The sequence below is a fragment of the Acomys minous genome, assembly GCF_964271855.1.
Source record: "Acomys minous genome assembly, chromosome: 14".
NCBI lineage: Eukaryota > Metazoa > Chordata > Mammalia > Rodentia > Muridae > Acomys > Acomys minous.
In genome coordinates this window covers 38,921,277-39,062,548 of record NC_140496.1, presented here as the reverse complement: position 1 = coordinate 39,062,548, position 141,272 = coordinate 38,921,277, and the positions used below count along the sequence as shown (strand labels likewise).

The window sequence follows — 141,272 nt, the reverse complement described above, 5'->3', positions numbered from 1 at the left end:
AAAAAATGGCTTTTTGAGAGATGGTATCTCTGTGTAGCCTTGGCTGTCCTGGACTCGCTTTGTACACCAGGCTAGCCTTGAACTCATAGCAATGGCCTGCCTCTGCCTCCCTGAGGGCTGGGATTAAAGGTGTGTGCCCGCCACCACTCAGCAGGCTCCCATGTCTTTAGTTGAAGGGAGTCACATGGCCCAGCCTACAGTGGTGGAAGTGAGGGGTGACTGCCCAAAGCACAGTGCCTTCTGCCTCTGCCTCACGTGCAGGCACACTCTAGGTGATGCCCTGCCTGCTGCAGGCCCTGCACGGCCCCCTCATTTGCTTTGTAGTCCCTGCTGGATTGTTTTCTTCTTTTGCAAATCTTAGTGTCTTTTCATCATACAACCCCAGCAAATAAGCCGTTGGCCAGTGTGGGCAGGCCCATCCTCCCACGTTCTCACACTGCCGTTGGCAAGGAGGTGGGTGTCCACAGTATGCAGTGATGCAGAAGGCCACGAGCTCAGTGTTTCCTCCCTGCCTTCTAACACATGCTGACTCGGGGCACTAGATTGACCTGGAACCAGGCATGGATGCTGCTGGCTGAAGACAAGTGGGGAGTGGGTATAGAGATGGCGGAGCAGACAGCATGCTTTAAACAGTCTGCAAGCGTCCCATGCTAACAGCTGGCTGCATCAGATACGGGGGTTAGGAATTGAGGGACACAACTTCCAGATAAACTAGAAGAGGCAGTTAAGCTAATGAAGGACCACTTTGCTGATCTGCAAACTGTAATTAATAACCACTCGTTGTCTATTTAGAAGTTCAGCATGACTCAGTCTCAGGGGACAGCGTCCTACACAGTGACACTCTAAGCATTGTCCAACAGCTGCCCAGATGTTGCTCAAATCCCTTGATGCTACAAGGAAGGTAGATAGCACTTGTTGCTCTGCACATTTTTTGTTTGTTTGTTTGTTTGTTTTTGAGAAATCATTTAGGAGATGATGCTTGCTGTCTGAGCCTTCATCTTTCCTTAAATTGCACAGTGGCAAATACAGCCCTTCCAGGTTTTAACCAGCAACCCAACTCAGCTTTTTCATGGTAGTTGTGGTGGCCTTGCTTGTCCTATGGTAAATTTTGGAACCACATCTGTGTGTGGACAAACATCAGTGGGACTTGGAGCTGGCCTTGTCTGGGTCCTGGGATACACAGTGACTTGGGTGGCTTTCCTGGGACCACATAAGCTGGAGGGGGAAGGTCCAGGCTTGCCTCCTTGGGCACTTAAACTGGATGAAAGCAAGGCTCAGCTGAGCTTTGCGGCTGGGAGGCTTCTTGCTTGTGGAAACATCGGAAGTCTGAACAAAGCACGGCAAGGCCCAGCTCTCCAGGGAGCGAGGAGGAACAGCCATTGCGGAGCCAAAGGCAGAAGGTGGAGTCTGAGTGCTAAGTGCCCTCACCTACCTGAGATTCTCTTGTCCCGTTGCCAGCTGCACTCTGTGAGGCTCTTACTGTCCCCATTATACAGACAAGAACACTGAGGCTGGTTTGATGAGTGAGAACCGAGCATCTGTGACAGCAAGAACAGAGGGGCTCTTAACAGAAGTCAGCAGAGAAAACGCGGTCCCGAGGCATCTCAGCCAGGATCCACCTGGTCCTCTCTTTCCCTGCCCTGTTCCTTAAAGATTGGGTCCAAGGCCAGGTGTGGTGGCTCAGTCTTGTCGTTCCAGCCCTCGCCGGAAGGCTGAGACAAAAGGAACAAGAGTAAGAGGCGAGCCTGGGCCACAGAACTGGAGCCCGCTTTACCCCAACCCCTCAACACAAACACAGGCACACAATAGCTGCAAAGGCCCCGCCTCTGCAAGCTGTGAACTGTAAGCAGAACTTCTCCCTTCCCACAAGCTGCTTTTCCTCAGTGTTTTGTCACAGCAATCGAGACGCACGCTAGGCCAGTGAGTGTCCGTCTGGTCACGGGCCCAGTTGACTCTAGGTCCTGCTAAGCTGACAGCCAAGATTTACCACCGTTTACCCATTGTAGTTGGTTTGAATGTCAAGCCACAAATTAGAATCACCTGATACCTGAAGACCTGTCCGGCTTGCTTTAATGCTGAGGGATGATGCCCCTTCCCCATGTTGTGCATGTGTGGGGGCCCTTCTGGTAGCAGTCCAGACAAAAGGCAAGGCAGAAGGAGAGCACTGTGCTGCCCTTGCTAGCTGGGCCTCCCTCTCTTGCCCTGGGGCTGACTTGCCCCTTTGCTGCTGCTGCCACCACCCGTGGCACCATCAGAGCCACCGGTTCCAGGCTTCCCTCATGGACTACGGGCGAGCGGCTCTCCAGGAAATGCCCAGGTTTTGGACAGCATGAGACTGCTGAGGCACACAGTCTTGTGTCCCGAGCAACTAACTGATTGTTGGCCTCCCCAGTGAGAGACAGCCACTGTGGGACTCAAACCTCCCTGCTAGTGGCTGGCACCTTCCAACAGGCGACCTGGGTATAAAGAAGTCCGAAGGCAGCGCTGCCTGCTTTTACATTTTAAGAGTGTGCCACACCGTCACCACCGCTCCTGCGACTGTTTTCCTTTGCTGACATCAGAACTCAGACTGAAGGCCAGCAGCTCTCCAGGAATCCTCCAAGCTTTCAGCACCAGATTGCCACCATCGAAGGCAACCCGGCTTGTGGGTTGGGCAACTGTCATGTTCTTAGCCTTACCAGGGTGCATATGGTTGTTGGACTGTCCAGACCCAGTTCATGTAAGCCAAACTAAGAGATCCCTTTTTATTACGTATAAATGGAATTTAATGTATACATGACATCAAAAATAAAATATATGTTATATATGTTTGTCTCTGTCTCTCTGTCATTCTGTCTCTCTTACACACACACACACACACACACACACACACACACACACACACACACACTTCTTTTCATCTAGGGAGCCTTGCCTAAAATAGTAGGGACATCAAATGCCTCTGCTACCTGTTCCTACAACTGCGAAATGGGGCTGTCAAGTTCAAGAGAGACAGAGATTGTAGCAGCCACAGGGCTTCAAGGACTTCAAGTCCACTCCCCTAGGTCTTATTGTGTGGAACTTCAAGACAACCGCACAGGTGTGGCCTCTGACAGGAAGTTGTCCTGTGGTACCAGACTTGAGCAGGCCTCAGCTCCCTTTTCTAGACATGCTCCTGCTAGCAGAGATTTTTTTTTTTAATCACACTTGTGTATATATGCATATATACCTGCACATGAGCCACAGCACACATGTGGAAGTCAGAGGACAACTTACAGGCGTTGGTTCTTTCCTTCTGTCATGTGAGTCCTGGGGAATATTCTCAGGGTTCAAGCTTGGAAACCAGCACCTTTGCCCTCTGAGCTATCTTGATGGTCGTTTGCAGCGGGGGGGGGGGGGGGGGGGGGACGGACGACCAGGTCTCACTATGGTACCCAGGCGGGCCTGGAATGTGCCGCTCTTTCGCTTTAGGCTTCCTTGTGATAGGACGACGAGCTCGCACCACCACAGCCAGCTGCAGAGGTTCTGCTGTGTTGGTGTGTGATGAGCCCCCAGAGGGTTAAAACACTGCCTAGAAATGTAGATAGATAAGTAGAACTCTTTGCTAAGGTCTTAGAGAAGGCGGATGCCGAAGGGTGTGGTGCCTGGATGCTCATGTGATAACAGATAGTGAAATGGCTGTTGTTTTACAATCACAAACAGGAAAAAAACTCAACTGCCTAAACAAGCTAACTACGGTCTGGTGCTCCTTGACCTGGGTGCTAAAATCGCTAAAATCGCCTGAGCTCGGTGCCTATTCCTCACGCTCATTAGGGCTGTTTCCTTACTTCTTCTTGGACAAGCTTCCTGGGAGCTCCAGCCTCGCCTTGCCACGCCAAGGTCAGCAGAAGGAAGCATCCTTCAGCAATTGGTCTAAAGGAGCCCCAAGACCGCCTCTCCTTGGTTCTGACTAAGTCACTCGCTCGCTTCAAAAAAATCGTTCATTATGGCCAGAAGTGTGCAGTGAAAGGCAGTTCTGGGTTAGACACACTGCCTCAGTACTTGAGGCTGCGTCACATACAACGAAGTAAGATGCTGTCTTTGCACGAGAACACATAAAATGCTGGGAGCCCACCCACACAACTGATGTCACCTGCTGGAGCCTACGAAGTTGGGGTTCCCTTCTCTATACTCATGGCAGCCTCCTCCCTGTATCTGCATTCCACCCCCACCCCCACCCCCACCCCCACCCCCATCCCCCATCCTAAAAGACACCCAGTCCTTAGTCTTTCTCCTTCAGGCAAAAGGAAAGAGGCACTGCCTGTGTTATCGCATTAATCTCTTTGACATCTTTTGTCACCTATCTGGGGAACAAGCAACTCCTTTGATCGCAGCAAAAGGAGAGAGCGTTTAAAACACAGCCCAGGAAGATTCTCCTGGCAGAGGCTGCCAAGGCAGTCACTGGCGGGCTCTGGATGGAAACAGGATTTTGCAACTGCAGCCTGGCTTGCCTTTCTGAGCTCTGTCACAGAGAACAAGTCTCTCACCCGCCAGCCCTGTGGCTCAGGGATGGGTTCTGGCCAGAGGGATCACCATAATGACCGGCATCCATCGAAGGCTGCATCCAGTGGGAACAGGCCTGGGAGTTGGAGTTCTCCTGCGTGCACCAGACACCCACCCTCCCTGACCCTTAGTGTCCCTCCCTCTCTGGGCCTCGGTGTCCATTCTGTAGCAGGTCTTGGGAAAGGACTGTCCTCAGGGCCTCTGTCAAGGTTTCCTTCGCCGTTGCCACCCACCTGACCAGTAGTTACAGGGATCACCTTTCCAAACAAATGCACGCAATATGTTAGTGATGCGCTTGCATTCCCACTACAGACAAAACAACGTCGGCACAGTAGGAAAAACCATGAAAATAAACACACTGCCACTGGTTCTCAACCTCCCTGACCCTCTAATACAGTTCCTCATGCTGTGGTGACCCCTCCCCCCCAACCATAAACTTATTCTCATTTCTACTTCATAACTGCAATTTTGCTGCTGTTATGAATCACCTGTGTCTTAGACAACCCCTGTGAAAGGGTCATTTGACCCCCAGAAGGGTCATGACCCATAGGTTGAGAACCACTGCTCTAGATCTTTCCATAGATGAGAAGCAGCAGAAGTTTCCACTCTCTGGAAGGCTGTGCCTGACACGCACCAAGTGCCATGTTTGAGCACCACCACCACCACCACCCCCCCCCCAAGACAGCAGAATGAAACAGCAAGAACAAAAACCAAACAGACTGAAATCTGGCCAAGTTTGAGGAGGTCTTGGAAGCTTTTTTCCTGGTGCACTCTGGGTGCATGGCTCCCTCAGGGCGCAGGGTATTTAAGGACTAGCCACCACTGCACTGGAGCAGCCTGGAGGAGAGGAGCTACAGGTCCTCCTGGTGCTAGCATCCGGGAGTGCACCTGAAGGGTAGAAAGTAGCAAGTCTAAGACCTAAGAGCTCACCTGGTGGCAGGGGGAGTTCCCCAGGCCTTCTTTGGCCTTAGGCCCGCCCTCCTGTCTCTGACTCTGAGGTGTCATTACTTAGGGACAGAGGGAGGGGAGGAGCCAGAGAAGCCATGCTACCCTGGTGGTGGGCTCCATGGTGGTGTGTCTATTGCAGAATCTCAGCCTTGTCCCGGTGTTGTGCCTCAGCTCATTTGAAGAGAAGCTTCTGGCTTTCAGAAGGTTGGAACTATGCACCGAACATCACACACAAATCCCAGAGCTTTCTGTCAGAATGACAAATGCCATCTGCTTCGCTTTGCCTTGCTGGGAAGTTGTTGGAAGCGTCTTTCCTGCCCATCTCTGGCCTCTTCCTTAACCTACAGATGCTGTCAAACTCTGGACACCGTGGCCGGAGTTCAGTCCTCATGCAGAGGATCTAGTGTCTCTGCAGATGTGCTGTGCCAATGGATCACCCCCAAACTGTAGTTCACTCAAGAATAAAGGGCACCAGCCCCTCCCCATCCTGACAGTCCTTTGAGGGAACCCCACTTTGCAGACAGCCCTTACAGCTTAGAGCTTACAGCTGCCTATTAGCTCTTCTGAAACAATGCTACAGATCCCTGGCTTTAAAACAACAGTGTAGGGCGTGTTCACATATCACCTGTGGCTTAGCGAGCAGGGGAATAAGGAGTCAGTATGTGTAACTGAAGCAGTGTAGCATGCGCTGTGGTGATTTGAAGGAGATGCCTCTAATCTCGAGCGTTTGAACAGTTGGCCCCCAGCTTCCAGGAGGCTTAGGAGGTGTGTTCATGGTGGAGGAACTATGTCACTGGGGACTAGCTTTGACATTTCAAAGGCCACAGTTTGCCCTCTGCGTTGTGCTCTCGGTTTGGTTTAGGAGGTAAGCTCTCAGGAGCATGGTGCTCCACTCACCGTGCCTGCCTGTTGCCACACTTCCCCACCACAAAGGTGATGATGGGCCCTTATCCCTCTGGAGCCGCTGGCCTAGATGGTTCCCTCGGCTGAGGCTTCCTGCTCATCGAACCAGCCAGCCATCTGCCTCATCACCACACAGCCCTGAGACACCTTGGATGAATGGACAGGGCAGGAGCATCAGGTTCAAACTCCAGCTCTGGTCACCAGGGTGCCCTGTACCTCTGTCATTAGCTTTCCTGATTCTGTAAGAAATGCTTCAGATAACCAGTTTACAAAGAGGACATGATGGCGCTTAGCTGTAACCTATCATTCAGGAGACAGAGGAAGAGGGACCCTCCAGCCTAGGGGCCAGCCTCAGTGACAAAGCAAGGTTGTGTTCAAGAGGGAAAAATAAACCAAAAAAAAAAAGAAAAAAAGAAAAAAAAAAAAGAAAAAAAAGAAAAAGAAAAAGAAAAGAGAAAGAAACAACAACAACAGCAGCAGCAGCAACAAAAGAAAAGGTTTGCAGTGAAACTTTTTTTTTTCCCCTTAAAAACACAAAGATGTTTTTGTTTCCATCTCAGGTGTGGGATATGCGGCTGCTGCACACTGACCACAGCAGCTGACTGTGGTTTGCCTCACGCTCTGGCAGGGGTGTGATTTTGCCAGCTGCAGATAGTTTACATTTGAAATTCTGGGGACTCTTGAGAGAGTATATAATAATGCTAGAGGCCTGAGAAGGATGGCAGCACCTGCCGCCGGCCTCATTGCTGCTTGCTGTTTGCTCCTGCTGCTGTTGCTGGATTGCTGGCTGGTGGTTGTTGGATTGCTGGTTGCTGGTTGCTGGTTGCTGGTTTCTGATTGCTGGTTGCTGGTTGCTGGCTGCTGGCTGCTGGCTGCTGGTTGCTGGTTGCTGGTTGCTGATTGCTGGTTGCTGGTTGGAGATATCCTGACAATTAATATCAAGTTCACCCCAAGGAACTCAATGTCCCTAATCAACAGGAAGTAGTCTAAAAATATTGACACCCCTTTCCCCTCTAACCTTCTTTCTCTCCTACCTAGTGAAGGGTCGGAAGGGATAGGGATGGTGCACGGAGGTGGATAAAAGAACACAATCAAGTAGCTCACAAGTCCTTAGACCACCCCCACCACCTTTTAAAAGTTCTACCATCTCCCAACTGTGCTGGGGACCACAGGGACTTATCTAACCCAGATCGTATTTCCTGTATCCATCCATGCACACAGAGGATAGTTAAGTGCATAAAACCTAAAGGCAAATCTTGGCAAACTGTCACTGTACAGACATTCCTCAGACACATCTCCCAAGACTAAGGGTCAGAACATCCCCAACATCCTCTGCTCTGAGACCCCCCCTCAATGTCTCTCTCCCCCCATGAAAATCTCCTCACTTACTGGAAGGGAAAACCACAACCTGGACCTCTATTGTTATCCTCTCCTCATTATTAGAATTTGACTTTCTATGTCCGCTTGCCTGGGTCATGGAATGCCCAGAGAGCTAATAAAGCTGTGTCTCCGAGGGTCATTTTAGAAGAAACAGCACTTTTGTGGATCACGTAAAGAAGGTGATGATGTCATCCAGTCTTGATAGGGCTGGTATGGAAGGCTGGATTGGCCTCTCTCTGCCTGACTACTAAGCAGGGGTGTCGCCTTCCCCAGCCTTGAGTGTCTCTTGTTTTTCAGGCCTCCAGGGACTATGGGACTTCTTAACCGCCATAAGCTTGTGAGTCAGAAACCTTTGGATAAATCTCTTTGTAGAACTGTGTTCCTGCGCCCCCTTCTTTTGAGGGTCACCTGCTGCCCCTACTGCATTGTGCAGCTGAGTCTCACTGAGCAGCTGCCTCTCAAATGTTTCACTTGTCCTCTTGACTTCCCATTGCCTGGGGGGTGACAAAGACTGTGTGTGTCTTGAGATGTGAGTCTTGTCCACTGTGATTCATCACAGTGCCTGTTCGTATGGCCGTGGAATATCCTAGTGACCAATAGGGAGCTCTTTACTTGGCTCTTGGCTGGGAATGGTATCCAGGTGATCTCTAGGTGGGACATGGCTAACAACAGTCCTGCTGGGCAGTTCCGGCTGGTCTCCTGAGGAACGCCTCAACTTTCCTTACAGTCTGTCCCTCCAGTGGGATTTTGGGCCTTGCTCACAGTTTATGTTCATCCTTAGGACTAGACAGGATAAATAGAGTGGCCTAGCAAGTGAAGAAGAGTCCCCTCATCCCTTCTTTCCATTTCTTAGTTCAGCAGACAGTGTCTCAGGTGTAGCCCTGGGAGGTCAGGTGTGCCTTCCTGAGAGCACAAACTCCTTCTCCTCAGCATGGTAGGCAGAGAGACGGGGACCCCAGCGCCCTTGGATTCACCCGGCGCACCCCAACAAACATGGGGTGGGGGTGGGGGCAGTGATAGAGGCAACACAGCAACCTTTTTTTCTAGCGTTGTCTCTTCTGAAAGTGTCGCCAATGCTGGCTTTTCCCTTGGTCTCTTTCAGCACAGAGCACTGAGTTTTGATCGCCCTCTGCTGGTCATATGACAAACAGCTGGCTCAAGCCTGGCATCTCCCTCCAGAAGAGCCCCAGGAACAAAGCTGGTGCTTAATGCTAATTTAGAACGATAGTGTTATTTACACGTATGAGATTGTCAGAGAACTAGCTTAACTAATGCAACATGACAGTGCTATGGCAGGTACGCGGAGCAGACAGCTCTCACGAGTACCAAGTAGAAGACTGTTAGTGCAGCCCAGCCTTTGTGAGGAGAAATTAAATAGGATGATTAAAATCATTGCAAGTGTGGATGTCTCTCATAAACAGATGACTTTGGCCAAGGTAAAAGTAAAATAAGAGACATTGAAAAAGAGTCTAAAGAAGTGTTTAGAAACCCAGAAACGCCACTGTTAGAGATCAATGGAAGGGCACACCAGTGCAGAAAGAGGTACACAGTTTAAACCTCTGTTGGAGGAAAGTGTGCCATAGTAAGGGGTGCTAAACTATGGTGAGCCATGAACACTAGAGTGCAAGAAGGTTGTGCCCTATAGAGAAGTGCTACTTATGAACAGCTGCACTTTACAAAGTCGATCACAGAACTGTATGCTCAAGAACCATTGCTGTTCAAGCCTGTGGTTATACTGTGTGTGTGTGTGTGTGTGTGTGTGTCCAGATCCAGTGTGACTACCAGCCAATCCACTCCTGGAATTGTCGAAGATTTTTCCCAGTCAGATTAACGTGTGTGTGTGTGTGTGTGTGTGTGTGTGTGTGTGTGTGTGTGTCCAGACCCAGTGGATTACCAGCCAATCCACTCCTGGAATTGTCAGATTAATGTGTGTGTGTGTGTATATGTGTGTGTGTGTGTATGTGTGTGTGTGTGTGTGTGTGTGTGTGTGTGTGTGTGTATTTGTTTGTTTTTTGCTGGAAATATCTACATACACCAAACACAAGTTCTTCAGCCCACTGGCTTCACCGAGCCAGTCGCTAGCGATGGCTTTTTATCACTGGTGCTTGACAGCTAGGTTTAGGCCGGAGCACTGACCTTCTGTTCCTTTCACTCTCTGGGGCTCCACACTGGCTCCTTTGCACCCTTGGAGACATGAGGCTCCGTCTAAGGGGGCTTCTCCAGCCACCTGGCTGAGGGACGCCATCCTGCCAGAGTTTCTGCTTGCTCTGTGAATGGCTGTCTGCCATGCCAGCATTAGGAAAGGCACCGGGGCCTATCTCAGCCACTGCTGCCCCATTCTCAGGCTCCAAGACATAAAAGTGCCTTGGATCCTCCTGTTCTGAGAAGACAATGTGTGCACAGGAGCATGGATAGCAAGTGGGCCTGTGTGGCTCTGATAGAGACTGGTGTCCGTGGGGAAGGACATTTGTTTCTCGAATTGTGGGGCATGGCTAGCTAGGCTAAGACCTTCTTCAGAGGACACACTGCAGGGTCGGTTAAGCATTGGCCAGCCCAGATCAATTCCTCCCTGACTGGAATCAGCTGAAGTCAGGCACTACAGCTTGAATAGTGGTTCCCAATGGGACACTGAGGGCCCATGTGATCAAAGTCAGAGCAGGCACAAGGTCTTGGAGACAGTAACCAGGCTTGAGACATGTGCTCAGGAATGGACAGTAAGTATGCAACAAATTCTGTGGCTTGCTTGGGCCAGACGGATGGATAAGGATAATGTGGGCCAGACCCAGATGGCTTAGGATAGCACTGGCAGGAGGGGACCACATAATGGAGACTCTTACACGTTGAGCAGAGGTTGTCAATCCCCAGAAGCCATCATCACAGATGAGGCTTATCAATGAAGGCCTGCCATCTGCCTCAGGGCAGGGCCAGTTGGGCATAATGAGGGCGGCAGGTGTCACTATGTTGATCCTTAAGAGTTACCTTCTAGCCGGGCAGTGGTGGTGCAAGCCTTTAATCCCAGCACTCAGGAGGAAGAGGCAGGTGGATCCATGTGAGTTCGAGGCCAGCCTGGTCTACAATGCGAGTCCAGGACAGCCAAGGATACACAGAGAAACCCTGTCTTGAAAAACAAACAAACAAACAAACAAACAACAACAACAAAAGAATTACTGTCTAACTAGAGCAAGGGGTCCTGATTTTCCACTTGGAGCTATAGTTATATAGGAAGTTTCTTTCACAAATAAATTTGCATAAATAAAACAGACTGCTAAAAGGAAAAACAGCACACAGAGAGTGACAAGACCTGCAGGCCCAAATGGAAAGGCTGAGGGCAACAGTGGGTCAGTGCAGCCCAGCTCTTGTCCAGGCCATTTCCAACAGGGACAGGACTGCTGGACATGCTGAGTCAGCAGAGGGAACTGGCCCTGGTCTAGCAGCTCCAAGTCGGAGAATCAAAGGAGCTTAGAGTTGGGGAGTATCGCTGAGGGCCCAACCGCAATGGACCCCCGAAGCCAGGCATCCACCTCAACCCTGCACCTTCCAAATCAAGCTAGGTGACCCCCCAGGGGCATCTAGAATTTGAAGCCAGAATTCCTCCATCTGCCTTGCCTGTCGCAGCATGTCACCATGCTATGGGCAGCCGAGATCTGGTTCAGACACCATGCAATGTGCTCGAGTGTTGTCTCCATCTGGAAACAGATGAGTGGAAGGGCCGTGAAAGGCCCTTCTGGGTGAAGGGTCGGGGGACACCCAGCCTCCAGCCTCCAGCATGAGATCCTGTGGTCCAAAGTGCCCAAGCCTCACTTCCTGCTCTACTGGATGGGAGTCATGTGACCCTGGGAAAGTCAGGTAAACACCTCAAGGTGTTTCTTCTCCGCTATAAAAGGGATGAGTGTGTGGCCTGGACAGGGTGGGGCTGGAGGTGCCAGAGGAAAAGCCTGGCACATAGCATTCATGGACACAGGATGAAATGGGGATGCCCATCTCCACCCAAAGGGGATGCTACCCCAGGCCCTGGGGCTAAATATCCAGAGCCAGCTCCTGGGCATGGCTGTGAGCCTCCGTGCTGCTGCTGTGTTTTGACTCATTGATAAGTGCTTGAGAGAAACTTTTTTTTTTCCGAGACAGAGTTTCTCTGTGTAGCCTTGGCCATCCTGGACTCACTTTGTAGACCAGGCTGGCCTCGAACTCACAGCGGTCCACCTGCCTCTGCTTGCCGAGTGCTGGGATTAAAGGCGTGTGCCACCATGCCCGGCTTTTGAGAGAAACAAATTAAAGAAGGAAAACTTGGCTTTGGCTCAGGGTTCTGGGTGGCCAGAGTCTACGTGTCTCTTGGAGTGAGATAGAGCATCCATTGCATCCTGTCACCATGGATGTTGTCTGGCAGGCCCCTCTCCTGGCACTTCTGGTCTGTGGCATTCCAGCTCTATTTCTGGGCTGTGGTGAGGGTTCCGTGGTATAGAGGGTGTGGTAGGGCAAAGTTGTCCCCCTCATCCTCTTCTGTGCCCCTCCTTGGGAGCCATGTTGAGAAAGAGAGTCCCAGTTGCCAGGACTCCTGACATCAGGGGGCGTAGGCTACCTCTGTGGTGCCATACTGGGCCACCCACCAGGAAGCCCCCTGGAGGAGTCGCCTGGAAGCTCAAGGGTTTCTTCCAGCCATCCAAGAAACGAGTAGGTCTCTGACTCCATGTGCTGGGAGGAGGTGGCCAATGTGGCCATTGTCACAGGACTTTTGAGCTACCACAGTGGCCGAGAAAACAGCGTGAGCAGCAGACACTACAGTGGACTGTCCTCCGAGCGTGGTGGCCTTTACTATGTTCATCAGAGCATCGGTAACTACTAGCAACAGCCTCTTGAGATCTGGCCCGTGATTGGACCCTAGGTTCCAGCCACTCCTCCCTGTGCCTCCCTCCCAGATGGATGTAATTCTTCCCAGGGTCATGTGTGCTCTGTGGGCTCCGAAGGGGCCAGAGGATATAGACCGTGGAAGGTTGAGAGAAGGAGGAGTCCATCTATACAGCCATAGGAAAGTCATCAATCTGTGCTGCAGCAAGGCTTTGCCATGGTGCCATCGCTTTGCGGCGGGGGGTGGGGGGGTGGGGGGGGTCACACACAGACACCCTATAAGTAACCCCTCACCTGCGCTCTGTAAGTAAACTCAATAAAGTCATCGGGCTCACCAAATTGAACTTTGGTGGGATCAAACTTTGGTCTCTCGGTGGCGCTCTAAGTGCTGTGACAGATGTTGGTTCGAATTTCTCCGAATGAGAAGTTCAGAGGTCCAGAAGCTGCCTTTGGCATCCATCCCTTCTCGGGTAAGCAGGACAAGTCCTACCCTGCACCCGATGTGGGACTGGTCCTTCTCAGGAGCACCTTCATGTAGGGGATGAAGGTACACACTGATCGCCCTCCCACCTCCTCATATCCGTGCATCTGCATAAATTTACTCATACTCCCCGAACGGGTGACCCATGCATAGTTTTGAGATGCACACTTTCTTGTTTATTTCCTTTATGGCCCCAAGGACATCTCCCTTCAGAGAGGACTTGAACCCTGCCTCTCTGCTTGAGCTATTTTGGAGCGAAATATGCTTGTTCAGCCCTCGGGTGTGGGCAGGCGCTAGTTTGCAGTCCAAAGTCTCAGAGGTTTCTTATCTCGCTCATGTCATAGTTGCCATTGGCTGCAGGGCGTCATAGGGTCCATTTTCTGTTGAGAAGCTTGATACAAGTGGACTGCATAATTCATAAGAGCACAGAGGCGGCTTACTCAGCTCTTGGTTCTGGAGGTCCAAAGTCAAGGGCTGTGTCTGATAAGGATAGACAGGCGATCACAGGGCAAGGCTCAACAGATAGGTTCCTCGGATGAGGTCACCAGTGCAATTGCAGGGGCTTGGCCTCATGCTCCCAATGCTGACACCTCCAGATACCATATTTGAATATAAAGTGTCTATCCGCCCCCCCTCCTTCCTCCTTGTCTTCAGACATACACCCCAAGCTGGCCTGGAACTTGATACACAGCCCAGGCTAAAGTGCAATTTACTACACATCTCAGGCTGACCTGGGACCCACAGTCCTCCTGCCTTGGCAGTGTGCACCACCACTTCCGGCTTACTTTCTGCCCTCTCAATATTCGACAATTAGAGTTCAAAGGGAGTTTTGGTGGGGATATTCAAACCGTGGCAGAAGTTTTGGTCAGTCTTGAACCTTGCAATGAGAATCTAGTTCTTTGGTCACTCGCTTTCCCCCCCTACAATGTCCTATTTAGCTCTCTCTAGAGGGCACTGTATTCTTTGTTGTATTTTATTGAGTTTATTTTAGTCTTGAAGAAATAGCCTACAGAATCACCACGACAGACACAGCTTTTATTTCTCCACCGAATGCCTTAATTCCCCATAAAACCAGCTTCTCAAGAAGCCCAGTATTTCCCACTGGCAGTGTCTTCCTGGAAAAGCCGCTTGAGGGAAGGCACTCTTGAAAGACCTTCACGGGACCATTACGGTAGTTGCCACAAGGGGTCGCTGTTGAACAAGATTTGGGTGCAGTTTCGTGGCCCATCTTGGAAGACCTAACTCTTCCTACACCACAAACCAACCCAAGTGGTGTCTTGGTCTCTTGGTTCACTAACCCTGACTTCAGCAGCTAGTTAAGTCTCCACACCAGACAGTACCATCAGCTCAGGTCATTAGTCCAGACCGTTTCCACCATGAAGTCCAAGGTTATCTTTTCCTGACAGCAGGTTTTCATCAAGAGCACCCCAATTTATCAGAGAGGTTCCAGGAGCAGTGACTGTCAAAAGGGGAGCTGTTAAGGATTCCTTTACTTCCCAAAGCCCATTCCTTATCACATTCACTTCCTTCTCTGTGTACAAGGCCTGGGGAAGCTGTTGAAGGCACAGATGCCTTATGGGTAAAAATCCGCCCTGGGCACTGTGGCTGGGCATCCCTACCATCAATTCAGTTACTAACACCACCAGGGCCACAGTGCCTTAGGCAGTGTGTGTGTGTGTGTGTGTGTGTGTGTGTGTGTGTGTGTGTGTGTATATGGCTTGTGATTCTCCTGCCTCAGCCTCCCCTACTTGAACTCCCACACCCGACTCCCCAACATCCTTATAACTTCAAAGAATCATACAATCTCCACCCTGGGGGTGGATTAGAGGAGAGGCTTCTCCTGAGGAGCACTAGATGGCTTGTTTCACTGAGTGGGTGATGCTAAGGGGAGGAGCTAGGACTTTGGGGCTAATGGGTGGAAACGTTTGCAGCAGCTGATGCTGGGGTGACAGGAGCAAAGGGAAGGTCCGGGGCAGCAGGAGGGCGCAAGCTTTGAGGAAGTGTGTTGCATGTTCACTCCGCAGATTTCTCCCCTGGCTGACTACAAAAACAGGTACTTCCTTTTCCTCTCTCTTCGCCCTCTCTTCTCTTTTCTTCTTCTCCTCCTCTTCCCTCCCTCCCTCCCTTCCTCCCTCTCTTGGAGACTGAACCAGAAGAGTCTCACAGACCTCTTTATTTGGAGACGGTCTCACCACATTGCCAGAGTTGGCCTCGAACTCGTTCTGTGTGGTAGGCAAGTCCTTCCCACCACGGGATGTTAAGGCCCATAGTATTTGCAAAGTCTTGACAGCTAAGCTTGTGGGCTTAGGTTGGAGAGAACGTAGCACTTAAAGGACACAAGATGGCTCTTCCGGGGGTCTCAGGAGCCCCTCTGCTCATCAGACACCACCGTAAAAAAGGGGCTTGTCCAAAGCTGCTCAGCAAAGCCCACCTGCAACGGGTCCTCACCTTAAAAAAAAAAAAAAAGACACCAAGCAGCCAGCCAGCGATGGAGAGCTAGTACAGCGATGGATGCCAGGGCACCTGTCAGGCCGGCTCAGGACAGATACTCCCGCACCGTGAGCTCCTTCAGGGTGAAGCCCCTGTGCGTGGGCCTCCGAAGCTGCGTGTCATCCAGCCTGCCCTGCAGCGACGCGAAGTCCTTGCCCAGCGCATAGGCCAGGCGCACCATGGCGTCCAGCAGCGGCGCGTAGTAGCGGTGGCTCTCGCGCGCCCACAGGCGTTGCAGCGCGCGCTCGCCGACCGCAAAGGCCTCGTCCGGCCGCTCCAGGTCGCGCAGGCACACGAGCGTGGCGCAGAGCGCGGGCACGGCGGCCGTGGGGCAGTGCGCCGTCAGCTTCTCCTGCAGCGGCACCACGCGGCCGAGCAGGTCGAGCGCGCGCGCGTACTGGCCGGCGCGCAGGCAGCCGAAGGCCTCGCGCAGCTCGGGCCGCGTGAGGAAGTCGGCGAACTCGCGCGAGCGGCGCACGGCGCGCACGGCGTACAGCAGCCGCAGGTACTCGCGGAGCTCCAGGCGCCGCTCGCTGATGGTCTCGGCCGACAGGTTCCCGGTCAGGCGCTTCCGCGGGAAGGCCACGTCTTCCAGCTCCGGCCCGAAGCGCTTCAGCAGGGCCTTCTGCAGCCTCTCGAAGTCCGAGTAGCGCCGTTCCACCACCGCCTTGTCGCTGTCGAAGCTCCCGGTCTGGATCACCACGACCTGATACATCTGCAGGCAGAGCGCAGGGGCTAGGCTCAGCACACCTGAATGCAAGCCGCGAGTGTGCATGGGTGTGTGCATGCGCGCCCCCACGAGCTGCCTGTAACCGGAACCCAGGACCTTTGCACAAGTCTGGCAATCGCTCAACCACTGAGCTACAGCCTCAGCCCAGGCCATCTGTTTTTGAGACAAAAACTAGCTGTGTAGACGAGCCTTAGCCTCCCAAGTACTGAGATTGCTGGTGTGCCCTGCTTGGCAGCAGTGTCTGCCTGTCTGTCTCTGTCTCTCTCCCTCCGCCCCACTCCCCCCATGAAACTGTCCCCCATGCCATTCTGAAAGTCACATTTTATACAAGGTAATAATGTTAGATTTTACATTTTCTTTATGAACATTTTACTTGTATTTGGTGTGTGTGTGTGTGTGCGCGCGTGCGTGCGTGCGTGCGTGCGTGCGTGCGCGTGTGTGTGTGTAGATCAGACACTTGTGGGAGTAGGTTCTCAGTTTCCACCATGTGGGTTCTGGGTGTCGAACTCAGGTGGACAGGCTTGGCTGTAAGTGCTTTCACAGGCTGAGCCATCTGGCTGGCCCTTTGCCATTTTCACGAATACATGTATATCAGACTTTGAGGTTCGTTACCCCGCCTCCCACACCACGTTCCTGCTTCCCTGCTGTACTAGCTTAGCCATCAGTAAAAGGATAAAGGTAGTTCATGGCAAATGTTGCTTCTTAAGAGTAGCAGTGCTTAGAAGCATCTTGGAGGAAAAAGCACAGGAACTTGCTGGTGTCTCTCTTGGCTTTTTACAGTGCTCTGCCTGCATGTACACGTGCAGGCCAGAAGAGGGCATTAGATCACATTATAGATGGTTGTGAGCCACCATGTGATTGCTGGGAATTGAACTCAGGACCTTTGGAGGAGCAGTCAGTGCTCTTAACCTCTGAGCCATCTCTCCAGCCCCATCTCTTGGCTTTTTAATCATTAAAAAACCAGAAAAAATTGGGAAGTGTGGGTTGGAGTCGGGAGAGCCTATGTGGAACACCTGGGCATTCATTTCAGGCAGAGCACATTTAGGCATAGTAGTCTTACATTGTAATTTAACCTCTTCGAACGTCAGTTTTCCCATCCTTAACTTGAGGGTGGGAATAGTTCCTGTTTTTTAAATGAGGATTAAGTGGGTGAATGAACTCATTGATAGGAGGAAGAGCTGTGCCCAGCATGCACTGGTGGCTACTGTTACTGTACTACCAATGAGGTCCCGGGGAGGAGGCGTGGTGAAGCGTCCTGGTCCCAGGGAGGTGGGGATGGTTGGTGTGACTCTTCTACTGTCCTACGACAGGCTGATGGCCCAGGCTCACAAAGATGACAGCTCCCAGCAGGGAATTTCTCACAGCCAGAACTAGCAGCTAGAATTTAGTAACAGAGCTGAGTATTCTTTTGTGTTTACTTTTGTAATTGTTTTTTCTTGGTGTCAGGTGAAACTGATCTTTCATTGAAATGTTTTGTTTTTTTTTTAAAAAAGCAAGTCAAATAAAAACCAAGAAAATATTAATGATTGGCGGGCATATTAGAATCAGTGGATGCAGGTGATAAACAGCTGGCGTCGTGGGATCAGGAGGAACGTGGCTCCCACATCTCGAATCTTCATGGAGCTGGGCAAGTGGTACCCTGAAACCTCCAGCTCTCTGGAAGACTGTGGATTAGTGTGTCATGGCATGGGTAGAAGGTTGAGGCCTCCCTAGACCTTCCCAGGACATGCAGAAGGGGATTTAAGGGGCTCTGTCACCTCTCAGCTCTGCTTACCACAAACTTGGAGACTCTCCTCTCCTCGATGCGGGCTGAGGCGATCTCGAAGAGCAACCTGACGTGTCTCCAGCGGCTCTTCTCCTTCTGCCATTGTTCTTGTAGCTCCCTCGTGGTCATGCTGGAGTTGGAGCTGGGGCCGTCTTCGGCTTCTGGAGGGACAGTGCCTTTAAGGAATCTGCAATTGGCTGTGCCCTCTGGGCAAGGACTGCCCTCCCCCTCTCACTGTTGGGGCATCAGCCAGAGCCCTGGGAATCTACCTAGTGTGTTGACCTCAAAAAATCCCAACACTCAGCCGGGCTCGGTGCACACCTGTAATCCCAGCACTCTGGGAGGCAGAAGCAGGTGAATGTCTGTGAGTTCGAGGCCAGCCTGGTCTACAAAGCAAGTCCATAACAGCCAGAGCTACACAGAGAAACCCTGTCTCAAATAACAACAACCACCACCCAGCACCACCAAACTAGCACTCTGACTGCTTATTATGAAGAGCAGTATCGGGGTGTTGTGTCTCCCACTTCTGGCCTGCTGATGGACCATTTTGTAACCACTTGCTCCTGACAAACAGGGACCCACCCGTGTACTCCCCAGGTGACCGTGGAGCCCCTTAGTGCATATCAGCATGGGGGAGGAAGCCCTGAGGAGGTCATGTTTCAGCCCTTGCTATAATGACAGTTTCATCCCAGGGTGCACCTGTGATTCTCTGTTTTAAACTCAGACCTCCTGTTTCCTTGCCTGGAAACCAACAGTTTGTTTGCTTTTGTTTTAAGATAGGGCTTTCTCTGGGCAGCTCTGACTAGAACTCTGTAGACCAGGCTGGCCTCAAACTCACAGAGATCCACCTGTCTCTGCCTCCCGACTGCTGGGATTAAAGGTGTGTGCTACCACTGCCCAGCTTCCCACAGTGTTTCTTAAGCCCCGCTTGAGCCCCACGCCTTTCTAAGAATCTGCTTAGTTTTTCTCCAACACAGTTGCATAAAGAACTGTGCATTTAATGCAAGAGGCAAAAGCCTGTAAAAGCCTTATCTTGTACGACCTGACTCACCTGTCACTCCCCCACCCCCACCCCCACCCCCACCCCCACCCCTTCCTCTTGATACTAGAGTAAGTGCCTCCCATTTTGTTCCAGTGGACTTTTCGTGGCACTTCTAATTATTTTTCACCAATGTCTTTCAACTGAGCTTGAAGGCTAGGAGAGTGATCAGTTTTAGTTTTCATGCACACCCCATCTTAAATGAGTGTAAAGAGAGATTATTCCAGGAGATGGCACTATAGCAGATATTGTTAATGCCAGGCCAGGACCCATTGGCAGCCACTGCTCTGGAACATGCTATTGGCTTCCTGAGGGAAGTACCTGTATCTCAGGACCCTGGGGCCTTTCTAGGACCACAGCAACATGCTCAGGTGTCTCCCTCATCATTTGCAAAAAGGGACGTTGGAAATCTCTGGTTTCTTTGTCCCTTGGATGCACAATTCAGGTGTGTTCTTTACACCTTCCCATGGACCCCCATCCAGACTGAGTCCCAGTCACCTTCCCCAGTCATGTGATCATCCACCCCCTACACAGGATGCAGCTTTTGTCCCCAATTGCCGATCTGCCTTCAAGGATCTTATCCCACATAAAGAGGCTTCACCAAATCCTTGTCTTGGGGCTGCTTAGGTGACCCCACTTAAGATAGCTGCCTGACTTTTGAACTGTGCAGCCACTGAAGTGCTTCAAACATCTTTGCTCTGACTTCCACCCCCGTCACTGAACCTCAAGTTTACCTAAGTGTTCTTCCGGTCCTGGGCACGGGAGGCCTGGGCCTGAGGGTGGTGCTTCTTGTCTGTTCCTTGTTGTACATTGCTTTATGGGTCCTGTCCAGCCAGGGCTCCCAGGATGCTCTGGGCTTGCCATGCTCCAAGGCTACTAGAGGTGTAAGAGAGAAAAGTGAGAGGCAACTCGTGCCGGGGTTCCTGAAGTTCCTGAAGTTCCTGGGGTTCATGTGACTCTAGTTGTAATCCATGCTGGCGGGCAGGGGAGGAATGACACTGGTCCCCTTGCTGGGTCCTCTGCTGCCCACCCAGCCAGATCAAACCGAGCCTCCCCCTGTGATGGACAGACAGATCCTGAGTTAGGGTTGTGATCTGTGTAGTATTTAGTTGCTGTGTAGTATTTAGACACTGTGTAGTATTTAGTTTCACATGATGTACTGTCAAGTGACAGCAATAACCCTGGGGGTTACCTAGGAGAAAGATACTGGCTAGTCCAGAGGAATGTTCCGCCACTCAGTTTTATACTTCAGTGCAAACCCCGCCCCCCCCCCCCGATCTATCCACCTTTAGTCAAATATTTAATATTCCCAGGTCATCTCATCTGGTTCTTCACACTTCCTTTTTAATAGAACTCCCACAAAACTTTGACATTCCTGCTAAATAAGAGATAAGGAAACGGGTCAAGCCGAAGGTCTCTGGTTGGTGAGTGTACAAAAGAGCCAAGTGGGAGTGTCTCTAAGACACACTGGCCGTGGATGCATCTTTGCTTGCCCCCAATCTGATCCTCCTCCTCTGCAGAGACAGTTTCTATTTTCACTTTGCGGTGAGGAACTGAGACACAGAGGCTGAGAGCCAGGCCTGGGGTGGGGGCTGGGACACAAGCCCATGTTGGCTGACTCCAGAACCTGCTCTGACAAGAAGTGGACAAGAGGCAGACAGCAGGCCAGCAGGCCTCTGGGCTCTGGTCTGTGCACGTAAGTAAATGGACACCTTGGTAGCTGTCGGTTCACCCAGCGTCTCTATGCCTCAGAGTCTTATATAAAATGAGTACAATATCGGAATCCACCTTCACAGACTGGTGACATGCATGAGATGTTTGAGAAGCAGTAGTGAAATCAATAACCCTAGAAATGGATGCTTTGTACAGGTAGCTACAAATAAAGACACTCTCTCGGAGGAACAAATGGCAGGGCATCCTTGTAGGCACACATGTTAGGTTTTCTTTTAATCGCTGACAAGGATACCTGGCATAAGCAACTGAAGGGAGAAAGGGTTTATCTTGCTCAGTCCCAGCTCTCAGCTCATCATGGTGGGAGGGTATGGGCCACGCACAGCAGCTCACCTCCAGGGGGCCAGGAAGCAGAGAGGAGAGAAGAAGGGGAGAGGAAGAGAAAGGGGAGAGAATGCATCTGCATTAAGAGAGGCTTTTCCTATGTCCCTCTTGCTTTTTTCCGTGTGTGTGTGTGTGTGTGTGTGTGTGTGTGTGTGTGTGTGTGTGTTTGTGGGTATGCATGCATGCTCCATGTGTGTGCATGCCCTACAGCGCATGAAGAGTTGTGGAGGTCATGGGGCAGCTTACAGGAGTATGTGTCCTCCTTCTACTACACAAGCCCTGGGGCTGGAACTTGGGTCATCAGTCTCAGTGGCAAATGCCTTTACCAGTCGTAGTGGCTTGAATAGGTTTGGACCCCATAGACTGTGTGTCTGAACGCTTGGCCACAGGCGTGGTGTTATTAGGAGGCGTGGCCTTGTTAAAGGAAGCACGTCACTGTGGAGGCGGGGCTTTGAGGTCTTATATGCTCAAACTACACCCAGTGTGAATCACATCCAGTCCCCCTCCTGGCTACCTAAGGGTCAAGAGGTAGAACTCTAGGCTCCGCCAGCACCATGTCTGCCTGCATGCTGCCATGCTTCCCGCCATGAATGAACCTCTGAAACTGGAAGCCAGCCCCAGTTAAATGTTTGCCTTGGTTGTGGTGTCTCTTCACGACAGTGGAAATCCTAACTGAACCACATTTTCCTCTTTTCCTCCTAGCCTTCGGGATGGTGCTACATAGGTACGTTCAGGGCAAAGCCTTCCTCCTTACTTAGTCATCTATGGAAACACCCCACAGACACACCCAGCTCCCACGCTAGTGTAAATCCAGTTACGTTGGCAAGATTAACCACCACAGGACAGGAACTCAAAGGGGGTGCAATGGTGTCATTCTCGCCCCCTCTCAGGACTTTCGTTGGCTTGGCCTAGGGGAGCTGGTGGGTCTTGAGCCTGTGCCTCGGGTTTGGGGGAGGGAAGGCTGTTCTTGATCCGGCAGGATGAAGGGACCCTAGGCTGTTTTCTGAGTGGCATCTAAGTAGTGTTCCAATAAGCGCCATCAGGGACCCTCCATCAAGCCTCACATTTACGGATGGGCCAACTGAGGCACAGAACAAGGATTTGGCTGGTCCAGTGTGGTTTATGCTCAAATACTCAATGGCTTGTGTGCCTTGCTAAGCTCTCTCAGCCCTCAGCCCCGTGGAGGAGTCAGGAGACATGGCCTCCATCCTGACGGAGTGTGGTCCTTGGGCAAGTTGCTATTACCTTCTGTTTTCCATTTTTCCCTTTCCTTCTGGGAAGGGTGGCTACCAGCCTTATCCCACTGTTAAATGATGATGCGACGGGTCCCTCATGTTCTGCTGAGTCAGTGGTTCTCAGCCTTCCTAAGGCTGCAACCCTTTAATACAGTTCCTCACGTTGTAGTGAGCCCCTCAACCATGAAATTATTTCGCTGCTACTCCATAACTCTAATTTCGCTACTGTTATGGACGGTAATATAAACATCTGATATCCAGGACACCTGATGTGTGAACGCTAGAGGGGTCGCGACCCGCAGGTTGAGAACCACTGTGCTCAGCGCTAAAGCAAGATTTATTGTCCTATTTAACAGATTACAGGTGTGTGCCACAGTGTGCCTGACTTCTCCAACAGGGACTTCGTGTTTTCTGTAGGTACTCTGTGAAGTGAGTGGAGGCATGTGGAAGTAGCCTTAGTGGTCCAGGCCTTTCCAGATCTCTTTTCTTGATCTGGGTAGCTTGTGCCATGCCAGAAGCGGGGACTTCTTCCACAGGCTCTAGGAAGACCTCAGAAATGTGCCTGTGCTGTGCGCCTGTGCTGCGTGCTCCACTAAAGACCTGGAAAGAGCTGTCATGAAACAGGACCTTAGAATAAAACACAAAGCCACAGGCAAAGCTGTTCCTGGATGTCTTCTCATATAGGACAGCCCGGGAGTCACACATTTAGAGGCAAGTAGAAAAAAAAAAAGGGATATGTTGACTGCTCTCCAACCATAGCCAAGCCTCAGTTTCTCCATGTGAGAAAGGAGAAGTTAGTCCTGTTGCCAAGCTCCTGGGGGACGGAGGGTTCTGAGGGTGCTGCCCTCTTACCTCTCCACGCCCACAGTGGTAGAGATTTTACCCATCACAAGAGAGGACTGCGGATGTTGGTACTGACGGCTTGGGGACCTGCACTTGGCCCAGAGGACAGAACGGTGTCCCAGCCTCCCACCCCCACCCCCAGTTCCTATGCATGGCTCCCGTTCTCTTCATCTTCTGGGGGTCTCGGCTCCTGTTCTCTACTTCAAGGGCTCCTGCACTCTTCAGTCCTCCTCCTGGGTACACAGGGCCACTTGCAGAGCCTAGACCATCTTTCTCAGGGGTCATAGATCAACGAGTGTCTAGGAGGATACAGTAAAAGCCCCTCCCCCTTCCCAGGAGAACTGCGAGGCACCCATTCAAAAAGGAGGGGGAAGAAAATACCCAGAGTGGCAGCCCTCTCTGCGGGAGTTTCAGGTTAAGTTGAAGCCCCTTTCTTTCTTGGGCAGTTTTCCCCGAGGTCTTCATTGGAGGGTCAGCCAAGGGCTCCGCCCCACCCTGCCTGCTCTGCTAGGGAAGGGTGAGCAGAGCCCGGGGTGGGGGTGGGGTGGGGGGATGGGGGCTCCTGGTGCTTCCCCGTGAAGTTTGCCACAGGAAGCGCCCCTCCCCCAAAATGTCGGTGTGCATCAGAATCCCCATTGGGATGGGGGGAGAGGAAGCAGTTGGGGGCTTTAACAAAAGCAGCCTGCTACCTCACAACACCCAGATAGGGCTAGGGTGGGTTCTGGATTCTATACCCCGTTGCAAGGTCCTCAGTTCCACTCTTTGAGGAACACAGGTCTAGCCTTGTTCCTGTGAACTGGAATGGTGCCGGGGTTAGAGGTTGGAGATGGGTATCTGCCCCTGGTTTCTAAGGCAAGCCTTATAGATAGAGGCTCCTCACAGCCTTGATCCTTCCCGCCCCTTCCCCGGGGAGTTCCCAGAGGGTCTCTCGAGGAGGTCAGTGGGTAGAAGCCAGCTGAGCTTGGGGTCAAACACTGACTGACCTGGGATCTTCAGGCTTTGGGGGGCTCCAGAGGTCCAGGAGAGTCACATGTCCCACTCCGGTCTCTTTCGCAAGGTCCAACAAGACGGCAGAGCGCTTGCTGCTCTTCTGGTTCTCTGTTTGAAAACAGGAAGTAGGCTGAATAACCTCCTTCAGAGGCCCCAGCTTATTGGCTGCTGAAAAATGTCTGTGCAACCCCATAGACAGATGCATGTAGTCCATCAGGCAGGCAGGCCATCTACAAGAGAGCAGTTTAACCCCACTTCCTAACAGCCCTCAGCACCTTGATACCTATTAGACACCTGAACAATCTCTGGCATTCGGAGAGTCAGTCTCAAAGTCCTTCATCTTAGTCCTTTTCCGTGGCAATGACAGAAGACCACAGGCTGAAACAATTACACACCAAGAGTTTCTTTAGCTTGTAGTTCTGGATCTGAGACATCCAAGAGCACAGTGGCAGTGTCTAGGAGGGCTCACCTGCCACGTGGGACACGACACGGCACAAGGTGGACAGGCAAGAGGGAGCCTACCTTATATACCCCAGGTTCACAGTTATGGTAAGAATCCCTCATGAGCCAGTCACCCCTCAGAAGGTTCCACCTCCGAAACCCATGGTGCTGGGGAATCACAGTCCAACACAAGGACTTGGAGACACATCCTTTGAATAGTTATCGTACTCGCTATGAGCTAGGCACAACAGGAGACCTCCGTGCTCTATTCACAGACTGGAGAACTGAGTCCAAGCTCCGCTTGGAACACGGAGCTGGTGGGATGCAGAGCCTGTGCTTAGACACGGAAGGGGATTGGGTGGCCTCCGGGTTCCCATTCAGATCTAAGCTATGTCCACGATTAGTGACAGAAAGTTCCAGGGAAGATAGGTCACAGCACAGGGATGTCACTCATGGTCACCAGTGTGTGTGGCCTTAGGGGAAAGAGGGTGGAGAGGCGCAAAAGTTAGAACCTTTCTGTCCATCTCCGAAAGGCCTGTCGTGTGTCGTCTGAGCCGTACTCTTCTCTCCTCGGCACTCATGGCTGCGGTCTTCCTGTCCCTCCCTGTTCACGAACTTGACACCCAAGAGTAGATCCTTGACACCTGCGTTTCATTTTACTAACCTTTGAGTTTTATACACATCAACCCATGTACACTACTTGCGTCGCTTGGTGTCTCGTCTCTCTCCTTCAGTATTTATGTGTGTAGGAGTTAGTGGTTGTACGTGTATACGTGCATGCGTGTGTGCGCACGCACAGACACATGTGTGTTAGTTGCTGAGTTTTAAATCTCCCTCTTGTCCCATTGTTACCTTATTGAGCTTGTCGCTGCTTTTCATTTCTGAAGCTGTGGTGTTCGTTTGCCCTGTTTCCAGAGTACCGCCATGGTTGCTGCTGCTGGTTCAATTCTTAGGCATTTAGCCAAGTCCGTGTGACTGTCTGAGGGGACACTGCTGGGTCTTTGAGGAAGAGAGCCTCCAACTGCCCTGGACTACACCAGGCCACTGCCCGGGTGGCCATCTTGCATTACCCCAGCTGTGAATCTGCTAGGCTGTACCTACTCTGCCCCTGACATGGCCAACACTTCTTGTAGCTATTCTACAGTGTGGGCAGTGGTGTCAGCGCATAGCATAGCTTACGTTGGCTCTCCCAAAGACTCATCACGGTGGACAGCTTCTCAGGCTTATTTCCCACCTCTTTCTTCCCTGTTTGACTCCATTGCTTGTCTTTTTATCAAATTCCTTTAATGGCTGCCGATAGGCCATGCATGTTCCTTTGGGCACGCGTGCCTCTTAATATCCTTTCCCTCCGGAGGCTTCCATTTGCACTTAATGGATCGTGTGATGAATAGATATTGTCAACCACGCTCAACTAAATCAATCTTGCTTTTCATTGTCACTGAGGTCTCACCCTTATTTGCATCTGCTTCAACCCCAATAGGCCCTCAGCAAGCTTACGAGGAGTCAAGATGCTCTGACCATTCTGTGATGTCATGCTGAAGGTGTGAGGGCTGGCAACTGATGCTGTACTAAAATCTTCACAGTTTGCTTTTCTTCTCAGGACTCCCTGCTGCATCTGTTTACCTATTGGTTTTGTTTATGGGATGTCACCCAAAATCCTGCCTCTGCGCCAACATACTGTCATAACAAGAGCACCCATATCTACAAGATTTTGTTTCAGGCAAGGACTTGAGAGAATACTGGCACGGTGTGCCTCTGGCCTGCTAGTCTTGCCTGCAAGGGCCATTGTATCTCAGTTGCCTCTGCCTCCCATTGCCTGCCAGAAGGCCCAGTAAGGTTAAGGAGACAAGATGTTGCAAAGAGGCGTGGTCCTCTGCCCCTCCTCTTCCTGCTGTGCAGCTTTCTAGTTTCTTGCTCTGGCTCTGCCCAGGCTTGAAATCTGTGAGATGTCAGAGCAGGCTCTCTGAGCTCATCACAGCAACTAGCAACCACGGGGGAATAATGTGACAGTCTCTGCTTCCTTTTTTGGGGCTAGGGCCCATTTTTTGGAAACCACCTGATGTGGAGGTGCACCCAGATTCTGTCAGAGGAACACAACTGGGCCAGTGTGACCAGGAGACTTTGTCACCTACTGTGTGTTGCCTGTCTTCTGTAGCCCAGAGCCTGGTCAGGGAGGGAAACAGACAGAGGCTATGTCTTGTCCACTTGGGCAGCCGTAGTGGAATGCCCTATACTATGTGGTCTAACCAACAAAGTTTGTGTCCTACAGTTTGGGGGGCTGGGACATTTAAGACCATGGAGATGGTAGAGTCAGTGTTTGGTGAGAGCCTGTTTCCTGGTTTGTGGATGGCTAACTTTTTTGTTATGACTGGCCATGGTCAGCAGAGGGCTAGAGAATTCTCAGGGCTCTCTCTTTCTCTCTCTCTCTCTCTCTCTCTCTCTCTCTCTCTCTCTCTCTCTCATTTTTTGAGACAAGGTTTCTCTGTGTAGCCTTGGCTGTCCTGGACTCACTTTGTAGACCAGGCTGGCCTGGAACTCACAGAGATCCACCTGCTTCTGCTTCCCTAGTGTGGGATTACAGATGCACACCACTGGGCCCAGAAGGGGTCTCCTTTTTAAGGGACATGGCCCTATAAGGTCTTTACCTCATGAGGTAGTCACCTTCCAATGTTCCTCCCCTCAGGGCTGCACATTAGGTGCAGAAGTCTGAGAGGACATATTTGGTCTGAAACAGAGAAGATAATGGTGGGCCAGAAAAGAACAGTGGGCATCGCTTGTGGTAATAGTAAGGTCAGAAGAGGGGAAGGGTTCACTATGGAGTCAGGAAGGGGAAACGCTGGCACCTTAGGGTCAGATGCCCTCTCAGGAGAGTGTCCCGAGAGTGTCTGTCCTGCTCTGACCCATTGGTGATGTCCCATGACATTCAGAGCCAATCCAAACTCCGTCCTCTCTCCTGCCACTTGTCTCCCCATCCCAACTTCACTGCTCTGTTCCCAGCATCCTTTGCCACCCTCAGCACAGCCATGCTGGAGGGTGCTGGAGCGTGGTGGAGATGCGAAGCCTTGCCTGCCCAGGAGTGTCCTTTCTGGGAAATACCCTTCTTTAGGTTCTTTCCAAGTGGGCTCTTCCGCTTCCTGTCTGTCTTCTTCCTGTTGCTTCTACAGGCAGCCTGCTCTTGACCCCGTGCCATCTACCACCGCTGGTGTACCGGCTTGCTTACTGTCTTAAACACCACAGTGACGAGGAGCTGTGTCTGTCTCGGCAGTCTGTCCCCAGCACCCAGCACCCAGCACCGTGCCCACCACACCTAGTAGGGTGCTCAGCAGGTCACTGCTGTGTGGCGGAGGACTTGAGCAAGCGAAGGAATGGTGAGGGAATGCAGTAAAGGAATTAGGCTGCAGCTCCAGCTCAGGCCTGACTCAGTGTCCACCTGCGTCAGCCACCGCCCCTCTCTGAATGGCAAGGAGATTAAACCGGCCCTTTTTATGTGCAAACACTCTGCATTGATTCATACTTCAGCACCAGAAATTACCGCTTACTCAATTCCCCAATGCCTCAAAAGCAGTGAATGAAGAAATAGATACATACATTGCTGCTCACCACCACCTCGGACCTCAAGCGCGCTTGAGACTACAATCCTGAAAACTCTCTTTTGAGAAATGAAAAGGAACTGATGACTGGAGGATCTCTCCAGATCTTCCAAAGAAACCTGAGCTGGAGAGGCATTCTGCAAGTGATCCAAAACCTGGTAATGTAGCCGCTTTCATCTTTTTTTTTTTTTCCCTAGCTGCGCAGGCACGATGAGCCATTTTAAAGATTTCAAAGGTTGTTAATTCTGCAGGACTTTAAATGAGGGCTGCAGACCAAGTGTGCTGCTGACTGCTTTTGTGGCTGCATTGAGACACAACAGGAAAGACTGGGGTGCTGGCCTCATTTCTGCATGACAGGCTTAAAGAGCTGAGTCTCCTGGTCTCCCCTCAACCCCAGGATGATGGTCAGACTTCAGATCTATGTCAGGATTTTCTGTGAAGTGGAAGCAACCGAGCTTTTCTCATCAGGCCTGCTTCGTGGTGAAGGCGGGATGAGAGCTTGAGGACGAGCAGGAGCCAGGCAACACCAGGGCGCTCTGCTATTTTTTTCCCAGGCCACGCAGATGGCAGAGGCACCATCTCCTGAGGAAAACTGTTCAAGGTGGAAGCTGAGGAACCATTGTTTCTTTTCTTCTCCATTCTTCTTGTGTGTGTGTGTGTGTGTGTGTGTGTGTGTGTGTGTGTGTGTGTGTGTGTTTGAAACAGGGCCCTTGGCTGTCTGTCTCACAGAGATCTGCCTGCCTCTGCCTCCCGAGTGCTGGGATTAAAGGCGTGCACCACCATGCCTGGAGAGGAATCCTTTTCTCAAACACTCTCTTGGGTAATGGGATATTTATTTTTTCAAACGAAGATGATTCTAGAAGCATTGTGGACCAATGAGGAAGGAGGAGCCTTAACGAGGAGTCAGGGGAAAGCTAGGGTAGCAGAGCTGGCTTATATTTATTAAGAGTCTGATGATCCCTGTTGCCATAACAAAATAGCACAAATCATATGGTTTTTGTTGTTGTTTTTGTTTTTTCAAGACAGGGTCTCTCTGTGTATCCTTGGCTGTCCTGGACTCACATTGTAGACCAGGCTGGCCTCGAACTCACAAGGATCCACCTGCCTCTGCCTCCCGAGTGCTGGGATTAAAGGCATGTGCCACCACCGCCTGGCTCATATGGTTTATTAGTGACAGGTATGTATTTCCTGTGGTTCTGGAGCCTGGGAAGTCTAAGGTCAAGACTCCTGCAGACTGGGAATGAGCCTGGGGCCCACTGTAGATGCCTGTGCCACATTGTTTTCTTGCCATCAACGAATCCCCCCAAGTCTCCTTCATAGGGGAACTAATCCATTCATGAGGCTCTGACCTCAAGACAGAATCACCTCCTCAGCCTCCTAATCACTGAGGGGTTAGGACTTGAATGTGCACAACTAAGGAGGAGAGGGGCTGGAGAGATGGTTCAATGGTTCAAAGCACTGGCTGCTCGTTTAGAGGACTCAGGTTCAATTCCCAGCATCCACATGGCGGCTCACAACTGTCCATAACTGGAGTTTGAGGGGATCCATTACACCAGGCATACATGTGGTGCACATTATCTGTGCATGCAGGCAAAATACCCATACACATGAAATAAGATAAAATAAAATAGAATAATATATCTTAAAACAAAAAGCTGAGGAGAGTTCAGACATTCAGACTGGGGTCACAGGCGTTCAGCAAAACCTTCCTACGTTCACTGTTCAGGGATGTGTTAGGACAGGAGACGGGATGCTGACAAGATGCTGGTTCTGATTCTGAGGTGGGAATGGAGTGAGGATAGAGGCCATCCAGGCTTACGGCAGGTTTAAGTACCAGACTGAACTTGTCCACCTTTCAATAAGTCACTCACTCAACAACAAGTTTGGGTCACGCCTGTGCCAGAGGCAGAGGTCAGCAATGACCATTGGGTGCCTTGATCCTCTAGAACCCTCAGCCAGGTAGGAAAGGAGGCCATGCTGGGGACACAATTTGGAATAGAAGCCTGTCAAGCTGGTGGTGTGCATCTTAGGCACAGCCGCTCCTCACAGCTTAGAGCACCAGGAGCGTCCCATGGGGGCTGTGGCCACTGAAAGATAGGTAAGGCCTTGGTAAAAAGTGCCGAGAAGGATAACGACTTCACCAGAAGCACCTGGTCTGGGTCACTAACCCGAAGTAGGAAGTCAGTAGCCTCTGGGAACCTCTGTTTCTTCATCTTAAGAGTGAGAGCCAGAGCCAGAGACCACAAAGGATGCGTCTCCAGCAATCATCTGGCTGCTCCTGTTCCATCCTAGTAGACAAAACTGCTAGGGGAGGCCTTGCTCTCACCAAATCTTCTCCGGAAACACTTTCATAGACACCCACAAATGTGCTTTGTCCATCTTCTGGATGGTCTGTCTCACTTCAGTCAAGTGGACCAGCCACATTAGTCATCACAAGGGGAGAGAGAGAAAGAGAGAGAGAGAGAGAGAGAGAGAGAGAGAGAGAGAGAGAGAGAGAGAGAGAGAGAGAGAGAGAGAGCGCACTAGGGGTCACATGGCCGTTATAGACCCTGTGAGTGTGTTCTGTTTGAGCATGGTAAATGTCCTTATTTGAAGAGTGATATGATTTGACTTTTTATAAGAGACTCTCTAAGGCTCCTCTATTAACGAAACGCTGCTGGAGGAATGGAGAACAGCCAGCGGTGCTCGTGTAAGCCAGGTGAGTGAAGGCGGTCTGGATCCAGGCAGCCATGGCAGCTCTCATTGTGCCATGCTATTCTTGGGGAGATGTGAGCACACATCTCCTCGTTTGGATAGAGAAGTGATGACAGACTGAAGTAGCGACACCATCAAAGGTCATTTTGGTGAGCCAATAAGTTTATGGGGTTACTTATAGGAATACGGGTAGGGGTTACTTACAGCATCAGAAATAACTCAAACACAGGATGGCTACAACACCAAAAGCCCACTCCAGCATGATGTCATGAAAGCTGGAGACATGGGGTGTACTGCACATATTCCAGGCAGCTCAGCTGGTCTAAGAGTGTCTCATGGGTCCTTAGTGCTTATATGAGCTTAGGGAGGGAGTGTACTTAGTTTTGGGCACTTCCTGAAGCCTAGGAGTTGTTTACTTCTTGAACCTTAAGGAATTTCCCCCTCAGAACTTCCTGAGTCTGTTTTATTTTATTTCAAGACAGGCTTTGCTGTGTAGTTGTGGCTGTCCTGGAATACCCTCTATAGACCAGGCTGGCCTCCAACTCAGAGCTCCGCCTGCCTCTGCTTCCTAAATTTGGAGAATAAAGGCGTGTGCCACAACAGGTGAACTTCCTGAGTCTTAAGAGCTTCCTTGAAGGGTTGGGCGTGTTGGTGCATGCCTTTAATCCCAGCACTAGGGAGGCAGAGGCAGGAGGATTGCTGTGAGTTCAAGGACAGCCTGGTCTACAAAGCTACACAGAGAAACCCTGTCTTGAAAAAAAAGGGGGGGGGTGCTGGAGGGATGGCTCAGAGGTTAAGAGCACTGGCTGCTCTCTTCCGAAGGTCCTGAGTTCAGTTCACAGGAACCACATGGTGGCTCACAACCATCTATAATGAGATCTGGTGCTCTCTTCTGGTGTACATGCAGGCAGAACACTGTATATATATGATAAATAAATACATCTTAAAAAAAGAAAAGCTTCCCTGAAGGGATGGTACGTTTGACTTCTCTTTAGAGCACTCCTAGTCTTTAGGACAGTCTCTCCCAGCTGAAATGTGTCAACCCAGGGGCAATTGCTCTGTAGCAGCTCTGGTAAGAAGTGGCTGCATTCTGGAGACACTTTGAGGGGACAGCCCTTAGTTAGGGTTACTATTGCTGTGATGAGACACCATGATGAAAAGCAACTTGGTTTGGAAAGGGTTTATTTCACTCACAGTTCCATATAATAGTTCATTATCAAAAGCAGTGAGGGCCGGAACTCAAGCAGGGCAGGAACCTGAAGGCAGTAGCTGATGCAGAGGCCGTTGAGGGGTGCTGCTTACTGGCTTGCTCACCATGGCTTGCTTATCCTTCCTTCCTTTCTTTCTTTCTTTCTTTCTTTCTTTCTTTCTTTCTTGAATAGGGTTTCTCTGTATAACAGCTCTGGCTGTCCTGGAACTTGCTCTGTAAAGCAGGCTGGCCTCGAACTCACGGAGATCCACCTGCCTCTGCCTCCCAAGTGCTGGGATTAAAGGCCTGTGCCACCACCACCTGGCCTCATCCTGCTTTCTTATAGAACCTAGGATCACCCGCCCCCCCCCCCAGGCATGGCACCACCCACAATAAGCTGGGCCTTCCCACACTGATCATTAATTAAGAAAATATCCTAGCCTTGCACGGTGGTGCATGCATAAAAAAATCCTAGAACTCGGGAGGCAGAGGCAGGGGGATCTCTGAGTTCAAGGTCACCTGATCTACAAAGTGAGTCCAGGATAGCCAGGGCTATGCAGAGAAACTCTGTCTCGAAAAACCGGAAAAAGAAAGAAAGAAAGAAAGGAAGGAAGGAAGAGAGAGAAAAAAAGAAGAGAAGAGAAAGAAAGAAAGAAACTATCCTATAGCCAGGTCTTATGGAGGCATTTTCTCAATTGAGGTCCTTTCCTTTCAGATAACTCTAGCTTATGTCAAGTTGACATAAAATTAGCCAATGCAATAGCCACATTATGCTCCTGAGTTTGTGTCGGGGAATCCTGTTGCTAAGGTCAAAATCCAGCATGACCCAGAAGCCTTGAGTTCAGTGCAAAATGGAGGAATCCTTTGTTGATGAGGCTTCCTAGTCTCTGCTTGGTGAAGTTACAGGTCTAACAAACACCCTTTCTCCCAATATGAAGCCATTCAGCAAGCACTTGGGAGTCCTAGAATGACTCTCTCCAGGTAAGGAGGCGTGTCAGTACCTTAGCTCTGCAGCCAGCCTTTGCTCACTTCAGATATCAGAGTTCTTTATAACCCTCATTCACCCTGAATAAAATCGATCTGCCTTCCCAAAGCTAATCCCAGAGAGTTTTATTTCTGTTAGAGCTCATGAGCTGCTGAACCCCCAGTTCACTGCTTCTGCGCCCTTGTTCCTGAGGACCAGTAGGAACAAGAGAGACAGAGACAGAGAGAGAGAGAGAGAGAGAGAGAGAGAGAGAGAGAGAGAGAGAGAGAGAGAGAAACAGAGAGAGAACATCACAGGTTGGATGTAGTATGAATGCACATGAGTCAGGTTGAGTTTTCTAGGCTCTGCTTGTCTGTCAGTGTCATGATTTGAGTGTAAAATGCCCCACAGGCTCACACTTTAAATGCTGGCTCCAGCTGCTGGTGCTATTTGCTAAAGCACTGGAGCAGGCTTTATGCTCGGCCCTGGGGCTCCTGCAACTCTTCTATCCAGAACAGCTGTGAACAGTCTTCACCACACACTCCTGCCATGAACTAGGCTTCCACCATGTTTTCCCGTCATGGTAGACAATTTCCCCTCTGACACTGTGAGCCCCCCCCCCAAAAGAAACGTTTTCCTCTCTTGCGTCTTTCAGATAATACGGTCATGGTAACACCAAAAAGCAACCAACACAGTCGCTTCCTAAGGACGTCTGCTATTGTTGGAAATGTAGGTCAGTGGGTGGAGTGCAGGCCAAGCATGCCAAAGGCACTGGGTTCAATCCCCAGCACCTTCTCAACAAGGGAAACTGGGCCAGAGAAGGCACACAGGCCTGTAATCCTAGGTCGTCAAGCTCAGCATCAGCCTGGTCCACCGGGGCTACACTGGTCTTTGTCTGGAAACAATGTGAGAAAAGCTAGGGCCGATGAGCTGGCTCACTGGGTAAAAGTACTTGCTGCCAAGAGTGACAACCTAAGTTCGATCCTCAAGAACCCACATAGCAAAAAGAGAACCGACTCCTGCAAGTTGTCCTGTGATCCCCAGTCATGTATCAAGGCATATGTGCACACCCACCCGCAGACAAGAAATAAATATGAGTTTAACATTAAAACAAACAACCAGTCCCCATGCTAAGAAGTCTGTTATTGCTGCCCACTTTGGCTCTCATCAGTGGGCTCTGAGCACCCTGTAGACAGCACTGAGCACCGCCGGGGACTTCTCCCTGCAGAGGAACTTTTCTTTCTTTCTTTCTTTCTTTCTTTCTTTCTTCCTTTTTTTTTTTTTTTGAGCTGAGCTTGGTCATAAACTTTAATTGGAAAGCTGATATTAAGTATGTGTCTTTATTATATTTTGTTTTTTAAAAATATATTTTATTAATTTATTCATATTACATCTAAATTGTTATCCCATCCCTTGTATCCTCCCATTCCTCCCTCCCTCCCATTTTCCCCTTACTTCTCCTGTGACTGAGGGAGACCTCTTCCCCCTTTATATGCTCATAGGGTATCAAGTCTCTTCTTGGTAGCCTGCTATCCTTCCTCTGCGAGCCACCAGGCCTCCCTATCCAGGGGGCCAAAGTCAGACCCCACTCTCCACTCAACTGTGGAGAATGTCCTGTCCATTGGCTAGATCTGGGTAGAGGTTTGAAGTTTACTGCACGCATTGTCCTTGGCTGGTGCTATAGTTTGAACAGGACCCCTGGGCCCAGATCCGCCTATCATAATGTTCTTCTTGTAGGTTCCTAGGACCCTCTGGATCCTTCTATTTCCCCATTCTCCCATGCTTCTCTCACCTAGAGTCCCAATAGGATGTCTTTCAAATGCAACAGCTGCCACCTCAGCTGGCTGGGGACCACCTGCACAGGCACTTAGCCAGAAGCCGTGTGAGGCAGTGGTTAGAGCACAGCCTTTGATGCCTGAGGCCTGGGGCACATCCCGATCATCCTTTCACTGTGCAGACAGGTTAATGAACCTCTGCGTGCTTCTCTTTCTTCATCTGTAAGTTGGGGACGAGAATAGGAGTCTGCAGGCGGGGTTAAGGGAGCTCCGGTGAACAGAGTCCAGCACAGACTGAGTGAGTGTCAGGTTCAAAAGAAACTCCAGACAAGTGGTTAGCTGAGGTGCCTATTAGCATACCAAAGCGCATCCTGGCCTCCGGGCCCACCTGGTTCCCAAGCCTCTTCTCCGCTCACCCCCTACCCTACACCTCTCCAGCTCACAGGCTTCCCACCCCACCAACTTCTCACTCCCCCCATATAGCCTTGGCACTTTGGCCATGCTACCTCTTGGTCCCCCCCCCCCCCCCAGTTGTTTCTTTCTCTTCCTCTCCGGCTCTGGACCCTCCCTCCATCCCCTCCACAGTCCTGTCTGCTGGCCATGTTCAAGCTAGGACTTTCTCTTTCTGCTCTGGACTCTTCCGGATGCCTCTGGCTGTGCTCTCCCTCTGCAATAAAAACCTTCCCCTCAACCATACCTTGGAGCAGTCACGTCCTCACTTTACACACAGTTCCCATGTCAACGTCAATTAGTCCCTCTCTCTCTCTCTCTCTTTTAAATTGAGACTTCACAGTCACGTGTATAAAAAATAACATTAAGAATAAGAAGTTATAAAAATCAAATGACTGCAACGGAAACCAAACAATGCTATGGAATTCTGATTAGGATGATGGCAGAGCCCAGCCCAGGAGGCTTATTGTGTGGGAGGCAAGTGTTACTACACTGTGACCTTTCTCCTCAGCTTGCATGGGACTGACAGCTAAGGGGAAAAGAGGAACTTTAAATGCCCTAACAAATCTCCACCCAGCACAGCTGTCAGGGAAGACTGTAGCTGATTAAAGGCTTACAGATCCCTGGGACGGTGCGAGGGTTCATTCTGACACCTTGAGCTTTCCTAGCTCTTGGTCCCAGGACTCTGTGGTTCCCTTCTGATTGAATCGTGGCCGAGAAATCGGGCCACACAAGGACAGGACACAGTCAGTCCCACAGGCCAGCCTCACCGATGCCCCAGAGGCCAACCGGGAGGGGTGTGGCCACCCTGCCAAGCCTGCCAGAGCGGGCGGGGTCTCCGGTTTGGGTGGGTGGGACGATGGGCGGGGCGAGATCACTGAAGGAGACCTAGTGCCTCCTGGGAGTCACCACCAGGCGGGCGGAGGAACCCTGTGCTGCAGCTGGCGGTGAGTGCTTGCTCGCCTCCGTTTCTGTGGTCTGCGGCTGCTCGAGGGTGGGTGGATATGTGGAAAGGAGGGTTTTCTGGGGGGCAGACCGAGGGTTCCCGGGACGCTGTTAGCTAGCTCTGGAGCTGGCCTGGCTGCGCTTCTGGAGGGGACTCTTGTTTCTTCTGGAAGCATCAGCACAATAGATAGGCTGTAAAAGGAATGGGGGCGTCAAGGGGAGCCATGGCAGGCTGTGGTCAGTGACGAGCTGGGCTAGGGCACCACGAAGTCCCCAGGGTCCTTTGACGTCTGAGGGGGCGGGGGAGATTGCGATTTCGGGGTTGCTGGGGCAATGGAGGGAAAACTCGCAGAGGAAGAAAATCCTGGTTTTGGGTCTTAGTGGGAGCTCTTCCTGGCTCAGTTGCCTCTTCTCTGTGGCCTTCAGTTTCTCTGCCTTTAGTCTTCAGAGATAACTGTGGGTTTTGTTTGTTTGTTTGTTTGTTTTTTGTTTTGTTTTGTTTGTGTTTTTTCTTTATTGAGACAGAGTTTCTCTGTGTAGCCTTGGCTGTCTTGGATTCACTTTGTAGACCAGGCTGGCCTTGAACTCACAGCGACCCGCCTGCCTCTGCCTGTCCAAGTGCTGAGATTGAAGGCGTGTGCCACCACCTTCTGGCCAGAGATAACTGTCTAACATCAGCTGCTCCTGCGTGTTTTTATTCATTTGTGAGCATGGAAGTTGGGGTCAAACCCTATTCCTGCCTGGAGAGACCCACACCCACCTGCCCAATGCCTGCCCTGCATTCAGCCTTCGGGCTGGGTTCTCACTTCTCAAGCTAGCTCCCAAGGCTCTGGGTAGCTCCGTAGCTGGCTGAACCTCTGGCTCCTGTGTCTTCTTCAGAACCTGTAGGGTCCTGGCCTGTGGTGAGGATGTTGGCTTTTCTGTGAACTGTGATCTCCCCCAGGATCCCTGTCCTGCCCCATCGTCCACCTGTGCCCTTCTAGTGAGAAAGACCAAAGGGACAGCTCCATTGCCTCTGTTCTGTTCAGTCTGTTGTGAGGCTATTGGGACCCCTGGTTTCCTGGTCATCTGATGCCAGTTGGCCTCCACATGCAGTTCCAAGCTGGCACTGGCTCCATCTTTGCCCCTTCTCCCTCCCGGGTCAGCACTGCAGGGTGGTGTAGTGAGCAGCAGCCTAGTGCTAAAAAGGTGGCCTCTGTGCCAGTTTGGCCAAAGTCTGGGCCGTGGAACTTCTACTCGCTGGTCCCTCAGCCAGCTACCTCGCCAAGCAGTGTGGAATAAACACATCCTTACGCACTGAGACCTCGTCTGTGCCCTGAGTGATGCTCAGGGTTATGGGGAGAGGATCTTCAGCAGTACATCCTACTAACACACGCAGTCTCGGGTGACAGAAGGGGGGTGGTGATGAAGGCTGGGACAGAGCTTGGGGACTACAGTTTCACATAGCATAGGGAGGGCCCTCTGAGATAGTAACCACTGAGCAAGGAGGTCTTAAGGAGGTGATGGGCAAGTCATGTGACCATCTGGGGCCCAGAGAATGCCCTGTGAGCCGAAAGCTTACGCAAACACAGGAACTTGACAGACCAGAGGAAGCCTTTCTTTTTCTAAGAGTGAGGAGCAAGCCAGGGGCACAGCAGTATGGGAAGGAGTAGGATGGGGTTGGGGTTGGGGTGGGAAGGTGGGGTGGAGGAGGGGGGGGACTAAGAGGAAAGAGGTGAGAGCTGAGGTCTCTTGTATTGGGCTTAAGGTTGCTATAAGAGCTTTTAGCTTGACTGTGATGGGCCCCGCTGGTGGGCTGTGACCAGATAAGGCTCCTCATCTGGCTTAGGGGTCTGGGAGGCTCATCTAGTTGTGAGGCTGAGATTGGCCTACGGGGGTAGGGGTGGGGGGTGGGGTTCATGGTAGATGAGGGAACTATGAGGGCGCTATAGAGCTTACATCGCAGTATATAGAGAGAGAACCTTCGGCTTTCAAACTTGGGCTCTGTGGAAGGTCAGGTGGATGGTCCCGGCTGCATGAGAGAGGCAGAGTCAAGGATGGCTGTCGGGGTGTGGGGCTGCCTTTACCTGAGAGAGGAGCTGTTAGGAGGGAGATCCAGTGATTGGTTCTGTGTGTGTCTGCGTTTGGAGATACTGGTAGGCACCACATGGTGTTGACTTAGTGTCCAGATTTGGCAGGAGCATTTCAGGTGTTGTTATCACACAGTTGGGAATTAAGCCCGTGGCCAGGACGCGGCAGTGATTCATTCAGTTCCGGGGCGAGGGTAGTGTGTGACTAGAAACCAGCTTTGGTGGGGTGGGGGTGGGGTGGGGGCAGAATAGATAGAAAGAAAGGCTCCTAAGTGGGGAGGAAGATCAGAGAAATCCTTCATGGCCTCGAGAGACGTGCCCCAAGGTGGAGGGCGAACGGGTAGAACAAACGCCCTTGACAAAACAGAACAACAGAAGCCATGTTTGCGTTCTCGCTGGCAGTGGGTTGGGACTGGGAGGAGAAGGGGCGGGCGTGGGGATGGCAGTTCAGCCCCAGATGAAGACAGAAGTGAAGGATGAATTAGTCTGTTTGTTCCCTGATGGGAACTGGTCCCTGGGGATTGACTCGGGTGGGAGGAAGAGGATGGTTTTGGGTGCCCCAGGGAAAGCTTGGCCAGCCAGGACCAGGGCAGCTCTACACTCCTCCGCATGCGGCTCTGTCTTCCTCTCCCATCTGCTGGAGGCCTGGGGCACTGCAAGGAGATTTCCACTCTTGAACAAGGTCCTCAGTTGGGAATGTCAGGAAAACTTGGGTACCTGTGAGCCTGGAAAGAAGGAGGTGCTATGGCATGGGGGTGAGTGGGTGGGATTAGGGGTGAGAGGGGCCTTTGTAGGTACCCTTGACCCTTTTTGGGTTTCACCTTGCAGAGCCTAAGAGCAACTCCAAGGTTGCACTAGCTAGACATAGATCTAGATAGATATGGCAGGAAGACTGAGCAGTGTGTTTAGCCTAGAGAGGGCAAATCTGACCAGAACACACGAACAGGATTCTTTTTTATTTTATTTTATTTTATGTATATGAATGCTCTGCCATCATGTACACCTGTATGTCAGAAGAGGGCATCAGATCACATTATAGATGCTTGTAAGCCACTGTGTGGTTGCTGGGAATTGAACTCATGACCTCTGGAAGAGAAGACAGTGACAGTGCTCTTAACTGCTGAGCCATCTCTCCAGCCCGCATGAGCAGGATTCTAGGACTAACTAATGAAGAACTTCCTCAGCTGGTCAGGAGGATGGTATCAAGCTCAGATTTTCTTTTCCAGCTGCTTAAGATGAGATAGGAAAATGGCTTACTCAGAGGCAGGAGGCTGGCCGAATTGGTCGTTGGGGATATGCCTTGTTTTGTGGTCTGCAGGAGACTGGCAAAGTGGGACTTTCCAGCTGTGGGTGGGAGGCAGAGGACCAAACCACACGGCTTTCCTGCCTCACCCTGCCTGTGTCCACCCAACTGATGAGGTCATTGTCTGGGTGTGAATGGTTTGGGTATCCGGCAGGCTCTTGGCATATCCGAGCGAGAAGGGCTTCTGTTCCCTCGCAGTTCTTCATAGCTGGGTAAACAGATTGATTGGAGACATCTCACGTTGCCAGGGTCTTTGAGTGAAAGCCAGTGTAGACGTACCAACTTTTGTGCCAAGAGCTAGCAAGTTGTGGGTGCTGGTCTGCCAGCTCAGGCTTCCTGCTCAGGCTTTGGGGATTTCCCCCTAGGGCCAGTCAGCTGGATCAGGGACTGCCTGTGCAGTGCCTCTGGGCTTTATTTTTATTTTTTTATTTTTTGGCTCCTGTGCTTTGCAGAAGAAGGAAGCATTAAGTGTCACACACCCAGCAACTTGGAGGTAAAGTGAGCTGGGCCATCTCATCTCAGCATTTTTCACCCTCCATAACTTCCTGGCTGCACCTCAAGCTTAGGGCCAGTGTGCTGACCTTGCCTCTGTGCTGTTGTCTGACTAGGAAAGGCCAGTGGTTAGTTTCGTCAGCCCCAGGCTTTTAACCTGCATGTTAGTAATGTGGTGCTGAGTTAGAAGATCGCCCCCAGAGCATTCTAGCTCCAGACCTCCTTGGATGGGCTCGGAGTTAACATCTCCAAGGCCTCAGTGAGCCCAGTACTGGGCAAGCTTAGGAGTATGAGAATGAGGGAGACCCAGCCTGCCTGTGGGCCTGCCATAGAGGTAAGACACTGCTGTCTAAAGGAAAGACCTGGGCTCCCCAGGCCATTTCCAGCTGCCCCTCTCCTCTCCAGGAGCATCTTAGAAAGTCCCAGATTTTGAAAGGAAGCCTTTGTTCTGCTTCCTCGTGCCTGTACTCTTTCACTTTTGTTTTCTCTGGGCGCAGCCCCAGCCCTTGTTTTGGACAGTGGCTACTGCAAACTGGCCCACTGAGATTTTCTCTGCTGCTCAGGGGTCTCCATGACTGAAACTCGTGATGGCCCCTTCTGAAGTCTGAGCTCAGCACTAGCTGCTGAGAGTGACAACCAGGCAGTATGCAAAGGCCTTTGGCCAGGGGTGTGTGTGTGTGTGTGTGTGTGTGTGTGTGTGTGTGTGTGCGCGCGCGCGCATATGTGTATGTTGCTGTCAGGGGCCACTATACCAGTGGGCTCCCAAACAACTCTGTATGCTCCCTGTGGGCCCGTGGAAATACCAAAGAGAAGCGACAAAGATTTGCATCAGGCAAGGAGTCCCACTGCTTGGGTTTAAACCCCAGCCCTGTCTTTCCCAGCTATGACAAGTACCTACAAAATCCTTTGCCCGTGTGCCTCAGTTTCCCTCTTGGTAGCTGGGGCTAGCCACAGAACCTGCTTTCTAGCAGTTGGGGGAGAAATGAGATCTCCAGTAAGGGGTGTAGGGTGTACTTACTTAAGGGATCCAGTGGTTCCAAAGCCGTGTGACTGGGTGTGGCCGCTGGAAGAGCCTGTCACCCTGCCTTGGAGGGAGATGTTCTCCAGGAGACTGCTTCTCTTGCCAGCTCTGCCTTGTGAAACTTCCTGAGGTGGAAAGCAAACATGGGTATGGGGGCCCAGGGCCTTGAGGATTTAAATGCCTGGCTGCTTTAAACTCTTGAGAACTGCAGCTATCTTGATATCCCAGGGCCACATTTTGCGGGGCACTTAGACTGGAGAATGCCTGAGCATGTCTAAGTATGGCCCGGTAGGACTCACCATAGGTTGCTCCTACAGCCCAGCCTGGCTTCTAGAGAAGTCGTTTCCTGACCTCTGAGCTCCACAGCCTGGCTTCTCAAGCAACTGTTTCCTGACCTCTGACCTCCTCAGCCTGACTCCTAGAGAAATTGTTTCCTGACCTCTGACCTCCCCTGCTCTCTTACAGGTCGTATGACATGTGCTCCCAGGAAGACTTCCAGGCACAGAGGAGCCAGCTGGTGGCACTGTTGGTCTCAGGGTCCTTGGAGGGCTTCGAAAGCATCTTGGACTGGCTGCTGTCCTGGGATGTGCTGTCCTGGGAGGACTACGAGGGCCTCAGCCTCCCTGGCCAACCTCTCTCTCATTCTGCCAGGCGCCTGCTGGACACAGTGTGTAACAAGGGCGCTTGGGGCTGCCAGAAGCTCCTTGAAGCTATCCAGGAGGCCCAGTCCAACAGCCACACCTTTGAACTGCATGAGTCCTGGGACCCTCACTCCCTTCATCCAACCAGAGACCTGCAGAGTCACAGGCCAGCCATTGTCCGGAGACTCTACAACCATGTAGAAGCCGTGCTGGAGCTGGCAAGGGAGGGTGGACTCCTGAGCCAGTATGAATGTGATGAAATCAGGCTGCCAATCTTCACGTCCTCCCAGAGGGTAAGCTGTGACCTGTGATAGCGGAATCCACAGCAGCAGGCTGCCTAGTCACAATGACTGCGGCACTTGCGGAGTTAGCCCCATGGGATAACACGGGTCAGTGGGGTTTCCCAGGCAGAGTTGGCCAGGCAGGACAGAGAGGTTCTGTGGCTTGTGCCAGCAAATCGCTTTTGATGGGGATGGCTGTGGTATGTGACAGCTCAGGGCTTGGTCTCAGCAGCCAGAATGATGCGGTTCAAGGCCAGTTGTGTGTGACTGGATGTTTCTGTATAGAAGCGCTCTCTCTCTCTCTCTCTCTCTCTCTCTCTCTCTCTTTCTCTCTCTCTCCCCACCCCCCACCCCCCTCTCTTCCTCTCTCTCCTTGTTTGCAGTGTTGAAGCCTTTTTGCTCTATCCCTGTCTTACCCTCTTGTAGGTACTTTCTAATCCTATTTTATTTTCTTTGAGTTTCCTTAACGCCTCTCCCTCCATTCCAAACCCCTGACCCTAAGTAGGAGAGAAAGAAGGTTAGAAGGGACAGGGGACATAGACCTCTTTAGACTTAGTTCCAGCTGGTTGTCCGGGTTTGGGTTGTTGGGTTCTTTGGGGGCAATACCAATCTCAGTTGTCAGGATATCTAGTAGCCCAGCAACAGCAAACGACAAATGCAACAGGATGAACAAGCGGCCTTCCTCCTCCTCCTCTTCCTCCAAGCCTCTTCCTCTCTCTGGGCTCTAGTATTTATACTCCCCCAGAGTCCTCAGAATCCCACTAACTCCAACTGGCAAAACCCATGCCCTTCTCCAAGCTACACAAGGCAATTATAAGATGTGGCGGAAACCAAGGCAGTCCCATATCCTACACCTGGAATTAAAACAAAAAATATTTACATATCATAACTGAGTTTATAAAGACACCAAAACTTTCCTCTACATTTCTTCCTTTTTAGTCTTTAAAAAAAAAACAAACGACTTTTCCCCCCCTCTAATATGAAAGAGTCTTGTTGTTGCTTTCCTAAATGGAGACTATCAATGAACCAAATACTTTTGTACTCAATAGTCTCTTCTACATCCCAGTAACTCTCCGTTGCTTTTGTCTGGAACGGCTCATAATTTTTTGCTGCTGAGCCTTGAGCTAGGACTCCAAAGCTGCTTCCTTATGGCCAAGAGGTCACCCCCTGTGTCCCTCTTGGGCCTTCATTCACTAGTTGATGATCTCTTTTACCACAGCATCCACAAACCCCAAGAAGCTTAGGCATTCTTGCAGAGAACCCAGTGCTGGCAGAAAGTACCATACTTCTCAGAGTTTACACACTGGCCTTTTTTTTTTTTTTTTTTTTTAAGCTCTGAGTCTTTTAGTGGCTTTGTCACAATTTCTTTTCGAATGACCGAATTTACCACAATCGAAGCACTGAACATTTTGATATCTACAGCTTTTAGTGGCTGCTGGGGAAGCTAATAGTGGTAACCTCTAAACTGGAGGCTACTCCCTGGCAGCTCAATTTGCTCAAGATTAACCCTTTCTCTTGAACCGGGCTGTTTCTCTTTAACCCTTTCGCCCTGTATGGCTTTCTGCTCTTTCTGGCTTTCTGCTCTTTCTGGCTTCCCAACCTGCTCAGAGGCCGAGGGAACTTGACAACAAAAGTGCATGGAGCAGGGCAGGTGGCACTTTTGGGACCCTCTGGCTCTCAGTTCCCAGACCTGAACCTTCTTGTTCTCCCTGTTCCAGCCATGCTGTTCACTTCCCAAGCGCTCCCATCTCTACCGCAAACTCCCTACTTGCACAGCCAGCTCTGTAATCCTTTCAAAAACAAGATAATTGAGCGGCACTTCCGGTTTTCCTATTTCATGCATTTTTTTTTTTTTTTGTTTCTTGTACCCCTCCATATCCACTCATGAGTTTTCCAACTGTTCAACCATTCTTCCAAACTTTCTTGAAATGAAATACAGGAAGAGGACTAAACAAAACCCGAAAAATCCCCTCTGGAAGCAGAGTAGGAGAGAACCCAGTGGCAGCAGCTGCAGGAAACCTTTGGCTCATATCCTCAGACAGTACATTCCTTCCTTCCTACCCTGCCGTCTCCTCTAAGGGATTAGAAACCAGATCTTCCATTATTCCAAGCCCTATGTCTGTGTGCCACTGGGTAGACTCTAGTTTTTAAACTTTTATTTTATTTGGGGTTCCTTATCACCTCCTCCTCCCTTCTCCCTTCCAACACCCCAACACCAGGTAGAAGAAAAAGATGGTTAGTGGGGAGATGGGGGGCATAGTTCTCTTTTGCTACTTCACGCTGGTTAGGGTTCTTGGGGGGGCAAAGTCCAATCTTCATTTCAGGAGATCCCCAACTTCTCATCAAACTGCATCAACAGCAACCAGGAGCAGCAGGGGGCAGCACCAGCAGCCGCCTTCTTTCTGTCTCAGAGCCCACAACTCTCCTCTCTCTTGTCTCTGGCTTTCTTCCTTCCTTCCTTTCTTTCTTTCTTTCTTTCTTTCTTTCTTTCTTATTCCCTCTCCAGAGTCTTCAGAATTAAATTATCTGCAGCTGACCCTCTCAGAGCTCGCACGAGGCAAAGAGTCTGCTGCTGTGGGCAATCTGAATCAGCCCCATAGCCCACACCTGGGATTAAAACAAAAACGTGTTTACATGACATAACTGAGCTTTTAAAGACAGCAAACCTTTCCACTAGACCCTCTGGCCTTCATTTCTCCCACCCCAGTCTGCAGGATGCTGTTATTCCGATGTTCCAGGTTTTGGGAAGAGCTCTCTGATAACTCATGTGTCAGTCAGAGATGTGCCTGGAAAGCCCTGTTGTCATCACCCCTGCTTGCTGTCATTTCTGCTGAGTGGCTCTCTGTGCTCACAGACTTTTTATTGCTGTCTGCTTTAAATCAACAGCTCAGTGGAGAATAATTCTGCACTACATTAAATCTGAATTTAGTAGCATAGCCACTCTGTGCCAATATAGTTTAAATGCCCACCTAGGATTTCAGATATGAAATTGTTTTAGAATGGGGGAGCTAACTGCCCCTGAAATGCAGTGGCTTAACAGAAACTGCAAGGACAGAAAAGCGTCGCTGAGTATTTCTGAAACTTCTATTTTCCTGAACATGGTGGTCCACAGGCTGTCTGTAAAGCATGGGAAATAATAACATTCCACTTTACAGTTTCGGGAAATTAGCAGTGGGCTTTGACCTTTACTTATCCAGAATCTAAGAGGTTTACCGTATGCCAGGTTCTATGCTAAAGTGTACAGTGGTGAGAGCTTTGCTTGTGATCGATGTTTGGTCAGTACTTGTTGATGAAATAAATAGGCGTATGTTTTGGTGTGAGGATGGGAGGGTCAGACTTCACGTGAGTTTGGGTAAGCATAGGATGAGATAGTTGCAGTGAGAATCTCTGTTTTCAGTGTTGCTTTCAAGCTGCTCAAAGTGGTTAAGTCTTTACAGAACATGCATGACTTGGGCCTTCTCATTACTGCACGTGGGGCCTGAAGGTATGCCCCAGTGTACCCTTCAAAAGCACATGATTTGTTGTCCCTCCTTGGTGACCCCTGTGACTGGTTGTGGGGATAAAAATCAGTTCACCTAGAAGTTACCAGACTGTAGCTCATCACCTTTGATCTAGTTAGAGTTCAGCAATATGTCACCAGAGGGATTCTCTGAAGGATTTGAATAAGGCAGCTTAGATGCTTAGGCCCCAGAGGAGATGGGAGAATTAGTAACAAAAGTAATTAATGCCAAAGTAGGTAGACTGTCTAAGAAAAGATAATGGGATAACTCTCGGGCCAAAGACACAATCAATGGGTGTCTGTAGGTGCCCAGGAAGAAACAGAAAGGAGAGCGTGGTCTAACCCAGATCTATGGGATGCAGCAGGACAGAGCAGGCTTTAGCCTACTGGAAGGAACAAAGGCAGGATTTCAGTGAGCAAAGACTCCATCCCAAGAAAGAACTAAATGGCCCAGATGCCTTTAATCCTAGCACTCTGAGTTTCAGGCCAGCTAAGGCTACGTAGTTAGATCCTGTGTCAAAAGAAAGAAAGGAGAGAAGGAAGGAAGGAAAGAAGGAAGGAAGGAAGGAAGGACTGCAAAGTGGACTGCAAAAACCAACACTGAAGATGGCGGAGTGAGCTGAGAGATGGTGCAGTGGAAAGGACAGTGGGTAGCAGATCTGAGAGTTTTGAGGGGACAAATGGGCCCCAGGGCCTGAAGTTAACTGATTAGAACTGACTTTTCCTTAGTTCCCTTCAGCTCTGGCTTTCTGGGATCTCTGGCTTTCTTTCTCTCAGTGGCTCAATTTCTGGCTCAGTGGAGATGGCATTTATGGTATATCCAGCTAGTGTGTCTCTAGCATTAATGTGTAATTTCTTTTTAAAAATATATTTTATTTATTTATTTTATGCACATGAGTGTTCTAGCTGCATGTACACCTGCATGTCAGAAGAGGCCATTAGAGGATAGAGATGGTTGTGAGCCACCATGTGGTTGCTGGGAATTGAACTCAGGACCTCTGGAAGAGCAGACAGTGCTCTTAACCTCTGAGCCATCTCTCCAGCCCCAATGTTTAATTTCTTTATAGAGGTGGCTATCGTTGCTTGAAGGTTGGGAACTGAACACATGTTGTGGAACGAAGCAGAGTGCACGTTAAAGGGCTTCCTTTGCCCCTGCTTCCAGGGAAGGGTGCACGCTAGGTGCTGGGCAGCCTTTTCTCTAGTGGCAGTTAAGCCCTGCTACATCCTTCCAACAGTGAGGGGTGTGCTTGTTGAGAACACATGGCCCATTTGGGAAAGGATAGCTAGGAACAGAATCCCGGTCTGGTCTGTTTCTCCGCAAGGCGTGTGCACTTCCCTGTATGTCCTAAGATGTGAGAGCTTTGTGTAATTTTGCTCAGTTGGGGATAACAGTTGTTGGGAAACCTCAGGCTGGTAACACCAACTGTGATGCCAGCTGTCGTCTGTGTGACTCATGCAGATGCCAAAGCCAGCGGGGCTGAGGTTTCAGCCTGTGCTCTGACTTGCTTGCTCCTGTCATAGTACCAACTTAAGACAGTTTTAGATAGGGAAATGTACTATGCCTACAAAACAGTGTATGGGTCTCATATGTCTAGGGTAAGAACTTCCCCACATCCAGGTGAAGAAACAGCAGTATTGGTACCCTGTCCTTCGGGTGTGACCGGTAGAGGCAACCAAAGATCTGACACGTTGGTTAATCATTCCTTTGCTTTCTCGATGGTTTCTGTGTCTTTTGCAAGAAATTTCCAATTCGTATATTTTATTTAAAAGAAAAACAAACAAAGTAGCCAGCTAAACATAATTGTGTAGGGAAACAGCAGCATTGCCTTTTCTTCTTAGATGGACGCTCCCAGGTCTGGGGATGTGGCCTAACTTCTCCTTCCTTGGGCGTCTATCGGGGACCTTCCAGTAGGTCAGTGAAAAGATCATTGATGAGCTTGGGGGAAATCCCGGTCTTGTGACATTGCTGACTCCCAGCGCAAAGCTTTAAACTTTCAAGTTGCCTTCCCACTAATTTCTGATCTCCCATATTTGACACCCTCTTTGGGCATAGGCAAGCCTGGGGTGTCTGTATTATTATTAAAAAGAGAGGTTTTGAAGCCTGAAAACTGTGAAATCTGTCTACTGCGCCCTCTACCGTAGATGGTCAGAAAATGGTAGTGTTTACACCTGTAGAACTTTTCCTCTTGGGTTTACCGAGTTCCTCAAATAGAAAGCTTCTTGCCTGTGGTAAAGGTCTGATGGTAGAGGTCTGGGAACCTGGAGGATGAGTGGTCTGGGTAGTGGCAAGGTAGCCTTGGCATTCATTTTGCACATAGTCATTTAAACCCTGGCTTTGAGGTGTGGCAACCACTTTTTAGCCGTGGCTGGGTTCTCCCAGTCCTGGGGTCCTCTCTTATCCTTTCAGAATGCAGATCTCCAGACTGCATGGCAGATAGGGGTAGTGAGTGGCTAGTTAGGGTTTGGAGTGGGGAAGAAAGCCTGGTGATCTATGTCATAAGTTCTTTGACTTGTTCCTTGTCTTCATTGTCTCTCTGTGTTACAGACGTATTTGATGCTGCCATGCCAGAGTTGTTGGCAAACTGTAGGGTGCACACAATGTGCTTTTTAACAGCAACTTTCAGGTCTTAGGACTTAGCTTTCAGGAGCCTTCCACCATCCGTGTATCCACCCACCCATCCACCCGCCCATCCATCCATCCATCCATCTATCTGTCCACCCATCCATCCACCCATACACCCATGTATTACATCCATCCATCCATCCATCCATCCATCCACCCACCCATGTATCCCACCCATCCATCCATCCATTGAGTCCTTTCCTCTGTCATCGGGATTAACTCAGTGAACAAGATAGAAAACCTTGTTGTGGAGATGTTCACACCTCACCTGGGGACAAACCATAGCAGAAGGAAGAAAATCACCGAGTTCGGAAGGTGCCCCATGCAGTGGAAGAATTAGTAAAGGAGTGGAGTCCATCTGTTGAGAGTTGCCAGGGTGTGAAGTAGTGACTTGACCTTCAGGTAGGGTTGTTAGAGAAGGTAGAACCTGAGAGAAGACTTAAGGTGGGTGAGAGAATTATCCAGCTGCCAGTTGAGGTTAGCACTCTAGGCAGAGATGCAGTTAAAACAAAGTCTTGAAGTAGGAACATACTGAGCACGTTCATTTTTGTTTTGTTTATTTTGTTTTTCTAGACAGAGTTTCTCTGTGTAGCCCTGGCTGTCCTGGACTCACTTTGCAGACCAGGCTGGCCTCGAACTCATTTTGCCTGCCTCTGCCTCCCAAATGTTGGGATTAAAGGTGTGCACCACTGCGCCTGGCTAGCATGGTCACTAAATGAAAGAGAGGCCAGTGCTAAGTGGGGCATTCAAGGGGAAGAGGGCATTCAAGTCCAGATGAGATGCAGTCTGGGTTCACGTGGTCTCAGGCAAGGATGCTTGTCTAGTTTGGATCGTGAGAGCTTACCGTTGGACTTGGCCTCTACTAGTAGAAGGCCATAGCTGGGAGGTTTGTGCTAGGGCTGTGTGGGCTGACTAACATGTGAGGAACTCGCCTCTGACTATGAAGCAAGCACTCTCCTCTGACTATGGTGCTAGGGATGGGCTGTAGGCAGGGACAGTGTACAGATTGGCAGTTATGCAGTTTCTAGGTGAGCCACAGTGTGCCTTGGAGCAGGACAGCAGTAGGGTTCAGGTATTTACAGGGCTCCGTAGCTTGCACACATCAGCTCCTTGGGTGACTGCTGAGCACTGCTACCACAGCTGGACCACACCTGGACTCTAAATGTACCAGCTGTGGAAGACTTAACAGGAAAGAAAAAAAAAAAGGCAACACATTTCACTATTTTTTATGTTGACGGCGTGTTGAAATGGCAATATTTTGGATGTCGTGTCTAAGCGTGATCTGTGACTAAATTCACCTCTTACTTGTCACCGAAGAATGTGGCAGTTAGAAGACGTCAGTGCACATCTAACTGGCTTGTATGCTTTGGACTCTGTTTCTGTTGGACAACTTGATTCTGGTACTTTGAAGGTGGAGCCCACAGGATGTGTTGATGAAGTGCGGAGAAGGGACTGCAAGGTGACTTCAGGCATTGGGCTGAACAGCTAGAAGAATGGAGGAGACTTGAGCAGAGATGAGGAAAGGTGTGTGCGTGCGTGCGTGCATGCGTGCGTGCGTGCGTGCGTGCATGCGTGCGTATGACACATTTAAGTGGAGGAAGAAAATGAGCAGTTGAGTGTTCAGGTCCCAGACTCAGGGGACAGCTTAGGGTGGAGGGAAAGTGGGTTCTGCCTAGAGAGAGAGAGAGTTTCCGCATTCAGGCCACGGGACGTGGTGCGGCCCCTGCCTTCCAAGAGTCTATAGCTTCCCAAATCAGTTTTTGTTCTTGTACATTGGTGGGTCTATGTATTTATTTAGTTTGTCTCGTTTTCCTCACGTTTAGCTACTCATTCTTTCAGTGGGTTTTGAGAGGGAGCCAGGTTGTGTGTGTGTTTGTTTCACCATCCACGCCTGCGTCATCTTTGTTTGCTAAACGCAGACGGTAGCGCAGTTGCTTTTCTGGGCTCTCATTGTGATAGAAGAAGGCTCTGTAGAAATGGTATTATTGTTGGTGTTTCAGATGTTTTTGGAGTTTTAGAACACTTGCATAAACAATGGCTACCTTGGCAACCCGACCCATGTCTAATGACAGCAATCATTTATATTTCATAAACGCATGGCCTGAAGGTAATTTTATACAACGGTTCAAGTTTCCATTTGTGGCATTGTGTCAATACTCAAAAGGTTTCAGGCTTAAGGGCATCTGGATCTGGGGTCTTCAGATTAGGAATGTTCAGCATTTAGTGGAAACCTTCCAACATCGCGCCTCCTCCATCAGCCTTCTTGGGAAAAGTAACGGCCTTTTCTTCATCTGTAGGCAAGGAGGCTGCTTGATCTTGCCACAGTGAAGGCGAATGGGCTGGCTGCCTTCCTTCTCCAGCACACCAAGGCATCGTCAACTTCACCGTGCCTGCCTTATGAGGGTATGTATGTGTCCCTTAACCAGAAAACAAGAGGAAGTCAACACAGACTCCTGTTTAAAGAGCAAAGCACACGGCAGTTAGCATCTGCGGATTGCTGCATAACTTCCCCCAGACTCCGTTCCCCCCATTTGAAGCCTAGCAGCTACCTGACTCATTCCACGGTAGCGAAGGTCCAAGGTACCACAGCCTAGTGGCTTTCCCCCTTTCGCTGTTCCCTAGACTACTCGGTGATCACTGGAGCCACGGTATGTGGGGAGTGCCAGCTGTGAGTTCAGCTCGCTGCATCCCACACCAGGCACAGATGGGGCTGGGATCTCTTGATCTGTAAAACCTGGTTTCTCACAATCTGGAATTCATAACCAGGCAGACTTAGGGAATGCAGTCTCACCCATGTTTATACTCACCTGGTGAGTAGCGAGAGAGGCCTGGCTGAGACATCCCAGGCAGCCTGCTATGTACTTTATGGGCATTCTCTGCCATTTACCAACAGTCCTGAGAAGTGAGCATTGCAACGTTCCATTTTACAGATGGGAAAACTGAGGCTTGAATGGCAAGGAACAGGAAGATGGGTCTGACTGTAGTGTCTTTCTATGCTTGGGAGAAGAAATCATCCATTGCAGAGAGGATACAAGCCTGGTCCTCTCCCAGTCTTGTTCCCTGGTGACTGAGAAGGAAGCCAGTGTGGACTGAAGGTCCATGAACTCTGTGCCCAGAGCTAACAGATGGGATTATCATTCTGGCCCTGCCCTCTGTGCAGAAGCAAGCCTGTGGGCTTGATGGATGGAGGCCTGTGTTTGGTACTCAGGTGTATACTATTTCATATGAGAACAGGAGATGGACCTCACTGTATAAAAGCCAATATGGCCTTTGGTGAGCATTTGCAATGTCATCAAGTGTCACTGGCCATATCGGCATTATACAGTTCTATGATGTAAGATGCTTCTAAAAATGACAATGAAGCAGATGGAGAAGGTTGCACACACCTGTAAGGAGAGGCAGAAAGATCAGTAGTTCGTGGTCATTTTCCATTATAGTATTAAGTTGGAAGGCATGAGACATTGTCTCAAAAAAAAGCTTATTTTTAAAAAATGAAAACAAGAGGCATTCTCTAATTAACGTGTGTGTGTGTGTGTGTGTGTGTGTGTGTGTGTGTGTGTGTGTATGTGTGTGTACGTGTATGTGACTATGCCATGGCATGTATGTGGTCACAAGACAACCTGAGGGAGTTGGCTGTCTCCCTCCACAATATAGATTTTGGGGATTGAACTCAGGTCATCAGGCTTGCTGACAAGTGCTTTTACCCATAGAGCCATCTTGTGAGGCCTAGGTTTGTTGGTTTGTTTGTTTTGAAGCTTTCAGTAATATTGGTAATGGTCAGAGGCTGGCATTGCAAGTCAGGGTATTGGAAAGGGGGTTGTGTCTCTTTTGGTGTTTGGTCAGTGCTCCTGATATAGCCAAAGAATAGAAAGAACCACAAGGATCCTGACCTTTGGGAACAAGAGACATTGAATACTGGGTGTAGAGGCACGGCCTGTAATCCCAGCTCATAGGGAGGCTCAGGCAGAACGATTGCCAAGTGTGAAGCAAGTCTGGCCACCATAGTGAGGCCCTGTACACAAGCATGGGGGCACCTGCTTCCTCTGTCTCTGCAGGTACTTCGGTGGGCTAAGGGCTCTCCAGTAAGAACTTGTTTGCCTCTGAGTTGAGAGCAAACAGGCTGGTGCTTTCCTGAGGCCATTGAGGCCATGCTGGGGTGAAGCTGCTGACGTCCTGTGACGTCCTGCCTGCCTGAGCCTCTGACCAACACTTCCCTGTTTCCTGAAATGGGAACTTGGCTCTCATTAGGAAGTATTTTGACCAGCAATAGGGCCCTGGGTGCAGACGGGCAGGAGGAGGAAGAGGAGGCAGGCAGGAAGTATAAGAAAAGAAAGTCTTGTTGAGGACTTGGCTCAGGTGCCTGGTGACCTTCAGGTCCAGAGTTAGCCTCTGAGGTTGGCCATTCCATCTGGCCATATAAGGTAATACGGCCGCGGGTTGCAGGAATCACATCTAGGCACTGCCCGTGGCCACTTTTCTTGTTGCGATGCAGGAATCCCCTACAGAATTGGCTCAAATGGGGAGGGTTTATTTTGTCTCCCAGTTTGGGATGGTACCTCGTGGCTAGGAGGGTTGGGTGGCTGCTGCAGCTTGACCCAAGGAGTGGTAACAGGAGAGTCTGATTTCATTACAGCAACCGACAGGAAACAGAGAGCTCAGGTGGCAGTAGACCAAGCCATAACCTTAGAGGCCTACCCCTAGGTGACCATGTCAGTCAGCTAGGCCCTGTATCCTAAAGGTTCCACCTCTATCAAGACAGAACTGCCATGCCAGCTGGGGACCGAGTACTCAGACACATAAGCCTGTGGGGGACATTGCAAATTAAAGTCTTAATACTAACTCATTTCTACGGATAAGAACACTAGATCCTAGCAAGGCTGAGTGGTGTGGCGAGCAGGTGATAGGCCTAGGCATCAGACTTCATCATTTGGACACCAAGGACCTGTCCCTTTCTAGTTTCCTTCAGAAATTGACAGTGGACACCGAATGGCGTCTCAGGCCATCCAACAGGAATAGACAACCAGGATACAGACCCTGTGAGTCACCCTGGCCCCATCAGGTGTACCTATTAAGTATGACGGGTCGGTGTGTTTGTATGGGATGCCATACCTAGCAGTGGCATGTGTCATTCCTGTTTGCCCATGTCAAAGTTCTCTGCCGTTTTCCTGTTTTGCTGGGGGGGCAGGAGGGGGGCAGAGAACAAGATTTAGGAAGCTTCCCTGGCTGTCCCTAAAGCTCATAGCTTGTCAATAGACAAGACAGGATAGATGTCGGCTAGCTCTTCTCTCTGAGCCAGGCATCATCACGTCCCCGTGTAGGTTACTCTCTGCGGAGGTCCCCTTATATCCACGGGCTCACCCTCATTTGCCTCTTCTGTATCCCAGCTGCTGAGTGTCAGAAGTTCGTATCCAAACTGAGGACCATGGTTTCAGCCCAGTCTCACTTCCTCAGTACTTATGATGGGTCAGAGAATCTTTGCCTGGAGGATATCTACACAGAAAACCTCTTGGAGCTGCGGACAGAGGTGGGCATGGCTGGGGCCCTGCAGAAGAGCCCTGCCACCCTGGGCCTGGAGGATCTCTTTGGTACCCATGGCCACCTGAACAAGGATGCAGACACTGTACTGGTGGTGGGCGAAGCAGGCAGTGGCAAGAGCACTCTCCTGCAGCGGTTGCACTTGTTGTGGGCAACTGGGCAGAGCTTCCAGGACTTTCTCTTCGTTTTCCCGTTCAGCTGCCGGCAGCTGCAATGCATGACCAAGTCGCTGTCCCTGAGGACGCTGCTCTTTGAGCATTGCTGTTGGCCTGATGTTGGTCAGGATGGTATCTTCCAATTTCTCCTTGACCATCCCAACCGTGTCCTGTTAACTTTCGATGGTCTGGATGAGTTCAGGTTCCACTTCACAGACCGGGAGCGTCACTGTTCTCCCGTTGACCCCACATTGGTCCAGACTCTGCTCTTTAACCTTCTGCAGGGGAACCTGCTGAAGAACGCCGGCAAGGTGCTGACCAGCCGCCCGGATGCTGTGTCAGCGCTCCTCAGGAAGTTTGTCCGCATAGAGTGCCACCTTAAGGGCTTCTCCGAGGAGGGCATCAAAATGTACCTGAGAAAGCACCACCGGGAACCTGGAGTGGCAGACCGCCTCATCCACCTGCTCCAAGCCACCTCAGCCCTGCACGGTTTGTGCCACCTCCCTGTCTTCTCATGGATGGTGTCCAGATGCCACCGGGAACTCTTACTGCAGAGCAGGGGGTCCCCAACAACCAGCACGGACATGTACCTCCTGATCCTACAACATTTCCTACTGCACGCGTCCCCTCCAGACTCCTACCCCCTCGGTCTGGGACCTGGGCTCCTCCAAAGCCGGCTCTCCACTCTCCTGCGCCTTGGCCATCTGGCTCTCCAGGGTCTGGCTATGAGCTGCTATGTGTTCTCAGCTCAGCAGCTCCAGGCATCAGAGGTCGATTCTGATGATATTTCTCTTGGTTTCCTGGTACGTGCCCAAAGTGTTGTGCCTGGGAGCAAGGCACCCCTGGAATTCCTGCACATTACTTTCCAGTGCTTTTTTGCCGCGTTCTACTTGGCGGTCAGTGCTGACACGTCGGCGGCCTCACTCAGGCATCTCTTCAGCTGTGGCCGGCTGGGCAGCTCCCTGCTGGTTAGGCTGTTGCCGAATCTATGTATCCAGAGGTCCAGAATCAAGAAGGGCAGTGGCACGGCCCTACTGCAGAAGGCCGAGCCACACAACCTGCAGATCACAGCGGCCTTCCTAGCGGGTCTGCTGTCCCGTGAGCATCGGGACCTGTTGGCCGCATGTCAGATCTCTGAAAAGGCACTGCTCCGGCACCAGGCATGTGTCCGCTCCTGTCTGGCCCACAGCCTTCGTGAGCACTTCCACTCCATTCCACCTGCCGTGCCTGGTGAAGCCAAGAGCATGCATGCCATGCCCAGCTTCATCTGGCTCATCCGGAGCCTGTATGAGATGCAGGAGGAGCAGTTGGCACAGGAGGCTGTACGCCGCTTGGACATTGGGCACCTGAAGCTGACATTTTGCAGAGTGGGCCCTGCAGAGTGTGCTGCCCTGGCCTTTGTGCTGAGGCACCTGCAGCGGCCTGTGGCCCTGCAGCTGGACCACAACTCTGTTGGAGACGTTGGAGTGGAGCAGCTGCTGCCCTGCCTCGGTGTCTGCACAGCTCTGTAGTGAGTGTGACAAGGTCTTGGCTGATTAGGCCTGTGGCAAATGCGATAGTCAACATTAGACGTAGAAGTGTAACCGCACAGCTGGGCTCCAGAAGTCTGGGCCCAATCCCAATTCAGCCACCTTTTGTACAACCCTGGGCAGATCCTTTCTCCTTCTGGACCTTAGATTCAGTACAGATAGCGGTAACCAGTGTCCTATTGCTGTGATAAAAATATTTTGGCCAAAAGCAACTGGAGGAGGAGAGGGTTCATTTCATATTCCAGGTTATCTGGTCCATCACCAGTGGAGGCCAGAGCAGCAGCATGAAGAACAATCCATGAAGGAGTGTTGCTTCCTGGCTTGCTTCTTCTGACTTGCTTAGCTGGCTTTTTTATACTCCCCAGACCCCCCTGCCTAGGGATGGTCCATTCACTGTGGGCTGGGCCCCCCCCCCCACGTCAATTTGCAATCAAGAAAATGCCCCCATAGACATTCCCACAGGCCGTTCTGATGGTGACAATTCCTCTGGTTGAAGTTCCCCTTTCCCAGGTGTGTCAAGTTGACAGCCAACCGTAGCCATCGTTGAAATTTTGTGCTAGGCACTATGTTCTACTTCTCAGAGTGAACTAATGTATCTCCATAATCATGCTGGGCTCAACAGGGCCATTAGCATCTCCCCCGTGATTCCCCCCCCCCCCACCCCCCACACACACCCAAGGCTCACCGAAGTCAAGCAACCTGCCCAGAATCAAGGAAGCATGGTTTTTGTGGCTTATACAAGTCATGCCTTTCTTGGTCTAAGTCTCCTGGTTCCTGGCTATGGATGCACTTCCACTGCTTTGGAGTGGAAACCTTGAGGTCTCGTGCAAGATTCTGTGCCAGCGTCAGAGACCCCCTTCAAAACAGAGAGGACTTGAGTCCCATCAGAGTCCTTAACATCTCACCGAGATGGGCGTGTCAGGATTTGAGGGGAAGCAGTTGGAGAACTTTCTGCTACCATACTGCTTTCTGCTGAAAAGTGAGGCTCTGCTCTTTGGCATATCTGTACTCTTGAGTGTGTGGGGTCAGGCAAAGGCAGAGGGTTATGTTCAGGCCTAGTGACCAGCATGGCCTACAGCTCCCAACTTGCCTTTTGTCATGTAAGGGAATGACCTGCTTCTTATTTAGAGCTTATCAGAAAGAGGAGGTTGTAGATTACAGTTAAGATCTAGAGACAGCTTCTGGGGCTTTGGCTCTTTTCGAAGATAACCTTAATTGAATTTGACAAAAGACAAGATTCCTGTGTGTATTCGGATGGCTTATCTGCTTGGAGGCAAAGCCTTAACACCCAGACGCATGCAGGAGACTGTGTTGACTCCACTAACCCTTGCGCAGGGACTGTGGTTGCAAGTTTATAATATAATATAGTGTACTGTACGTGGAGTTAATATATATAGCTCTATTGTATATGTTAACTCTATACTAGAAATATGAATAGTCCCACCAGGGCCTTGAGGAAACAGATGCTGCCCGTAGGTTGGGAAATAGGGAGAGTCTATGGAAGGTACTGGAGAGTTGTGGATGGGACTTAGGAAGGGCTCTAGGAAAAGCCTGAGGATAGGGAGGACTTACTGGCTGAGGGGAAGACCTGAGGGCCTTTAGGAAGACATGTAGTGAGGTAGAAGGCCTGGCCCTTGCTCTCTGGTCCTTGCCTTTCCAGTGCTGTGCTCTCTGCTGGTTGAGCCTTAGGGTATCTGCCTCCAGGCACCCACAGCCAAGAGAAGAGCATCACTCTGACCAGGAAAATGAGTGGACAGTGCGATGTGCCGCTTCCCCAGGAAGGACATGGGACCTTGATGGGGAAATTGGAGACCTGAGTGTTGAAGCTGCTCTCATGTGGATATTAGAGTGTGCAAATTCCTGGCTAGGTGGTCCATACTTTTAAACCAAATACACTGGCCTGGATGATCCTCAGAGCTTGTCATCTCTGGATTTTTATTTTTATTTTATTATTTATTTTTATTTTATTTTTGTTTTTTTTTTTGAGATAGGGTTTCTCTGTCCTGTAGCCTTGGCTGTCCTGGACTCGTGTTGTAGACCAGGCTGGCCTTGAACTCAGTGATCCACCTGCCTCTGCCTCCCGAGTGCTGGGATTAAAGGCGTGTGCCATCATGCCTGGCTTTGGATTTTTATTTTTAAATGGGGCCTCAGCTAGTCCAGGCTGATCTCAGAGGGCACTCCATCTCCCCGGTACTGGATTTACAGATACATCTAGTCTACCAAGCTCAGCGCCCATCCCTGGAATTCTTAAATGGTCCTTTCCCCCGTGATTAAGAATGCTCATTTGATTCCATGACATGCTGATGGGCCTAGGAGTCTGTGGGGCTGGGGGGCTGTCTGTTTTCAGAGAAAGGGAGGACCAGCTTGGTCTGGTTTCTAACGGTCAAGCAGTATCACAAAAAGTTGCTTGTTGAACTGCATCAATTCCTGTTCAAGTAGGCTTGGGCGGGTGGGGGAGTGTGTGTGTGTGTGTGTGTGTGTGTGTGTGCTGGGAACCTGTGTATTACAAGCATCCCTGCTGACTCAGATGCCACAAGTCTTCCCCTATGAGAGCACTGCTCTGCAGGAGTCAGCTGCGTTCTACCCTGAGCCATTGTCATGGATGGATGGATGTCCCTCAGGGGCACTGTGTGTTGGGAGATGTAGTCTTTAAGAAGTGGGCGTTGTGGGAAGTCTGTAGGTTATTGGTGGTGCTGTAGGAGCCCAGCTCACTCTCTACTCCCCGGCTGGAGACACACACTGTTCTCCTCCTCCACTTTCCTGTCATGATGTGATGCCTTGACACGGGTCTCAAAGCGACCCAGGTAGACTGACATCTCCAAAAATGTGTGTCAAATGAACCTTTTTTTTTTAATGTTAAGAGGAGCTGAAGGCAATTGAAACCTTCAACCAAGCTCTGTTGCTCTTAACCTATAGACAGCTAAGAAGTCTTGGCATTTTGTGTGTGTGTGTGTGTGTGTGTGTGTGTGTGTGTGTGCGCGCGCACGCGCATGCATAACACGGCCACGTAGAAAGAGGAAAGAATAGGGAAGGGAAGAAGGGGCAGGCTTCTCTTCCACAGTGTGAGTCTGCATCTTCCCCACACGAAGGGTTTCCATGCCAACTGAAATCCTCGTCTCTAAGAAACCCTACGTGCAAAGTGTTCCTGTGCAGGTTTCTTTAGACTCCTCTCTCTGCCTCTAGGGTGATGGTTTCAGTTTTCTGTTCCTCTCAGAGGGAGAACACACAGAGCCGAGGGCTTATGGAATTGAAACCGGAGCCTTGCGAAACACCTTCCCTTATTAGCTCTGACTCACTCTGCTTTCCTTCATCCGTCCTATTTCAGCTTTTGAATCCTGTTCAGGGCCTTCAGAATTGTCTGTGGAACTCACTAATAGGGCATACAACGTGCAGCTTGAAAAGCACGTCTCTGAGAGCCCGAGAAAAGCATTGGGAGGGCTGCACATCGCTGTGCTCAAGGACAGGTTGCAGGTGGACTGCTTAGACTTAACCATTTCAGCCCCGTGCAACCTCAGCAAAAGTCTTGCCACTTGTTTGTGCCTCGTTCTCTCTCTCTCTCTCTCTTGAGGACACATGAATAGGACCTACCTCATGGCCTTGTGGTGAAATGAATGATGTTACTGTTGGAAAGTACACAGATCAGTGCCTGGTACATGAATTTAATTGTGATTTCAGGCAGCTCTTCCTATGCGTATAGTACCGGTACAGTCTGTTGATGGTGGCCATTTCTTTGATGCAGGTGAAGGGACCTGCACACAGCTAGTCCACTTGTTTGAATGAGAATGTTTCCCACCCATAGGGTCAGGTATTTGAACACTTGGTCCCCAATCAGCAGTGACGTCTGGGGAAGTTTAGGAGGCACAGCATTGCTGCAGGGAGTGTGTCACTGAGGGTGGGTGTCGAGAGTTTAGACTCTTGCCACGTGGAGTTCACTCTCTCCGCGTATACCACTGAAGATGTAAGCTTTCAAGCTCTGGCCGCCATGTCCATCTGATGCCAATGCTTCCCCCCCCCCCCCCCCCCCGCCGTGTTTTAGACTCTTATCCCTCTGGAACCATAAGCCAAAAATAAATTCTGGCTTCCATTAATTTTATTTTATTTTTATTTTTAATTTTTGTTCATAGTGTTTTATCACAGCAATAGAAAGCAGACCAGGACAGGTAGCGAATAGCTGGTCAAGGTCAGGACATCCAGCCGAGGGGCGGGGTGGGGGGGGGGGCTAAAACCTCAGCTGGTAGCCATCTGGCCAGGACTGCCTGCGTTTGTCTGGAGGGAAAGAATGGTGATGACTTGGCCGAGTACAGCTCCCTGGGCTGCCAGCTCCATGTAGGGGCCCGAGAAGCTGTTAATTTAGGAAAGCTCTCAGGTGACCTCGTGATCCGGGGTCCCTAGAGGAGCTGGTGGGGTTTGCCCATAGGCAAAAGGCAGGTCAGCAGTGCCCGTGAACCCTGGCACATTTCTAAGCTTGGAGATGCCTGTGTCTGTTTGGTTGCTCTGCCCTCTGCTTGCTCGATGGCTACTTCTCCCACAGGGCAGCTCCTTTAACCTCACAGCCTTATGTGGGGGTGACTGTCATGGCCATGGTCCTTTTGCAAAGATAGAAACTGTGCTTGAAAATCAACTCCTCAGCTTTTCAAAGACCCCACCGTTCTTTAGTTAGGGCTCAAGGTCCCTAGTCCTTGGACTGTCCCCTCCTATCAGCTCCCCTGGCCAGGGATTCTGGTGGGTGGGTAGGTGGCTCTCTACTTGGCGCAGGGTGCTCTGTTCTTCTGTTTCCCAGAAGCACAGTGAGGTTATCACTTGAAGGTGAGAGACTCTTTGAGATGAGAACCTCTTCTCAGCTCTACTTGGGACCGAACCAACAAACGTCTTTTTCAGTTTGCGAAATAACGACATCTCAGATCGAGGCGCCTACACGCTGACCGAGTGTGCTCTTCAGTGCGAGCAGCTGCGGAAGCTAGCGTGAGTCGGACTGACTGGGCACGGCCACCGAGGCGGCTATGGGCGGGTGATGGGGTGGGCCAGGTGTGACCCAGCTGGAGGATGGCTCGTGGGAAGAGAGGGGGGAACGCCCTGGTTTGAGAGCTCGCTGGTCATATACTCTGTTTCCGTCTTTCCTGGGACCTAGCAGTCTCTTCAACAACAAGCTCACGGATGGCTGTGCCTCCTCCATGGCCAAGCTCCTTATGCACAAGAGGAACTTCTTGTCACTGAGGTGAGCCTCGACTTCCCTTCTTCTCTGAACCCGATGTTACCAGAGCTGATATGCTCTGGACCGTGGTGTGGCCTGTAGTAGCTTATGATCCTTGACAGCATCCAGCGAAGGGTCTCACTTTGAGTTTGTGTCTCAGATCCCATGGTGTGCCCTGTCCTACTGAGGCTAAGGAGCTCCTGACTTTCGGACATTTGGTCCCCAGGGTGGAGAGTTTTGAGGTCGCTCCCCCCCCTCCCGCCCCCCGCATCTCCCCCCTCCTCTTGGTGTCTGTCGAGGATTGCAAGTTCTCTCTGATGTACACTGAGCCTGTGTTTACTACCACAGGTGTGGTACCCAGTTTCTGGAATGCTCCCCAAAGCATCCTCGACACTCACCAGGCAAGATCTGAAATTCCATCTAATGCTCCTGCCCTCAAGTTTTGAATCTCTTTCTTACCAGAGATCACAGATACACCCCGAGAGCCCCTGGTGCCTCTCTCCTTACTCCCACCCCCCCCCCCCCCCCCGTCTCTCTCTGCTATTCATGCCTCATGGTTTGTGAGGCAATAACAGAGACAGTGAAGAATCACTTCCATCTTTTATTTTCTGCCTGCTGGTTGCCTTTTGGGATGAGGGATGCTCATCTCAGACAGGGCTACAAAGGCCGAGGCCGCAGGGACTACTTTGTACAAAAAGCTCTGCTCTGCACTGCACCTGCTCCTCCAGTCTCAGCTGGTCCAGCCATCTAGGGAAGTCTGTGGGTAGCGCGGGCTGTGGGACTCAGAACTGGTGGCCTAGGTTTGTGACCAGCACTGGGTGCTGTCGTCATGGCTGAAAGTGGGCGGCGAGGGGGCGGGGCATGGGGAGGAGCTGGAGCTAGGCTGTCCGCTGGTTGGAATCTAGAAACCCAGAGATTGGGATGCTCACTAGCTGCGTGACCTTGGGTCAGATAATATTTTTTGTTACCCTGACTCTTTTCTTAAAATGGGATCGTACTTACAGCCATCTGGAAGGCTGTCAGGATGGAGTTAACACACATAAAGAGCTGGCGCAGTGCATGCTTTATATAGTAAGCTCAGAGACTGGAGGATCGTGGGTAAATTATGTAAGCTTCCAGCTTACGGATTCTCATGTTAGTTCAGTCCTCAGAGAAGGGGGTGCATGAGCAGAAATTGCCCACGGGTGGGAAAATAGGGGAGGGAGCTGTGGAGGCTGGGGACTGGCCCTGCACGGAAGAGATGGATAGGAGGAAATATTTTGGACCTTGTAGCTCTGAGAGCGTTCACGAGGTCACTGGGGTGCTCTCAAATCTAATTTGCCCAGCAGAGGTCTAGGGTTACTTTCTTGTTACCACGTGCTTTCCGGCATCAGATGGCCATCGCCAGGCCTGGTGGCACACCACTTTAACCCCCAGCACTCGGGAGGCAGAGGCAGGTGGATCGCTGTGAGTTCGAGGCCAGCCTGATTTACAAAGTGAGTCTAGGACAGCCAAGGCTACACAGAGAAACCCTGTCTCGAAAAACCAAAAAAAAAAAAAAAAAAAAAAAAAAAAAAAAAAAAAAAGATTATTGTTGTCCAAAAGAGGCCTAAAGAGCCTTGGAAAGATGAAATTTATTCCGGAAGGCTTCTCTTGTGGGTGACAGCTCTGGACTGTTAGATGAGACTAGATTCAGCTATGTGGGAGCCTTTTTTGTGGTCCTGTCCTTGCTAATTGCTGCGCCCTGCATTCCTCCCTACTTGCAGTTTCCTCCTCTTCTGGCCTTCCGGCTCCCTTCAGAATAGGCCAGTACCACCCATGGTGTTAGTGGGCTTGAAGTCACCAGGGCAGGGGGTATGCTGAGGTAGAGACTGAGGATGCCTGAGACTAAGAAGGAAGTCAGCTCCTGGGACAGCTTTCCACCACGACTCCTACCAAGACCAAGCTGCAGGAACCGTGGCAGGGGGTCCTGATGTGTGCAAGCTCTGCCCAGCAGTATGTCCCTGCTATGCCCCAGGAGGCGCCAGTGTATTATGCTTTTCTTGAACCTCTGTGTCTTCTTTCCAGGCTCGGGAACAATCACATTACAGCTGCCGGAGCCCAGGTGCTGGCCGAGGGGCTCAAGAGCAACACATCCCTACAGTTCCTGGGGTAGGTTGGGTTTAGAGATAAGGGGGCCCCACATGAAGGAATTTGGGGCTTTCAAAGAGTTAAGGTCATGCGTGCACTCACTTCACCTAAAGAGCCCATAGGCAGCCGTGGCCCCGGGTGCGGGTGGTGGGCTGAGGTGAGTGGGTGTTGCCAGGCTGCTTCTGAGCTCGCTCTGTGCTTCACCTCCTCACCTGGTAAGTATGAAATTCATGGTACCTAAGGTAGGGAAAGGGTTGTGCCTTGAACTGGGGACTGGGCTACCCCAGGAAGTACTTTGTGCTTCTTCTCAAGAACAGCAGGGCAGACATGGAAAGATCTGGTGCCGTGCTTCCGAGGGAGGGGTCAGTTGTCCAGATGTGTCAGTTGTAGACTCCAAGATGTAGGAAGAGAGGGTAGTAACTGTAGGGCCTGGATGTTTCAGTCCATTGCCCGGGCAGCCTAGTTAGTTGCCCAGATCAGTGTGAGCCGGGAAGGACACTATTCTAATCTGAAGTCAGCACCCTTTCCAGCTGTGTTAGCAGCAAGGGCCCCATGGAGCTCCCTTCTGCCTGAGCTCTCAGTTGCCACATCTGGACATTTATGTCCTATTTACCTTTTGTTTTGTTATGGATTTTTGTTTTGTTTTGTTTTTAGACAAGGTTTCTCTGTGTAGCCCTGGCTGTCCTGGAACTCACTCTGTGGACCAGGTTGGGCCTGAACTCAGGGATCTTCCTGCCTCTGCCTCTGGAATGCTGGGATTAAAGGCGTGTGCCACCACCATCTGTTGTCCATTTAACATTTATTCATTCATTCATTCATTCCTCCTCCTCCTTCTTTTTCTTTTTCTCCTTCTTCTTCTCCTCCTCCACCTCCTCCTCCTCCTCCTCCTCCTCCTCCTCCTCCTCCTTCTTTTGGTGTTTTGAGACAGGATTTCTCTGTGTACAACCCTGGATGTCCTGGACTTGCTTTGTAGATCAGGCTGGCCTCGAACTCACAGAGATCCACTTGCCTGTGCCTCTGCCTCCCTGAGTTGCTGGGATTACTGGTATGAGCCACCCTTCCTGGCTCCTGTGCAGCCGTCTTTGCTCATCCGTACATATACACGTTTCAGGGCAAGTCCTTGAATGTGTGTGCGATGCTGGGTCAGAATGTGGGGACTATTTCCAAGCTACAGTGGGCGGGAGGAGAATGGCTCAGAAGCCAGAGGAGCTGGACATCACAGGAAGAGGACGGATTAAGGGGGGAACAAGGGATGAAAAGCTGAGCTACCTAGGGGAGAGTTAGCACTGTTCTGGCCAGTCCTGGAGCATAGTTACAGGCGTGTGATGGGTGAGAGCTCCCAGGATGCAAAGCTGAACTAAATGTCAGAAAGAAAAAAAAAAATCCAACCATGTGAACTATGTTCCCCACTGGCAAGGGGTGGGTCCACAAGCCTTTGTAGATCCAATTTGCTGGGATCCCTGAGACCTCGCTGGGGTGGAGTGGCGTGGCACTATGGAAGCACACTAGCACATGCCTGAAACACACCCTATCCACTTTTCAGGTTCTGGGGCAACAGTGTGGGTGACGAAGGCACCCAAGCACTGGCTGAGGCTGTGGGTGATCACCAGAGATTGAAGTGGCTCAGGTAAGCTGCAAGGTGTGTCTTGTCCTTGTCACAGGGGGGAGCTAGGTGGTTGGGTCAGTTTTGAAGGTCATTGGACTTTGCACTCTCCCTCGTATTAGGCCGTGGAGTAAGGAAGAAAGACCATTGGCTTTGGGAATCAGGAAACTTGAGGATTGGGGGGTGAATTTGGAGGTGATTCTCCTCCTTTTAGAGTCATGGTTCCCTGTTAGCAAATTGAAGGCTGTGGGTTGAACCCATCATATTTTACCTTAATGACCTGTTCTAATCCAGTGAAAATGGCTGACCGGTTGGGGGAGAGTTTGGAGGCGGCTCCTGGCCATAAGGGGGCGCTGTCATCAATTAGCATGTCTAAGGTGGAGGAGACTACTAGCTTGTGTCATTTTTGTCCCTTCACAGGTCAGTTTGTCCCTGAGGTCCCTCTCTATTTTGACTCATTTTTTTTTTTTTATTCTGTGATTATGTCTAGCCTGGTGGGAAACAACATTGGCAGTGAGGGCGCCCGAGCCCTAGCACTAATGCTGGAGAAAAACAAGTCACTAGAGGAACTCTGGTGAGTAGAGGGGCAGAGCGCTCCCCTGTTTCTGGGAAGTGGGTGCAATCCTTTACTGCTTGCCTAGCCTCATCCATGGGAGGGTGTATGGGTAAGATACGCACGGAGGACTGGGGCCGGGTGTGGTGGCGCACACCTTTAATCCCAGCACTTGGGAGGCAGAGGCAGGCGGATGGCTGTGAGTTCGAGGCCAGCCTGGTCTACAAAGTGAGTTCAGGACAGCTAAGGCTACACAGAGAAACCCTGTCTAAAAAAAAAAAAAAAAAAAAAAAGACTGGAGGACTAAGTGATGACCTGAGTTTGGCTTTGAGTTGTATGAACCTTGCAGAGTCTGGCGCTTCCGCCATGACTTCTTCTTATCTATGTGGATATGCTGGCTTGCTGCTCTGCTCATTGCCTGCACGTGACATCACAGAGAAGACCATAAGCTCTGGAGCCAAACAGCCACATTAAACTCATCCCCCGATTGCAGGTTTCTACCTGTGAACTCAAAGCAAGAATGTTTCCAGCTCCGGAGAGATGTTTTTTTAAGAATTAAGGAAGGTAGTGCTGGTAGCGAGCTTAATATAGTGCCTGCCATATGTGTCCGTGCTTAAATATAGTGCCTGCCGTATGCGTACGTGTTCCACAGACGCTAAGCCATTGTAGCAGTGGGGCCACTGCTACTACAGCAGCCGCCAACAACTGTAACAGTTGTATTCTGAGTACTAGCGCTTCTGAAGGGCAGTATTGCAAAATGAGTTTGAGTTCTTCGGAGCCCTGCCTGCTAGGGTCAAGGGTCACCTCAGAAGGCAAACAGAGTTTGGGATCATGGGAACATGAAGTGTGCTTTATGACACTCACCTGAAGCAGATTCAGAGTTATCTACCGTGTAGATGCTGCCAGAGGCTTCAACTCCAGGGTAGCTTTGCAGTTCCAGATATAGCAGGGAGAGAAAATGCTGAGTGACCTCTCGAGGAAACAGCAAAACATGGACTCTCAGAGGATCACCGCAAACGCGGTGCCAAGACGTTGTGTGACAAAACATTTTCTGGGGACGTGCAAGACACAGGTCTACTCACCTCAGATAGGGAACCCATGGCACCCCAAAATATGGATACCACCGAAGCCCAACTTGGTGAACCCTGAGTTTTACTGGGGTTACTTACAGGAATATGGATGAGGGGTCGCTTATAGGAGCAGAAATGACTCAAGGACAGCTGCGTCACCAAAGCCCGCCCCAGCATGGTGACAACTCACAAAGCTTGGAACTTGAGCACACTGCACAGCCTGCACACAGCTCCAGAGGCTGAAGTGTCCTTTCCAGGTGCCTCAGTTGGTCCAATCCTCTTCCAGGCAGCTTGGCTGGTTTCTGCATCTTCCAGGAAGCCAGATTAGTCTCCAATTCTTCTTTGCAGCTTGGCTTGTCAGAGAGGCCCTCTCACCTTTTGTTGTTTACTCTGATAGGGGTGGGGAGCTGGGAGGCAGAGTAATGAATCTAGTCAGTTTTAGGGACTTCCTGAAGCTATTTTGAGTTGTTTGCCTTTCTGTTTAAGGAGCTTTCCTGTAAGGTAGAATGATTTAATCTCAGAAGGGACTGTTGCACAACTCTCCTTTTTGGCTCTTACCTTCTTTTTGGGCCCTCTTTTGCAATGGTCTTTGAGCCTTGGAGGAGGTGACTATAGGTGTCCACCTACAGATAAGAAACAGGCCACCGTGCCACAGGAACAGCTACTTGTTCTTTGGACCTTCACCGGTAGATGTGAGTTGAGGCTGACAACAGTCATCTGTAGGTGTAAATGCACATGTTTAGAAGGCACTAGACAGGCACATCATGTCCGTCTAGGAAAAAAAAATCCTATTTAGACATTGTTTTCTCGTTGGGACCTATGACCTCCTCCGCCATACTGGCTTATAGTATCGACATGAACTCCTTCTTGTGGAGGGGGGCTGGCATCTAATTGGAAGGGTGTTGATCCTACTAGCTGAGCCACTATTGTACAAGCAGGCACACCCTGCCTAGCATGTTGGCATTTCAGCATGCAGGATCCATAGCCGAGCAGAAGTGTTGGTGACAGTTCTCCACCATCAGCCTGCAATGCCCTTGTGGCACTGTGAAAGCCAGCCAGCAGGATTTCAGTTCAGTCCTAGCTTAATTTCTCCATGTCTGATAGTCAAGCACAAATATGGGGTGTCTAATTCTGGCATACAGTCAACAGCAATAGCAAAATGTTTTTATTTAAGGGACCTCAGGGGTTTTCCTGGAGCATACTGTACAGTCCAGTCCAGTAAGTTGAAGATTGTCCTTTCCAAGTGACCCAGGTGGTCTAAGCCTCTTTTAGGCAGCTCAGTTGGTCTCCACTTCCTCCAGGCAACTGGTCTGGTCTCAGAACCTTCTTTGTAGTTTGACATATCTGAGTCTCTTTGCTTCTCCGAGAGGGACTCTCAGCTTTTATTGTTTACTCTGGCAGGGAGTGGTCTAGGCAACTGGTCAGTTTTAGGGACTTCTGGAGCTATTTTTGAGATGTTGACCCTTCCTGCTTGAGGAGCTTCCCGGCAAATACTATGCTTCAATCTCAGAGGAAACTGTTTTACAACAGGAGTGCCCTTGGATCTGAGGAAGCGGCACTGATCATATGCCATTTGAAAATTATCCTCATCACTTCTAGGTAGAGACACACCTTACTGTGAGCTATTGCTTAGAATTATGGTTGATTGCTTGTTCAACCCTGGCTATGGCAGAGTAGGAAATGCCATGGCTGTTTGCTCAAAGCAGGTAGCCTTCCACAATAAAATGAGGTTTCTTAATAGTACAGGAAAGAAAGGGACATGGGTATTGGACAGCTGGGCATAAAGGAACTTTAGACAGAGTAGATTTAGCAGAATCAGTGTGAACAAAGCCTGACTGACAGATTGGTGCTCGGAACTAGGAGGGGTTCAGACAGCTCCACCCAGCAATGAGGGCAGCAGTATTTACAGACAGGAAGTAATAGACAGAAACAAGTTAGTGGCAACAGCTCTCTCCGCTCCATGTAGACGTGGTGTAGTGAGTTGCCAGCCTGTGACCTGCTGAAGTACGGCTGTTGTGATTGTCTGAAACCGGGCTGTTTGTCACAAGAACATATTCTTGTTAGGTTGCGCTTCGTTTTCAGGCTAAATTAAGTTGCAGTTTTCTGCAAGGAACTCAAAAGCATGGAGGCAAGCTTAGGCCAAATTTAGTGTAAGTTAATTGTATTGCGTGACAGAAACCCTCCATCTGTGAGGCTGAAGCCAGCAAAGGTTTGTTTTCTTGTGTCTGGGAAGTCTTGAGGGAGACATTTGAGAGCTGTAGTGGTGTCTGCAGCAGGCTACCAGGGCCTCACCTGTCTCTGCCTCTTCCTGTCCCATCATGCCCACATGCGTCGCCTTCATCTCCTGATCAAGGTAGCTGCTCCATCTGCAGCAATTACTTTTGTATCTGGGATTCAGTTTCCATATGGTACAAGGGCAAGAGGCAGGCAGAACCCCTCCCTTTCAGAAGCATTCCTGGAAGCTCCCATCTGCCAACTTTCCTTGGGTATCCATGGCTCTGCGTGTGTGTCACTTGGCCAATTCGGGTTGCAGGGGAAAGCAGGAAATGCCATTTTCTTCACGAAGTGCATAGCTCCTCACGACAAAATGAAGTTCCTCGTTAATCTAGGAAAGAAAGAGTATTCATAGCGGCCTGCGCACAATGGGGATGTGTCTATAGTGGCACTAAAGAGTGAGTCCCCTTGCAAGGCTGTCCCTGGAATCAAGACTCCTCCCGCCCTCTTGTGTATTCTTCTGCATGTTGGGATTCTCTAAATGAGGAGGTTAGCCTTTCGTGACATCCTCCACCACAGCCAATGTCGCAAGGGCAACTTGACCTCCTCTCTGTTCTTGGCAGCCTAGAGGAAAACCATGTCTGTGACGAAGGGCTGTATTCTCTCGCAGAAGGACTGAAGAGAAACTCAACTTTGAAAATCTTGAAGTAAGTACCCTGAGGTGGTATGACGATGCTCAGCCTAGGGAGGGAGGGGTCTTCGGGTCAGAGGTCAGGCTCTGGCCAGCTCTGGAAACCTCAGCAAGGTGTCCGGGTCGGGGTGGGGGGGAAAAGCTCACCTTGGTCTGGGCAGATGAGGGTGCTGGTGCTCATTGCTTACCTGGCATCTGGGTAGTTCTGGGAAACACTCCTGGAAGAAAGGTCTAGTGCGGCTGGAAGGGGGTGGTGACCATAGACGGTGGATCTGGGTTCCGTCATCACTAAGAACATTAGAACTCATGCTGCTGGGGCTTCCAGGAGTCAGCAGGATGTGTTTGACACTTACCCAGTCCAAGAGTGGAACTGAGGAATACTTACCCTCAAACACACACCCTTCTGCGGGAGGTGTGTCTGTGGGGTTGTCCTTCTCCTGAACCATCAGCTTACTCCCACATGGCTGAGCTTGCTCCAAGAGTCTAGATCAGTGAATCTCAGCCTGTGGGTTGCAACTCTTTTGGGGTTCTGACAAGCCTTTCACAAGGGGTCACCTAAGACCATTGGAAGACGCGGATACTTACATTACAATTCATAACAGTAGCAAAATTACAGTTAGGAAGTAGCAAGGAAGGTAGTTTCATGGCTGAGGGTCACCACAACATGAGGAGCTGTATTAAAGGGTCACAGCCTTGGGAAGGTTGAGAACCGCTGCTCTAAAGAGTGACAGGATTCATTCAGCAAGCAACTTTCAGAGTTGGAAATGCAAGTTGAGGGAGCTTGGATGGGTAGGCTCCCGAATGGATCCGCTGACTGTATCTGACTTAGAAGTGTCCTCCTTCCTCCAGAGGCCATCGCTGCTCAGGCAGAAGGGCTTTTTAGATGGTATTTCCTGGTTTGTTAAGTGGTGTGAGTGCTGGTGTTTGCTTATGTGTGCGTTCATCCACTGATTGGACAAGTGTTGGCACACACGTCTGTGCATTCATATAGGAGTGTTCCTACCCCAAACCTGCATCAGGACAGACAGGAAAGGACAGAGCAGACTCGCCTTCTCCCATCTCTCATAGTCTAATGCTGGAGACGGATGGCAAACAAAAGGCTCATTTCTGGGAGGGCGGGGGACGTGGCAAGGGGGAGATATGGTTGCTGCCATTTGCATGAGGTCTCGGTAAGAAAGTGGTGTTTGAATTCAGACTAGAAAGGCTCCCATCACACTGGGAAGCACATTGTGTGCCTGGAACAGCAAGTGCTGTTGGAGCCCTTGGGGACACTTGGTACATCCTTGATTGGGCAAGGATGTGGCAGGTTTGTCCTTCCCCATTGCCACACTTTGCCTCGACTGGTCCTAAAGGAGGTGAGACTATGGTGGAGGAGGGTGGTGTCCTGTGTTACCTATTGCCTGACTGCTCAGCATCCTGAGTAGTATTATCTACCCTTTTCCTCATAAGATCTATATCTATATCATCTTTATCTCTCTGTCTATAATGTGTGTGTGTGTGTGTGTATGAGAGAGAGAGAGAGAGAGAGAGAGAGAGAGAGAGAGAGAGAGAGAGAGAGAGCGCTCCTCTACCTTTCTTTTTCCAGTATCTTCTCTGCCAAGCATTGTTTGGAATCTTCACAGCAGACGGTTTCTCCTTGGACATTGGAGAGATGCCTTAGCGGCCTCAAGTGGAAAGGGGGTAGTAATTGACCTCCTCGTGGGTTCTGAGCATGCACTGATGTAAGCCGGCACACAGGAAAAACTCAGCACAATCTGGCATTGTTCTTAGCATCGCCTTCATGGTAGATGTGCAGCAGGGCCAGTGCAGGGGAGGAAGGCAGATGGGGCAGTGGTGCCTAGAAGGCAAAGCTAGAGTAAACATTTCCATTGTGGATCAGTTCTTGTCCCAGCCTCCCGCCCGCCCCCGCCGCCCCCCCCCCGCCCCCATCTCTAACCTATGTCCTTGTGCATCACTGTTTGTGAGTTACGCCCTACCACTGAGGTGCTGTGCCAAGAGCTCTTGCTATGTCATCTTCTGTCCAGTTTGCACTCCTTGTGAGTCGAGGACTCCCCAATCCGATAAAGTTGGCTGACTCCCGAACAGCAAATGGTAGGGGTTAGATCTGAACCCTTGGAAGCCTGTGCTGTGCTGTGGGTCCTCAACCCATATGCCCTCCCCAGTGCGTGCCTAGTCTGGTGAGTAGAAGAGGGACTGTCTTTACAGAGGCATTGGCCCTGTGGATCATCTCATGGGACTTGTGCAGCAGGCTTCCTGGAGCCAGGCGTGATCAGTCGAAGACTAAGCTCATCTTACCTACTTTTTCTTCCAGGCTCTCCAACAATGGCATTACCTACCGGGGTGTAGAAGCCCTCTTGCAGGCCCTCAGCAGGAATAGTACTGTTCTGGAAGTTTGGTAAGGGCCCCTTGGGTAACTCCTTTGCCTCTCCGAGCCTTGGTTTTCATACCATGTGAAATGGGATGAGGGGACAGAAGAATGGTGGGAATTTGAAGATCAGTTTTGACCACATTTATTTGGTCTTATTCTGTACACAGTAGATTTAGATCCCTGGCTGTGAAGGAAGTCTGTGTCTCTAGGCAGAGCCTGTTCTTCTTAAAATAGTAGTATGCGTTGTGGTGGTCTATAGCTAATCCCAGTGCCCAAGGGGGTGAGACAGGAGAAATTTCAGTTCTAGGTCAGCCTAGGTTCCAGAGTGAAACCTTGTCTCAAAAAGAAAGATAGGAAGAAAGAAAGAAAGGAGGGAGGGAGGGAAGGAGGGAGCTAGGAATGAAAGGAAGGAAGGAAGAAATAAAGGACAAAAATGAAAGTGTAAAACCAGGAATATTTATCCTGAAACTTTGGAGTTCTAAGCAGCAACATAAAGCTAGGAGTGTGGTTAGGTAGTTTAAAACGAGAGTTCCACAGCACCCTTCTGACTGTGAAACATGCTCCCACCGATTGAGGATGCTACGTGAGACCCTCCGGACCTTTGAATTCTGGTGTTACATGAGAGTGAGAGATTGCATGGGGTGGGGCTTGTAGTGTGGTGTGGCCACATCCGTAGCATTAAAAGCCACAGGCTTTCATGAGTTTGAAAAGGCATCCAGATACAGACTTAGGCTTCTTGTTTCTCACGTGAAAAGCAGAAGAGAATGCTGTGGCTTAACATGTAACGAGTGAAAGTTATTGCTATAAGCTTCTGCGTTTCTCATCAGGAATGGTAGGACAGGCCTATAATCCTAGTACTTCGGAGGCTGAGGCAGGACTGCGAGGTCCGAAGAAGTCTGGACAAGCTCCTACCTTAAGACAAAACAAACACATTTTTTTTTTCAGTATTTTCTCAAAAGTGCTGTCAACTCTAGGGCCCTGTTTTCTCTATCCCGCTGCTTGCATCCCCATCCCCCCACCTCAGGCAGACTCTCATAGCCCAGGCTGGCTTCAAATGCACTGTGCAGCCCAGGATAAACTCTTCGTTCTCCGGCCTTCATCTCCCAAGTTCTGGGATTATAGGTGTGCACTGCCATGCCTGGCTTGGAGCCTTGTTCTCAATGCTAGACATTTGACCAGAGGAGAGGAAAAGGTGGGTAGACTCTTAAAGCTGGCTGCAGACCCACAGGGCCTGTTTCCTAGAACAGGTCCCCTTAGACCTTGTTTTTCATACAGTGGCGTAGCAAACAGATCTCAAAGAGTAAAATTAAAACCGAAGCTCCTGAGATCACTTGAACCAAAGATACTCTACTTCCTGTGGGAGGGCGAAGTTTCACTGCTGGCGAGGCCAGGTGGCCTAGTATTTAAGACAGCATTTTTTTTTGTTTGTTTGTTTGCTTGTTTTTATTGTTTTTGTTTTAAAATCATTGCGTAAGTGTAAGAGATGTCCCATTCTGTCTTCAAAGGACACCAGTCTCAGGCTCTGATGCTTCTTGTTGGTTGCTGATGAAACTGTGGGTATAGGCTTTGCTCACTTCATTCTTAACAGAAGTGATGATTGCCTGAAAAACAGTAGCTGGCCTTGGGGAGTCTGTGGCTGGCACTGTCCAGTGTTGTGGACTGTGTCTAGACATGGAGCCTTGCTCATTCTGTGGGATTTTTGGGACAGCCCTGGGTGGCAGATGGCAAAAAACAGAACCATAAAAACGCGTACGCCCTTCCATCTGGCAAGCCTGAGGTTAGAACTGAGCACCAGCCTCCCCTCCCCCTCCCAGACATGGGTTTAAAGGTGGCTGCTATCCTTGCAAGCCTTCTTCCCTCAGGCTTGCCTTCTGTCAGAAGACCTCACTTCCTATCATCTCTGCAGGCTCCGAGGGAACAAGTTCTCTCTGGAGGAAATCGAAACACTCCGCTCTGGTGACACCAGACTCCTGCTGTGAGCGGGCCACGGAAGCCTGGCCTCCGGAAGCTGAATGATGTCAGGGCTGGATTATTATTATTTTTTTCTTTCTGGGAGCGCTACCTTCTGTGAGCGGACAAAGGCACCCCGATGGCTTTTCCCAAGGACGTGTGATGGTACGTCTTGTTTTAAGAGACACGTGAGACAAGAGGACCACATTGCTGTTTCTAGAGAGAGTCATCATGAATGACAGTGACTGAGAGGGGAAAGGCCCCCACTGAATCCACTGGGCACCCCGCGGGAGGAAGTTGAAGGAGGAGGAAGGTAGCGTATGCTTGCATGCACGAGCCCCTCTTCTTCCTGAGCGAGGACGTCTATGGCTGCTGCCATGACCTGTGGACAGCCGACTCCAGCTTCTTTAACCTTTCGACACGGACTCATCACCAGCAACATTTTAGGGAATTTCCAGGCCTCGAGCTTGATGGAACCGCTGAGGCATCCAGCTTCCTCAGCTGGGCAGCTGCCAGGTTCTCTGCCATTCTGGGCGGCCATTGTTGGACTTCCCTATTTGGATGGTGTAAGTGAATTAGAGAATTCCCTTTACTCCTCCCTCCCTCCCTCCCTCCCTCCCTCCCTCCCTCCTTCCCTCCCTCCCTTTCTCCCTCCCTCCCTCCTTCTTTCTCCCTACTTTCTGTCCTTCTTCCCACCCTGTTAGGTCTATTCCTCAGGACAACTCTGGCTAATGCACTGGCTTTTACTCTCATCTTCTATTCTAGACTCCAACCGTGGGACAAACACAAGAGGATCCCCCTCTCAGCATGTGGCAGGCCTCCAGCTGGTTGGCCAAGGTTCTGATGGAGCTCAGTGGGACCCATGGATGCCAACTCGGGGCCTGTTGCTGTGAAGACCTAGACCCACATGCAAGACACCTCCCTCCTCTTCTCTCTCTTGGAGAGGGCTAGTCAGGAAGCAGCTCTTGGCCATGTCTGGACTCAGCTTACCCTCGAAGGCCATCCTGCTCTGGTACACCCTGCTCACCCTACGTGAGGCGCAACAGGACCCCAACTCAGACAACCAGCGTAATCCCATCCTTTGCTCTCCTTTATTAACACAGACAACAGCCATTTGCCCCCAGGATGTTCTAGATTTGCAGGAGAAACGTGACCGCACTCCAGCTAGGCTCACACGTGGACCTGGGTTTCCAGTAACATCAATGACTCTATAGCTGTGCCTTGGGAATCAGTTCCTTCTCCGGCAGCTGCGGCTCTTTAGATTTAATCTGGGCCAGAATTTCAAACAACCCCACTAGGCTTGGTGCCTGTGAACTGAACTCTGACTACAGACTTCTGAAACATGTTCATAAAAGACAGCTCCATTCTATTTATGATAGAATGCTTTATGGAATACAGTCAGGGGTTGGGGTTCTCAGAGGACAAAAACCAGGCCCCCTTTCCCTCTCTAAGCAAGGTCTTTTTGATGTTTTCCAAAATGTCATGTTTGTCATTTGTAAATTACACAAATTTTACTACCTTCCAATTCATTGTTTGTGAAAAACGGGTTAGTATTTATAAACTGCATTGTTTTATTTTAAGTTGGTACTTTTATAGAAAATGTGATCATGAACTTTCTGCTATAAATAATCACAGAGGCGAAAACTATTGAGTTACCAAAGCTGTGTTCATTGTGACGAAGCCTTTAAAAATATCCCCTAAACTCATCAATTTTTTGGGGGGGGGTTTGGTTTTTCGAGACAGGATTTCTCTGTGTAGCCTTGGCTGTCCTGAACTCACTTTGTAGACCAGGCTGGCCTCAAACTCACAAAGATCCACCTGCCTCTGCTTCTCTGAGTGCTGGGATCACAGGCATGCGCCAGCATGCCTGGCTTAACTTGTCAATTTTTTTTTTTTTAAGTACCAGGTTCTGTATGGGAGGGTGATGTTGTTTTTTTTACTGGATAATTTACTGCTTAATGGAAACACCATTCTTAGAAATACCTTGCAGTCAAAATACATTTGGCTTCAACTTAGCAGAGTTTAACCCAGGGTGAAATTTGAACCTGTCTTGGAGTCTCTCGGGGCCTGTGGAGACAGCCCTGTGGGCCTTCTTTAGTTCTTTCCAACTGGCTGTAGGGAGTAGGTGTCATTTGATGGGAGGAAGGTGAAGAAGGCAGGTCTGTGGCTTTCCTCTGCCAGCAGCCTCCTGCACTGGCTTCGGGGACGCAAGCCTCAGCCATTTGCTTTGCACTGAGCATGCGCACAGTTGGCTGCTAGCTGTGGTAGATTCCTGCTTCACTAGAGAGGTCTTCTGTGTGTCTGGCTTGCTGAATACTGGGACAGCTCCCTGGGTGTCTATGTGTGAGTGCCTCCATGGGTTCTCTTTGTTCCCGAGGCTCTGCCCGGCTCTGGATAGTTGTTGTTGGTACAGGTGACCAGGGGGAGGAGGGATGGGGCCACCTTCTCTAAGGAGGTATATAATGGCCATTGGCACAGTACCACATTGGATTTTAAGAGCATCTTTAGTAATAATTTACTAACAAGTTATGTCAGAACGAATGGCCATTGTCCTTGTCCTTGGAGCATCAGGGTGAGGGCAGAGGAAAAGATGGGTGGAAAGCAAGTCCATTAAAAGTATTGTGTATAAAAGAATACTTTTCTATTAAAGTACTAGGAAGGATATTATAACTAGGATTTAAATGTTCCTCAGAGGTCCATATGCTGATGCCTTGGTGCCTGGCTTGTTGGAGGTAAAACTTCCAGAAAGTGGGGCCTGATGGAGAGAAGTGAGGTCACTGGGGGTCGTGCCCTTCAAGGGGATGTCAGGGACCCCTGACTCTTTCTGATCTCTCTTGCTTCTTGTCTATGAGGAAGGAGGCGAACAGATTCCATTACCGTATTTCTACTGGGACACACTGTACTGCCACAGGTCCACAGCAACAAGGCCACGAGACTGTGGACAGCAAGCCTAAATAAAGCTTTCCTCCTCACATGTTGTTTATCTCTGATATTCATTACCTCCTCAAAGGAAAAGCTAAGTCACTTAGAACTAGACAGGCATGCCAGGCCCAGGAGCTTTCTTCTGAGGAGCTAGGAAAGCTGTGTCTCCCTGGAAAGGCGCTGACCATGCCACAGTGAGTGGGCAGAGAGTCTTTCAATGCCACAAAGACTCCTTCAGCAAAGATCCCTGAGTGTGCAGCCAGCTGAGTAATAGTTCCCAAAGACACCAGGTTCTTGTCCTTACAACCTTACCTAGCAGAAGGGGCTTTGTAGATTTTCTTGGAATGGGGTTGGTGGTGGCCCATATGGTTGACCCTAATCATCGTCACATGTGTGTCCTTCTGAGAGAGAGGCAGCTATGTCTGTGTGTGTGACTGTTTGTGTGTGTGTGTGCGAGATACAGGAGGAGGCAGTAGGGCAGCTGAAGCAGACGTCATGCTGCTGGCCTTGAAAGCATAAAAAGGGAACTAATAACCTCAGGTCTGGAAGGTGGGAATGACCGAACCAGATTCCACCCTCCCCCCCAGAACCTTGGAGGGAGCCTGGTCCACTTAGAACTTACAGGTGATGGAACAATGTATGTCACTTTCAGGCCCCGTGTTTATGATGGTTTGGGACAACCATAGGAAATGAACACCTTCTGCTTGCTGTGAGTCAAAGAGAGGGTGTCATGAGAAGGGTTTGCCGAGGTCCGTAGGGCCTGTTCTCCACAGCTGTGATAGAGAATTTGGTCTTGATTTTTGGAATAGAGGTAAGCGCTCTGCCACATGCCTATAATCCCAGCACTGAGGAGGCTCACGGGGGTGGGGGTGGGTGGGTGAGGGGTGGGAATCTAGCATTTAAGGCTGGCCTGGGTTATGAGATGAAAAATATATATATATTTTTTTAACCTAAATAAATAAAATAAGGCCAAGCCATTGGAATGTTCTAAGCAGGGGAGATATGCTCCAATTTTTCTTTAACAAAGAACTTTGCTCTTGGGTGGAGATGACCCAAATTCCTACGGGTGGGGGATGAGAGAGGAGGAAGTGGGAAGGTGATTGAGGAACTAGTGCAGGCTGGTGTTAGTGGAGGAGGTGGAGCTAGGAAGATGGACCCCAAAGACCTCTGGAGGTGGATTTCCAGGCCCTACAGGGAGGTAGAAAGAGAGGGCCCGGGTAAAGAGAAGAATCTACAATGGCAGAGTTTTGTCCTGAACATCTGGTCCTTGGGACAAAAGGAAAATATGTCTGTTTTGAATGGTCAAGTTTGCTATACCGAAGAGAAACCAAGTTGTATTGTGTGAGTCTGGAGCCCAGAGAACATAATGCCAGAGAGAGTGGGGTCGATGTCCTCAGCACGGCCGGGCGGTGGTGGTGCACGCCTTTAATCCCAGCACCAGGGAGAGATTAGGAAGAAACGAGAGGTCAAAGCCAAGTGTGGTGGTGCACACTAGTAATCCTAGCACTTGGGAGGTAGAAGCAAAGCAGGTAGGATCATCTTTGGCTACATACTGAGTTAAGGTCAACCTGCACTATGTGAGACTCTTAATCAAATGAGAAAGAGAGAGAAAAGAGAGGGAGGGGGGAGAGAGAGGGGGGGTGGGAGAGGGAGAGGGAGAGGGAGAGAGAGAGAGAGAGAGAGAGAGAGAGAGAGAGAGAGAGAGAGAGAGAGAGAGAGAGATTACAAAGACCCAGACAAGAATCGGGTGTGGTGGCGCACACCTTTAATCCCAGCACTCGAGAGGCAGAGGCAGGCGGATCTCTGTGAGTTTGAGGCCAGCCTGGTCTACAAAACGAGTCCAGGACAGGCAAGGCTACACAAAGAAACCCTGTCTCGAAAAATAAAAAAACAAAAACTACAACAACAACAAAAGAATGGCACCCAGGAAATTACGGCAGAGTTGAACTTTGCAGACTTTCAGAAGGCCAGCAGACGGCATAGAAAGGCTTTTGGGCCTGAGCAGGTCTTTTGGGCCTGAGCAGGACCCTTAGTCTTAAATTTCTTCGGCTGAGAAGTTACTGGAGGAGCACATGCGCTCATCGACCTTGGCTTAGCCTGAAGCTTGCAGATTTCCCGAGTGGCCAAAAGTACCTAATTCTTATGTGTGGGACAAAAAGAACCAGAGCAGGAGACTTCTAGATTTTAGTTTAGGAAATTTTTCGTCTTTTGATTACAGTCATCATGATCCTGGGAGAAACGGGTTATTGAGTATTTCCCTAACCCTACCATACTCAGCCTCCTCCGCAGTCAGGAAACAAGATACTGAAATGAGTATGTGGCATAGATGATGTGGTCAAAAGAGCTGGGGGTGGTGTACCTTAGCTTAAAAGCACTTGCTTAGCCTGTGTGCTGTGCAGGGTTGAGTCTACGGTACTGCAACAAAGAAGAAACTCAAGGAGTAGGACTGTGTCTGAAGTGGGCTCTCTCTGGACCAGTTTTAATGCTTTACCTCAACAGTGTATGGCCAGCGTGATGGCGTAAGCTCCGGCAGTGTCTCTGAGGGATGCTCAGCCTCCACTTCTGGGGTAGTGGCTGCAGGTCATCTGGAACAGGGAGACAGAGCTGAACAATTTCCTGTTAGAGAGTTACAGCCAAACAGACTCCAGCTGTGTAGACTGGAAACCCAAGCTCTTTAGCTGTGCTCCCGCCCCGCCCCCGTTCCCCACTCGAGGTACCTGTTGTTTTGGCTTTAAATTTAATTGCAACCTATCATTATTTTCTCTAACAACAACCCACTATCCAGTTTGTCTAAGCATAGCCCTCCTCTGTCACTCATCTTGGCAACTTTTCTTCAAAGGAGCACCGTTACCTATTCAAAATATCGGAATGACTTCCTTCCTTTATTTTTTTTTCTTTCCAAACTTTTTTTCTTCCCCATAATAATTATTTTTGACATTTTGGTATGATGCCCAGGCTGGCTTTGAACTTGAGATCTTCCTGCTTCAGCCCTCCTACTGCTGGGGTGACAAGTGCTTACTACCACTCCTAGCTAACTTCTTTTTTTTTTTTTTTTTTGGCACTCTCACTTCTCTGTTTCCCCATATCCACCACTTCTTGCTCATTGCTTCCGTCCCCAGGAAACCAGGGGCCCCTTGACTGCAGCAGTCCCTTGGCTGGTCTCCTTGCCTCTGCCACTGGCCTGCAGATTGAGTCTGGCAGAACCAACGCAAGGTGACATTAGCCACTTCTCCTCTCTAAGGCCTCTGCAACTTCCAGCGCAGAGTAAAGTCGAGGTCTCCCGGGGAGCACTCTGTCTGTTCTGGAGTCCCTTTTGCCACGGACACCACATTCTCCACAGTACTCCGTTGCTAAGGGCTTCCTTGCTGCCTCCAGACCCGCACACCAAGGTTGTCCACCCAGCTGCTCGTGGAGGAAGTCCTTCCCTGAACTGTCTGCCTCTCTTGACTCTTCCCTAATTGCCTACCTCAGTGTCTTATCAGTGTGGACTCCTTGTGTACATTTACCTCCTCCTCATCCTCCTCTTCCTCGTCTCCTCCTCCTCCTTCTCTTCCTTTTCCTCCTCCTCCTCCTTCTTTTGATTTTTTTGACACAGGGTTTCCCCGTGTAGCCCTGGCTGTCCTGGATTCACTTTGTAGACCAGGCTGGCCTCGAACTCACAGAGATCCTCCGGCCTCCGCCTCCTGAGTATTGGAATTACAGGTGTGTGCCATTGTTCCTGGCTTGCCTCCTTCTTCTTAATAGAGTCTGGCTCTTGGTTATTCCTCCAGGCCTATGTTTTGAAGACCCAATGGCCAATCTGTGGCACTGTTGGGAGGTGGTGGCACCATTAAGAGTTGGAGCCTAATATGAGGTCTTCTGGTCACTTGGTGCTGGGCCACTGAAGGAGATATTGGGACTCTGGCTCTTCCTCACCTCTCTTTTCCTTCCTGACTACCACAAGGCAAGCAATTGCCATCCTATGATAGTTTGATACCACAGGCTCAAAGCAACCATGAAACCTCTGGGCCAAAAGAGACCCTTCTTCCTTACAAGTCTATTTTCTCACATGTATTTTGTCACAGCAAGCGAAGGCTGACATACTCTCCCTGGAATGCCAGCTGCTTGAGGGCAGAGGCCAAGCTCACTACAGCGCCCTGACTCTAGAAGGGTACACAGTGCATACTAGGCACTCCATTTTTTATTTTTTGAAACTAAGTGAAGAGCTCCTCATGTCATGCTCTGTATTTAGGGGGAGCAGAAACCAAAGCAGGCACAGATGAGAGGCACGGATCTCCTTTCCCATGGTTCCGCTGGAGCTTCCTTCCCAAGGGAGGATGGTTATACTGGACACGAGAGCGTGCTTAGTGTGTGCACTGCCCCACGTGGGCTCCAGATGTGGCACAGATGTGGCAGAGAAGAGCACTAAGCCTTTTCCTCCGTGCGCTTTAGAATCGCCCACAGAAACCACTCAGCACTGATAACAGAACTGATAACAGCTCAAAGAGGGGGAGCAGGGCCTCAGCTGCCTTAGCTTAAAGATGATGAGTAAAGTAATCCATTTTTATCTCATTGAGAAGCGCTTTTAGGGGGGTCGGAGTAAAAGCTTCCAGACAGAGTGCTCAGGTGGGCCAGGAGCCCCTTCCCCAGAGATAAGTACAGCTGTGAGGGGGGGATTCTCAGCTCCCCACCCATGGTCAAGACACTGGGCTGAGCTTCTGTGGAGAAAGTAATGGTACCCTATCCTCCCCTGCAGGGATATCTGGTCTAGGGAGTTTTTTTTTTGTTTTTGTTTTTCGCTCAGAGCTCAGTCTGGTTGAGAGGTATCTTCACTGGATTGGTGGGAACACAACTGAAACTGTGGAGGCTGGATGCATGGCTGGAAATGGCCATTCACTGTGCTGGGGATGGGCAGAGGATTGCGGTGGGCTGGGGACACCAGGCACTCATTTTGGTTGGGTTAAATACAGCTACGGAGTAAGTAGAAAAGTGTGAAATAAACACAGGGCTTACCAAGGTCCGGGGCAGCCCCTGGGTGGCATGGAGTAGGGTCTATGTCATGGCCACTCTAGCAATATTAAAAGATGTTTCCTTCAGTCCCCACTATGTGTCTGTCATAGCTCTTTAAAAACTACCTGGAGTCACAGTCATCCTTTAAGGAGTCCCATTGTTCTAGGAATGAGGAACAACCTGGCCTTGATGCAGTGTGCCCTGCCATCAGTGCCTTACCCTTCTCAGTGCCTTCAACATGTCATGCACTTTCTGTTCCCTTTGGGGTGTTCCCTCAGCTCTTGCTAACATCCGTCATCGCTCGCTTATTTTGCAGGAGCCTTTTCAGGCTGCCTCAGGTGCACCCCTCCCTTCCCAGAGTTCTTGTTAGACTGTTCTTATTCCAACTGTGACTGAACTGTCAACGGTGACAGCAGGGAAGGGAACTCCCCTTTCTTGGGGGAGGCAGGCTTGACTTTCCTCTCATCCACTGATGTGTTTCCTGGTAGCCGCTCAGAAACTCTACCTAATCTGCATGTGGCAAAGGCCAGGCTGGCTGGGACAGGCAGAGGGTAGGGAAACAATGGGTCTGGAGTCATCTGGAAAGACTGCTGGCAGAGTTTGGACTTGAGCCAGGCCCTATATGAAAGGATTGGGGAGGGATGGTAAGGACTTTAGTCAGAGAAACCACTTAAACACAAGTGAATAGACAGCTTCTGCGTGACTGAGGAAAGCTGTTTTTCCACTCTGGACCGTAATCGCCCGTCCCTAAAACGAGAGCCTGGAATGTGAAGAACTGCAAATAATATATAGTTCGGTGACACTGTTTTCCTGTTTGAGATCATGGTGGGTGTCTTGTCTCTTGAGCCTCAACATACAGCTTTAGCATCGCGTCGCTCACTTCTAGGCAGCCAGTACCAACTGACAGGACATGGTGACAAAGAGGAGCCTGTGTATAAGGCTTGGCTTAGATGATGATCTTGGATGAAGTCAGGCCCTGACTCTGACCCAGTGAGCATGTGACAACAGGGGGAATAAGTAAGGTGTGTGGCCACCGCTGGTGGGGCAGCAAGCCCTACCGAAACAGAGGAAGAACTCACCCACACCAGATGCCACAATCAGGAAGGACATAAAGATGCTTCAGCCGGGAGTGGCAAATCACATCCCCAAGGAGCCAACGGACAATGAGCATGAGGAAAAAGATTTGAGGAGAGAAAACAGAAATGGGGAAGACCGTGGCAAGCTGGAGAAAAGAAGAGTGCTTGCTTCATTATAAAGATTCCCAAAGTCCACTTCCTCAACTCCTTTCTCTTCCTTATTGAATGGGGTCAATAAGGTAAAGAAAAACCAGTTTTCAGACTGAGATGTTTTCCCACACAGCCAGCTTGGATCTCCGAGTCCTGCCTGCCAGTGTCATGGGAGAATTCAGGTCTATGGGTGAATGTCACTATGGATTCGTATGTTGCTTCTTGGTAAAGTCCGGGAAGCCAGGATCAGGATATCTATTTATATACTGATGAAAGACAGGAGAGGATTGAGGCTTAGGTTTTTGAAAGGTGTCAGTTTTACCATGAGTGATTTCAGCCAGGAGAGGAGTGGTGAGTTTATACTCTTAGTAGTCTGGGCCTGTCTGCTTTTATGTTCTCATTGGTCTCAATTCTTTGGATTTTCAGAAACATGCCACTCTCCATTGGGGAAATTTGTGTCATGATTAAACACACACACACACACACACACACACACACCCTTCTTTCCTTTTCAGTATTAATCACCTTCTCCCATAATTACTACTTAAAATGTCAAAGGAGAAGGAATTAATTAAGAGGACTAAGCAGTGAAGTAAGGCATGTGCCGCCACACTCTGGGGCTGATTATAAAAAGAGTTTCCTTAAATATTTTGAGCACTTTTGGGAGTGAGGATCTTCCCTTCTAATTGAAAGATCCGTAACTATATCCCCAGTTCTGGCCGGTGGCCAGGGGTGCAGGCCTGAGTAAGGTCTAGAGGGTGGAACTCTGTTCTCTATCTTCAGGGGACTCTCTCTAACCTGGGATAGGTGGGCACAGAAGTTCAAAAACAGAAGGTGTCCCAGACCCCATGTGAGGGCAGAAAGAGCTTCAGCTTTTACAGAGCATCCACTGTTAGGAGATACTACTTAGCATTTCACAATAATCCGGGAAGACGGCTGGTACTTAACACTTCCATTCTACAGATGGGGAAATTGAGGCTCAACATGGCTGGGAGTTCCCCACGTCACGTGGCGAGTAACTGAGAAAGAAAACATTGGCTCTTAGGTGTAATTCTAAGATTTGCTCTTTCATGGAATCCTGAAAAACTAATCTCAGTTTTCCTCTGGATCGCTTTCCACCCCAGTTTTGACAGCTAAGGCAAGAGCCAAGACCCAAGCGAGGGAGGTGGAGCTGGGAGCACAGCGCCCCGCCCAGGTCTGGTTTCAGCCAATGGTGACGTGGAACCCTCAGCCTTTCGTCCAATCAGCCATCGCTCCTCGCCCCCATCCTTTCTCCTCTGTTCCGCCCCTTCGCTTTCCCTTTGGCTCCACCGAGCTTGACCGAGCGGAAAGTCCCTTCGGCCGGCGCCGCGCCGGCAGCCATTGGAGGAAGGTCTGTTACAGGCAGACCCAATCAGAGCGCGCGCAGGGACAAATCTCTGGATGCGATTGGCTAGCGCGGCGTCTTCCCTCTCCGCCCCCCGCTCCTCCCTCCCTGCGGGCGGTTCGGAGGCGGGGCAGGTGGGGGCGGGCCCAGGTAGCAGGTTCGGCTGCGCGGGGGCCCGTGCGACTGAGGTAAATACTGAGGTAGTGGGTGTGGGGCACCGGGCCGGTCCGGGACGCCGGCCGTGAAGCCGGGACCCGGTCGCCGAGCGGAAGCTGAGGCGGGTGAGTGTGCGCGACCGAGCGGCTGAGGCTAGGTCTCTGGCGTTCCTGCCCTGCTTCGGGCTCCCTGAGCCTTGGAGGCGACCGTCGGGCCTCAGCGCCCGCCCGTTAGCTGCCCCGGGCCGCCGAGCTTTTGACGTCAGCTGCGGCTGCCCCCCACCCGTTCCCCGCTTCTAGGCTCCCGGAGGGCTCGGGAGTCGCGGGACTCCAGAAATCAGAGGGGCTTGGGTAGGAACAGCGCAGGACTCAGTCTTCCTCTTTGACCCGCCGTCGTTGACAGATGGGGAAACTGAGGCCAGGACCCTGGCTTGCTCTCAAGGGCTGCAAGGAGGCACGGAGAGCCCCGGGTTAGGGTACCTCACGCCTGTGCTGTTTTCGGGGGTGGTGGTTGGTGGCTCCGCTTCCGGAAGAGCAGCCTGGCCTGGCTAATGGCGTGTTCTGCCTTTTCTTTCAGTTTCCCTGGTCTAGGGGTGGGAGGATGGTTTTGCACAGTTGTGTAGTTGGAAGGTGTGCCCTGGTGAGACAGGTATCCCTCTTTTCCTTTTGTTATCATGGTCAGTCTTGGAGGAGCATGGCGAAGTCCTGAAGGCTCATGATCTTGAGTTGAGTTCAGCTGGGTCAGCTGCCAGGCTATTCATGCCCTTGGCATTCTTTTCTATTCCACCCCTTGGCATTTGCATGTTTTAGGGGTTTGTCATCTTCCAACCATCAAGCCTTGCAATCTCCCAACCCCCACCATCCCCGCTGCCTTCCTCTCTCTCATTTTCCCTGGAAAGTTGTCTCCTTAGAGAAGCATTCATTCATACCTTGTTTTGTTTTGTTTTGTTTTTTTAAAAGTTGGGACTAATCAGGGAACCTTAATAAGATTGTTCATTTTTTGTAATCATTGGCAGCAGAGGAGAATGCATGCATTCAAGCGTCAGTCTCCTGCACACCCCCTCATACCTCAAGTAGGTTGAATGGCCCCAAGAATTTAGCCTGCCGCTCCCCACTGGGAAGTGGGTGGATTTGCACTAGAACAGTATTAAGAGAAAATTGATCTGCTGGAAATTCTTAGTGAAGTTCGTGTAATTTGAATGTTGACAGTACCCAGAACATTCTCTGATGTTCTGCTGCAAAATTTTAACGTATTCTTGAAAAGAAAGCCTTGTTTGGAGTGGTAAACTTTTGAGATGAGCTAGTAAGACTAGAAACTTGTTATGTAAAATAGCATATCAAACAGAAGATAACCTAAACACTGGTTAAGCGATTTAAGGAAGCCTTTAATACATGAACAAAGAGGGGGCAGTAATTATCCTGTTCATGAAACTATACTAGTATTTTGTTCCTGGTTTGTATGCTGTGGTCTTACATTTCTTGGTTTATTTATTTTTAACATTTGATAGGTAGTGTGAGGCTCTAGGAAGTCAGTTTCAAATGGAGCTAACAACAGTTTGGTTTCATAACTGTGACATTTCTCCTTTCTTATCTCTACTTATATATGTGGTAGCATAGTATAAAATTGATTGTGATTATTTTAATCCAGAGAATTAATGATATTTTAGACAAAAGTCATGCTTCTTGTTTCTTGAGTCTTATTTTTAATGTAATAGAAACTTATAGTCACTTAAATAGCACAAGGAAATGGCATTTTGGCTTTCACAGTCACCTCCTAAGGTAGTCAGGCTTTGTGGTCTAGGTCCTGGACAGACAGGGAGTGGGGGGAGTCATGGTTTTAGAGTACAATGGCTAGAGACAGTGTCACAAGAGACAGTGTTGTTTCTGTCCTCCTGATGTGACTGCAGATGCAAGAGCCAGACTTTTTTTTTTATTTTTTTAATCTTGTAAGACCTGCTTGTTTTAGGGACTGTATCCTTGTATCACAAGTTCTTGTGTCTTGAAATCTCTGTATTTCTATGTACTTTTTAGACATGTAATGACTTGTTCTTTTGATCAGAGTGTTTTTTCTTAAAATAGTCATTCTAACTGACTTGAAGCACTTGAAAAAAGATATGTGTCTTTCTGTGAGTATCCATGCCAGCCTCTTTACCTCTCCACCCTTTGTAATCTGGGCAGTATTTAGTATTGCAATTTCTGTGCTGATTTGGAATGCTTCTTGTGGTGTCTTAGAGCAAGGAGGCTACCTCAGAAGATGCCAGAAGTTCTTGAATTACACCTGTGAGGTTCTTAGGGATGGATCTTGATCATCAAGATGCCTTACAGTCTAGGAAAGTTAACAGTTACCATTTTTATGTAGCTAGTGACCATTTTTACTGTGGTTTTACAGTTAGGTAAATCTAATCTTTAATATATGTTGTAGAACTTACATCTATCATCTTTTTATTTCATTCATTGGAAATTGGTCAACTTTTGTTTTTTTCAACCCTCATTTAGTTTAATGATTTTTATCTTAATATAATGAAACTCTCCTTTACTTAGCATTCAGTTTATCAACAAGCTCATATAAACAGATGAGGATTTGAGATCTCTAAGATTCTTTCTTATTCCTTTGTCTCCAGTGCCCTCAAAAGAAAGGCCTCTGGTCATCCTTGTTTGAGGCCACACTGCTGTGTTCCAGCTCTTTGATACTCTTCTTTCAGCACTTCAGTACTTAGCAAAGTATACACAATTACTGTTACCTAGTGTTCGGGCGAGTTGTTTGTGATAGACGTGTCTTCACCGTGGTCTCCCTTCACATGAACCATCCTCTTCACTGGGAACTTGCTATATTATAGCAGTCGTGGCCTGTGCTTCAGGCAGAAGCCGAGTGGGTGGAGAGCAGTCACCACACCTTAAAGATGTTGCTTTCAGTGTTTAACCCTGACTGTGTCAGAGCATAAACCCTAATGTGGAAAGAATTCACAATGTGATTTTGATGTTTCTCTTTGAGGCAGTTTTTATTGCTTGTGGTTATAAGGCTTTATTTAACTACTGTGCAGATCCCAGTGGAATGAGAATGTTGGCAGTATATTCATTACGTTAGCAGGAGGAAAGATGTGTTAGTGCATTTCTGTTATAATTGCTAATATTTTGAGATGATAAATGATCATTTGGTTTAACATCAGGTGGGTGTCTAGAAAGAGACTCAGATCTCCACTCACTTTATTATTTGCAATAAAAGAAATCAATTTTAATGTGTTTCAAACCTATTTTTCTTTTAAAATATACTTTATTTATTCTTATGTGCATTGGTATTTTGCCTGCATGTATGTCTATTGTGAGGGTGTCAGATCCTGGAGTTATAGGCAGTTGTGAACTGTAATGTGGTTGCTGGGAATTGAAGCTGGGTCCTCTGGAAGAGCAGTCAGTGCTCTTAACTGCTGAGCCATCTCTCCAACCCACTCAAACCTGTTCTTAGTATATTCCTTCTAAAAGTGGAGGCAATGCATGTTTCTTATATTTGGATAATACCTGAAAAATATTTTGTAGTATTTGCTTTAACTATTCTAGTTATCTGTGACCTGTTACTGAGTATAAACCCAGGTTCATACTGGTTTACTGGTGTAACAAGTTGACAAGCATTTATCTTTCTTTGTCTAGTTCACTTTAAAAAGTGCTTGAAAACTTCTATTTATTGCCATGACTTATATAATTTTTTAAAAACTGTAGACTTACCTCCATTAATGAGTTGCAAAAGAATTTGTTTTGCTTTGATAATGTTTCATTAACACCAATGTTTTTTTTGTTTCAAATTGTGTCATTTGTTGTTAAGTTAGAGAACTATTAACAACACTTAACAAATTAAAAAATTAACAATTAACAAAAAGTTAACAACAGTTGTTAGAGAACCAACAGAATAGGCAATTTCCAACCTACTATCTAAAGATACTCAGTTTTAGAAAATTTTAGAGATAGAAAAGATTTATTTTAAAAATAAAATAGCTATAATATGTTTTTGGCCCAAAAGTTTGAAATGCATTTTAGAGAGATCCCAAACAACCACTCACTCCCTTTTTCCTACCTCAGCCCCTGGGAGCAGTCTCAACAATATCTTTGTAATAAGGCCTATGCACCTTATTCTTCATGACCTGTCTAGAAATTTGTCTATTCCTCTTTATTTTTGTTTCTTGCTTTTTCAGACACACAAAAACAGCTCATCACTTCACTTCTTAGAACTGATTAGAAAGAGTTAAGTGGGAAGCAAGAAGGCCCTAAAAAGAGTCAGAGGCAGACTGAAAGTCACAGAAATGGCTGATTGCAAGAGGGACATATAAGTACATACTGTGATTTATAGAAAACAGGCAAGAAAGCCAGAGGACAGGATGGGAAGCTTTTTAATAAAGACTAAGCATCCTTCTATGTTGAGACTCACTAATAATAATTTATATTCCTGATGATAACTTAAGTAATCAAGAAAAAATATTTTTTTGAAAAATGCTGACATATTAATAGCATTTTAGTAAAAAACCCAAACACTTTGTCTTGGTGCCTCAGAGGCACAGAGCCACAGTGAGGGGTTGTATAGCTTCTTGGATGCTCATTTGAGGGATTTTGTTTATGTGGGGCGAGGAATGAGATGTCCACAGGTGTATTATGTAAGTGCCAGATATAAATTGATTCTATTTCTGTTGAAGTAGACAGTGCCCTCAAGTGGAATTAAAGAGCATGTTACAGAAGGAAGCAGAAAGAGAAGCTCATGCTGCCATTGCCTTCATCCTCATCAAATGTGCAGAGGCTTTAAATGATGATGGCTTGGAGGAGTGCCTACCTTAGCCTGTTTTGAGTGACACGAGTCTCTCATTTGGGCTTGCAAAGGGACAGACTCTTGCAAATGTTACTGTGATGGAATACTTCATCACCTAACAGTGCTTTCTAAGAGATACGTTACTCTGTGTGTGGAATAGCCAGTTTGTTTCATCATTGAGTCAAACAGTACAGTTTGATGCTTTAGTTTTAAGTGTATTTGATTTGAATTGCAAGAATAAAATGAGTACATAGGATCATTTTATTAGTTGCCGCCTTTAGCCACAGGGCTGGAGATGATACCTCCGTCTTAAAGAAGGATGAAACAAGTACTGTATTTAGGAACGGAGTAGCCACATTCTTATGACAGAGATGCATAGACACTGTTCTTTTTAGAAAGACAAATAATGAAGCCCATAATTTGAAATATCTAATTGTGTTTTTAAAAATCTGTGCTTTGGCAGTTAGCCGCTACGCCATGGATTTCTGAACTGGTTTATAGTACCCGGCATGGGTTGCCTCTAGCAGAGCAGGCCTTGGGTCCAGTAGAGCGTGGTTGGTTGATCCCATCACAGTTGTGCCACTAGTGGGCGTGCCTTGCTCCTTCTGAGTTAGTATTGTAGTTCATAGGATTCATATATGTATATAATATATTTTGGTTATCATTTCCTTCCATCCCTGTCATCCTCCCTCCCTACAGGTCCCTTTAACGCATTCATGTCTTTTTTCCTTTTGTGATCCATTGAGCTTAATGATGGCCACCTGTTGAGCCTCTTGGGCTCAATAGTGGATACATATATAAAGATGATGACGTTCTTTCTCCCAGAATCCTCCTGTAGCCAATAGTTTAGCAAGGATGGGTAAGTTCTCATGAACCCCTATTTAATCCATGACTAGTTATTGACATGTCCAGTCTTTTATAGGTCCAGTGCAGACAACCACAGCTGCCATGAGTTCATGATCACAGTGGCTGTGTTATGGCCAGAAGAAGGTGTTTTGCTCCTCCTTTATCTTCCAGCTTTCATATTCTCCACCCCCAATCCTACCCCGTTTTGTAACATTCCTTGAACCTTAGGGAGAGTAGTACAAATGTTCTGTTTAGAGCTGAGCACTCAGCTGCCACCTTTTCTCAGCGCTTCGGGCAGCCAAGATTCTCTGCGTTCACCACTGATCAGTGTAAAGAGAAGCTATGTGATTGAGGTGGAGGGTAACATTTGTCTGTGGGAATAACCAGAGATGTTTAGAAGTCAGTTGGACACCATGCCAATTTAGGTAAACAACAGTTGTAAGTTACACCCTAAGCCACGGATTTCTGAACTGGTCTATAGTACCTGGCATGCAGAGCAGACCTCAGATGGAGTAGAGTGTGGTTGGTTGATCCCACCATAGCCATGCCCCTAGTGTACATGTCTTGCCTGCTGGGTTAGTGTTGTAGTTCATAGGGTTCACAGCTGGGCGAGACCACTGATGTCCTGTTCTGCCCAGCAGCCTATATAACACCTTTTAGCATTGTGAAGGCTAATCAGCAGGAAGTGTCCGTCCCACTTCTAGTTTGATTTCTCTATTATCTTACAGCTAAGGGATGTGGTGTCTTTAGCAATAGAATCTTATCATCTGTTTCTGATGGGCAATAAACAAGACTGACAAGAGTCTGTATTGTCTGGCAGGCCTTTGGGACCTCCCTGAACTGACAGTTCATAAGGAAGTATCACATACCTGGCCCTGCGATTTTTGTTTAATAACCATGGCTTTAAGGATCAGCACTATCTAGCCAAGCAGGATATCTCCTTCTAATTCTACGTTTCTTTTTAAATTGGCTTACCAAATAGTAGATTTTGTTCTGGCAAGATGGCTTAGCAGGTAAAGGTGCTTGCTGTCAGTAAACATTGAACCCCTACCCAGATCTAGCCAGTGGACAGGACACTCTCCACAGATGAGTTAAGAGTGGGGACTGGCTTTCACATGAACTCTGGTGCCCCATATTTGACCACATCCCCTGGTGGCACTCAGGGGAAGGATAGCAGGCTACCAAGAAGAGACTTTATACACTATGATCATATACAGGGGGAGGAGGTCCCCCTCAGTCACAGTCATAGGGGAGGGGAATAGGGTGAAAGCGGGAAGAAGGGAGGAATGGGAAGATAGAAGGGATGGGATAACAATTGAGGTGTAGTATGAATGAATGAATGAAAGAATAAATAAATAAATGAGAAAAAAGTGCTTGCTGTCAAGCCTGGTGAGCTGAGTTCGGTTTCTGGAGCTTATATGGTGGATAGAGAGGACCAATTCCTACATGTTTTCCTTGTACCTGTACATGTGAACTGTGGTGTTCATGTGTAGCAGGAGTGGATAACTTCACCTTGCTCCTGATTTTAGAGGGATTCCTTCATGTTTTTCTCTATTTAGCATGATGTTGGCTTGTCATATACAACATTTGAAATTATATTCTTTTAACTAATCAGTTAAAGTAGGCTTTAAAATTAGGCTATAGAATTATTTTAGTAATAGTTTTAAATGTAAAAATTGAAGCTGGAAAATAATCACTTGTATATTATTTCCTTTAATACATAGTTATAACTGTGGCATAAACTCCACAATTTATAGATATAAATATATCAGTATTACTGTATCTAATCTGTCATTATTACATAGTCCAAATTTTGATGCTACAAACCATTTTAAAATATTCTTTATATACTCAGGTTATAATATTTAATACTTATGATTATAAGAAATTAAATAGTTATAATTAATATAGTTTACATCTCCCTGACTAAGCACAAAATGTACAAGATTATGAAAATGAAATTGAGGGGCTAAAGAGATGGTTAGTAGTTAAGAGTGTTCTGCTCTTGCAGAGTTCTTGAATCAGTACCTTGCACCCATGATGGATGGCTCACAACTGCCTATAATTCAGCTCCAGAGGATCCACACCTCCCTCTTCTGACCTCCTGAGTACCTACACACATGTACCATATAACCACATGGATACAACATATATACATGCAAATAAAAATAAAACATATAAAATTTAAATTGAGTCAGATAATGTACCATTATCAAAATAAAGCATATAGATAAATGAATTGTAGATGAAGTTTCACGATTTAGTATTGTCATATTTTTATTGATAAAAGATGTTTAATACTGTAATGTATAACTTTGTACTTAAGTTACATGTTTGGAAATAATAGCCTTTTTAATTAATAAGATTATGTGTGTTTTCTCAAATACTGTGTCTTATCAGTAGACAGAAATGCTACTTTGTAAAGTTTTAAAAAAAATCTCAGTTGGGCAATGGTGGCGTTTGCTTTTAATTTCAGTACTCAGGAGACAGAGGCAGACAGATCTCTGAGTTTGAGATCAGCCTGGTCTACAGAGCCAGTTCTGGACAGCTAGGGCTACACAGAGAAACCTTGTTTCAAAAGAAAAAACGAGAGAGAGAGAGAGAGAGAGAGAGAGAGAGAGAGAGAGAGAGAGAGAGAGAGGAGGGAGGAAGGGAGGGAGGGGGGGGGCAGGGGCGGAGGGGGGGCGGAGAAGAAAATCTGAGTCTGTATATGAAGGGTAACCTTAAAGTTTTTGTTAGATTCTAATTTTATAATTTTGAAACAGTTGTAATTTTTATTGTCTGTGGATGTTTTGTTACTGGATTTCTTAAAAATGCAGTTACAGTGGACACAATTATATGTTATTTAGCTTTAATTTAAGGTCCTGTGAATGGAGTCTGAAGTTTGTTTTGCTTGTTTGCCAGGCACTTTGAATTGCTGTCTTTTTACAGCATGGACACCAGGTTGCTAAAAGCTTGCTTTGGGACTTCCAGTGAGTTCAAGTTTTTGGATTTTATGAAAGATTTACTAGTGCTTCCTTCTTGTGAGTGGATGTTCTGAAGTTACTGTCACAATGAGTTCAGGCCTCTGGAGCCAAGAGAAAGTTACTTCACCGTACTGGGAAGAACGGATTTTCTATCTGCTTCTTCAAGAATGCAGTGTAACAGACAAACAAACACAGAAGCTCCTGAAAGTGCCCAAAGGGAGCATAGGACAGTACATCCAAGACCGCTCTGTGGGGCATTCGAGAGCTCCTTCTGCAAAAAGCAAGAAAAATCAAATTGGATTAAAAATCTTAGAGCAACCGCATGCTGTTCTGTTTGTTGATGAGAAGGATGTTGTAGAAATAAATGAGAAATTCACAGAGTTACTACTGGCAATTACCAACTGTGAGGAGAGGCTCAGCCTGTTTAGAAATAGACTCCGACTAAGTAAAGGCCTTCAGGTAGATGTGGGCAGTCCTGTGAAAGTACAGCTGCGATCTGGGGAAGAGAAGTTTCCAGGAGTTGTACGCTTCAGAGGACCTTTATTAGCGGAGAGGACGGTGTCGGGGATTTTCTTTGGAGTAGAATTGCTGGTAAGTATGATAAGATATTTTAGTGGTTTTGTGTGTGTGTGTGTGTGTGTGTGTGTGTGTGTGTGTGTGTGTGTATGTGCACACACACGAGCATACACACGTCTTCTCCCTTTACATGTACGTATTTTCTTATATTCATGATCCTTAGGATTTGTAGTTTTTTTTTTTTTTTTTTAGTGAAGTTCTCAGGATGGACCCCAGGACCCTCTGCCACTGAGCTGTATCTTAGCCCTCAAATGTATTAAGTGATAAAATGAGAGGATATAAAGACAATGCTTGAAAATTAAAAAAAAATTATCTCTTGTAGTAGGGATATATAAGTCATTATTCTGGGCTTTCATATCTAAGAAGTTTTAAGTTATCTACATTAAAGGTTAGCTGTACCAATTGTAATTTCTTCAAAGTGTGACATCATCTGCAGGGTTCTTAAAGTATGTTGCAGCAATTTCAGTTTGTTTATACTTACTTATCCCTGATTTGTATAAACTGCCCTGGAATTTATTTCTGTTGGAAACATTCCTAAGAATTCTGAATATTGGTTCTCAGCAATGCCACACTCTGATATTCTTGTGAGTAGAATTTTATGCTTTGTTCACTTCTTGATTTGATTTTTCAAGCAGTGAGATAATTAGGTTTGACAGCCAGTTATGATGTGTGTGTGTGTGTGTGTGTGTGTGTGTGTGTGTATGGTGTGTTCACGTGCACAGCGCGCGTGTGCGTGTGCACGCGCGCGCGCACACACACACACACACACACACACATACACACACACACACACACACACACACACACACACACACACACACACGTGCGTTGCCAGGCTATTAAACTAGCTTACATCAAGTTCTCCTAATCTATTTCTCATCTGTGATGTCCTTACGTGACTTGGAGTGTTTCTAGGGTACATTGATACAGGGTTTAATACAGTGGATGGCATACAGTTTGTTCTTAGTAAATGAGCTATTTTGTTTAATGTAGAATGACAAAATTCATGGTAGTTTCAGTCTAACTCTTTCACAGAAGAATTATGATTTGAAATTATGTAATTTCACAATCAGATTCAGCTTCTCTATTCGTGAAATAACCTAAACCCAACTGCAACGGCTAGTCATATTTCTTATTATGTGTGTAATTTAAGGTTTTCCTAAGGTAATTTTCCAGAAATCTCTTTAATGGATACTTTTTCTACATTTCTCTTAAAAAACAAAACTCAAAACCAGGAAGAAGGCCGTGGTCAAGGCTTCACTGATGGGGTATATCAAGGGAAGCAGCTTTTCCAGTGTGATGAAGACTGTGGCGTGTTTGTTGCGTTGGACAAGCTAGAACTCATAGAAGATGATGACAATGGATTGGAAAGTGATTTTGCAGGCCCAGGGGATACAATGCAGGTTGAACCTCCTCCTTTGGAAATAAACTCCAGAGTTTCCTTGAAGGTTGGAGAAAGTATAGAATCTGGAACAGTAATCTTCTGTGATGTTTTGCCAGGAAAAGAGAGTCTAGGATATTTTGTTGGTGTGGACATGGTAAGGAAATTTTGGATTGTATTATTGCAAATACATGTATTAATTGCATTACCATTTTAGGTATAAATTGAATCCTTAAATCGGACTAAATTATAGTACTTTAAAGAAGACAGTCCAGTTTTTCTTTGGTACAGAAACATTGAAATAGGACATGTGAGTAGATACAGAATGCATCTACTACATTTTTTTCCAGTTTTAATAGTCTGGGGAAATGCTCTTCTTTAAATGCTCTCTTTATTATAATTGGGTAGTAGACAAAAGCAAAAACCAAACCAAATTGAACCAATAAGACAAACCGACACGTCCCTGACCTAGCCCAAATACATTGGGCTTGTCATATAAGACTATATGATATGTAAATCATATGATGTTATATTTTCCTTTAATTTAAAAAGTTTTTTGTGCTTTTTGTACGTATTTGATAATGCTTTATTGATTTTTCTGATAATGAATGTAAAAAGTCATTAATAGGAAATACTAAGGAAAAGAACTACACTGCTTTTGAATAGATGGAGTATTCCCACAGGATTTGTGCTGTTTAAAACTTTTATTATTGTCGTAAAATGTATACAATATAAATAAGAAAGCTTGTACCTTAACCATGGTTAAAGTGAGTTCGGTGGCATCTGGTATATTCTCATTATGCCTTCTCCACTGTCTGTCTGCAGAGCCTTTTCATCATCTCATGCTGAGCTCTGGTCTTATTAAATAAATCCCAGTTTGCCCATGCCTGTTAACCACAGTCTAGGAATTTGCCTGCTGTAGGTACCTCAGAAGGGAGGTTATATGGTATCACCTCATTTTTATTACTGAATAATCATACTCATTAATAATAGATACATTCCAACACACCTGTGGCATGGGCAAAATTTCATTATGGGTAGAGCTTCCTTTATAATTATCAACACCAGGGTGTATTAGGAGAGGGTATGAGCAGTGGACTCACACAGGGGGCTATTTTTTAGCGATCATTTTTACATATTCAGAAACACTCTGAAGAGATGGTAGGGCATGAATGTCTAGCCTGTCCCTATAACCTTGTGATTAGAAAATGTGTTAGATACTCATTAGTTAGGTACAAAATAAGAATTTGCCAGACTCTTACTATATGAAATTAGAGCCACAGTAGGACCTATGGCCTTTCAGCATTGCTAGTAATTAAGAACCAGTATTCTTTAAATGGGAGTTTACTGTTTCAGAGGAGAAGTTGTAGGCTGGGTAAAGAGAAAGTTGGAGAAAGAAGGCCATTAATCTTTGGATACAGTCTACCCTTGATATAGATTCTTTGGCCCAGGCTTTAAATGTGGTGGGATCTGTATGGGCCCTCTTCTTTGATGGTGGCCTAGGGGATCAGGCAGGCTGTCTTGAGGCTTGCTTGCCAGCTCCACCCATGGTCTGTCCATCACCATGTCACTTACGCAAACATCAGTTCCAAACGCTCCCATTAGGTTTTTTGAGAAGAAAGTTCATCAGCTGCAACTTTTCTCATTCCTTTCTGTTTCCAGGGACACTTTCCACACACACTGGTGCTCAGAGCAATGTTTCACTGTCTGATCTGTGTAACTTAGAAAATCTTCATTGTTGAGGAAAGTTGTATAACCACAAATGACAAAGAATTCTGAAATAACTACCATTCTGCTTATAGAAAAGCATATAGTAATTCAGAGAACAAAATGCCCAGGGGATGTAAATGTGTGAGTAACTTTTCAGGGTAGGTATCTGGGCAAAATAATGCATTCCTAGTGAATTTTTTTTATCCAAACAATGCTTCTTTAAATCTCAGGTGATGTTATTAATGTGAATTAAAGTATGAAAAATACTATTGTCTCATTATTTTCCTGTGTGTTTGCTGTAACTTAATTATTATTTTTTATTGTAAAACTTTGTTACTTTATAGACTTTCTTCTTTTAAAGGCAAAATAGTTAAAATTTATCAGTGTGAAATATTTTAGATGATCCTTTTTAAGGAAATGTAGATGTTGGTGTTTTTATTTTATTGAGGAGGGCCTAAAGGGTAACTTTTATGGCATTTCTAGGATAACCCTATTGGCAACTGGGATGGAAGGTTTGATGGAGTACAGCTTTGTAGTTTTGCAAGTGTTGAAAGTACAATTCTCCTGCACATCAATGACATCATCCCAGGTATGTCTCTTCTGTGTGTTCAGAAGACAGTTTCTAATGTGTATTTTGTTATGAGAATGCAAATATATGCTTCAAGATAGATCTTGTGAAATTGGCTTTCATATTGTAGCATTGTCATTAATATGCTTTATTTACCCCCAGACAAATGCAATACAAGTTCATTTCTAAAAGATGTAAGTACGGAATGAAGTTTATACATTATCTGCTACATTGTCTTCTCTTAGACATTCTAATAGAGAAAAAATACTTTCTTATAATTGAAAGATTTAAAAATAAAAAAAGCTGTTACCCATTAGAGTAAGAGTTGAAACTAGAACCCTGTAAAGAGAAATTGGTTATCTCATCTAAACTCCACAGTGGATTTAAGATTCTTGTTAAATGGTGGCTGAAGTTCTTTTTGTTTTAAGATGGTATTAATGCTAATCATGAACCATGACTGTAGTCAGAAACATTATGTAGTTTTATTATAATTTTGTTTATTACATATATTATTACAAAAGTAATAATTAGGGCCAGCAAATGGCTCAGTGGGTAAAGGCAGTGAACATATATTTATTGCTGGGATGGGACCCAAAGTCTTGTATGCATAGGACAAGTATACATAGTGCAAGAGGTAAAACACTTTACCATTGAGCTGTAGTACAATCTCTGAACTTAAAAACAAACAAATGAGAAAACTACCACCACTAACAATGCCCCCTACCCAGAAAAAACCCTCAAGAACCTTTTGTTTTGCCTCAAATAAGTATTTCCCTTGGCTGCTATGAGGTAATTGACAGTGGTAGCAACTCCATCCCCTGCTGTTGGAATCCCCAGTAATTGGCTAGGGCAGTAAGACCAACAGAGGCATTCAGATGGGGATGTTTTTGTAACTTGAATAGAATGTCCAAAAATCTGCAGGTAGACCATAGGCAGGGGTGTACCAGGCCTGGAATTAGACGGTTTGTGCTGTCTTTATGTTCTGAACACATTTATAAGAAAGGTCTTAATACATTTTTTTTTTGCTGATTAAAAACATAAAATAGAATAAACAGCAAAAGTAACAAAAACAACTGTGGCTCAAATCAGACTTAGATTGTCTATAATGGCAGAGCTAAAGTTTATGTCCAAACCTGTCTTGATTATCAACCTGTTTTTTTTCTTCAATCCCCCAACAAACGCCATATTCTGTGAGTACTCTTGCATAGAAAATCTGCATAGAAAACCATATTCTTGGTGTCACATCCTAAGAATATTGTTTCTATGGAGATGTATTTTGTCTCTGATTCTATAAAAGATGATTTAACTGTAGCAAGAATCATAAATGAGCAGCAAACTTTTTTCCTTTATTGGTAATGTTGACACAAACTGCTTTTGAGTTTCTTTCTATAGCTTATTTTAGGTCCTGAATTTCTTGTTTCATAGAAATGAAAAGTGAAGGCTCCTAGCCTGCACTCTGCCCATCCTGTCTCCCTGTTGGTGTCAAGTCATAAATTCTTGTTTTACAGTTTGAGTATGCATCCCACACAGCTTTTAGTTGTGCAGCAAGAGGTGTGAGATTCATGTGATAGCTTCATTTCAGTTTTGCTCTTAAAAAGTCTGACATACTTTACTTTTGATTTAATATGTATTTGTTATTAATTCTTTGTGAATTTTCATAATGCAAAAATATATTTTGATTGTAATACCCCATCCAACTCCTCCTGGGTCCCCACTCCCAAGTCCTTATCTAACCTCTAGAAACAAATGGTTTACATTCAGGGGAAAGTATATATGTGTGCTCATGTTTTATTTAGTGGTATTTACTTTTTATACCTATTTTATGCATAGTTTAGAATGTTTATGAATTGAAACACTTTTTTAATGTTACAATGAGTGCTTATTGTTTAAAAAAAGCAGCCATATAAAGCACAATTCATTCAGATAGTAGTAAGAAGGCTTACACAGGCTTCTTTAGATGTGGATATTTTAGGAAGCAAAGCAGGTAAGAATTCTTGGGACTAGGAGTCCCCATTTGGTAGAACACTTGTGAGTAAAGCTGTAAGTTCAAGTCTAGTAATGAACAAAAGTGATAATTAGGGACAGCAAGATGGCTCAGTGAGTAAGGGCATTTGCCTTCAAACCTAATTCCTGAACTCTCATTTGTAGAAGGAAAGAGCGACTCTTGCAGATTGTTCTAAGACCTCCACATTCATGTTATGGCACATGGGCGTGCGCACATGCACGCGCACGCGCGCGCGCACACACACACACACACTCACTGATAAGTTAACTATACAGATTTTAAGAATAAAATAATTCTTGTGTGAACCCCTCTCTCCCCCTCCCGCCTCTCCCTCTCTCTGTCTCTGTTTCTGTCTCTCTCTCTTTTTGATTTTTCGAGACAGGGTCTCTCTGTGTTAGCCTTGGCTGTCTTGGACTTGCTTTGTAGACCAGGCTGGCCTCGAACTCACAGCGCTCTCTCATTTTAATAAGTGGAGGTAGACAACAAATGAGCAGAATCTGTGGTTAGGTTGATGGTGTTGAGGCTAGAGAATGGTAAAACAAAGGGTAAGAAGAATGGCGTGCTGGCCTGTCATAGTCACATGTTCCAACTGACCTCTTCAGGAAATATTTGAGCAGCCACACAAGAAATTAGAGTTGAATTGAGAGGCCCTCTCCTAAATAAATTTGGAGAGCTATGCTAATTTTATAATGCTAACTTGCTAGGTGGCTGAGAATAAGCTCATGTAATTTTCCTTTCATTATTTGTGAATTTTTGCAAGGGAACCAATTCTGGGTAATACTGCTTCTCTGCAGTCATATCCTCCAGTGAAATTTCATTTCAGTTGGCAAATAAATTTGTTTAGGTATTTTCTTTTTTAAGAAAAAGTTTTCATGGGTTACTCAATGGTGCTTTTTCTTTTTTTTTAAGATTTATTTATTTATTATTATGTATACAGTGCTCTGCTTGCATGTACTCCTGCAAGGCAGAAGATGGCGCCACATCACATTACAGATGGTTATGAGCCACCATGTGGTTGCTGGGAGTTGAACTCAGGACCTTTGGAAGAGCAGGTGGTGCTCTTAACTACTGAGCCATCTCTCCAGCCCCCCAATGGTGCTTTTGAAACCTTAAAACCCATGACATTTTTGAGTGAATGTAACTGTCATTTTTAGTTATCTTAATTGCATTGCTTTGAGTTTTATGTTTTATAGCTGAATGAATTATGCTATATAAAGTTATAAGATGGGGGAAGCATTACATTAGTATTTCTGTTAAAGAAGGAAGCTCACATATGCTGGCTTGGTTGTGCTGTTTTCATTCTTCTGTAGAATAAAGGCTTGAAATGTTCCCACTCCAACTCTTCAGCTGGATGCTTTCTCTATATATGTATGTATGTGAATAATATGTATATATACATTCCACCTCTAAACTTGTTTGAAATAAAAATGGTCTTAGATTCTTCAGTAGTACATAAGAAATGGAAAGGAGAGAAGAAAACAAACTACCATTTTTTATTTTCCTTGTGTTGGAAATGGGATGTAACCTTAAAAGGATTTTTTTTTAGCAGTACTTAACTTAAAAAACATTTCAGTTGTATTTTAATTAAACACTGGTATAGAATTAAAACAACAACAACAACAACAACAACAATAACAACAACAACAGCAAACCACATAAGTTTCATGACCTAGGAGTCCCTTGCCAGGAGTCTTCTAGATCCTAGCTTGTCATTAACGTCATTGCTGGTGTAGAGCAGCATTGAGAAAGGGAAAGAATGCTTTTTCTTTTTCAAAACTATTGATGTTCATAAACCTTGAATAGCAGATAATTAAGAATGATACAGCTTTTATACAATAAATTATACTTATTTGCCAACAAAATAAAGCTTGCAAACAGACTTTTAAAAAGTAAAGTTGTTTAGATAAAAATTAATTTAGTTTATTTGCATAAGCCTTCATCTTTATTTTGTATCATTAACAGTCCTTTCTTGAGGGGAAAAAGCATGGCAGTGTCTCCTTTAGTTCCTTAGTTTATTTTTTTTCTTGCCCAATTACCTTCATTTGTGGGACAAAATTAACATTTCCAGCACGTAGGAAAGATTCTTTTTGGAGCAGCTGAACAGTTGGCAAGATTTGGGAAGAATTCTGTCCTGTGAACTGTTTCTTACCGCTGGTGTCTGGATACCTTTGCTTCAGCCTGCTGTAAAAAATGTCCCTCTTTGCACTGCTGTTTCTGGTGGCTCAAAGTATTAACACATCTGATGTAGCACATCCAAGTTTGTAAAATTGGGATGAAGCTTGACAATTTGTGACACCCCTAAAGTATTTCTGCTTGTTGAGCTCTGTCTCTGCTTTTTACTTGTAAAGGTTAAGAGTATAATACAATTAAAAACAACTCAGACTACACAGTATATGCATAGTCACAAAATTTTAAAAAGGAAATTGTTTAGTGGGACCTTTCCCTCCTGAAGCTGATAATTTCCTTTTGTATCCTTCTTGATCAGTGTGTGTGTGTGTGTGTGTGTGTGTGTGTGTGTGTGTGTGTGTTGCATGTCTTCATAGTTCATGTCCTTTAAAAAGGTAACCATTTTGTTGTACTATAATTGATTCATAGCATTGGACAGTGTATCTCAACTGTCATCAGAGAAGCTTCTTCTTGCAATAGATGACAGTTAACACAGAGACCCTTAGCTGGTCAAGGTGCAAAGAATAAGAGACTATGGAGTGTCAGCCCTAAGTGGGAACATACACCTTACACCCCTCCAACCGAAGCTCAGGGAACTTTGCAGAAGAGAAGGTGAGAAGATTGTAAGAACCAGAGGTAGAGGTTGACTTCAAGAAAACAGAATTTTCTGCGTACTGCAGGGTAGTTATGTATATAATCTCACACAAATTGTGTTACCATGCACAAGACCTGTGCAGCTTCAAGCCAGACAAAATCCCAGCATGGAGTGAGGGGGTAGTGGGTATGAAATGCCACCACTGAAGCCACCTGAAGCGCTGTTGACATTGGTAGCTACTGGGGGAGGGAGCATCTGCAGCCACTAATCCCTTCTTTGTTTCTCTAAGTTTGCCATTTCAGAAAAGTTACATGTTAGTGGATTTGTATAGGACATAGTTTTGGGGGTTTTTGATTGACTTTTTGTCTCCCCATTATTCTCTGGAGATGTATCCATGTTATGTAAGTGGTCTCTCAAAGGGATGTAGCTCACACCCTTGGCACTGGGATTTTCATTTACTCAATCGCTTCTGGGAGGAATTTGATTTACCCACATAGGGCATCACTATTTTTTACAGTAAGTTTCTTATATTTTGGTTTTACTTGTTTGTTTGCTTGTCGGTTTTGAGACAGAGTTTCTCTGTGTAGCCTTGGGTATCTTGGACTTGCTTTGTAGACCAGGCTGACCTCAAACTCACAGGGATCCACTTGCCTCTGCCTCCCAGAGTGCTGTGATTACAGGTGTTTGCCACCATACCAGGCTTACAGTAAGCTTTTTAAAGAAACTGCTACAACATTTTATAGAGTGGATGTATAGCATCACGTGACTACTGGAAATATTCAAATAATCCAGTCTTTCTACATCCTCATAGCTCCTTTGATGTTAGCTATTCTGAGAAATATGTGGTGATAGCTCATTGTAGTTTTGTTTCCTTGATAACTCATGATACTGACATGTTTATGTGATTATGTACTTATATTCTTCAGTAAAATATATTTTTATCTACTTTGGCCAGGTTCTAATTGAGTAATTTGCTTTTTTATTGTTGAGTTTTATAATTTTAAAAAATATATTCTAGACACTATAGCCCTTTGTTGAGTATGATTTGCAAATATTTTCTCCTAGTTTTAACCTTGCCTTCTCATCTTCTTTACATGGTTCACTTTTGGGAATAAATCCAACAACTTTTTACTTAGTTCTGTATTTGGAAGTATTTTTCAGTTTTAAAACATGAAATATAATTCATGTGCCACCACTATTACTCCATTAAAACATAACTCATCAATCAGTGTTAAGGGCATTTAGAGTATTGTATGCCTATTGCTCTTATCTAGCTCAAGGACTGGTTTATCATCCCAGATAGAAACCCTGTTACCCACTCCCAGTAGCAGCTTCTCTCTAGACCCTGGCAACTATGAATCTGCTTTCTGTCTCTCCAAGTTTGTCTGTTCTGGAATTTCTTCTATACTGAGTCAAGACTTCTGGTCATGGGAGACAGTTAGAGCCCACAAGAAGGATTGTTTGAAGTACCAGAGCTCAGCAGGCAACTCTGATGTTACCTAGTAGGTCACATACAGATACCCTTATTATTTACAATTATCTAAAATATTCTGATTAGTCATCCACTTTTATAGAGATTTTGAGATAATTGCCTGGCATTGGGTTTCATAATGTCCTCATTTTTGGGTGCATGTTAAATTCTCAGTTGGGTTTGAATTGTGCTCCATGACTGATGTTATTGGACAAATACATCATTTAAACAATCCCTCTTGGTTTAATGGGCTATTCAAATTTATAGACATTTTGTTTGAATAACTTGTTCACTCTTTTATTATTATGATTTTGAGCCAAAGAATCTTCAAAAAGACTTTTCATTTTCTTACAGAACCATAAGAATAATGAATAAGTTCCCAGTTCTGTCATTTTGAATGCAGTCCTGATGCGTGTATATTATGTATACTTGAGGTCTGATTTTTTTTTTTTTTTTTGCTCAGCAGTGTTCATGTTGTGTATAGCAGTAGTTTGCTCCATTTTATTGCTATGTAGTACTAAAGATGTAGTACCACATTTTCAGTGAACTCTAAAAATGATCCCTTAGAAGTTTTTCCTTTTCTTGTGGTGCAGGGTTGAACCCAGGGCTCTGAGTATGCTGGCAATTGCTCTACCACAGACCTGTATCTCTACCTCACAATTTTTTGCACCTCAATCAGTTTATCTGTTGTATAGAATAGATTGGTTTCAGCCTTTAGTTATTATGAGTAGGGCTATTGTGTTCATTTTAGTGTGCTGTTGAGTGGACTTACTATTTCCTTGAATATCTTTAATCAGGATAGTTTCAGTCTTAAGCTGGGCACACGCCTTTAATCCCAGCATTTGGGAGGCAGAGGCAGGCGGATCACTGTGAGTTCGAGGCCAGCCTGGTCTGCAAAGGGAGTCCAGGACAGCGAAGGCTACACAGAGAAACCCTGTCTCAAAAAAACCAAAACCGAAACCAAAACCAAAAAAAGATAATTTCAGTCTTATAAAATTGTCTGTTAAATTTATTCTTGTCTACTACATCATATTTACCTTTTCTTCAAATTGAAGCCACTAAGTCTAATTTGCTTTATGATCCAAGTGATTTTGGATTATAAACAACACACACACACACACACACACACACACACACACACACACACACACACGTTTGATTATAAACATCTCTTTTCAGATGGAGTTACACACTCTTAGTTACAGTTGACAGTGGGCATTAGTTTTCTTTAGTCAGTTCATATGCTATAATTTGGAACCTTTCTCCAATGACAAACAGTTATAATTTTCCTCCAAAAAACTGTTGTAGGTGATATAGATATCTGAATGGTAATGTTATAAAAGCATTTTTAGTATTTCTTTTATTATATTATTTGTTAAAATTATGGTTAGTCAGTATAACTTTAATTGAAACGATAACTGCATATATCATTTATTATATTTTGAGGTGTTAAAGATATATAGTTTAATATGTATTTCTATCCTCCTCCAACCATGGAAAAAGATATCAAGCATTATTTATATATAATTAATTCAATATGACTCCCCTTTTTATTTTATTTTAGATGGCCTTTTCTGTATTTAAAATTTAAAAACTTTTCTATTTTTCCTTTCTGTCCTCAATATTCGACTGTGGGTGCTACCATTTTTGCTGCTAACAGCTTTATCAGGTACGGCCCCTCAGCGTTGTGTTGCACTTCATGAGTGTGCTGTTGAGCTTCCTAAGAGGAAGCCTTCACCTTGACTCTTTTATGTTTTGTTTACTTGATCAGTGTTTGAATGTCATATGAAGTTACCAGGCTTTAGGGTTTAGAAATATCTTTGAATCTAAAAGAAGTTTGCCAAAATTTTTTGTATCTGTACTTTGAAGTGAAACTTAGAGTGCGTTCTTAAAAAAAAAATTACTGTTGTGTGTCTCTGGATTTCTGCATTATGATCTGTGGGTCATTCTGTGTTTTCCCTGTTTGCATGTGTCTGTATACACATCTCTTATTCTTTGTGTGTGTTTAAAGGGGAATTAATCTGAGATACTCACTAGGTGGCACAAATATGTTTAGTATGTCACATCATTTAGAGATTCTTCAGATGCATCAGCATGTAAAAATTCTGGTTTTTGCAGTAAATAAATTGTCTATCTTTCTTTATCGTGGCACTTTTTATAATGCTTGGGTGCAAAACACTTTGTAATATGTAGAGTTGTGCTGGGCTTACTGATCTGGAAAATGCAACAAAAACTATGAATAAGTTTTCTTTATAGCTTTTAAAACATCAAACAAAATTGACTGCATTTAAGTCCAGTGTTGATTTTTTTCCCCCTGAGAAATTACTTTTCAGTGCTTTTGAGTCTTTAAAGAGAGTCTGTATAAAGATTGTGCTTTTTTATTGGAAAAGATTTCTTTGTTTTGTTTATGCTTTTGTCATTGATTGCTATTTATTTATTCTCTTCCATATGAATTTATGTTTATATTTTTAAAAATATGTTTATTGTTTCAGAGAGCGTGACACAAGAAAGGAGGCCTCCCAAACTTGCCTTTATGTCAAGAGGTGTTGGTGACAAAAGTTCATCTAGTCATAATAAACCAAAGGTTACAGGTATGGAGCCATTCTTGGTAGTTACTTTACATGATATCTGATTTTTCCAGATATTAGATAAGCTCCATGTATTAGTATGTATATATAATTTATTCAAATATTTTATATAAACTAAAATTTTATGTATGTGGTTATAAGAATGCCTTAAAGAAACCACCAAAATAGCCACCCCATGACTTGTTGGGGGAGGTTTTTATTGTGGATAGAGAGAACATCCAGAGGGAGGCATCTGAAAGAGTCCAGAGCAGAGAGAAAAAGAAGCAGACTGGACGCGACCAGGGTTGTCTGTAAGCGAAGAGAGAATAGTGGGGGCTGGGGAAAAACCTTGCCTTTATATAGAGGACAAATGGGGAGCTGGGAGTAGGGAAGCCCCTTGGGCTGGAGGGAGTTAGGGTAGACAGGAGATGAGAAGAGCTAGGATGCTAGCATGGGCTGCGGAATGTTTAACAGGTACTTGTGATACTGAGGGATCTTAGAGGCCAGCGTGTACTCTGGTATGCTAATAGACACTACAGACAGCCATTTGTCCCTTCTGCCAGTGATTAGGGAAATGGCTCATTGTGGTAGAGAGGAACCAGCTTCACAATTCCTGAGGAATGCTGGCTTTTGTCTAACCACCAGAAAACCTCCTGGAGTCCAGGTTAGGGAATTTTTTTGGAGTTTCCTTTGGACCTGACGCTGGAGACTTGGGGACATGGAGACATCGAGATTCCTGAGACTTGCTCCTGTTCTCTTATGTATTGAACAATTACCAAACTTTTAAAGCCGAAGACAACAATACAATGCATTGTTTGTATATGTCTATTAGTTGTGTGAGCAGCTGGCATACCATATGCATATTAATCTATTTATAAAATCTCTTTTACACTATATTGGCTTTTTTTTTTTTTAAAGGAACTTTTCTTGTTCCACAGGATCTACCTCAGACCCTGGAAGTAGAAACAGATCTGAATTATTTTATAACTTAAATGGATCATCTGTTGACTCACAACAACAATCCAAATCTAAAAATCCATGGTACATTGATGAAGGTAATCTATAATTTTAGTCTTCTTTATAATGATGCTGTCAATGCTTGTTTTTAAACTCTATTTTATTTGGGGTATTGAAGCCTCTACTTCCCTTCCACCAACCCCTTAGCCCTGGGTAAGAAAGAAGGAAGGTTAGTGGAGAGAGAGAGTGCAGATGCTTCACTTCTCTCAGCTGTTTAGGGTCATGGGTTATTTTGGGGCAATACCAAATGCAGCAAGCAATCTCCTTTCCGCCTGTCTCTAGGCTGCCACACTGTCTGTCTCTGGTCTCTCCAAACCACTACATGCCACATACCACACACCACACTTTCTTTCTCTGGGCTCTCCTGTTTATCTTCCACCATGTCTCTCTCCATGCCACTTGAGGCAGGCTGTTACCAGCTGGCAAAGACCATGTCCCGCAGGAGGCAGTTATCAGCTGTGGGCATACTTAAGCCCAAACTAAAATCCCACATTTGGGATTAAAACAAAAACATCATTTACATAATAAGTGAGTTTACAAAGAACTAAAACTTCCATTACATGACCTCTGGGTTTAATGGCATTTTAGAAACAGTGAATAGATCATTGCTAATATGCTAATGTTGCTGAACTAAAATATTAAGTGTATTTTGAACTACTCTGCTATTAGGGTTGGCAATACATTTGAAATGTGTTAGTAGTCTGTTCTTATCTCTTAACTCGTCTGCTTAGGGTCAAAGGTTTCTAGAAATGACTCATTAAAAGACTTCCCTATTTTACTTCCTTTAACACTTTACCTTCTCTTGTTTCTTAGATTTCATTTTCCTGTTATTTATTCATTTCTTTTATCTGTTCAGCAAATAGTTATTGAGACATTCTTAGGTTACTAGGACAGAGAATAAAATAGATTTAGTCCTTGCCTTGTTTGAAGCTATAGTCAGTTTGTTAAGATAGAAATTCATTAGATACAAATACATGGCCTTGTAGTGTTGATGAATGCAGTGACAGGACATGGTGCTGTGAGGGTGCTAGAGAGGTCACAAGGCAGTCTCCATTTACCAGGTGTCTTAGTGCTGTGATGAAACACTAACCAAAAGCAACTTGGAGAAGAAAGGGTTTATTTCATCTCATGCTTTTAGGTAACATTTCATCACTGAGGGGAGGTCAAGGCAGGAACCTGGACGTAGAAACTGAAGCAAGGGCCATGAAGGAATGCTGCCTACCAGCTTGTTCCTCATGGCTTGCTCAGTTCTATACAACTCAGGACCACCTGCCCAGGAGTGACACTGCACGCAATGGGCTGGGCCTTCTAACATTAATCATTAATCAAGAAGATGCCCTATAGACGTACCTATAGGAAATCTGATGGAATCATTCTCAACTGAGGTTCCTCTTCCCCAATAACTCTGTCTTGTGTCAAGTTGACAGAAAACTAATTAGGACATCAGAGAAATGGTGCAGTGAAAGGAATTCCATAAGTTAGGCCATGGAAATAGCATATATAAAGTCCTCTGAGAAGATGGAGCCTAGAAGACTAGAAAGATCCAGAGGAGGAAAGGGAACAACCAACAGGCCCAGGCCACATGTAGCCTAGTTATACCTCTCTGGAAGAAAATGGAGAGCCCAGAAAAATTTTTAGCTAAGAGTGGCATAACCAGGTTTGTCTTATGGAAATGGCAAGTAGACTCAAAGTGAGTGTAGTAAGTGGATACCACCGAAGGCTGTTATAGTAACTAATTATAATTTCTGAGATAAGACTTGAGGGTGAGATAGAAAGAAATTGATATAAAGGGATATTGAGAGTTGGGTTGAAAGAAGTTATAGGTAGATTGAATTTAAGAATCAGGGAAGAAAGATGTACCAGTAGCGACATTCTGGATCATGTACTTAGATGGCAGGAGGTAGGTGGTGAATTTAATTTTGAATATGATTCATTCGAAAGGTACTTAAAAACTTCCCAGAGGTGAATTATTAAGTAAGGTTGGATGTTTAGGTTTAGAGCATGGAAGAAAGGTAAGAGCTAGAGAAATAAATTTGTAGGTTTTCTTCATACAAGGGGATTAAAGTTCTCGGTTAACAGTGATGGGATCCAGGGATTGAAATGTTTAAGGACTCGATGGCTGAGATGGAAGGAAGGTGAGTTGTTAATGGGAGTCTAAGGAAAACCAACAGTGGGGCTTTGGAAAACCAAGGGACCATTGGGTTAAGGGTGCACTGAGTAGGAGGATAGCACCCCTGAATTCTCCAAGAGGGTATGTGAAGTGAGGCCCACATAAAGCTCATCTGATACAGACTCTGTAAGTCACTGATAACCCAGTCAGTTCTGTCATGGGAAAAATTCATCAGAGGCTCAGTTGGGGTGTGCTGGCAATGTAGAGTGAAGTAATTGACATAGGACAAGAAGCTTGGGTTTCTTCCTTATGTGAGTGAGTGTGCATGTGTGCGTCTGTGCATGCGTGCATGCATGTATGCATGTGTCTGTGTGTGTCTGTTTGTCTGTTTGTCTGTCTCTCCCCACTTTGTTCCCTTTTGTGCATATGGTCAATTGAATGGAAGTCCTTCTAGTTCCTCCAGTTTAATGGTCTGGCTGACTGCTGTTAACCTCTTAAACTGCCCACTCTCTTAGCTTACGCTAAATGTCCTTAAAGTGATTTTGGTTACTTGCCTGTCCTTTTTGTAAATTGCTAGTGTTTCTATAGTACTTAATATTCAGGAGGTTTGGTAAGTTAAAGCAAATTTGTAGTATTGTAAGTTTCTATGACTACTTATCATATGAATTCAGTTATAGGCTAAAACACACAGTAAAAGCCTGCAGTTGCATAACATAGGTTTCATGTATACTTACACAGAAAGCGACTTGAGTGGATATTCTCCACATCTGATTCATGCCCTGCGTGGGCTTTTGTGAGTATAGGCAGCATGGCCGGCCTCCCTCAAGAACTCACCCTGTCCTCACAGCAGGACAAATGTCTAAATGGTGTTCCTGTAGGAGGGCCTGTCTCCTGGTGGGTAACCTTTGTTAGAACTTGGTCTATACTACCAGTTCTCACCCCCTAGCTTCTAGAATGTTCCTGGAAGGACTTTTGGCCTTTCCAAATACTGCTGGTCTCTGGATGGGCACAGAAACCATCCAGGATGGCTGAGGACGCATGATCATGCCCTGTCATTCCCAGCAGCTTCACAGATGCTTTCCAAGGTGCTCATTGATTCATAAGAAGAAGGAGCTAATGGAAATAGAGGCTTTCAGAGTCTAGACGATGTTGATTCTCTCAATTTATGCTGTAATTCATTCTTTTTTGTTTTTGTTTTGTTTTATTTTCTTGTTTGTTTGTTTGTTTTTTTCGAGACAGAATTTCTCTGTAGCCTTGGCTGTCCTGGACTCCCTTTGTAGACCAGGCTGGCCTCGAACTCACAATGACATACCTGCCTCTGCTTCCGGAGTGCTAAGATTAAAGGCATGTGCCACCATGCTTGGCTTTGTAATTTCTTCTTTTTATTAATACAGGTTTTTGTACTGTACTAGTGTCTTAGTCACTGTTCTATTACTGTGAAGAGACATTATGCCCAAGGCAACTCTTATAAAAGAAAACATTTAACTGGGGACTTGCTTACAGTTTTGAGCCTTAGTCCATGATCATCATGGTGGGAAACAGCCATGGCACTGGAGCAGTAGCTGAGAGTTTTACATCCTAATCCATAGGCAGCACTCAGAGAAAAAGAGACTGGGCCTGGTATGGGCTTTTGAAACCTCAAAACCCACCTACAGTTACATACCTCCTCCGCTAAGGCCACACCTCCTAATCCTAATCCTTCTCAAACAGTTCTGCTCTATGGTGACTGAATATTCAAGTATATGAACCTATGGGGACCATTCTCCTTCAAACTACCACAACTAGAATATTCATAACTTACTGATCTACTAGAATCTGATTTATTGTTTAATAATTTTATGAAATAATATTGGCCTAAAAGACTTACATGAAAAACTAATATTGGTGATAGACACTTGTAATGTCAGCATTTGGGAGGTAGAGGCAGAGGATCCGGAGCTCAAGAATAGCCTTGACTACATAGGAACTTGGAAGATAACCTGGGCTACAGGTACTCTGTTTCAAAAAAAAATCACATGTCATTTTTCTCATCTTCCAGCTCTTTCATTCTTCCTACTCTCTCTTTCGCAGTATTCCTTGAGCCTTAGAAGAGATAGTATATATGTCCTGTTTAAGGCTGAACACTCATTCTAAGCAACACATTCTAAATATGGCAGGTAGCCAAGTCTCTATTTGACACCTGCTCACTATAAAGGGAAGAGTCTCTTGATTAAGGGAGAGAGTAGTGTATAAGACCGTAGCATTTGAAATGACATCTTGTGCTGGTTTGGGTTTTCATATCACCCATTTACTAGTGAGGGCAAAGATCTTCTCATTGATTTACTAGTTACTTGAGTTTCTTCTGCGAATTACCTTTTCAGATCTTTCACCTATTTTTTTTCCTGTTTCTGTTGAAGTTCTCATCTTCTGAAAAAGTGTATTGTAAGTCATCTCTTCTTTGGCTCAAGAGTACTCTCAGCTACGACCCCTTTTTCACGAACATGTTCTTAATTTTAACCAGATGATAGTTGTCATTTCCCGTTACAGGTTTATGTACTTACATCTAATTGCTCTCTTCTTTGAAGTCATAAAGTAGATTCTTCTATATTGTATTTTAGACACGTGTAGTTTGCCAGTCCCATTGTTTTATATGCTACCTGGAATTGATTTTTGCAGAGTATGAATAAGATTATGATTTATTGGGTTGTTTTTGTTGTTTGGCTTTGTTTTGTCATGCTGGGAATTGAACCTAGAACCTCATACATGTCCAGCAAGCCCCTACTATATTCACAGTCACCACTTAATGTAAAATTTTTAAATTTTAATGTGTGGGCCAGATGTGGTGACACATGCCTGTAATCCCAGCACTCGGGGAGGCAGAAGCAGGTGGATCTCTGTGAGTTCAAGGCCAGCCTGGTCTACATAGTGAGTCTAGGACAGCCAGGGCCACACAGAGAAATCCTGTCTAAAAAACCAAAATAAAACAAAATAATATGTATCCACACAAATGTGTATGCTTATGTGTGTGCTTGCACTCATATGAGTTCATATGCAACCCATGGGTGCAGGAGGCCACAGAGGCTAAGAGAGAGAATCAGATTTCCTGGAACTGGAGTTACAGACAATTGTAAGCTACCATGTGGGTGCAAGGAACTAAACCCAGGTACTCTGAAAGAGCTGTGTGTACTCTTAAATGCCAAGCCATCTCTCAGCTGTGATGTTTTTAAACAAATATATTATTGACTATCTCAACAGTATTAAAGAGATCACTCTTTCCTGCTGAGAGGCAGTGTGTGCCTGCCAGCTCCATTAGTCACTTAAGAAAACAGCTTTGGCAGGTTGTCTTTACTGTAAGTTTGCTTTCTTGAGTTATTTTCTTGCTGTTTACTTTGGCTTAAGCTTCTATATTTTTTTCATTCATTAATCTTTGTTGATTTTGTTTTTTTCTGATATATGAGTTAATTAATACCTAGCCTTTTATTTTTTCTAATATAAGCTGTCAATAGTTTTCTTTTCTATACATTACTTATCTATGTTTGACAAGTATATTTTTAACTTTTATTGAATGTCTATGATTTACACATCATGCGCCAAAATCCCTCTTCTCCTCCCAGTAAAATAAAACAAACAGACAAACAAAAAATCCTTGACACACAGCAACAACAGGACCTTTGACATTTGAAAGTAAACATATATGTGGACAAAAGGCTATACTGTGTTCATTGCTATAAGTCATAGGTCTGGTTGGAGGCCTACACCATCGTTACTGGTCCTTACTGGGACTGCTGTTGGATATCCCGTTGTTGCTGTGCAATCTTTGAATCTGCAAGTCCGCCCCTTCATGTGTTCAGCAGGTCATACATGGGGTAGATGTTGGGGTGAGGTCCACTCAGAGCCCTGGATCAGAGCCTGCTCCCTTGTCCTAAGGGCAGGGCCCGCTATCCCACTCCCGTGTCATCTTGGTAGAGCCAGCTCTCCTCCTCCTGTGTCCTCAGGGCAGAGATGGCTCTCCTGCTCCCGTGGCCTCAGGGAAGCATCCACTCTCCCATTCACATGTCATCAGGGTAGAACAAATATTCTTTTTCTTTGGTTTATTTTTCCTTTTTTCTTTCTTTATTAAAATACTGAGTTTATTTCACATGTGTATTTTTGTCTCCCTACCATTTCCACATCTGACCACCACTATTACTATGCCCTATTATAGCATTCCATACATACTTAAAACCATGTAAAGAGTGGAGTTCCATCCGTGAAAACTAAATAGCCATTTTAGACACTACACATTCTTGGCAACTGAACCTGGACAACATTTTCACACAGTGGGAAAGTTCTCACTTTCTGTTATAAGAAGGACAGCCAGATACCAGCTCTTAAAGAAGGAAGTAAGATGGAATATTTCAGACTGCTTACACGGTTTTCTTAAAGAGGCTTCTCCACTGCTAGAGATTTGAATAGCCTCCTGGCCAGTCACGCAGAAGCAATTCTTCACATGATTAATGAACTTGGCTTCCACTTTGGGGAGAGAACCAACTTTTTCTATACTTGTTTGCAGTTTTGCCTTAATGTCTTCTACAGAACAAGGTCCTTGGTACGTTAGGATTTTTTTTTCCTGTTTTATGAAGGACTTTTGATCTTGGTGTTGATGGTTTTACGTCTTTCCCATATTGGTTTGATTTTTGTGCATTTTTGGCTGGGATATCTCATACAGATTTCTTCATTGGAACTTTTTCTTCAGTTTTATCCTCATCAAAATCATCATCATCATCATCATCATCATCTTTATCAAGTTTTACTTTTTTCTGTGGAACCATGTTATCACCTTCTTAGGCAGATTGCTTTCCAGACGTCCTTCTTCATCTTCTGACTCTGCATCTTCCTCTACAGCTACTACGTGCTATCCACTGATGTGCACAGGCCCTGAACCACACTTCAACATTGAGACCACAGGAGGTGTAATTTCAAAGTCCCCAAGGGCAGCTGTTGGCTGTACAGACATTTTCAACATTTCCAATGTAACTTTAGTTGAACTGCCTTCATAGTTCATTGCTTCTGCCTCTGTGATGTGTGATTTGTCTTTTGCCCCACCCCTAAACTGACCATTCCTAATGACAACTGGTGCTCATTTTCATCATTATCTACTTTGAAGAGAAAATCTTTGCCAGTCTCTAGTTCACAGCTGAGAAGGTTCTGAGGCCTAAGAGGGCTTATGGCCATTTCCATCAAGTCTTTCTGAGGTGCCTACTGCTCCTCAGAACAGACATGCAGGACAGAATCACGCCAGGGCTTTTTCTTTATGTTTAAAACTTATATTATTTTTTTCTTTGAAAAATTATTTAGAATTGCTACTTAGATTTTTTAAAAATATATCTATTCATACTGGTTTCTAACTTAATCATATTATGGGTAAGGACTGTAACCTGCGTGGTACTGACCAGACAGTGATGAGCAATTGGGTGCCAGATTAGTGAGACAGAGAAGTCTGGAGGTAAAGAAGAAGCGAGAGCATTGTTCAGACCCAGGGAGTTTGCAGTGCTTGTGGTCAGACTTGCAAAGAGGGCATATGGCCAGCTAGAGGGGACCTTTGCACTGTTCTTAGAGATACAAACATATGTCATGTTCTTGAACAACTTTTTCTAATTAGGAACATTTCTTTTCATAGTTGCAGAAGACCCTGCAAAGTCACTTACGGAGATGTCTCCAGACTTTGGACATTCGTCACCTCCACCGCAACCTCCTTCCATGAACTCCTTATCCAACGAGAACAGATTTCACTCTTTACCCTTCAGCCTGACAAAGATGCCCAATGCTAATGGCAGCATGTCTCATAGTACACTCTCCCTGTCAGTGCAGTCTGTGATGGGCGAGCTGAGCAGCACACCTGTCCAGGAGAGCCCACCCTTGCCCGTCTCTTCTGGCAATGCACACGGTCTGGAGGTGGGCTCACTGGCTGAAGTGAAAGAGAACCCCCCGTTCTATGGGGTTATCCGTTGGATTGGCCAGCCACCAGGGCTCAGTGATGTGCTAGCTGGACTGGAACTGGTAATTTAATTTGCTCTAAAATCTTACAACTCTTTCCTGCATGAGGTTTTGCCTATTAGATAATTTCTTGGGAAATATATATGTGTATATATAAATATTTATATAAATAAATATTTTTAAAGCCAGTAATAGAGGAATTTTTTTTTTTACCCTTTGCCTTTCTGTTAGCTTCTGCTCACTTCTCATGTTTGTCTGTGATGAAGGAGTAGAATGACTTTAGGCTAGAATATTTAGTTTCCTTATATTAGACATAATGCAGCAAACAAAGCTTACTAGCATTTCTTCTTACTCCTCAGTCTCCTCCTATCACAGTCAGTTCAGGGATGTGATGGGTTGACTTTACAATTAACTGTCATGTGCAGAGGCCTTCAGTAGAAGGAAAGGTTTTCCCTTTGGAGAGTAGAAAAGCATATTGTGTGAGTTTTCATAATCTGGATGGGGAACCTGAATAAACTTAGTTATTACCTAAATGTGGCTTTTTGTTTAATTTTTTCACCTGTTTTCTTGCTTGCAGGGAAGTAAATAAATTAATCTGTTTATTCCTGCCTCTTGATCTTAATACTTTTGAAATGTCTCAGAGCAAGTCATTAAACCAGAAAATAAGTGCATATTTGGAAAGGAAATGCGTTAAGTACTTCCTGGTGGGCTAAAGAATTATTTTCTTAAACCAGTAGCACCAGTTAGCCAACCCCTTTTCCTTGGTGCTGGTCTAGTCAGTACAGATTTGTAGAGGGAATTCAGAAAAAGTGCAAATTCTTGTTCCTTTTGTGAGGTCCATGTAACACACACTGAAGCCTTTCTTTTTCAGGAAGATGAATGCGCAGGCTGTACAGATGGAACTTTCAGGGGCACGCGCTATTTCACTTGTGCCCTGAAGAAGGCGCTCTTCGTGAAACTGAAGAGCTGCAGACCAGACTCTAGGTTTGCCTCCTTGCAGCCTGTTTCCAATCAGATTGAAAGGTGTAACTCTTTAGGTACTTGGATACTTTTAGTTTATTCACCCCTCTGGAATGACTATTTCATGCCACTTTTCAGTATCTGTGGGCAGTGGTGTTTCAGTGATTTGCTTGCTAATGTTCATCAAGTTTCTAAGTTGGTAAAGACTGTTACTTGGCTCATAAGAAAGTTGTCCTAAGAGGAGATACATTTAAACAATCTTAAGAAAACTGTTTAGGATCTAAAGAGTAAAATTAGTGGTTTGGTTTTTTCTTCTAGTAATTATATACATTTAACCTGTGGCAGTATGGGTGGTAGGAATAAAAATGCTACCCTTTTAACGTTAACTTCCCCCTGGCCATCTTACTTAAGGACCTCGTTCAGGAGATCTTATGGAGAAATCTGACACAGTCTGGGGACACAGTCGGCGTGACAGATGGAGGACAGCCCTTCTCATCACTTGCCGTCAGCTTGCCTATGCTGGCCTTTCTCAGTTCTGAACAGTAGTTAAACAGGGACAAATAGGGAAGCAATCTTTATGAACAACATTTTTCTTAAAGTTGAAGGGTATTTTGGAAATTTTTGTTTTCATTTCATACTTGAAAATAAAACATTTTGGACAAGTATCAAAATACTTATTTGACAGGTGTTTAGTTGACTTAATATTCTAAATTCTGTATGAAGAAAGTGATATTGAAAGTGAATAATAACATTTTTATAAGCCCAGATAAATAGCAGTTAACTAAATGTTGAAAAAAATTAACACAGAGCTCCAAAATATATTTTAAATGAAGACATAGACATATACATATGTATATAGATATATACTATTGTGGTTTAAAGGAATTATTTTCATTTTTTATCTTTTCAGCATTTGGAGGCTACTTAAGTGAAGTAGTAGAAGAAAATACTCCACCAAAAATGGAAAAGGAAGGCTTAGAGATAATGATTGGAAAAAAGAAAGGCATCCAGGGCCATTACAATTCTTGTTACTTAGACTCAACTTTATTTTGGTAAGTTCATATTTTCTGCAGTAGGTGTGTGTGTCGGGGGGCAGGGGTTAGACAGGTATGTATGTGTGTGTGTGAAAGGAAGGGCCAGGTATCTTTGAGTAGAGAAACTGACTAGGAGTTAGGAAAGATCATGTGTCCTTGGCAGCGAATCTTATCCCTAGATTCAAAAACTAATATGAAAATGCTGCAGTGAATAATGTGTAAAAGCATGATCCCTGTGAACTGATACACAGAGGGCATCTGTTTCCAACGTAGTGTGATTGCACACGTGCAGAGTAACTAGCATAAACTATTGACATTATATGTTGTGTGCATTTTAGAATATTGAGGTGGCCATACGTTCTTTATAGTAAAAATTATTTCCCATGGGATCAGTGTTGTTCTCTTCTGTGTAGTTTTCCCCAAAGCAGAACAAGTTAATACAGCAAGGAACATTAAGCTGTGAAGATTGAATGGAGAATTTGTAGCCTTAAAGATTGTGAACTGCCAGTTAAACTGAGTGGCTCTGCCAGCTCTGCTCTGTGACACAGGAGCTGGGAAGTTAGCATAGATGTCAGAATTTTAAAATAGAGAATAGAATAAAGGCTGTGGGCCTTTTTGTTGGCGGAATACTTTTGATTAAACAAAGAAACCTCACGAAACCTTATAGCATTGTTATAATATTCCTTAGATTTCCTGATAAAAATCTATTTTAGCCAGATGTTATTTTCTTTGAAACCAGCAAGTTTCTGCTGCTAGTCATTCACAAGTTACTTTAATGAAGTACATGTCTCATGATAGCAAGATGTATTTGTCCTGACTAGTGGTCTCCAGCTCTCTCCCCATGTGGTCAGTGTGTGTGACTGATTTCCAGGCCCTTCTTGACTTATGCAAACAAGGTTCTTTCATAACATTCCCTGGTGTGTTTTTACCCTTCACTTACATGGTACAGTCCGGGTATTTGTGGTCTGGACCTGCAGGGTCTCTGGGCACTAATGGCTGAACACAGGGCCTGTGCTGTCTGACACATGAATTCTTATGCCAGTGGTTCCCCACACTTGGTTCCTTTTCGTCTTCTGCTGCCCCCTTTAAGAATCTTTCTCAAATATCAATGTGCTTATAGTATAAGGGAAAATGTTCTTTTTATTTTGCAGCTTATTTGCTTTCAGTTCTGCACTGGACACTGTGTTACTTAGACCCAAAGAAAAGAATGACGTAGAGTATTATAGTGAGACTCAAGAGCTGCTAAGGACAGAGATAGTTAACCCTCTGAGAATGTAAGTAAAGACGTGTTTTGTCTTTAGTTGGTGTTCTGTTTGCTGTTTTCTTGTGTAGTCAGCAATTTTTGCTCTGTGCTCAGTAGTGAAAAAAACATGAACAGAAATTAATTCTCACGTAATATTCACTTTTTAAAACCTCTGGTCTTCTGTTTATTTTAGTGTATAGAACATAGTGCATTCTGTGAAGTGATGTGAGCCATTTGGTTAGTAGTAACACCCTATACTAGCAACAAATGAGGTGTATTATAGTAATATGGTGTTTTGTTTGTTTACAAAGAATATATTTAGGTCTTCCTCTCCTCCTTACTATGGTGAGTTGTAAGTATACAGAAGGCCGTGTGGGAAGGCTTGGTACATGACAGTGTTGTGTGATGATGTCACAGATGTTAAAGTGATGAAGAGTTAGGTCATTCAGTGATCATGAACAAATAGGTCAGGAATACAGAGAACAAACTATGCAATTTAAAGGCATTTATGATTGCTTTAAATTTTGTGATATACTTTTCTTAACAATGAAAATAAAAATTAATATATTTAAAAATAATACAATATGGAAATATAAGGAATATTCCAAATGATCTACTGTGTCACATAACTAAGAAAGTAAATTAGAAGAATAAATATTTAGATACATGTTTTCCTTAAATTCTGTAATCATGTTATCCTTTAAAATAATTATGTGCTTTGATTTTCATATTAATTATTTTGTCTTATGCAAATTTTAAACATTCAGGTTTTTCTTTCCCTATGTGAATGATACTAGAAAAGTACAGGTCAAGTCAGCTACAAGGTATATTATCACAGCCTCCCTTCTTTTTAAAACACTGTAATTGTTTCAGTAATAGACTTAGTAATCTTTGCATACTATTGTCCAAGCAGCCCAGAACCACAGTTGTCATACTTTGTCACCCACTTGGCACCAAGAACTATGGCCTGTGAGATCAAGATGCATCTTGCCGGACTTGGAGATATACACCTGCAATCCTAGCACTTAATAGCTCAAGAGGCTGAGGCAAGATCAGTTGAGCTCAGAAATTTGAGATATCCTGTGTCTGCAAACTTTATACCTGTTGTTTGAACAGAGGTTTTGATTTAGTGCAAGCATCCCAAAAGCAGACACTCTAGTTTGTTTGTTTTTAATCTTATCCTTTTGTATTGTCATTGGCTAGCATATTATATTATTGCATTAGTGGTAGGTGTTGGTGCATGCTGACTGCAAAGAGCTAATGAGTGAGTAGATAGTTGCTCTAAAATGCAGGGGCGTGGTTAGTGATGAGCTGGCTCTGGTTTTCCCTTTATACCTGTGGTCTTCTGTGGTCAGACAAAGAAATTGTCATAATTGTATTGGCTGGATTGAGACTTTAGATTTTCAGTATCTCATCAATTCCCTTTTTCATGTCTCTTTTCTTGCATATTAAAAGGACTTTCTCAAACTTGGTTATTCTAAATATTTATAAAGTAAATATTTAATATAGTAAGCAGACATTACTTAAAAACTATTCACAAAGGATTTTAAAATAGTTTAGAGTTGTATTTGTGCATGGTAGTTATTTTTAAGGTGTTTAATAGTATCTGGCAACAATTCTGGTTCTCAGTCTTTCACTTTTCAAAGTTTAGTGAGAAGCCTACAGTTGTATTTTTAAAAATAACTGCCTTGTCTATGGATTTGTTGCACATGTTAGAATTGTATGCCAAGTATTTGATTATTAAGATGTGTCATATAATTTACTGTGCCGGTGTCAGTTAATTCCTTTTTGTCGACATAGATATGGGTATGTGTGTGCCACAAAGATTATGAAACTGAGGAAGATACTTGAAAAAGTTGAGGCTGCGTCAGGATTTACCTCTGAAGAAAAAGGTGAGACTTCTAATTTATAGTATATGCATTCAGAATAACTTGAAAGTACGTTATTAAACAATCTGCTAAATTATTTCCTGAAATGTGCCTGTTTAGTTTAGAGTATTGATCTTACATTAAAATCATTTAATAGGGCTAGGGACATAAAGCTGGGGTATGCAAAGACCCTGGGCTTGATTTTTCCAGCACCGCAAAAATAAATGAAAAAAAAAAACTTTTCTATGTGACATGCAAATTTCTCCTGATTTTGTAAATGAGTCTTCTAAAGTGGATGTGGTGTGAGGTAAAGAACTCTCTAAGAAGCTGGCCAACTCTACAATAGATAACTCATTAAAGTCCCTGCTGCCAACAATGGTGTTTGGAGTCGCTTCTCTTCCCATGGTGAGGGGTCCTGAGCCACTGCTCAGTTTCCCACTTGTGCTCCTTGTTGGAAGAAGCTGTGGACCAGCTGAACAGCACATCCATCTGTTCACAGCTGAAGAATTTACTCAGGTTCAGCTTCTGACTTTGAGTCTTTAACAGTGTACTATAACTAGCTGTGACATTTATGCACAGGGTAATTATTCTACTGAACTCCCCCCCCTTGAAACAAAAAGTATTTTACTGTGTCTGAATGAGTATATTCTGTTAAATGGTGCAACATTACAACAACATGGAAAAGTAACATTTTATTATAAACTTTAAGTTTTTCCTTGTTAGTAAAGTTTGAAAAAAAAAAAACCCTCAACTTTTAATTGAAATAATATTGAAGGAATGAAATTAAGTTCAGTGTAAAAATATGTCTGCCATAAAGAATAGCATGGCTTTTACATTTTGCCTGTGATAGACTTAACTTTTTTTTCCTCCTAGATCCTGAAGAATTTCTAAATATCCTGTTTCATGATATTTTAAGAGTTGAACCATTGTTAAAAATAAGGTAATTCTCAAACTGTCTAGAGGCACTGGGGAATCAGACCTTTTCCACTGCCATCACTCAGGAGGAATGGAGTCCTTACAGATACTCCATCAGTGTCACCCGAGCCTAGGCAGCTAAGTATTGCAAGAACAGATGCGGGACAGCTAGCTGCTGTCCTTTCCATAGCTGCACTGTACTTACAGAGCAAAGGTGAAGGTGACCTTTTAATTAGCTCTAGTTACAAATGTGCCCACGATTTATTTACTTAGAAATTGAACATGAATATTTTTGAAAGTTCAGTTAATGAACTTTTAAAGAGATTCTTATTCTTAAAAACAAAACAACAACAACAAAAAACCACACACACACACACACACACACACTCCAAAAACAAAGCTGAGAATATTGTTTTTTGACTTCCCACCACTTATAAAACTCAGCCTTAAATTAGCTCTTTAATTCTTGTTTAGTGACTCGATCTCTTCCTTCTCCCCATGCTGGAAGAATACCTGAGTTTATTGTGGTGCAGTTCCTAGTGAGCTGAGAAAGGCATCTGGGCAGTTCTTCACCCTTGAGGAATACACTGTGCATACCCCCCACCCCTCCCCCCACCCCTGGCAGCCTGCTCATGTTTCCACCAGCTACTTCCTAAAGACTGTAAGATGGTATTTTGAGTTCTTTATGTTCCTCCAAGTACCATTCTTTTCTTCATGAGGGAGGGCAGCTGCCTGAGCCAATAGGAAGTTGAGCACCGTTATAATGAGATATAAATAAAAACAGTGGTATGGGATATTTCAAATGACCAGAAAGACACAAGAAAGACTGAGACCAGTGGAGGAGAAAAGTAGATTTGATTGACATAATCAAATAAGCATGCAAAATAGAATTGTAAAAATAGTAAATGTGTATGGGTGGGGGAGGAGGCTCACTTGAGACAGTAGACACTGGAAGATGAGCTGGGAAAGCACCCTCACAGGAAGCTGGGTGTGAGTTGGAAAACCAGAAAGAGGGGATGGGCCATATAAAGTAGATTGTAACCAAGTTCCTGAAGATAGCTAGACACAACAGGAAAGTTATGTGGGCATTATAGAAAGAATAAGCATGTATAGAACTCCCAAAGAACCAGGACTGGATACATCTTAAAAGATACACTTACTGGACAGTGGTGGTGCACACCTGTAATCTCAGCAGCTGGGGAGGCAGAGGCAGGCGGATCGCTGTGAGTTCAAGGCCAGCCTGATCTACAAAGCGAGTCCAGGACAGCCAAGGCTACACAGAGAAACCTTGACTCAAAAAACCAACCAACCAAACAAAAACAAAAAGAAAAAAAGATACACTTAAAAGGTAAGATTGACAGAATTTAGACAAAAGGAGTAAGAAAGAAGAGTGAGGAAATTGGTAAAATTAGGTAAATTGAACTTTATTTTTTTAAAAAAACAGCAACAATTACATGTGCACCGTTAAAGAGAATAAATTGAAACTAGTGCTCATATCACCATCTCCTTTTTATTCATTCTGGGGCCCAAGCTCATGAAATGGTGCTGCCCACACTCAGAGGGGGTCTTCCCACCTCAACCAGCTGGAGACTCTTACAGACATGCTCAGAGGTTTATCTCAGATTCTACTAAGTTGACAATATGAACAGCACAAGTCCACTCAACCTGATGCCCAAACATATCATTATAAAGTAATTGTAATTTTATTCTTAATTGTGTGTGTGAGTGCAGTACCCTCAGAGGTCAGAAGAGGATGTCAGGTCACCTGAAGCAGGCAGTAAAAGGCAATTACAAACCACCTGTTTTGGGTTTTGGTCACTGAGCTCTGGTCCTCTGTAAGAGCAGTTTGCCTCCTTAACTGCTGAGACATTTCCTATTACTTTTGGTTGTGAGCCTTAGGATTTTGTTTGTGTTTTTTATTTTAAATGGGTCAGCCCTCTCCATCTCCAAACATAAAAAATTTTAAAGCTATTGCTCTCTACTTGCCATCCCTGTAGGCTCTTGGCCACCTTTAATGTAGAATATATTCATTATAACTTCAGAAGTCTTTAAAACCTTTAATAGTTCCAACACCATTCAAACACTGTTTAAACGTACTAAGTCTTTTTAACCATGAGCCCCTGAAAAATCAGTAAGCAAGTTTTATACTTCCAGTGGCACAGGTGAAATTTCTCATTTTCAAAGGTAAGAATTAGGGGTAGAGCAAGAAAAGGTCAGACCAAAGTAAGTCTGGAACTAGTCATATGAATGCCAAGGCAGGGCTGTCCAAGCTCCTTGTGGCACCAGTGATGATATCATGAGCCCCACATGCTCACCATGTAGCTACAGGATTTGGGTATTCTTAGATAAATGAGTACAGGACCCACCATCTAGCTGTATCCTCTCCAGTAGCATCTCAGATCCTTCCATATCCATTCACAATTTTTTTTCACTTGCTCAGCCATTCTCCCAATCTTTTTTTGAAACGAAATACAGGAAGCAACAGCAAAACCAGAACAATCCCCTTTGAGAGCATAGTGAGAACCCAGAAGCAGCAGCCACAATAAACTTTGCTGCCGTCCTGAAACAGTAAATCTATTCCTTCATACCCTGCCATCTCCTCTACAGCATTAGAACCCAAATTTCCCATAATGCCTAGGCCTATTTTTTTTTTTTTTAGCTATTTTATTGGGTTCTTAAATCCCTTCCAAACCTTGCTGCACTCTAATTCCTTCCAAACCCCTAATACTAGTAGGAGAGAAAGAAAATTAGAGGGAAAAGGGGCATAGAACTCTTCAGACAACTTTCTGTTGATTATTCTGTGAATAACTAATGAATAAGGCAGAATAAATACATTATGGGGTCTTCTGCATAAGTGCATTTAGTTATCTCATCCAAATCATTGTCTTAACCCACTTGGCATTTGGATGATGCGGAGCTATACATCAGCATCAGGGTATCGTATTCTCAGGTCCTGCCTGACGGCTGCATATTCTGACCCAAGCATATAATAGATAGCTTATGTGGATTTCTTTCTGCGTGCTTCTAGGTCAGCAGGTCAAAAAGTTCAAGACTGTAACTTCTATCAAATTTTTATGGAAAAAAATGAGAAAGTTGGTGTTCCTACAATTCAGCAGTTATTAGAATGGTCTTTTATCAACAGCAACCTGAAATTTGCAGAGGTTAGTTATTCTAACTGGGTTTTATTGTTGTTTTATTTTGTTTCTTGGAAGTGCTGGGGATTACACCCACGACTTTTGTACACACTAACCTGAGTGCTGCCCACTGAGCCACACCCAGCTCTCACTGTGCTTTAACCAAGAATAGTTTGAAACACACACTGTTAGTAAAACACATTTAAAAAAATGATGTTCCAACTTTGTTCTTTTTTATGAAAGCACCTTAGCTTAAATTGGAATGTTCTGGATTTGGGTGGAAAGGGCGAGGAGTTATTTTTAACTTGAAGACCTTGAAAGTAGCTTAATGCCAAAGATTTTTACATACATATACATGTTTATGTTTTTAGTTGTCATTTTTCCCAAACATATTATCTAAACATGTCAAAGGTAGTATTACTTTTCTCCCTTTGCTTAAGATAAAATGCCAGTAAGTTCTTCTTCTGAATGGGTTTGTTAATGAATGTGATAGAAAAGTCTCTTTTACCTGAATGTATTGTTTCTGTAGTGCATGCTATGGTGTTTTACTTACTTCACTGCTGACGTATAGGGAGTGTCCTCTAGAAGGAGGTCTGACGGGGAAGTCTGGAAATGCTGTAGCTCCTGTGGCTCTGCAGCCACATTACACATGCTCCTGTGGCTCTGCAGCCACATTACACATGCTCCTGTGGGCTCTGTTTTATTGGCCAACACTACTGTGCTGAAACCACTGCTGGGTTTGACAGCCATGACTATTTTAATTTCACAGGGAAACTTTTTTTTTTTGTACTTTCTCCCTTTAGTGTAGGGATAAGAATCAAGGCTTTGGGCATGCTACTCTACTAAGCTGAGTCTCCAGTCCCTTGGGAATTTGATTTCTAAAACTATGCGCTTATTTGTTTGTTTGTTTGTTTGTTACTAGGCACCATCATGCTTGATAATCCAGATGCCTCGGTTTGGAAAAGACTTTAAACTATTTAAAAAAATTTTTCCTTCCCTGGAGTTAAATATAACAGATTTACTTGAAGACAGTAAGTATACAGTCCTTTGTTTTTGGTTTGGTTTGGTTTAGAATAGTCACCCTGGGCTTTTCATTAGTTGTGGATATAGTACTTCTGACAGGCAGTTCAGTATCTGAAGAGCTTAGACATAGTAAGTCAATAATTTGAGTGCTGAGAATATATTCTGAAAAAAGCAGAGGTAAAAATAAACACCTTGAGTGCAGAATTACTTACCATTATATGATAAGAAATTAGAGACAAGTAAGTGTTAACAAGAGGGAAGAGGTTGATTGATTATATATCCATAACAGTAGAACTACTACTGGGTTGAGGACAACACACATGAAAACAGTAGTGAGTGGAAGGGAAAGCATTGAGAGGCTGCACAAGAGATGCTTGACATACGCATACACCTGGGTGCACTCAGGTAAATATTCAGATATAACAGTATTAGAGAAAGTTTATAATGTTGGCAATATTTTTCTCTTGTTTACTAAGATCATAGATGCTATTAGTTTCCTTTATATCTTTGGACATTTTATGACCAGAGGAACAATCGTAGAACAGGCTATCAAAAATGGTTATTTGAAAAAAAAAGTCCTTAAAAATATTACAAAAAAATTCAAATAAGATTTTAAGAGGATCAGAGAGGGCTGGGCCTTTTCTTTTTTCTCCTGAGCATTTTTCTTTTGAAAGTATAACTTTTATTCTTAATGGCAGAATACCTTTTAAAAAGGCTTCTCCCTTCCCTTTCTGCCTCTGTAGCTCCCAGGCAGTGCCGCATCTGTGGAGGACTTGCGATGTACGAGTGCAGGGAGTGCTATGACGACGCTGACATCTCAGCAGGGAAGATCAAGCAGTTCTGTAAGACCTGCAGCACCCAGGTAATACACTCATCGGGTGGGTGCGCCCTGCAGCAGTCAGCTACAGATGGCCCAGAGCATTTCAGGGCTTGAAAGCCTTTCAGAATCAAAGCTTACTTTAAACATTCACAGTAAGGGGGCTGGAGAGATGGCTCAGCGGTTAAGAGCACTGATTGCTCTTCAAAATGTTCTGAGTTCAATTCCCAGCAACCACATGGTGGCTCACAACCATCTACAATGAGATCTGGTGCCCTCTTCTGGCCTGCAGGTAGAATCCTATCTACATAAATAAATAAATAAACAAACATTCACAATAAATATTATTGCTCATGTTTCTTCTGCTGGTGTGGGGGGTGAAGTACTTGGCTGTGTTTATAAGAGATGTGGTCAGTCTAGGACAGCCAAGGCTACACAGAGAAACCCTGTCTCCAAAAACCAGAGAGAGAAGGGCGGGGGGAGGGAGGGATATATGGTCATTGAAAATGGTGAAAGTCTGCTCCATTGAAACATTAGCTCTTTTGTGGCATTTTCTTCATGGTCCATTTTAGGTTCACCTGCATCCCAGGAGGCTGAATCATACTTATCACCCAGTCTCACTTCCCAAAGACTTGCCGGACTGGGACTGGAGACATGGCTGCATCCCCTGTCAGAAGATGGAGTTGTTTGCTGTTCTCTGTATAGAAACGAGCCACTATGTCGCTTTTGTGAAGTACGGGAAGGACGACTCTGCCTGGCTCTTCTTTGACAGCATGGCTGATCGAGATGGTATTTACAGCTTTCTTTTTTTTTTTTGCTCAGTGTCCTTTAATTTGGGGTACAATGCTTCCTAGTGAGAGTACTTGTTTAGAATAATATTTTGTGAGAAAATCCTTTGAGGAATATCATGGTGATACAGACTTTAATCTTCAAAGTGTATTAATAATTCTGCTACCCAAACTAAGGAACAATAATGTGACATCTTGGCACTTACCCGGATTTGTTAAAGACTGCTGTCCATGATCTCAGCACTTGGGAGGTGGGGGATTGTGCATTAGAAGCCAGTGTGTGCCACATAGTGAGAACCTGTTTCAGTTTGTCCCACCTCAAAAGGAAGAAAGAATCCTAAAATTCTTCTTTTAGAGCTGTCTTTACCATCTATCCTTTTATTTTTGTATTCACTGGAGTAGCTATTTATTAAGCACCTATGTAACAAGCTCTGTGGGAATACTTTGGTTGTAGAAACTGTGCCTGTTTCTCTGTTATCTAAAATTTAAAGCGGTACATGTTGCATGGTTAGTGTGTAGATCAGTCTTCCTGATCTCATGCGTTCTGTTTCAGGAAGAAACCTTTAACCAGTGAGCTGACTTAGGAAGCTTAGTCATTACTTAGCACACACTTGGGTGCCAGCATCTCAAGAGGTTTTGGTAGTAAGGAACTTGTCACAACACACACACACACACGCATACACTCCATTTTCTCTACAGCTATTCTTCCAAGCCCTAGTCCCTAAGGTTTTCTGGTGTGGTGCTCTAATAACCAGAGGCACCTAGTGGCAGTTTCTTGACCAGAGGCGCAAGCTGTAGACCAGCAGTTTTCCATCTCTCCTCAGCTCTCAGGTGCCTGAGGGTCCAGGCACCTCTCCTGAGCATGTGCTCCACCCAGTTAGCATTAGCAGCATGGCACTTGGGAAAGTAAAACCAAACAGGCTTTCTATAATCTGATCATCAGAGTACATGCACAGTGTGATGATCAGTATATAAACAAACCATGCTGCAGGTGTGCAAAGTATGTTCTTAAAACATGGAAAACGTAGAAGTGTCCAATTTCTAGATTTGCTAAAAATTGGGCATTTTTGTGGAAAAGAGTATTGGACTGCTCCTGTCTAGGAGGGACTTGCAAGTGTGAGGAGTCAAGGCTGTATATGCACACATGGGTAACAGCCTGCAAATCAGGTCTTTCCTAAATATATGTCCTTTTACCAGTTTTATTCACTTTTGCCTTCAGAACCCTCTCAGAAACCAAAGACACTATAATTCTAGAAAGTCAAATAAAGGTTTTGTTTGTTTGTTTTCTGATTCTGAGAGTCAGTCTTCATTAAATTCTAGGAGAGTAACACTGTCGTAGGACGGGGTGCCAGGAGGACTTCCCTCCCTTCACTCCCTTACAGAGCTCTTCTGTCCCTCTAGGTGGCCAGAATGGCTTCAACATTCCACAGGTGACGCCCTGCCCGGAAGTAGGGGAATACTTGAAGATGTCTCTGGAGGACCTACACTCTTTGGACTCCAGAAGAATTCAAGGCTGTGCGCGCAGACTTCTTTGTGATGCATACATGTGCATGTACCAGAGTCCAACCATGAGCTTGTACAAATAACCCGGCCGTCTGAAATGGGCAGAGATGAGCGTGCAGTTTAGTGCTGCTTTCCTCCAGCTGGCATTCTGCAGGCGCCCATTGCCGGCAATGGGTGTCATTTGTGATGATGGCCCTTCAGCAAAGGATTCCTGTGTTTCCAAACAAATTGCTTTTGTGTTCCTGAAGTATTTAATAAGAAGCATTTTGCACTCTAGGAAGTATGTTTGTGTTGGTTTTTTAAGAAATCTAAATGAAGTTATTAATACCTGAAACTTTAAGTTAACTGCATTGATGATATGATATTTTTGGAAGCATAAAATTTTAATTGTGATGTTTAAAACCTCTTTTAGTCCAATGAGGATGTAAATAAATATTTCTTCTTATGGACCAAGGATATGAAATCATCTTTCTTTTGTAGCTAATAATTGCCTTGAAGAAGAAATAATACAGTTTTATTAAGAGTCTACCTTTATCCAATTGTTGAAGGTGTGCTGAGTTTAATTGTTAATTTTTCCTGTATAATGCTGATCTCCTGCATGTGTGTACTTTGCCGAGTTTCTGTGTTCCTGCAGCAGTGGTCAGAACATGCTGAAATTCCTTTTGTGGTGTTATTTTCTATTTTCTGGTTTTGAGATAAATGAGTGACTGTCATAAAATGTCCATTTTTGATGTCTTCTTGGAGGATTAGGGTACAAAGCAGTCGAAGCATCTCAGTCATAAACAGGTGTTCTGCAGGGGCTCATAAGTGTGGGATGAGGTGCAGTGGTTTATGAGAAGACTGGAGTGATAGGTAAATAATGTATAGACACACGGTCTGGAGAAAATAAGGTGGGCTTAGAGACGTTACTAACATTTCCCCCCAAAAATGTATTAGATATTTAAAACTCTCATTTCAAATAAATTATTTTATTTTTATCTTTAGTTTAAGTGAACTTCTCTTAATTTAAATAAGACTGTAGTTTTTTTTTTATCAGAGAGTCTTATACTCACTGACCCCAGTTGTGTTTGACCTGAAGCAATGACAACCACACCGGTGTGTTACTGGAATGTTAGCGACAGCTTCATCCTCCTGACTGAAGAAGGAGAAAATGGACGTCCTTTTAGGACTGCTTGTAGTGTGTGCATAGGCCACGGTGGACACCCTGGAGTGTTGTCTGAGTGCTGTTTTGTGGTACGGCTGTCTCTCTAACATAATGTCAACTTTACAAAAAGACGGAGAAGGTGTTGTTTGTATAGCATTTGACTTTATAAAATATTTAATGTCAAAAGAGAGTCTTTATAAATCTTGCTGTTATTTTTAAAGGCACTTTACTCCTTGGTTTTATGTTTCCATTTTGCTAGCATGTATTAGCTTTATAAATCACAAGGCGCAAAAGCTCTTCCGTCTTGTCATCTCTGTACTTTTACAATGGAAAGGTACATATATTCTGCACAGACTTTTGTATAGCTGAGTGCCTAGACTGAGTGCCATGACTAGATGGGAGCGAAGACCTCCAGCCATGGTCTAGCCTTGTCTCCTATCACCTCGGGACAGATGAGAATGGTGAGCATGGGGTCTGCGCTTGCGGGCTCTGACCACCCAGAATCCAGTCACCCTGTAGTAAGTGTGTATTGAATTAGCTTGTTAGTGTGACCTTGAAAGGTTTAACTGAGGGATGATCAGGACACCGTGTATAGGCAAGACTGCTTTAACAGTGGGTGAGGGAAAGCTAATTGTAGAAATGGAAGCAAAATCCATGTGGAGAGAGACTAGCTGCTTGGCTTTCAGAGCAGAGGACTCAGAGCTTGTTTGGCAGTGGTTCCCAAGCTGAGGTGGCACTTGGTGAGTGAGCAGGGCCATGTCCACAAGCAAGCCTAGCAAGATTTCCTCAAAGTAGCACTCTGTGTGCTCCAGCAGTAATGGGTGGGGGGGGCACACAGCGAAGGGCCCACTTTCAGTGTCTGGGGAAACTTGAGGGCCACAGGCCAGCAGGTGCTTTCCCCCATGCCTTCTTGTCCCTCTGGGTACCCCCTCCTCCTCCCTTGTCCCTGCAGAGCCTGGTTTGCTGCTGGGGCGACAGATAGATAGGGCTGGGATGTGGTACAGATAGCCTGTGTGCCTGTGGATTCATTTGTTTTTCAGTCTTAGGTTTTCTGTAATATTTTCCCATTAGCCTTTTAAGATGCTTTGATTATCCTTTTTCCTCTTCAGGATGGCAGTATAGTAGGATCATGTTACTTACAACATGATTTATAATCCATGGCTACAAATAGAAAAATAAAAGAACTTATATTTCCCTACATTGAAGCAAATCTGTATATATGTACGGAGAGCCAGGGGGGCAGAGCGAGGGAGCGGGGAGGGGGCCAGGCATACTTTTAATACATAAAATAGATGTCCAGCCCCCCACTGCCAGCTTCATAGAGAGTCCAGCTCAACTCACAAAATAGTGTTTTCTAAGACATGGGGAAATGTGTTGAAAAATAGAAATGGCTCTCTGTATAGTGCAGCTGTTGGTAGTTGCTCTGCATTTTATCCTCAGAGTAGCTTAGAGTTTTTATTACATGGTTGCCAGATGCTTAGGGAAACAGCCAGGTTCATCTTACCTCTGACTCATTTGTTTTTTTCTACCTACCCTCCTGAGCACAAAGGAGGACAGAGGGTTGCTCTTCCTGTAGCTTGCCAGTTCTCCAGTTGTCTGGATGTGCCATGTTCATAAATCTAGGAGTAGCCGCCCTCCTGACAAGGTATTAGTAAGCAGCTAGATAATCTTGAATCTGTTTGCAGTGTCCTACACTGAGCTGGGGCCTTGGCGAGTAACTGCCAGCAAGGTTTTACTGGACATTTATTAGGTGGCTAGCATAAGGCATGGGACCCATGAGACCCAGTGCCTGCTCTCATACAGCATACAGCCCAACTTCAACACCACAGCGCCTGTTGATGGCTTCTTAGTCTGGTGACAGGCCTGCCTGGGGACCACTTTGGGTTACAACGTACTGTAACAGGGAGAAGTAAAGGCCTAAGGACACCGTGACTTCCTGAGCTTTAGTATCTTGCTCTGCGTGATGAAGGGGTTGGACTGTGCAGTTGGATAGGGCAAAGTGGTACAAATTGTCAAGAGTCCAGGCCATGCCGAATGGACCCGATTTCCTGTTGGAGGTAGGAGACTGCAAACTCAAGCTCATCAGCAGAAACCAGTGAGCAGTGGGTATGGAATCAAGGCCCAGAGGCCCCTTCTCTTCCTGTTACTGTGAGATCAAACAGTGCTAGCTTCTGTAGCAGTTATTCTATGTAAGTGTGAAGAAGTGGGCATTGCTTGTGGGCTTATTACCTGTGTTTACATGTGAACTTGTATAAGAAGTGCATTTGGTACGTATACACCCTCTATCCCTAGAGGGATCAGCAGTCTTTGGAATACACCTAAGTCTTAGAGGGTATGTGATGGCACTTACTTGGATATTCCCTTTTACCCTGTTTCTATAGAAATAGAGGCTCCAGGAGCCAAAGAAGTAGATAAAATTCTCATGTTGAAGAGAAAAAAAAAAAAAGCACTGAATTTATTTCTCTTTACTACTTTTAATGAGAACATTTAAACTTAGGGGAAGGTTTGCCTCCCTACCCCAACAGGTCACCGTGTCATAAATAGTATATCTTTCTTAGAGTAGGTAGGTCATAGGGCCAGTGATAAAAACAAACAAACAAACAAACAAGCCAGGGCTGCTTTCCTTGGGCTTGGTGATTCCAACACCATCTCCACTTCTCCATCAGTGAATTAATTCCTTAGTCCCATAATGCACCGGGGGTGGGTGGAGAAGAGGATGTTACTGTGGAGCTAGTGAGCAGAAGCTGGCTCATGGAGGCAAGCTTCTGTGACGCTGGGCGTGGCCTCTTACCAAAGAGGTCTTGGCTTCCTGTCAGGGAATTAGTTTTGCTCCTGTGAGCTTCTGTCAGTTGTCTTATTGGGAGGGGGACTGGATGGAGATACACTTTGTCTTGTTATGAACTGTAGAGTTGCTAAAGGGTTTCTCCTGAGTCCAAAGGGGTGACAGAAGGTGAGCAGCAGAGCTGGCCAGGAGCAGTGAACAGTGGGAAAGTCGGGGGCGGGGGGTGGGGTGGGGGGGGGGGACCCTTCCTGGTGGCCTTACATAGCAGTGTTTGTACTCAAAAGCACCGCAGGGTCCTGGCCCCCGTCCTGGCAGCGCTGACGGCTTTATTTCATCATATTCTTGGTTCTCATTGTCTTCCTGACGGATTTGAGGGAAGAGGGCTGTTGATGGAGGGCTTGTCCTTCCAGGCACCATGGGCCTTAGCACAGTTCTCTTGTGCTTTTAAATATTGTTGACTTTTGTTAGTTATTTATCCTAAGGGGATTATACTGGAGACATGGCTGTCTTTGGTTTCACATTATGACGTAGCCTTGTACTGTGGAATGCTAACTCTGGAGAGTTGCCCTCATATTGGAAACATTTACTTTAAAAAAAAAAAAATCCAGTTACTGGCACTCCCTAGAGGGGTGGTTATTGTTAGGCTTCGCCAAAGGAGCACACTTTGTATCCTATTTCCTTTTCTGGTATCTTGTTCAACATTTTTTTTTTCCCAGAGAACATCCTTTTGTTTATAAAAACATGAATAACATCACATAAAGCAACCCGTTTCTATCAGAATGCTCCAATTTAGCCTTAATTTTGTTAACAGAACGGAGTGCTGCTGTGGAAAGAAATGTACCATGTACTATTTCTGTATCATTAAAATACAATTTTATGGTTCTTCTTTCCTTGATTTCTTTAGGGGGAAGGGTCTTCGGGTCAGGGGAACATAGGAATTGGTTCTTTATAGCTTCTCAAGTGCTTAAGTCGAGAATGCCCTGGGAAATGCTCTCCCATGGTTGCCCTCGTCAAGCTGCACCTAGGGAGTGGTCCAGGCTGCAGTCCTTAGGCTCTGGGCCGGAGCACTCCAGTGCTGGATGTGGCTCACTGCCACCAGTCTCCAAGCCTGCAGCCGCAGGTTGCTTCTCCTGAGCTGCCACTCCACCTGCAGGTGTGGCCCAGAGCTGTGCACGGCCTAAAAGCTGCCAAGGATGTCACTGCTTACCTGAATACCCAGGGATGATTGCATGCCATTTTAGGGACTGAAATGTTACTCCTGGCTTCTCTTAGGTAACAAAACACATGACAAGTCCTCCCTCCTTGGAGGCCAAACCACTTCCTGCATACAGGAAGAGAAGCCAGAATGATCTGAGTTATACTGCTATTGTAGTACGTCAAGGTTTCTGTTTAGAAACCCCACAGCTGAAGGGACATGCTGATGATGACATGAGCTGTTCTGTAGCTCTACTTTTTCTTAAAGGACTCAAAGGTCCAACAGATCCCATTCTTGTGTTTTGGTATATTAATGTGACAGGGCTAGTATATGCATTACCCATCTGTGGATCTGGACAGTCAAGTGAAAACTAGTCTTTGCTGAAGAGAGCTGACCTAGCCAGAGGACCTCTGGTTCCAGCCTTGACTTCTGGCTGGGCTCCCTGACTCAATCTAAAGGATGGGAGGCACTTGCCAGAGTCAGGAGCTCAGGCTACAGGGGGATTTTTTTCCCATGGTACTCATGTTGTACATAGGCCCACAGGATTCTCTGAAGATGGCCCAGAGGTGGATATCCGTCAGGGCTCTTTCCACCAGTCCAGTGTACAGCCAAGTAGGAAGCACTTATGGATAGTGTTTTCTGAGGTAAGCAATCCACACATCATCCCTAATGGGAGCCTTCTGCTCCAGTCAAGATAGACTTGTGGATGCAGGCTCCAAAGATGAAGTAGAAAATTTCTCGGGAAAAATCTATTGGCCCAACCTTTCAAAAAAGAGCCCTGGACATAGAGTGGAGATGTGTTGGATGTGGGAGGGACTGTTGAGAAGCATGCAGGAAGAAGGCTTGAATAAAGAATACAGATATGGGGCTGGAGGGATGGCTCAGTGGTTCAGAGAGCTGGTTGATTTCCCACAAAACTATCCCCAGCACCCACTTGATGGCTCATAGTCACCTGCAGCCTCTGTTGGGGGGGGGGGGGCTAACACTCTCTTCTGGCCTCTAGAGGCACTGGATATAGCCATACATGCAGGCAAAACACCCATACACATAAAAAAAATTTTTTTAAAATTAAGAGTACCAGTATGGGCACCATGAAATACTATGCATTTTGTTTAGGAAATATTCCAAAGTGTGTACGTAAACTCCAGATGTTGTTTCAGATGTCATTCAAAAGAGTAGCCCACCAGGTTGACTAGAGAAGGTGTCCTTGGGAAATACAGTTTGGGGGAATTCTCTGCCTGTCTTCATCTGTTGGTGAATAGCAGGTCTAGGTGGGTGGTCAGTGGTGGTGATGGTAGGAGATGACCTTACAGTGCTCAGGGCTGATGGGAGGGGTTGTTTCTGGAATCTGATTACAGCAAGGAGGCTAGCAAAGACCGGCCTGGATATTACAGACATTGGGTAGTTTCTCTTGGCAAGAGATCCTCCTCACAAAGCACACCCCGAATCTGCAAGGATCCTATGTCGACAGTCCCACTTTTCAGGACTTTCTGGCATCCTGGTGTGTTCTTCTCAGCAGCTAGTTTGGTCTTACCAGCATGTGGAGTCATACAGTCAGGCCTGGACCCTGCACCCACAGCTTGCCTCTCATCTCTGTGTTCTGCTGGTCCCAGAAGGGCAAGCCTGCTTAGGGGGGGTGTCATGGGGTGAGGTTATTATAGACAGAGTAGGCAGACCTGGTAAGTCTTAGGAGTCTTCTCAGAGAATCATTAGAAGTCTTAAAGGCAACGGCTTGGGGCATGGGAGGATGGAAAAGATGAGGGTAGAGCATGCAGGACATGGAGAGCAACCCTGATGGTTCCCTTTGCTTGTTTTGTGGCATAAACATCCATACCGTGGCTATGGCAAGCTATACCAGCTCAGCGATGGAATTGGAAAGAGGCATTGGAAGATTCTTCACAAAAACGCGGAGCACGCCCACTCTGAATGCTCCAGTCCAGACCTGGGCTCTGCACACTGCTTGGGGACCAAGCCTAGCCCAATACTGTTTTCCCCAGTGACATTTTAGCAGAACACAGTCACACCCACTTTTCCTGGAACAGCAGAATTATACAGCTGTGACAGAAAACTTAAGGCCTTGCATCGCCTAGAATATTTACTCTCCGACTACTTAAAGGAAAAGTCTGCCCACTGCTGTTAAAGATGCAGTAAAATAGATACTTAATTAGAAAGGGTCAAGTTTCTAGAGGTTATTTTTGTTCTAAATTTAATTAATTGTATAATTAGTCTCTGCTCCGTTTCCCTTCCCTCTCTGAGTTGTTTGTTTTAAAGGCAGAGTCTCATTCTACAGGCCAGGGTAACCTTGAACTTGCTATAATCCTCCTGCCTTGGGTGTTCTGAGAGCTAGGATTACAGGTGTCAATCACCTCTCCTGCCTCAGTTTCACTTTCATAACAGGCATTTAAGACCTAATTGACTGCAGTCCATCCCTCAAGATTTAACCGTTGCTTCTCAGGATGCCCCTGGGCCGTTCTTGCTTACCACGGACACCTCAAGCGCCCCCCGCAGGCACCCCCTTTCTCTCCTGCACTCTCCAAGCCCTACCCCATGTACTCTGATCTGGTGTGGTCTCAGGACTAGTGGCAGGGCCTTTTCTGACTCTTTACTCCTCTTTTGACAGCATTTTTGACCAGTGCCTGACACAAAGTAGGTTCTCAGACATTTGCTGAATGGGGAAAGGACCTGTTAGCCTCTTAGGCGGATAAGCTGTCCTATTCACTATTGTGGATACAGACAGAACAGGTTCACTGTTAGTCCTTTTGAGAACGTACAAGAGGCCCCAGTCTCTACTTGCCCCGTGACCACGATATTGGAGACATCGCAGAACTTCTGCAGAAATAAACTTTGAATGAAGCCATACTTCTAAAGTGCTTACCACACTGCCTGGTGCTCAGAAACCCCTTACTAAGCGGTAGCCAGCAGCAGCAGCAGCAGCAGCAGAAGCAGCATAACAGAAACGCAATCATGAGATTGAGAGATGATAGGCCTGCAGGACTAATTAACACACCCGGTCTGCCTTCACTCTGCCTGAGGCCCTTCACACTGCTTTGTTAAGACTCCCGTGTTTCCTAAGCGGCTGCTCCTTCTGAGTGCAGCAGCGCCATCTCGTGGCTACTTTAGGACACGACACAGTACCTGATAGCTCCCAAGTAGCCAGCCTCAAGCTGACTATGCGTGTGGCGGGCAGCAGGTGATGTTGAAAACAAACCTGGTTTTCAGGGCTGCGTGGCAAATTACAAACGACATGCAAGAGGGCTTAAGCTTCCCCTGCGTTACTTAAAGACAGATGGTCGGTGATAGCCATGTCTGCTGTTCCTCTTTCATGATTGGCTCTGCCCTAGTTCTGACTCCAGCTTGAGTTTCCCGGGCGCCTCTAAAGCCACATTTAGAACGAGTTAGTGCCATCTACTGGGGAGAACACAGTAAGATTGGTTGTGGAGCCCTAGCCCAGACCCATAGACTGAATCTTGTTTTATGTGGGGGGGGGGGGGGGGGAAAGGAAAAGAACAGGTCCTGATATTGCATCATCTTCACTGATATGCGTATCTCAGCGTAAGCCTAAAGCCATCATATGCGCCAATGACCCCACTGTTTCCTTCATCGGAGTCTGGAGTGATCTGTGGACCACCTGCTTCTGAGTGATGAGGAAAGGCAGGCGTAGGGGTCCCAAGCAAACCCGACAGACTCAACCTTGCAGAGCAGGGCCTTGAAATGCTTCACATTTTATCCCATCTTCTTCTCCTGACCAGGTGTGCTGGTTGCCAATTCCTGCCATGGCGGAGAACGCTTTTTATCTCTCTGGAGATCTGGAGCTTACTTCTGGAAAAGATGCTTTTTTTTTTTTTTTTTTTTTTTTTGTGCATGTAGGAGCAGACAGCCCTTGCGGAGACACAGGGCCACCCCTTGCTCATTTTGTGACATGAATCGGGCGATGTGACCCTTGGGTCGGGCCTGGCATGCCCTAGGCATTTTTCCCTTAGGCTACTACTGCTGCCTGGCTTCCACTAGCCTTCTCCCACTCCTGCTCAGCTTCAGGGTGGGTGAAAGCTCCATTTCTGGGCCCTGAGCAAGGTTCACCATAGACAAATCACAGGGTTTTCCTGGAAAGATCCTCTAACTGATCTCACCACCTTCCTCCAGGCCTCTCCCGGAGCATCGGTACACACCCCACACAGAAGAACTGGGCCACGTTCTGCACTGTCCTGTCCAGTTCTGGCATTTGAGGTCTCCGTCAGGGAACTCCAAGTGTGCCACTCTGGTGGTCTGGGTGGGGTTCTGGTTCTGCTTGGGATGTCAACTTTTCCTGTTTTGGTTTTTCTTCTGCCTCCTGGATAGTTGCCCACAAACTGTGAGTTTCAGCTCAGAAGCCTCCATGTTCTGCAGACACCGTAGTCGGCATGTGCACCACTCACGAGGAGCCCCTTTGAGGGAATTAGTGGTTGCGTACCTGCCCCAGGATAACCTGGAAGGCCTTAGCCACTTTGTGTATAATGGGGCCAACTTGAGATGCTTGGGTATGCAGAATCTTCATATGGCAGAAGTATGGTAGACTCTGCAGTATGTCAGTCTCTCATGAGTCCACTGGATCGTGTGTGTGTGTGTGTGTGTGTGTGTGTGTGTGTGTGTGTTTGTGTGTGTAGCTCAGAGGTTGACTCCGAGTGGTCTTTCTCAGTTGCTTTCTATTTTTGAGTCAGTGTCTCTCACTGAATAGTAGGTTTGGCCAGCCTGGTTGACCAGCAAGCCACAAAGATCCTCCTGTCTTAGCCTCCCCACTGCTGGGTTTACATGGGTGCACCTCCACACCCAGCTTTTTTTTTTTTATGCACAGGTGCATGTGTACACTTTATTGACTGCATGGCATACACTTTACAGTCTGAGCCATCTTCCCAGCCTGTAGACCGTTATTTTGAAGGACACAAGCCAAGGTTCATAAAGAAGTGGGTTATAAAAGCTCACGTATTACAACGAACCTCAATTTGATTATAAGAAGACTGTGTGTACATGTGGTGTGTGTGTGTGTGTGTGTGTGTGTGTGTGTGTGTGTGTGTGTTGAAAAGGCCACTAGCAGGCACTGCACTGACTCAGAGCTCTTATTGGCTGCAGATGATGCTTATGAGTTTTCTCTTCTCTCACCAGTCTCATCTGAACGGGAATTAACAACTGGCTGAGCAGCAGGACTTAAGGGAGTATGGCCAGGCTCTCAGAAGGAGGTAGCGGGAATCCTGGGATGGCAAACACCTGAGTCTGTTTCCCTCAGGTTTGCAATGAGTCCTTCTCTTGGCCTCTTTGGGAGGAAGAGGCTCATGTTTGTGGGGAGCAACAGCAGGATGGAGGTGGGTCATATGGTCTCATGGAAAGGGGAAATGCTGTTGACCTTGTGTGTGGTGCTAGGACTCTGGGGGTGCTGCCACTATGACTAAAACCTCACATGAACCTAGAGGGTCATTATGTAGCTGCATTATTTGGGAGACTGTAGAGGAAGGAATCTGGGCTCTCCACACCAGCTAAGTGTCCTTTTCTATGCCAGTTTCTTGTGTTGGATGTTCTGGAGAGAGGGATGACACAAAGGGTACCCCGGGGGAGCAGCGCAAGGCTGGCCACACTGTGTGGATAGCAGAGGTGCTGGACACGGGCAGCTTAGGCTGACAAAGGATACCTGTGGGTAGAAGCATATATGGACACCTGGGGTAAGGGGACAGGCAAGGACCAGCCGGGTGGACATACTCAGGATTCAAGGCGACATGTTTTAGGGTTGCTAAGGGTGGAGGAACTAGGGCAGATGCTGGCAAAGAAGAAGCCCGGCAAATGTGAAAAAAAAGGTGTGTCCAGTGTAGGCCCCAGTTTCCCTAGAGGGAGAACATCAGTCCCTGGCCCAAACTTCATCCTCGTCTGCCAGGTGGGGAGACAGAAGCAGTAACTTCAACATGAAGACTTGAGCTTGGAGGTGTGGGCCCCTGGCTCTAGAGGCTTGGCCTTGACCCTAAAATAGAAGAGAAGTCCTTGGACCTCTAGAAATCCCGTGGGAAGGGCCCTTGGTGTGGCTGTCTGGCTCTGGGACCACAGGGACATGCTGTGGTTGTCACGCCATTGACCAGAGCAAGTCTTGCACGTGGGGCCTCTGCTTAGCCCTGTCCTGCGGCCAGTCCTGTGGCACGCTGGGACATCTTCCAACTTGAGCACAGGCTCCCTGTGCTCCTGCAGGCGAGTGACAACCCCTGCACACCACAACTATCGTTGTGGCACCCGTCCCCACCAACTTTATGACATCGTATAGAAGTCCGTGGCCTTGCACACTGAGGTGGAGTCTGTGGTGGGCACTGGGCTGGTCACATTCTACCACACTCTCTCCTTCCTTGCCGGCGGGGCTCTATTAAATAGGTACACCCTCACCTGGAAATAAGCACACCCAGGACCTCAGGTGAGTTAGAGACAGGGCTGGATCTGGATAAATCAGGTGAGCCCTTCCTGCCCGGGGACACGGTTTGCAGAGGAGCCTGGGCACTGGTCTGAGGGTCAGGCTCTGAGGTTCTCCTCAGTGGAGGTGGGCTTCTTCCTGGGATTCGTGCTGAGTGTTGTCTGAGTGACAGGGATAGGCTGGCCATGTGCCATTGGGTTTTTAAAAATGGGGCCTCCTAAGCTGGCCAGTGGGCACACTTCTTTAATCCCAGCACTCAGGAGGCAGAGGCCGGTGGATCATTGGGTTCAAAGCCAGCCTGGTCTACAGAGAGGACAGCCAAGGCGACACAGAGAAACCCTGTCTGGAAAACCCAAACAACAACGAAACAAACAAAATGAGACATCCCAGGCCATGGCTCTAAGGCTTCGAGTGCCCACAAGGGTCAGGCTGCTGCTGCAGTGAAGGAAGAGTTAGCGTGGTTGGAGGAACAAGAGGCAGGTTGTCCGCTCTGCTTTTCCAGATACAGTTTTCCAGAGGGCGTGAGACTTCCACATTTGTAAAGTTCTGACAACCATTTTCTCTTAAGCTGACGGGCCTGCGATTTGTGATCTCTACGCCCTCTCTGCCACTCTGAGAGAGCATGTCTTTTCTCCGGGCCCAGACTGGTGGCAGCAGGGAGGGAAATCTAGTCCCGAGCAGGTTAGAGATCTTCTGTGTGTCACCCTCCCGGCTCGCCAGCTGTCGTGTCACCGGCACTCCGTGGGCTGACTGGGGCCGGCATAGCGTATGCATTTTTGATCAGGTTGCCTTTTGAATGAGTTAACTGTCATGAATAACAGAGCAAAGGGCACCAGCATTGTCTTTAACTATAACTGCTCCAATTAATTATGGTTTAATTAGCATACATCGAGAGCAGCCCTGAAAATAATACTTCATGGGTTACAGATGCCCCGGCAGCTGGAACATGAAGTGTGATCCGGGCTGAGGAGAGATAGTTATTAATAAATTACTCCCATTGTCAGAGACCCTTATTTATACAAATTAGCACGGGATACATAATCAACTTTAACTGTATAATTTATAATAATTGATTCCGTTTTGACTGACCACTAGTCGCTTACCAAATACCCTTGGAAGAAAAATCGCCCTATTAGGGTAAGTTTAATCCTAAACATAGCTAATGAATCCTATTACTTTAAGGTCATATTTGAAGCTTTTGTTAATTGTCAGAACCATTTTAAATTGATTAGAGTTAAATTAAATCAATGTAATGTTTAGAAAAACAATATTTCTAATGGATGAGGCCAGGCTGACCTCGAATAAACATATTTATCAACCGATTCCTAGTGACGAGAGAGGGAGCAGCTGGGCCCATAACTCACATTTGTCTATAATATGGGAAATGTCACCAGGCAATTAGGTATGTCAGGTAATGAATAGGGAGCATGGGGGGACACCCTGTCGCAGCTGGGCTGGATGGGACTGCATGTCCCGGACAGTGGCAAGTGACTGGGGGGTGACTTCCCTCTTCCTTCAACCTCAGCACAGCAACTTCCGGTTCCTCCATTTGCCCATTCCCCACTGCTCCCCTGGACCACTGGTGACTCCTTCCCCCTGCCTCTCTCCCCAGTGCTTCCCACGCCCCGGCTAGATTTGGCACCTGCTCTTCCTCAGGGTCAGGATGCCAGCCACTGCATACTTCCTGTTTATCTTCTTGAGCCTCAGTTGGCACTTGTGCCACCCGGACACCAGGGGAGCCTTCCCAACCCCACACCACAGTGGTTTCCAAGAAAGGCCTCTCAGCCTCACAGCTCCGAGACAATTTAATGGCCCCCAGATCCCACACCTGGTTGCGGTTCCTGTTTCAGCACGGCTACTGGTTTCACTTGGCGATGAGTCTCAGAGCCTGCCCTGAGAGAGGAGAC

At 46.5% G+C, this 141,272-nt stretch overlaps 3 protein-coding genes and 1 pseudogene across 10 annotated transcripts; 2 read left to right on the top strand and 2 right to left on the bottom strand.

Moving 5' to 3' along the window:
- Positions 1-13,230: 13,230 nt before the first annotated feature.
- Positions 13,231-24,327, bottom strand: SNX20 (sorting nexin 20). 4 transcript variants are annotated; one of them, XR_014774718.1, is made up of 5 exons: positions 24,216-24,327; positions 19,834-19,975; positions 18,070-18,221; positions 15,244-16,280; positions 13,231-13,555 (listed from the first exon to the last, which is right to left on the bottom strand). XR_014774718.1 is itself a non-coding variant. In XM_084757907.1 (4 exons), the coding sequence occupies exons 2-4, from the start codon at positions 19,961-19,963 to the stop codon at positions 15,612-15,614; spliced, it is 951 nt and encodes a 316-aa protein (XP_084614033.1). In that variant the 5' UTR covers positions 19,964-19,972; positions 24,216-24,320; the 3' UTR covers positions 15,189-15,611. The 4 variants fall into 4 exon arrangements, 3 of the variants coding, with proteins under 3 accessions (XP_084614033.1, XP_084614034.1, XP_084614032.1); XM_084757907.1 differs by lacking the exon at positions 13,231-13,555 and having other exon boundaries at positions 15,189-16,280; positions 19,834-19,972; positions 24,216-24,320; XM_084757908.1 differs by lacking the exons at positions 13,231-13,555; positions 24,216-24,327 and adding an exon at positions 20,386-23,263 and having other exon boundaries at positions 15,189-16,280.
- Positions 24,328-36,221: 11,894 nt separating this feature from the next.
- Positions 36,222-74,827, top strand: NOD2 (nucleotide binding oligomerization domain containing 2). 3 transcript variants are annotated; one of them, XM_084757131.1, is made up of 13 exons: positions 36,222-36,272; positions 41,621-42,089; positions 50,497-50,602; positions 53,584-55,399; positions 60,297-60,380; positions 60,550-60,633; positions 62,656-62,739; positions 64,262-64,345; positions 64,812-64,895; positions 68,782-68,865; positions 71,161-71,244; positions 73,124-73,733; positions 73,933-74,827. In XM_084757131.1, exons 2-12 carry the CDS (start codon positions 41,631-41,633, stop codon positions 73,194-73,196), a joined length of 3,042 nt encoding a protein of 1,013 aa, XP_084613257.1. In that variant the 5' UTR covers positions 36,222-36,272; positions 41,621-41,630; the 3' UTR covers positions 73,197-73,733; positions 73,933-74,827. The 3 variants fall into 3 exon arrangements, with proteins under 3 accessions (XP_084613257.1, XP_084613255.1, XP_084613256.1); XM_084757129.1 differs by having other exon boundaries at positions 60,547-60,633; XM_084757130.1 differs by having other exon boundaries at positions 36,255-36,319; positions 60,547-60,633.
- Positions 74,828-83,774: 8,947 nt separating this feature from the next.
- Positions 83,775-132,637, top strand: CYLD (CYLD lysine 63 deubiquitinase). 2 transcript variants are annotated; one of them, XM_084757133.1, is made up of 17 exons: positions 83,775-83,858; positions 92,362-93,014; positions 94,235-94,537; positions 96,574-96,679; positions 105,388-105,486; positions 106,401-106,517; positions 114,228-114,607; positions 115,416-115,581; positions 116,415-116,556; positions 117,690-117,812; positions 119,582-119,673; positions 120,523-120,589; positions 123,593-123,725; positions 124,621-124,729; positions 125,465-125,583; positions 126,111-126,327; positions 127,728-132,637. In XM_084757133.1, exons 2-17 carry the CDS (start codon positions 92,511-92,513, stop codon positions 127,910-127,912), a joined length of 2,862 nt encoding a protein of 953 aa, XP_084613259.1. In that variant the 5' UTR covers positions 83,775-83,858; positions 92,362-92,510; the 3' UTR covers positions 127,913-132,637. The 2 variants fall into 2 exon arrangements, with proteins under 2 accessions (XP_084613259.1, XP_084613258.1); XM_084757132.1 differs by having other exon boundaries at positions 83,794-83,951.
- Positions 112,881-114,208, bottom strand: LOC311583066 (nucleophosmin-like; annotated as a pseudogene). Its single transcript has one exon. The product of its transcript is annotated as a nucleophosmin-like (transcript).
- Positions 132,638-141,272: the final 8,635 nt, after the last annotated feature.

Excerpts from the sequence above, each read along its gene's own strand:
- CYLD (XM_084757133.1), top strand. The coding sequence starts at position 92,511 with ATGAGTTCAGGCCTCTGGAGCCAAGAGAAAGTTACTTCACCGTACTGG. Across the intron at positions 93,015-94,234 it reads TCTTTGGAGTAGAATTGCTG|GAAGAAGGCCGTGGTCAAGG; the intron begins GTAAGTATGATA and ends ACTCAAAACCAG. Across the intron at positions 126,328-127,727 it reads CAGCATGGCTGATCGAGATG|GTGGCCAGAATGGCTTCAAC; the intron begins GTATTTACAGCT and ends CTGTCCCTCTAG.
- SNX20 (XM_084757906.1), bottom strand. The coding sequence starts at position 19,963 with ATGGCAAGCCCAGAGCATCCTGGGAGCCCTGGCTGGACAGGACCCATA. Across the intron at positions 18,222-19,833 it reads AGGACCGGAAGAACACTTAG|AAGCCGAAGACGGCCCCAGC; the intron begins GTAAACTTGAGG and ends CTGTCCCTCCAG. Across the intron at positions 16,281-18,069 it reads GGAGAGTCTCCAAGTTTGTG|ATGTATCAGGTCGTGGTGAT; the intron begins GTAAGCAGAGCT and ends CTCTGCCTGCAG.
- NOD2 (XM_084757129.1), top strand. The coding sequence starts at position 41,631 with ATGTGCTCCCAGGAAGACTTCCAGGCACAGAGGAGCCAGCTGGTGGCA. Across the intron at positions 60,634-62,655 it reads AGGAACTTCTTGTCACTGAG|GCTCGGGAACAATCACATTA; the intron begins GTGAGCCTCGAC and ends TCTTCTTTCCAG. Across the intron at positions 64,896-68,781 it reads AAGTCACTAGAGGAACTCTG|CCTAGAGGAAAACCATGTCT; the intron begins GTGAGTAGAGGG and ends TGTTCTTGGCAG.